At 50.5% G+C, this 141,191-nt stretch overlaps 3 protein-coding genes across 6 annotated transcripts in view; 2 read left to right on the plus strand and 1 right to left on the minus strand.

Annotated features, from left to right (window-relative positions):
- The window catches only part of MAP4K1 (mitogen-activated protein kinase kinase kinase kinase 1), a 32,183-nt gene extending 12,022 nt beyond the window's left edge, over positions 1 to 20,161 (minus strand). The window contains exons 1-11 of the mRNA XM_074937983.1: positions 20,032 to 20,161; positions 8,054 to 8,111; positions 6,520 to 6,610; positions 6,060 to 6,124; positions 5,093 to 5,148; positions 4,838 to 4,885; positions 3,059 to 3,101; positions 2,749 to 2,821; positions 1,483 to 1,614; positions 544 to 606; positions 1 to 49 (exon numbers count right to left, since the gene is read on the minus strand). The exon at positions 1 to 49 is cut by the window's left edge and continues 33 nt beyond it. Of these exons, the coding sequence (XP_074794084.1) occupies positions 1 to 49; positions 544 to 606; positions 1,483 to 1,614; positions 2,749 to 2,821; positions 3,059 to 3,101; positions 4,838 to 4,885; positions 5,093 to 5,148; positions 6,060 to 6,124; positions 6,520 to 6,610; positions 8,054 to 8,111; positions 20,032 to 20,139 (786 nt within the window). The 5' untranslated portion in view covers positions 20,140 to 20,161. The remainder of the gene's footprint in view (positions 50 to 543; positions 607 to 1,482; positions 1,615 to 2,748; positions 2,822 to 3,058; positions 3,102 to 4,837; positions 4,886 to 5,092; positions 5,149 to 6,059; positions 6,125 to 6,519; positions 6,611 to 8,053; positions 8,112 to 20,031) is intronic.
- A 1,268-nt stretch (positions 20,162 to 21,429) lies between these two features.
- On the plus strand, positions 21,430 to 27,171 carry EIF3K (eukaryotic translation initiation factor 3 subunit K). The gene is made up of 8 exons (XM_074937993.1): positions 21,430 to 21,509; positions 23,267 to 23,365; positions 24,025 to 24,145; positions 24,838 to 24,912; positions 25,478 to 25,544; positions 25,915 to 25,992; positions 26,705 to 26,830; positions 27,029 to 27,171. Exons 1-8 carry the CDS (start codon positions 21,451 to 21,453, stop codon positions 27,058 to 27,060), a joined length of 657 nt encoding a protein of 218 aa, XP_074794094.1. The 5' UTR covers positions 21,430 to 21,450; the 3' UTR covers positions 27,061 to 27,171.
- Positions 27,172 to 38,001: 10,830 nt separating this feature from the next.
- Positions 38,002 to 116,446, plus strand: ACTN4 (actinin alpha 4). 4 transcript variants are annotated; one of them, XM_074937550.1, is made up of 22 exons: positions 38,002 to 38,230; positions 82,917 to 83,031; positions 84,509 to 84,628; positions 88,748 to 88,834; positions 89,559 to 89,646; positions 90,176 to 90,254; positions 90,714 to 90,795; positions 91,730 to 91,815; positions 98,505 to 98,597; positions 98,877 to 99,107; positions 100,858 to 101,005; positions 105,352 to 105,502; positions 107,731 to 107,839; positions 107,985 to 108,125; positions 108,582 to 108,764; positions 109,670 to 109,804; positions 110,843 to 111,022; positions 111,756 to 111,902; positions 113,160 to 113,240; positions 113,577 to 113,642; positions 114,857 to 115,015; positions 116,176 to 116,446. In XM_074937550.1, the coding sequence occupies exons 1-22, from the start codon at positions 38,078 to 38,080 to the stop codon at positions 116,332 to 116,334; spliced, it is 2,793 nt and encodes a 930-aa protein (XP_074793651.1). In that variant the 5' UTR covers positions 38,002 to 38,077; the 3' UTR covers positions 116,335 to 116,446. The 4 variants fall into 4 exon arrangements, with proteins under 4 accessions (XP_074793651.1, XP_074793650.1, XP_074793653.1 ...); XM_074937549.1 differs by lacking the exon at positions 91,730 to 91,815 and adding an exon at positions 92,395 to 92,480; XM_074937552.1 differs by lacking the exon at positions 113,577 to 113,642.
- Positions 116,447 to 141,191: the final 24,745 nt, after the last annotated feature.

A 141,191-nucleotide genomic window follows, 5' to 3' on the forward strand; every position in this document is an offset into this window, starting at 1 on the left:
GGGGTTCTTGGTCAGCGTCACCTTCACGAAGTTGTGAAAGGCCGGAGTCCTGGGGGGGACACAACCGGGAAGCTGAAGGCCTTGGGCAGGGAGGCCAGGCCCAGGGATGGGGCCAGCCCCCACCTTTACAGAGGGGAAACTGAGGCCCAGCGAGGGGACCCAACCTGACTCAGGTCACACAGCAAAGCCGTGGCAGAGCCAGGGAGAGAACCCAGGAGTCCTGGCTCCCACACGACCCCCACTCTAACCCGTAGACCGCACTCCCTTCCCAGAGCTAGGATAGAACCCAGGAGTCCTGGCTCCCAGCCTCCCCCGCAACCCACCAAGCCCCAGCAGAATCTGATCCCAGGACCCCGGAACCGGGACCAGCCCAGCAGCTCCCACCCGTGGCAGGGGGCCGCCCCTCCCTGACTTTAACCAGCTCCCGCCCCTCCCAGGGGGTCCCCCCATGCGGGCCAGGCCTCAGCCACATCTGGCCCCTGGGAGTCACAAAGGGCAGCCCGCAATGGGGCTCGGGTCAGTCCTGCGGCCAGGACCACTCACCACTTTGCCTTGTCTTTTAGCTTCGGCGACTGGTAGCCGCTCTTGGACATCAGGAACAGCACCCTGCAGGGACACAAGGGGGCGTCGGACCCAGGTGCGGGGGGGCGTGGGGAGTTCATTAACCGGCAGGACTCCCTGCTGCAGGGCGGGGGCCAGCCATTCGCAGGCTCCAGAGCCCCAGCTCCTGGCAGGGTCAGAAAGGAGGCGGGGGGGGGTGCTGCAGGCTGCTAGGGGTGGGAGAGACAGCCAGCGTTGGAGCCGGGAGGCCGGGTAGATGGGCCCGTTCCAATGCGCTGAGGCCCTGGGCAGATCAGGAACGGGAGGTGGATCAGGGACAGACAGATGGATGCGGTGCGCCCTTCCCTCTCCCCCCCATGCCCCAGAAGCTCCACCCCAGGCTGGTTTCTGGCTCGGATTCGGCTTCCGTGCCCCCCAGCCAGGGGCCCCGCGGGGTGGGGTGGGAAGGGGCCTGGGTGGGGGTAGGCTCCAGATGCAGCATGAAAGGGCGGCCTGTGGGCGCCACGCCAGGTGGGGGCACCGAGTGATGGGCGCGCTCTGATCTTACTTGGGCTTCCTAGACAACCCCCGCCCCTGCCCCCACCCCAAGCCTGTGTGCAGAGCGAGGGGGGAACCGCGCGGCCGCCTGGCTCTGCAGGGTGGGGGCCGGCTCGCTCCCTCCGGCAGCCTCCTGCCTTCGCCCCCTGCAAGGCCAACTGCCGGTGAGAACCGGGGCCCGGCTGCCCGGACTCCTGGGTCCCTCAGCTCTGCCCAGCCGGGGCCTTGATCCTCCCCGGTGCCAGCCGCCCCGCTCTGCCCCCGCCAGTCCCTCCATGTGCCCTGCAGCCATCGCAGGCCCAGTGTGACCCCCCGGGTGGCGGGTTCGGACCCAGGAAGGGGCGGGGCTCCCCCATGGCAGGCCCCGCCCCCCCCAGCACTCACCGCAGGGGGTGGACGTCGAACATGGGGGGCTGCAACTCGGCCAGCTCCACCGCCGTGACGCCCACGGACCAGATGTCGCACAGCTCGTTGTAGCCGCCTTTCAGCTCCACCGCTGCCACCTCGGGGGCCATCCTGGCATGGGGAGAGAGTGCGGGGAAGGGACGCAGGTGGGCAGGCTGGCTGGGGGCGGGGGGACGGCCCCAGGTGAGGCCGGGGTGGGTGTCTGGGGATGGGGCAGGCCTGATGGAGGCACTGGGGCCCGGGGGGACATTTCTATCGTGTTCCCCCCTTGCTTAGCCCGGAGCCGCCCCCAAAACCGGCCCCGCCGGATGACCTCGCGCCCGCCCGGCGTGCACACGGACAACGCCAGGCAGGCCCTGCGTGCGCGCACACACACACAGCATGCACCTGGGACACACACACACACTCACACCTGGGGGACATGCACCATGCTTCCCCGCCCCACACAGACAGACAGACAGACAGACAGACTGTGCCCCTCTGTAGCGGGGCAATTCCCCCCCCTCCTGTGAAAGGCTGACTGGGGAAGCAGCCCCAGCTGGGGCCATGCCCCAATCCGGCCACAGCTGGCCCTATAGAAGGGCTGAGCCAGGAGCTGAGTCAGTCTCTCTCTAGCGAGGGTCCCGGCGGCCGGGAAGAAAAGGGTCCCTGGAGTGGAGCAGGGCTGGGGAGCTCCAGCCTATGGGGGTTGCAGCCCGGGGCTAGCCAGAGGCAGCCGGTCCAACCTCCTTGCCAATGGTGAGTGGCCATGAGACTGCAGTCCGCCCCACTGAGCGGGGGGCTGGATGACGACTGGCAGTAGCCACTGAGACAAGGTGGGTTTAGAGCGTGGGGGGTTCCTCTGGGAGGGGAGACCTAGAGAGCGTGGGGGGGGTACTGCTGGGGCAGCAACCCAAGGTAAAAGGGCACCGGAGTCCGGGAGGGACACGGGGGGGCGGGGGGGAGGCCTGAGGCAGGCGAGACATTGGCCAGCAGAGGGTGCTCCGGGCCGGAATCGAGCTAATCCCCAAGACAACCAGCAGGAGGTGCCGCACCGGTGATGCGCTACACGCCCCCCCTACACACACACACACCTGGGACACACACACACTGTGCCCCCCACACACATAATCCATGCCCGTTGCTCCTGCACGGCAGACACACGCAGCCCGGAGATCGGCCCCTCAGTGGCACTGTGAGCCCCCCGCCCCCGACAATGCAAGTTGGCCGGGGCTGAGCCAAGCTGGACACCTGCCCCGCCAGTACCAGTAGGGGGTGCCGATGAAGGACATCCTGCGGGCGAAGGTGGCGCTGATCTGGGCTGAGATCCCAAAATCCGCTGGGGGGAGGAGAGGAAAAGCTTCAATTGCACCCCCCAAACCCAGCCTGTGCCCCCCACGCCCATCAGCCCATCCTGGCACACCCCCCCCCGGGACCCTCAGCCCCCTACCCCAGTGCATCCCCCCAACTGCCCTTAACCATGCCCCATAGATCTCCCAGCTGTCCCACAGCCATGCCCCAGAGGCCTCCCTCCCTGGGGAAGAGCCTATAGGGGCCAAGCTGGGATATGACTCACCGAGTTTCACTTCCCCATTGTCATTGATGAGGATGTTGGCTCCCTGTGGGGGGAAGGAACAGAGGAGGCTGAAGGGGGCTGGGGCAGGGGCCACGCATGGGGCAGGTCCCCAGGGGCTGCAGAAATAGTTCAACCCCTTGGAGGAGGCAGATTTGGCGCTGACTCGGCCAGGCTGCGATTTCCAGGGGGGCCGGCCACCCCCAGGTCGCTGAATCCCCCCCACAGGGCAAATCCCAGCCTGACCCAGCTCAGTGATGGCCATGACACAGGGCCGGGAACACACTATTGTCACACGCCTCAGCCCTGCTGACATGCTAACAGGCTACGGCCACACGCCCCAGCCCCAGGGACATGCCGTAACATGCTACAGCAACACGTCCCAGCCCTGGTGACACGTGATAACATGCTACTGCAACACGCCGCAGCCCTGGTGACATGCCGTAACACGCTACCGCAACACGCCCCAGTGACATGCCGTAACACGCTACCGCAGAACTGCAACCCTCTGCACCGTCCTGGTAACATATGGTAACACGCTACGGCCTAACTCCCGCATGCCCCAGCCCCGGTGACAGGCGATAACACGCTACGGCCTAACTCCCGCATGCCCCAGCCCCGGTGACAGGCGATAACACGCTATGGCCTAACTCCCGCATGCCCCAGCCCCGGTGACATGCATCAACACACGATGGCCTAACAGGGGGAGGGAGAGCTCAGTGGTTTGAGCGCTGGCCTGCTAAACCCAGGGTTGTGAGTTCAATCCTTGAGGGGGCCATTTAGGGATTTGGGGCAAAAATTGGGGATTGGTCCAGGAGGTTGGACTAGATACCTCCTGAGGTCCCTTCCAACCCTGATATTGTATGAACTACTGCATGCCCCAGCCCTGGTGACAGGCGATAACATGCTACAACCTACATTATCGGTATATTGGTTTTGATCCAAGGGCCCAGTCCGAGCTCCCGGGGGCACCGAAGGGAGAGAATTTGAGCAATCCCAGGTCCTGTCTCCAGCTGATGCTCTGTTTTGTGGGCGTCTCTCCAGCCTGGGATTCTGCCCGCTGCCTGGTCACTTTCACTCTCTGTTTATAGTCAGTTTCACACCGGGCTCTCAGCCCTCCCTGCTGTGTGTGTGTGTGGGGGCCCTTGAACAACCCAGTGGGGGCTTCAGTTTCCTATTTGAAACGCTGGGCCTGGGCTAAGCTGAGCATGTCCCTGCAGCCTGGTTTCCCCCCGGTGGATTTTCACCTGCAGGAGGTCTGGAATCCCCGGGCCGGGCGGCCTGACGAGCCACACTCTAGATCCCTAAGGAAAGGGCTGCCCGGAGCGCCCCTTGCCCACGCTCGGTTCCTTCGGTTGCTACCTGTTGAAGCCCATCTCTTGGTCTGGCCCAGCAGGCCCCTGCATCTCTGCCACCGAACCATAGCAGCCTCGGCATCTACCTCCCTCGCCAGCCAGTCAGCCAGCCTCCTTCCAGCCACAGTCTACCAACCCGCTCACCACCTGCCTGTCCTCTCCATCACAGCGCTCGAAAGCTCGTCTCTCTCGCCAACAGCCGCTGGTCCAATACAAGGCACTGACTGCCCAGCCTGGCCTCTCTCATATCCTGGGACCGACACGGCTACACCAGCACTGCGCTGTCTATCGACCTGCCCCACAATCCATCCATCCGGCCAGCGGACCCACCCAGTCCTCCTCTGGCCCCTGCTTTCTCTACAGCTCTCCATCCCAGAGACAGTGAGCCAGTCCCAGCCCCCTCTGCCCCGTGGCCTGACCTCCTTACCTTGATGTCTCTGTGGATCTTGCCTTGGGTGTGAAGATAAGACAGACCCTAAAAGCACAAACGACAATGGGGTGTTTAGTCCAGCCTGAGTGGCCCCAGCCCGGCCTCCACTGAGTCATCGTTGTTAGATTATTAAAGATAGGGTTAATGGTCCAATCCCAGAGGGGGCTACCCGTGGGAAGGCCTCTGAGATGCCCTCCAGAGAGCTGAGCTGCCCAGGTTTGAGGCCAGTGTGAAAGGGCTTCCCGCACTCACCTGCAACGTTTCTCTGCAGACGTAGGCGATTTGCTGCTCAGAGAGGGGGCCAGTGACTGCAATGGAAAATGGATGTGTTTTTTTGTTAGCTGTATTATGAGAGAGCCCGGACCCCGACTGAGATCAGGTCTCCATCGCGCCGGGCCCTGCCCGGACCCCGACCGAGATCAGGGCCCCATCGTGCCGGGACCTGCCCGGACCCCGACCGAGATCAGGGCCCTGTCGCGCCGGGCCCTGCCCAGACCATGGCGTTGCCCCTCCCACCACACACAGCAGCAATCTCAGCTGCTTTTGGTTCTGTATTTTGGAGCTGCTGGTGTCCCCTGCACAGGAGGCTGCCCATGTCTGAGCCGGCAGCGCGGGGCTCACTTCCTTTTCCACGCAGCCCAGAGCACAAGCTACGGACTTTGAGAGCAGCCGTTCACCTGAGAGCACAGGCAGGGTTCGGTGGTTAGAGCACAGGGCTGGGCGTTAGGGAGGCAGGACTGATGGCCTGTCACTGGCTCTGGGAGGGAAGTGGCGTCTAGTGGTTAGGGCGGCGGGGGGGGGGCTGGGAGCCAGGACTCCTGGGTTCTATCCCCGACTCTGGGAGGGGAGTGGGGTCTAGTGGGTTAGACCGGGGGGGGGGCAGGGAGCCAAGACTCCTGGGTTCTATTCCTAAGTCTGCCATGACTCACTGTGGGAGCTGGGTAAGACCTGTCCCATTTCTGTGCCTCAGTTTCCCTTCTGTGCAACAGGAATAATTGTACTGTTCTAGCTGGCAGGGCTGGTTCTGCAGGGCCCGGGCGCAGACGGGGCTATCGACGGGCACGGGGCTTCCTGCGGCCAGGCTGGCAGGACCCTGGCTGGACAGGGGATGAGGCTTCAGTGCCCAGTTCTCCCACCAGCGCTGTGCTGGGGGCACTGCTGGGAGCAGTTTGCTGGTCCCATGAGGATGTGGTGCAGTGCCTGCCCAGTGCCACCTTACCGTGGTAAATGTCCTGCAGAGATCCGGCCCCACAGAACTCCATGCAGATCCACAGCTTGTTCAACCTACCGGGCCACAGAGCGGGAGGTTAATGGAGGAGGGGCGGGAGGGCAGTGGGGGCAGGGCCTTCATGTCCTGGGACAAGGGGCTCCCGCAACCCACCACAAGGACCTGGGGGTGGGGACGGGGACGATGCACCTGCCCCAGGACCCTCCTGGTGACTCCAGAGGCAGGAAGGGCAGAAAAGGAGGGGAAGCCGTGTGGGGGGAGGGGCTCCAGATGGGGAGAGGGAGTGAGGGCTGGGGGAGGGCGCCAGGGAGAGATGGGGGACGGGAAGCTGTGGGGGGCAGTGGGGAGAGATGGGGGAGGGGAAGCCAGGGGGGATGGGGCAGCTGGAGGGCAGTGAGGAGAAATGGGGCAGCTGGGGGGCAGTGGGGAGAGATGGGGCAAGATCTCTCACCGCATGTAGCTCCCGTAATAGGCCACGATATTATGGTGCTGGCAGGTCTTCACGATGAGGATCTCCTGCTGGATCGCAGTGCAGTCGTCATCTGGGGAGCAACAGCAGCTGTTAGTACCTGTAGTGCGGCACTAGGGGGTGCTGGGCTGCGGGGAGCGGGGCGGGGGGCTCGGCGGGGGGCGCTGGGCTGCAGGGCGGGGGGCTCGGCAGGGGGCGCTGGGCTGCGGAGAGTGGGGTGGGGGGCTCGGCGGGCGGCACTGGGCTGTGGGGAGTGGGGCGGGGGGCTCAGCGGGGGGCGCTGGGCTGCGGAGAGTGGGGCGGGGGCTCAGCGGGGGGCGCTGGGCTGTGGGGCAGGAGCTCGGCGGGGGGCAGTCTTCCCTCGCAGTCAGTGCTGACCCCGATGCCTAGCAGGCCTGGGCTGGTGGAGATGCCCTGATTTCCCCCCACCCCCGCCATGATCCCCAGCAAACACCCTCCCCCGCAGCCTGAGGGGGCGTTAAAGCTCCCGGGCCCCCCAACGTACTGCGGAAGGGGGCACTCGCCCCAGATGCAGACTGCCCCACCAGTGGGCAAGGGGGAGCTCAGGATCCAGCCCAGGCCTCGGGGCGCACCAGCCCGGCTGGGGAGTGGGCCGCCCCCCCCCCCGTGCCCCGCGCTGGGGAGCCAAGTGTGACCGCCGCGGTGGGGGGCGGGAGGAGGAAGCAGGGAAGGATGTTGCTAGCTGCTGTTACGGTAACTCGCTTGCTGGCAGCCCCCTTCCCGCCAGCTGCAGCTGCTGCTTGCCAGGAGCTCCCCATCGGGGCAGTACCCAGGGGGGCTGGGCTCGGTGGGGGCCGTCTGTGAGCAGTGGCCCCAACAGCTCCCGGCCTTGCCAAGGGGGCGTTCGCCCCCCTCCCTGCCATGGGGGATACAGGGTGCAGGGCCACAGGCCTGCCAGTCCGCCCTGTGCCAGCCCCACAGGGGGCAGAACATCTGCCCCACGCCGCCAGGAGCAGCCTGGGGCCAGCTCAGATTCTACTGAACTCTCAGGGCCGGAGAACGGATCTGAAAGGGTGTCGCGCTCAGCTACTGCAGGCCTGGAGACCACAGAGAGACACAGACAGGCTGGGATCTAGGGGACAGACAGACGAGGCTCCAGGGGGGGTCAGACAGGCAGACAGATGAGGCTCCAGGGGTTCAGACAGACAGACGAGGCTCCAGGGGGTCAGACAGACAGACAGACGAGGCTCCATGGGGGTCAGACAGACAAGGCTCCAGGGGGGTCAGACAGGCAGACAGACAGACAGACGAGGCTCCAGGGGGGTCAGACAGACGAGGCTCCAGGGGGGTCAGACAGGCAGACAGACAGACAGACGAGGCTCCAGGGGGTCGGGTCAGGCAGATGACAGGACTCCAGGGGGGTCAGACAGATGACAGGACTCCAGGGGGTCAGACAGACGAGGCTCCAGGGGGTCAGACAGATCTCTGGTTACACCCAGCCCTAGCGGCGGTCGGCTGGGAACCCTCTCCCGCAGTGGAGCCCGCCTTCCCTCACCTGACTCCATCTTCACAATCTTTATGGCAGCCAGGTCACCGGTGCCTTTGTTCTTCGCCTGCAGCAACATAAAGGGACGGTCAGGGGGGAAACGCCCGTCGCAACGGGGATCTGCCTGGCCGGCGGAGGGTCCTGAACTGTAGTGCTGTGTGGCCTTTAACCAGCCCCTGCGCCCCACCCCAGAGGTGGCTGCATCTCAGCGTTGGGCAAGGGATTCCTGTATAACCAGCCCCTGTGTACCACCCCAGAGGTGACTGCATCTCAGCACCGGGTGAACTGCTCACTGTATGTAAGGTATGTACCTGTAAGGTGCTTTGGGATCCTTTTGGAGGAGCGGCACTATGAAGATAGCAGATACCAGCACACGCCTCAGAATAACCCTACCGCGTAACCCTACAGTAATACACCTAATAGCAATAAAAACGTACAGTGCCTAGCGCTATGCGGTCCTTGTCCATGGCTGGGGCTCCTAGGTGCTACCGTCATACAAACCATATACAATAATGTACAGCCTTAACTCTGCCCATTGTGGATTTGCTGCACAACACAGGCTCTGTGGCTGAAGCCCTGAGCTGGGACCCAGGAGATCTAGGTTCTGTTACTGGCTCTGCCACAGACTCCTCGCAGATGCTGGGGCAGGTCATGTCATTGTGGTGTGCCTCAGTTTCCCCCATCTGTGACATGGGGATGATCATCTTCCCCTGGCTCCCGGGGGTGGGGGAGAGGTGTTTGAGCAGCGCCATGACACCATGGGGATGGGGACCATAGCACGCTCCTACCCATAAATCCACCCCATAGTGGCTGGTACCAGGGACTACGGCAGCCTACACTGATGCCCTCCCCTAGCCCGTGCAGGAGGGGTTGTACTTACGGTCCGGGGGTCCCGCCCCACCAGTAAGAAAATCACAAGCTATTTCTCGACTACAACCGCCCTATGTTCTCCCCGACAGCCACAGACACACAGATGCATCTGCTTTAACCTAGGAGGGAACTACAGACAGGACTCCTGGGTTCCCGGGAAGGAGCGGGGTCTAGCGGTTAGATCAGGGAGTCGGGGTGCCTGGGTTCGCCTCCTGATTTGGGGGAAGAAATATAGTCTTATGATTAGCGAAGAAGGCCGAGAGCCAGGACTCCTGGGTTCTATCCTGGCTCTAGGAGGGGAGCGGAGTCTAGTGGTTGGGGGGGGGGGGAGGGGAGGGTCAGGACTCCTGGGTTCCACTCCCAGCTCTGCCACTGAAATGCTGTGCTGCCTGGTGCGAGTCCCTTCCCTGCTCCGTGCCTCAGTTTCCCCAGCAGTACAACAGGGATGGAGAGCGGCCGCAGAAGGAGGGAACCCTTCGCCTCCCTTAGGAGACGGGACCGAGTGGCCAAAGCAAACCCAAGACCCAGCTGCGGCCTCGGACCTGTCGCGGGCCCCGGGGCAGCCCGGGGTGCCGTGCCGCTGAGCCCCCAGGAGGCTGCCAAGCACCGGGCCGGATCCTGCCCTGGCGCAGGGCCGGGCTGTGGTGGGGGGTTGCCCAATGCCCCCTCCTCCAGTCACGCCTGCCCTGCCCCAGCTGTGCCTGTGGCTACCAGCACAAGTGGGCGTTCTGCGCAGGGAGGGGGCCATATCGGAGAGGCGCGGAGACCCCGCTCGGACCCAAGGCCACTCGCTCAAATTCTGCCCGGAGTCACGCCAGCCTGGGAGGGGTCTGACGTGATGCCCCCGCCTTGTTTCCGGTGCCCGTGGGGGGGGCACCCCAGGCTGAGCCCCTAGCAGGCCAGGCAGCAGCTCACAGACCCCCCCCACCCCCACCTGCTCCGGGGGGAACCACCCCGCAGCGGCTCTGGTTTGAACTACAGCCAGGATCCGAAACTGAGCCCCTTAGAGCGCAGCGAACGAGGCCTTCGGCTCTCAGCTGGGGGCAGGGTCCTCTCAGGGCACAGCAGTGGGAGCCCCCATGCACACACAGCCCCCCATCCATGGGGCTGGGTGTGAGCCCCCCCAATTCTGCCATCACACGGAGGCAGGGGTATTTCTGGGGACACCGTCAGTCCCACGCCAGCCAGCAGAGCTCACCAGAAGTAATCTCACAGCTGGGCCCAATCCTGACCGTACTACCCCTCCCCCCTTCACCGCAGGGCCCCGGCTATTCCCCCCCCCCACCCCGGGAGTGGGGGCTGCCACCTCTCCTCGCTCAGAGCAAACAACTCGCCACTTCTGCTTTTTATTTTTACTGAGCCGTTGACGAGGTAGGGAGGAGGACGAGGGCCCGGGGGGTCTACTGGGGGATCAGCCACGGAGCCCATCACCGCGGGGCAGCGGTTCAAAGCCAGTGCGGCTCGGCAGCCAGCCCAGCCTAAGGCCCACGGGTAGAACGAGGCCGGTGGGTCTCGTCTCCTCTTGGCCGCTCCTACAGGGCATCCCCCTCGGCCAGGGTGTGCGTCAGAGGGAGAGTCCCCTGGGTAACAAGCCACCCTTCCTTCCGTGGGACGCCCACACGCCAGCGCCCTGCTCCTCACCCGACCAACACAGATGTGCCTAGCCTGGGACCAGCAGTTGCCCAGCCGGCTGGGGCCTGGGTGGGGAGCTCCTTGGAGCAGGGGCTGGGCCCCGTTGTGCCAGGCACTGCAGGGTCCCAGCCTCGCAGGACCTAGGGCCCGTCTACACTAGAAAGCCGCATGGCATTAACCCCCCTGCCCACCTGCGTGGCCGACATAAAGGGGCTGGGGCTACCCTAGGAGTGCAGTATCCACCCTGGCATACGCACTCCACCACAAAAGCACTCCCAATGTGGACACAGCTCTCCCAGCGTAACGGGGCTTAGACCAGGGTACCTATTCCTGTCGGCACTACACAACCCTCGCCAGGTCAGGATAAGGCCGTACCCTGGCCTGGCCCAGCGCTCCCAGTGCGGACACAGCTCTCCCGGCATAACGGGGCTTGGACCAGGGTACCTATTCCCGTCCGGCACTACAAAACCCTCGCCAGGCTGGGACAAGGCCGTACCCCGGCCTGGCCCAGCGCTCCCAGTGAGGACACGGCTCTCCCGGCATAACAGGGCTTAGACCAGGGTACCTATTCCCGTCCGGCTCTACACAACCCTCGCCAGGTCAGGACAAAGCCGTACCCCGGCCTAGCCCAGCGCTCCGAGTGCGGACACAGCTCTCCCGGCATAACAGGGCTTAGACCAGGGTACCTATTCCCGTCCGGCACTACACAACCCTCGCCAGGTGGGGACAAGGCCGTACCCCGGCCTGGCCCAGCGCTCCCAGTGTGGACACAGCTCTCCCAGCATAATGGGGCTTAGACCAGGGTACCTATTCCCGTCGGCACTACACAACCCTTGCCAGGTCGGACCAAAGCCGTACCCCGGCCTAGCCCAGCGCTCCGAGTGCGGACACAGCTCTCCCGGCATAACAGGGCTTAGACCAGGGTACCTATTCCCGTCCGGCACTACACAACCCTCGCCAGGTCAGGACAAAGCCGTGCCCCGGCCTAGCCCAGCGCTCCCAGTGTGGACACAGCTCTCCCAGCGTAATGGGGCTTAGACCAGGGCACCTATTCCCATCCGGCACTACACAACCCTTGCCAGGTCAGGACAAAGCCATACCCCGGCCTGGCCCAGCGCTCCCAGTGTGGACACAGCTCTCCCTTGCCCCACCACAGCGACTCCCGTAGGGGAACAGGCTATAAACAGAGCCAAGGCCACCTCCACCCTCAGAGCCCGGTGCCCGGGCGCAGAGCATACCAACAAAACTGGGCTTTGTGCAGGCAGACCTCATTCCACCCCCCGCCCCAAGCGAAATCAGCCTTTCTTTGTTCCCTTGGGCCCCCGTCTGTCTCTCTCCACCTGGGGTCTCTCGTCTTAGATTTTTGTTCTGTGTTTGCACAGCGCCCGGCACAAGGGTGGCCTGGGGTGCCTAGACACGACTGTAACACACCTAATAAATCATATTATTAACAGAGTAACTGCTCGGGGCTTTTGCCAGCACACCTCTCCCACCCGCGAGGGGTAGAGCTGGGCCTGCCAAAGTGAGCCACGCAGCCCCAGTCTAGCCGCAGCCCCGCTCCAGCTCGGGCTGGGAGAGCTCTCCCCACCCCACCCCACCCGGCCAGGCCTAGGGATGCCAGGCAGATGCAGCAGCCAGGGAGGCAGAGGGAGCAGCCAGACACTGCTGCTCAGCAGCTGGGCCTCAGTTGGCATGTGCCCGCTTGCAGCGAGCGGGTGTGTTCTGGGCGTGCGCTCGTCCAACGTCCATCTAGCCGTGGTCCTTCTACAGCCCCCCAGAACAGCCATGCCTGAGCGCTGATCCTCACGAGCCCCCATGAGGCAGGGCTGTTATCCCCACAGGGCAGATGGGGGAAACTGAGGCACAGAGCAGCTAAGTCACTTGCCCAGGGTCACACAGGGAGCCTGTGGCAGAGGAGAGAATTGAACCAGGGTCTCCTGAGAACTGGGCCAACCTTCCTCCACCCCTTTCCTGCTCCCCCGCCAGGGACCGGCCCCGGCTGTGTGCTGAATCCTCAGCCACGTGTGGGTGTGAACAAGGCAGGGAGCCTGCGAGCAAGGGTGTGAAGGGAGGTGTTGAAACGAGCGTATCAGTGGGTGGGAGAGGGGGTGGGTGTTGAGGGTGAACTCATGTCTCTCCTGGCTTGGGAGTCTGTCTGACTGCTGGCTCCCCTGTGTGCCTCTCTCTCTGCCTGACTGTGGGTGTCTGTGGGTGTGTCTAGACAACCCGCAGGGGAAACACTCTGCGTGTGTGTGTGTGTGTGTGTGTGTGTGCGTGCGCAACCACCACCCAGCCTGGTGGTCTGTGGGGGAAGGGCTCTGGGCCCGTGTGTGTGCGTGGCTCATGCAGAGTGTGTGCGTATGTCCCATACAGTGTGTGCATGTGTGTGTCTGTATGTCTATGGGTGTGTGCATGGCTCATGCAGTGTGTCCGTGTGTGTGTGTCTGTATGTCCATGTCCACGGTCCATCCAGTGTGCGTGTGTGTAGGGCCCATGCAGGGTGTCCCTGTGTGTGTGTGTCTGTATGGCTGTATGTGTGCGTGGCCCATGCAGTGTGTGTGTGTATGTCCCCGTGTGTGTCTGTATGTCTGTGTGCGTGCGTGGCCCATGCAGTGTGTGTGACTGTATGTCCCCGTGTGTGTCTGTATGTCTGTGTGCGTGCGTGGCCCATGCAGTGTATGTGTGTATGTCCCTGTGTGTGTCTGTATGTCTGTATGTGTGCGTGGCCCATGCAGTGTATGTGTGTATGTCCCTGTGTGTGTCTGTATGTCTGTGTGCGTGCGTGGCCCATGCAGTGTGTGTGACTGTATGTCCCCGTGTGTGTCTGTATGTCTGTGTGTGTGCGTGGCCCATGCAGTGTGTGTGTGTATGTCCCTGTGTGTGTCTGTATGTCTGTGTGTGTGCACGGCCCATGCAGTGTGTGTGTGTGTCTGTATGTCCCTTTGGGTGTCTGTATGTTCCTGTGTGTGTCTGAATGTCTGTGTGTGTGCGTGGCCCATGCAGTGTGTGTGTGTATGTCTCTGTGTGTGTCTGTATGTCTGTGTGTGTGCGTGGCCCATGCAGTGTGTGTGTGTATGTCTCTGTGTGTGTCTGTATGTCTGTGTGCGTGCGTGGCCCATGCAGTGTGTGTGTGTATGTCTCTGTGTGTGTCTGTATGTCTGTGTGCGTGCGTGGCCCATGCAGTGTGTGTGTATGTCTCTGTGTGTGTCTGTATGTCTGTGTGTGTGCGTGGCCCATGCAGTGTGTGTCTGTATGTCTCTGTGTGTGTCTGTATGGCTGTGTGTGTGCGTGGCCCATGCAGTGTGTGTCTGTATGTCTCTGTGTGTGTCTGTATGTCTGTGTGTGTGCGCGGCCCATGCAGTGTGTGTGTGTGTCTGTATGTCCCTTTGGGTGTCTGTATGTCTCTGTGTGTGTCTGTATGTCTGTGTGTGTGCGTGGCCCATGCAGTGTGTGTGTGTATGTCTCTGTGTGTGTCTGTATGTCTGTGCGTGTGCACGGCCCATGCAGTGTGTGTGACTGTATGTCCCTGTGTGTGTGCACGGCCCATGCAGTGTGTGTGTGTATGTCTCTGTGTGTGTCTGTATGTCTGTGCGTGTGCACGGCCCATGCAGTGTGTGTGACTGTATGTCCCTGTGTGTGTCTGTATGTCCCTGTGTGTGTGCGTGGCCCATGCAGTGTGTGTGTGTATGTCTCTGTGTGTGTCTGTATGTCTGTGTGTGTGCATGGCCCACACAGTGTCTCTCTCTCTCTGCACACACCCTGGGCGGGCGGGTGGCCAGTGGGGGAAGGGCTCCTCCGGCCCTGTCGCTCTCTGGGCAGCAGCCGGGTTTCCTGCAGGAAACTCCTCAGGAGCAGGAGGGCAGCCGCTGCCCTGATCCCCTGGAGGCCAGTGTCGGGAGGGCGAGATCCTGGGCATGGCCAGGCCCTGAACGGCCCAGCATGGGTGGCCCTGCCCTCCCGCACAGCGAGGTTGTAAAAAGAACAGGAGGACTTGTGGCACCTTAGAGACTAACACATTTATTAGAGCATAAGCTTTTGTGAGCTACAGCTCACTTCATCGGATACAGGCAGTGGAAAATACAGTGGGGAGATTTATATACACAGAGAACATGAAACAATGGGTGTTACCCTACATACTGTAAGGAGAGTAACCAGGAAAGGTGAGCAATTACCAGCAGGAGAGCTGGGGGGAGCGGGGAACCTTTTGTAATGATAATCAAGGTGGGCCATTTCCAGCACTTTACAAGAACAGTAGGAGGGGAAATAAACGTGGGGAAATAGTTTTACTTTGTGTAATGACCCTTCCACTCCCACTCTCTATTCAAGCCTAAGTTAATTGTATCCAGTTGGCAGATTAATTCCAATTCAGCGGTCTCTCCTTGGAGTCTGTTTTTGAAGTTTTTTTGTTGAAGAATTGCCACTTTTAGGTCTGTAATCGAGTGACCAAAGAGATTGAAGTGTTCTCCGACTGGTTTTTGAAAGTTACAATTCTTGACGTCTGATTTGTGTCCATTTATTCTTTTACGTAGAGACTGTCCAGTTTGACCAATGTACATGGCAGAGGGGCATTGTTGGCACATGATGGTGTATATCACATTGATAGATGTGCAGGTGAACGAGCCTCTAATAGTGTGGCTGATGTTATTAGGCCCTGTGATGGTGTCCCCTGAATAGATATGTGGACACAGTTGGCAACGGGCTTTGTTGCAAGGATAGGTTCCTGGGTTAGTGGTTCTGTTGTGTGGTGTGTGGCTGCTGGTGAGTATTTGCTTCAGGTTGGGGGGCTGTCTGTAGGCAAGGACTGGCCTGTCTCCCAAGTGATGGGTCGTCCTTCAGGATAGGTTGTAGATCCTTGATGATGCGTTGGAGAGGTTTTAGTTGGGGGCTGAAGGTGACGGCTAGTGGCGTTCTGTTATTTCCTTTGTTGGGCCTGTCCTGTAGTAGGTGACTTCTGGGTACTCTTCTGGCTCTGTCAATCTGTTTCTTCACTTCAGCAGGTGGGTATTGCAGTTGTAAGAACGCTTGATAGAGATCTTGTAGGCGTTTGTCTCTGTCTGAGGGGTTGGAGCAAATGTGGTTGTATTGTGGAGCTTGGCTGTAGACAATGGATCGTGTGGTGTGGTCTGGATGAAAGCTGTAGGCATGTGGGTAGGCATAGCGGTCAGTTGGTTTCCGGTATAGAGTGGTGTTTATGTGACCATCGCTTATTAGCATCGTAGTGTCCAGGAAGTGGATCTCTTGTGTGGACTGGTCCAGGCTGAGGTTGATGGTGGGATGGAAATTGTTGAAATCATGGTGGAATTCCTCAAGGGCTTCTTTTCCATGGGTCCAGATGATGAAGATGTCATCAATATAGCACAACTAGAGTAGGGGCATTAGGGGACGAGAGCTGAGGAAGCGTTGTTCTAAGTCAGCCATAAAAAATGTTGGCATACTGTGGGGCCACGCGGGTACCCATAACAGTGCCGCTGATCTGAAGGTATACATTGTCCCCAAATGTGAAGTAGTTATGGGTGAGGACAAAGTCACAAAGTTCAGCCACCAGGTTTGCCATGACATTATCGGGGACACTGTTCCTGACGGCTTGTAGTCCATCTTTGTGTGGAGTGTTGGTGTAGAGGGCTTCTACATCCATAATGGCCAGGATGGATTGTAGTTTCCTCAGGAAGTCAGTGCTGTCTCGAAGATAGCTGGGAGCTGAATTGCAAACCCGGGAAGCCAGCCATGTCGGGGCCTCGCTCCTGCCCATGGGCGAACGACCCCTGCCAGCCACCTGCCCAGGCGAGACGCACCCAAGGACAAGAGATCCAGCACCCAAGAGGGCAGCCCAGGGGTCCCCAGGGCACTTGTGCGACCCCAGGCAGGAGCGACCCAGCAGGCTCCCCCCATACTGCGCCGGGGCAGGGGGCATCCAGCCACTAGCTGCCGTGACACCCCAGGCACACACGATCTGCCCCCAACAGCCTCACGTGCTCAGTACCTGCCCTTTCCCCTCCCTGCCCGACAGCCGCTGTCTTAGGCCCGGCGCGCCCCAGCATTGCCCCACCTCAGCCCCCCAGGGCCTGTTCCCACATGACCTGGCCCCAGCTGTCACCTCCTGAAAACTGAGTGCTTCCCACGCATGCCTGTAGCCCAAGTGGGCAGAGGCAGGGCACCCACCGGTGGTGGTGGGGAGGGGTTGTGTCTCCATGGCCCATCCTATCCCTTGGCTTCTCGGCCAAGGTGGTGGCTGGCCAGTGGGGGCGCAGATATGGCCAAGCACGCCAAGACCCAGCAAGCTCGCTACACGCCAGGCCGTCGGGCAAGAAGGCAGCCCGCCCCTCTGTGCCAGGAGTTGGGTGGATCCTAGCCAGGAACCAGCCCAGCCCCCACCACTGACCACCCCCCTTCGGGCTGCCTGGGCCCTGAAGGCTGAACTCCCCAGCCCTGCTTGTGGAGGGGGCGTTCCAGCGCTGAGGTGGGGGAATCTGCCACCTGCTCTGGGGAGGAATAGGGTCCAGGGATGCAGAACGGGCACCCAGAGCTCCCCCAGAGGGCCTGGGCTGAGCCAGGGCCGGGCACAGCTCTGAGCCGCCTGAACGCCCGCACCGCCAGGAAAGGTGGCCGGGAGTTCCCCTCGGGCGGCTGCAGCTTGCAGTGTGGGCGCCGGCTGCGAACAGACGCTGCAGGGCCCTGCACGTTCACCGCGGGGAGCGTGGTGGCTGCAGGAAGGCTCCGTGCAGTAATGCAAACTGGGACACTGGGTGGGGAGGGGGGCTGCAGGGCATGAGGGGCCCCGGCAGAGCTGGGGCGGGGGAGCCCAGGGCTGGGAGAGGAGGGGAGTTTGGGAGATGGGATTTAGAGGCAGTGCAGAGCTGGGGAAGCCCAGGGCTGCAGGTCAGGAGTGAGGGGCACCAGCAGAGCTGGGGGGGAGCCCAGGGCTAGGACAGCAGGGGACTGTGGGTCAGGAGTGTGGGGCACCGGCAGAGCTGGGGGGAGCCCAGGGCTAGGACAGCAGGGGACTGTGGGTCAGGAGTGAGGGGCACCAGCAGAGCTGGGGGGGAGCCCAGGGCTAGGACAGCAGGGGACTGTGGGTCAGGAGTGTGGGGCACTGGCAGAGCTGTCGTGGGGAGAGCTCTTAGCCCTAATAGCCAGGCTCCGGGGAGCTGAACCCCCACCCCCAGCCCAGCCCTACGCCTACCAGGGGGAAGCTGCTTTGCTGCATCCTGCCATGTGGGGCTAGCAGCGGGAGGCATCCCCACTGCGTGGGCACAGCAGCAGGGGCCGGGGGGGTGACCCACAGAATCAGACACAAACGGGGCCCCTGAGAGCACCGGCCTGCCCAGACTGGCTCCACCAGCCCCGGTGCCCCTGTTTTGCCACTGCCCATCATTGCCACACCCCACTGCCAGACCACCGCCGGCTGCTGCCCTCCGCCACACCCCAGCCCAGCCGTGCAGCAGGGCGTGCTGGGAGCAGGGCTCGTTCCTGCCCGGGCAGGCCCCGGGGCTGGCGGGGTTCCTGGGTGCGCTCTGGCTGCATGGGGCTGCTGTCACACGGGAGGTGCAGGCCGCCCTCTGCTGCCCCCGCTCTCCCGCCTCCACCCGCCCGCTGCTCAAAGCAGCTTCCGGGCCGCGCTCGCCTCTGGCCTGGGCTAGTGACAGCCCCCGCCTGCCTGGCCTGCAGCAGCCTGGCTACCACCCTCCCCACTGCGCCCCTTGGCCCCTGACTCATTTTGGGGCCCAGGCCACTCCTGCCCCTTTATAACTTTACCTGCCCCGTGGCTTTGCTCTCTGCTCCCATCCCCCCTCCCCATTGTCCAGGCAGGGGCCTTCCCCGGGGCAGCTCTGACGCTGCCTCCATGTATCTCTGCCTTAGTGACTATCCAACAATGGGTGCGCAGTGCCTGTAGACGCAGCGGCCCTGCTCTACCCCAGAGGGGGCTGCATTTCAGTGCCGGGTGCGCAGTGCCTGTAGACGCAGCGGCCCTGCTCTACCCCAGAGGGGGCTGCATTTCAGTGCCGGGTGCGCAGTGCCTGTAGACGCAGCGGCCCTGCTCTACCCCAGAGGGGGCTGCATTTCAGTGCCGGGTGAGCAATGCCTGTAGACGCAGCGGCCCTGCTCTACCCCAGAGGGGGCTGCATTTCAGTGCTGGGTGCGCAATGCCTGTAGACGCAGCGGCCCTGCTCTACCCCAGAGGGGGCTGCATTTCAGTGCCGGGTGCGCAATGCCTGTATGAAGTGCTGCCATGCCCCGCTGCAGCGGTGGCTGTATTTCTTTTGACTGGGTGGGCAATCCCTCTATGAACACCTGCCATGTTCCACCCCAGAGGTGGCTGCATTTCAGTGGTGCATCGGGGATCCCTGTAGAACACAGCTGCCACGTCCCACCCCAGAGGTGCCCACATTTTAGCTTACTTTCATATTTGAAAATCACGCCCCCGCCAGCTATTGTTCTGTCGAATGTGGTTAAATTTTAAACCAAACCCACGTTTTCTACAGTGCAGCCCCTGGGCCTGGTTCTGACCTCCTTGCCACCAGCACTATGCTCTGGGAGCCTGCCCCATCATGCTGAACCCCGGGGTAGACAGAGGGGTGCAAACGGCCCCCTGCTCAGCTGGTGGCATTTCACTCCCACTCTGCATTGATGTCAATGACGGTGCGAGGTGCAGGGAAAGAGGGAACCCGGCTCAAGGGATAACGCAGGGCCACAGCCTCTGGCGCTGCCCGTGTACCCCAGCTGGGGAGCTGGCTCATTAACTCACTCCTGCTTTTCACCAGTGGGAGCAAGGAGAGAACTGCTGCCAATGACATTCCCCTTGTAAAGACACTTCCCTCAGAAGAACCTCCCACCCTTCTGTATCTTTGCTCCATCGTGCCCTGGGCGTGCAGATTTAGCTGCAATAGCTCAGGCTGGGACTTGCAAAGCAGACTACATGAGCGGGGTCGGTCGACTAACTCACCCCAGACCTGCCTCAGACTCCTAGCTGCTGAGAATAACTGATAGCAAAAAGCAGCTGCACCAAATAACTAAAACAGGCTTGGCTCTTCGGAGCTGGGTGCAAAACCGCATTGCTCTCCTTGTGCTATGGGCTGCATCGCCCACTGTCATGGCGATACTTTCATTCTAGCAGGTGCAGATCCTAAATCTTCTTTGCTCTTCCCCCTCCCGAGCTCAAGGCGTTCGCCCTGCCAGATCCCAGAGCACGAAGCTCACAATGAAGCTATCGCAAATACCACGTTGGCCCCCCGCCTTCCCCCGATAATCACCATCAGGGTCCTGCCCAAGGGGCCTGACTCTCCCCACGGCCCTGCACTGAGCATTATGCCAGGGGCTAGAAAATGTACCAATCTTATTTAGTTTCATGCTGCAGCCACTCTGAATAAGAGCAGCTGATGAGACTGTTACTGACCAGGTGCAGGGCACGGAGGCTCTGACCCAAGCCCTGCAACGTACAGCAGAGCGGGGTCTGCAGGAAAGCGATCGCAGCGGGTCCTCAGCGTTACCTTATAAACTTCCCCATAGGTCCCTCCGCCAACTCTCTGCAGCAGCTCAAAGTCGTCCTGGGGATTTCGGGTGGAAATATCCAATGCCAACCTCTCTTGGACATCCATACCTCAGCGTTTTCCCGCAGACCGACGCTGTGGTGCTCAGCGCCGGGCGAGTGTGTGTGTGCGTGTGTGCGCAGTGAAGCAGTGTGTGATCTGGGGAACGATAACGTTCTCTAGCTTTTATTTCCTGATTTGAACCGTCAAGAGCGTTGTGTGAGCCCAGAGGGCCCCCTAGACAGAATGTAGGATCCGTGCAGCACAAGGCAACCCAGAGGGGTCACTGCTTAGCAGGCCAGAGTCACAGGGGCTCAGAGAGCGGGAACGATACCTATATAAAGCAACTAATGACCATACTCCTGGCGACTCAGGGGCACGGGTGGATTTTGGAGAGTGCCAGGGTCCATCCAGTTGATTTGTAAGCAAACAAATCAGTAAAGTGCTTTGAGATCTGCTGACAGCTCACGCGATTGGTCCGTCAAGAGAGATAATTAATTATTCCAAAAGGAGCGATAATAAATAACGCTTTGCCCGAGTCCCCCAGAAATCTCCAAGCACTTTGACAAAGTCGGGCTGGGATCACTGTTCCTGGTCTATGGAAGGGGAAACTGAGGCACAATGAGGGGCTGTGACTTGCCTGAAGCAGCAACAGCGGAGCTGGGAGTTGAACTCATTTGACCCCCAAGAGCCCCACCATGCTCTAGCCACTAGGCCCCGCTCCCCTCCCGGAGCTGGGGTGAGAACCCAGGTGTCCTGACTCCCTGCCCACTGCACCATGCTGCTCGCCTGCGGCCCTCAGACCCCCGCGAGCCCAGCGCCTGCCGGGAGGGGCCGGGGGAGAAGGGGCGTGGCCCCCATCTGGGGTCAAAGGATCAGAGGGTGAGAAGGGGGGAGGGGGGCACTGGTGGGGTGGGAGGGGGGCCGGAGGCCAGGCAGAGAGGGGCTGAGGGGTAGAGAGGGGAGGTGACAGGTGGAGGGAGTGGGGGGCAGGGGAGGATATGGGGGCGGGGCGTGTCCCAGAGTGGGCGTGGCCTCGGGTTGGGGCGGGGCTAGTCCCACGGTGGGCGTGGCTTCAGGGTGGGGCGGGGCGTGTCCCAGGGTGGGGATGCTGTGGGGGCGTGGCCTCAGGGTGGGGGGCGGAGCGTGTCCCAGGGTGGGCGTGGCCGCAGGGCGGGGGCCGCTGTGGGGGCGGGGCCCGAGGGCGGATATGGGGCGGGGGGGGCGCCGCTGCCGCTCTCGCTCCTCTGCGCGTGCACCCTTCCCATCATGCCTCGCGAGGGCGGCCGGCGGAAGCGGAAGTCGACGGCGTCCCGGCCGCCCGTGCCCGTGGCCCCGCCCCCGCCCCCCCCTCCGCCCCCGCCCCCGCCCCCCCGCAGCATGGCGCTGTTCGAGCAGATGCGGGCCAACGTGGGCAAACTGCTCAAGGGCATCGACCGGTACCGCGCGCGGCGGGGGGCTGGGGGCGGGGCGGGAGATGGGGATGGGGCAGCGTGGGGGCTGGCTGGTGGGGGGATGGGGATAGCGTGGGGGCTGGCTGCTGGTGAGGGGGGATGGGTAGCCGGGGGGATGGGGCTGGCTGAGGGGGGATGGGTAGTGGGGGGATGGGGATAGCGTGGGGGCTGGCTGGCTGGTGGTGGGGGGATGGGGATAGCGTGGGGGCTGGCAGTGGGGATGGGTAGTGGGGGGATGGGGATAGCATGGGGGCTGGCTGGTGGGGGGGGATGGGGCAGCGTGGGGCTGGCTGGTGGGGAGATGGGGATAGCGTGGGGGCTGGCTGCTGGTGAGGGGGGATGGGTAGCCGGGGGGATGGGGCTGGCTGAGGGGGGATGGGTAGTGGGGGGATGGGGATAGCGTGGGGGCTGGCTGGTGGTGGGGGGATGGGGCAGCGTGGGGCTGGCTGGTGGGGGGATGGGTAGTGGGGGATGGGGATAGCGTGGGGGCTGGCTGCTGGTGAGGGGGGATGGGTAGCGGGGGGGATGGGGATGGCTGAGGGGGGATGGGTAGTGGGGGGGATGGGGCAGTGGGGGGATAGCATGGGGGCTGGCTGGTGGTGAGGGGGGATGGGGCAGCGTGGGGGCTGGCAGTGGGGATGGGTAGTGGGGGGATGGGGATAGCATGGGGGCTGGCTGGTGGGGGGGGATGGGGCAGCGTGGGGCTGGCTGGTGGGGGGATGGGTAGTGGGGGGATGGGGATAGCGTGGGGGCTGGCTGCTGGTGAGGGGGGATGGGTAGCGGGGGGGATGGGGCTGGCTGAGGGGGGATGGGTAGTGGGGGGGATGGGGCAGTGGGGGGGATAGCATGGGGGCTGGCTGGTGGTGAGGGGGGATGGGGCAGCGTGGGGGCTGGCAGTGGGGATGGGTAGTGGGGGGATGGGGATAGCGTGGGGGCTGGCTGCTGGTGAGGGGGGATGGGTAGCGGGGGGGGATGGGGCTGGCTGAGGGGGATGGATAGTGGGGGGGATGGGGCAGTGGGGGGGATAGCATGGGGGCTGGCTGGTGGTGAGGGGGGATGGGGCAGCGTGGGGGCTGGCAGTGGGGATGGGTAGTGGGGGGATGGGGATAGCATGGGGGCTGGCTGGTGGGGGGGATGGGGCAGCGTGGGGCTGGCTGGTGGGGGGATGGGTAGTGGGGGGATGGGGATAGCGTGGGGGCTGGCTGCTGGTGAGGGGGGATGGGTAGCGGGGGGGGATGGGGCTGGCTGAGGGGGGATGGGTAGTGGAGGGATGGGGCAGTGGGGGGGATAGCGTGGGGGCTGGCTGGTGGTGAGGGGGGATGGGGCTGGCTGTGGGGGTGGGCTGGCAGTGGGGTGATGCCTGATACAGGTTGGGTGCTCTCGGGGCAGGTGCCTGGGATGGGGGGGCAGAGGAAAGGGCTGGGGCTGGCTGTAGCTGGGCCTGGGTTTTGAGGTGAGGGGGCTGTGGTGTAGGCATTGTCTGGAGGGGGTGTCTAGTATGGGCAGAGGAAAGGCCTGGGGGCCAGTGGCTGGGTGGGCAGGAGCAGGGGGCCTTATGGGGGTGGAGGGGGAGCAGGGCTTGGTGGGTGTGGAGGCAGCTGAAGGAAACGGCTGGAGGCCGGGGTCTGGTGTAGGGGAAAGGATCTCCTGCGAGCTGGGGGTGGCAGGAGACCTGTCGAACACTGGACCCCTTTCCCTCCGGGGACTTTGTTGAGTGTCTCACCGGCCCCTCTGCATGTCAGGTACAACCCCGAGAACCTGGCCACACTGGAGCGCTATGTGGAGACGCAGGCCAAGGAAAATGCTTACGACCTGGAGGCCAACCTGGCCGTGCTCAAGCTGTGAGTGGCGGGGGATGGAGGGGGCATCCATCACCTCTGCATCGTGCTAGGGAGCAAGACCTGTGCACGATCACGCAGAGCTGGGCTGGTGGCATGGGCACGTTTGAGGGTTCCTGGCTAATGCTAGGCCCCACCAGTTACAGGGAGACTCCCTGGTGCAAGTGCCTGTCTCGGGGGCAGCACAGAGTGGCTGCGATCGCTAACCTAGTCCTTATGTGGCTTCGAACCCAATGGAGCCAGGCCCATCACGGTCAGAGCCGTGGTTAGAGCTCAGAGTAGTTATTCAGAGCTGGGCAGTTGATTAACCACCACCAAGGACTGGGAGTTGAAGGTCACCAGGTTGAGACTGGAAATGGACACTTAACAGGGAGGGTAATTAGCAATTGGAACAGCTTACCGGGAGCCATCGCGGACTTTCCATAGCTGGCAATTTTGAAATTGGGACTGGCTGTTTTTTTGTGAAAGATTCTGTAGGTCAGGGAGGAATTGAGTTAAGGCAGTCCTGTACCCTGGGCTATACGGGGGAGCAGATGATCACAGCGGTCCCTTCTAGCCTTAGGCTCTACGAATGGTGCACAGCTTCTCCTGATGTCTGCGTGGTGATAAACTTGGGTTTGATGGGTGCCCCAGGGCTGCTGACCTCTTCACTCTGTCCTCAGGTACCAGTTCAATCCTGCTTTCTTCCAAACCACCGTCACTGCTCAGATCCTGCTCAAAGCCCTGACCAACCTGCCGCACACAGACTTCACCCTCTGCAAGTGTATGATCGATCAGGCTCATGTATCCTTCCCAGGCTCTTCCTGGCATGCCCCTCTTGCACCCAGCGGTCTGTCCAACTGCTCTGGTCTCTGAAGCGCTCTCCCCACAGATTGGGGTGGCATAGGCAATGATGGGTGCACACCCTCGCTCTGGCCTGGGGGAGACCCCCCCAGCAGTGGGAAATAAATTCATGAGCCACAGTCCCTTGGCTTCTGAGGGTGACAAGGAGTGAATGGTGTTGGCTTTAGGTGATGTGAACAGGGAGCTCCTTCAAGACAAGCCAATGAACGGTGGTCGGCTGGTGAGGATGCTCAGTACTGACTTAGATCAGAACCGGCGCCCTAGAGGGGGAGGAGCCTCGTCTCCCATTCCCCTGAGCCGGTCACTCCACCTGTGCGTCGTTCTGTTGCGTCTGTTTCAGTTCCCCTGGCGGGTGCTTGGCTTTCTTGTGCCAAGGAACAGGTTACCACTTGCTTTCCTCCTTCCCTCCCAGCTGAGCCCAACCACAGGGAGCTTGGAAGTTTCTTCCAGACAGCAGGGCTTGAAGAGGGAAATATCTGCTCTTCATGAAGGCACTGGGATGCCGCTCTCCAACCCCCTGGCCTTGAGCAACGAGTGTCAGGGACAGGGTGACTTCCTCTTGTGCTCCAGCCCTGCTGGCTCAGCTTCCTTCCCCTCTCCCATGCATGTTTCCCTTGACCCCTGCACCTCAGCAAGAAGAGAGGCCGATCAGGCAGATCCTCTACCTGGGGGAGCTACTGGAGACCTGCCACTTCCAGGCCTTCTGGGTGAGTGTCCCCTCCCCCAAGATCTTATTGGGCTTCACCAGCCTGAATGACTTGCGCATCTTAGCCCGCCTACTCTCTGAGGGGGAAACCGGCCCAGCAAGTGACATCAGCTTAGCGAGTCTGTGCAGTGCTGGGAATTGAACCCAGGAGTCCTGGCTCCCGGCCCCTGCTCTAACCCCTTGGCAACATCCCTCCCAGAGCTGGGACTAGAACCAGGAGTCCTGGTGCCTGTCGCTGCTCTAACCATTAGTACACACTCCTTTCATGAAGCAGAGGTTTGCAGTTGGGCTCCCTAGGACACAAACCCAAGGGCTTCTACATCACAGCATAGACTGGTCGCTGGATGGGCTCAGGAGGGAATTAACCACCTGGATGTCCACTGGTCCCCTTTAGAAGAACCCAAAATAGAAAGGGAGGCAGACTCCTTTCTCTGCAGCATTCGTCACTGGCCACTGAACTAGTTGGCCCGTTGCCTTGTGCCCCATGGCCCTTGCTGCGCCCTGTAGTTCCTGCAGCTCCCTGGCTGGTGACTGTCCTGTGCTAACACAGAGTCCTTCCTCTGCAGCAAGCCCTGGATGAGAACATGGAGCTTCTGGATGGGATCACCGGGTTTGAAGACTCCGTTAGGAAGTGTAAGTCTGGCTAATAATGTCACTCTCTGCCCCGGTGCGCCCCGTTCCCTGATTGCAGTGTCCCCTTCCCGGTGGGGATCAGGGACCAGTCACCAAATCCCTTCTGGTGGCCGGCATGTCAGCTGGTAAGCCAGGGCCCTGGAGTTTTGGGCTGGAGGTTCCTGCATTGTCCCTATGGGAGCCGGGTGCTGAACCAGGGCTTGTTCACTCACCGTGTCTCACTGCCGTCTAATGGGGCTTGATCCACCTGGGGCTAGCACCTCACTCTTTCCAGCAGGTGGGTCAGGTTCGGCCCCATCCATGCTGGGTGGGGAGGGGGGTCAGGTCATGTGGAAATAGCAACATTTGTCTCTTCTGTGTCCTCACGTAGTCATCTGCCACGTGGTGGGGATCACGTACCAGCACATCGACCGGTGGCTGCTGGCTGAGGTGCTGGGTGACCTCTCAGGTAAGGCCCTTCAGTCCTCCAGTGCCTGCCATGGGCTCATGGGTGCCACCCGCGCTTGCTGTTTCCTTGGCAGGTCTCCCATCCCTGCTCTGAACTAGCTCAGCAATGACAAGCATCTCTCACAGGGCTCCTCCTGCCCCATGGTATTACCCCACAGACAGATCAGGGCTGTGCCACTGCAGGCTGGGAGCAGACAGTCCCTATGGGGGGTGGGACTGATGAGTGACGGATAAGTGGGCCCAGCTCAGCACAGTTAAACCCGGGACTGAGCTCGGCTGTGCTGTAGCAAAGAACAGAATCCCTTCCTGTGTTCCCTTGGCTGGGGATCTCTGCCCTCGTATCACGCATGGGGCAGGGTGCCTGACTGGGCTTGGATAGGAGCCGGGGGCTCCTGCCAGCCAGCTCTATGATCTCAGCTGGCAGGTTAAAAGGGGAAGAGCCAAGGTAGCAGGCAGCCCTGCTGCAGACTTGTGGGGCTAGAGGATCAGAGTTGGAGCAGCGCCCTAGCCCCCCTGGGGCTGGGTTCCTGTGTCACCCGAGCAGAGCTGCCCTGGCTGAGACTGGCCTGGCCTGCAGGCTCTCGCATCCACCGCTTCCCCCCGATGGTCCGTCCTTAGACGCGATCCCATCCGGCACTAATGGGAGTGGCAAAGGCTCAGCTGAACAAAGCTGAGAGCCCACCTGCTCAGCCTTCCGGCCCCTCTGTCTGCAGACAACCAGCTGAAGGTCTGGATGAGCAAATACGGTTGGACAGAAACAGAGTCGGGCAAGATCTTCATCTGTAACCAGGAGGAGAGCATCAAACCCAAGAACATAGTGGAGAAGATCGACTTTGACAGTAAGTGCTGAGTGCTCGCCTCGGCTCTGTCAGGCCCCTCGCTGGGATCACCCAGCTCTCACAGGCCCCAGTGGGGGCCTTGCTGGAGTAAGGCCTGCATTTGGGATCCAGCAGTGGCTGTTACAGGCTGTTAATCAGTGGGGGGTGGGAATGGATCCATTGAGTGGGGGTTTATTTCCATCCTTCCTCTGTTCGCAGGTGTCTCCAGCATCATGGCTTCCTCCCAGTGATGGGGCCTCCGTCACCGCCCTCCTCGCTGCTCCATGAGAACTCGCTCAGGGGCTCTGTTCGGTTCCCTTTTTAACGCCAGTCCAACCTCGGCCAATAAAAGCGCGTAGTTGACTCTGCCTCTGGCCTGTCTCCTTTCTTCTCCGTGCAGCCTTGAACGTGGGAACCTGGGGCTGATTGGCGCTTGGGGTGGTGGTGGTGGGGGCAGCAGGCAGAACCCCAGGGGTGTAAGTGGGGCCCCAGCCAGCACAAGATCCCTGAGAAGCTGCTAGTTGCAATCGACCCCACCAGAGAGGCGGTTGGTTCCAATACAAGGGGGGTTGTCAGCCAGATGGCTCCAAGCAACGGGGTAGGAGGGCAGGGAGCAAGGAGGGCAAGGAGCTTTGGGGCTGAGCAAAGGGCTCTGCCCAGCTCTTGTCTCTGCCCCATCTGCGCTACCCCACCCTTGCCTCGTCCTGTGTCTGCCTCGAGGGACCCCACTGAGAGCAGAGCTCCGTCTGAGGCCCGTTCGGGCCTTTGCCCCTGTGCAAGCCCAAGGCAGCCATTAGTGGCAGGGGTGGCGAGGTGGACACAGCAGCTGCCTATCAGTGCCCAGTGGCACTCAGGAGGGGGAGAACTGAACATGGGGGTGGGAAGTGAAGGCTGGCAGCTTCCTACAGCCAGCACTGGGCGACAGGGGGTGCCCGCTGTCTGTGCCTTCAGGCAGGGACTGACAGACTTCTGCATTGTGTGGTAGCCCTGGGGCGCAAGGTGCTGTGTGTGACGCACATGATATCAATGCTCGTTACCTCCAGCTCTCTGAGGGGAAGCCTTACGCTGCAAATGAGAGTGAGTGATGGCCAAGGGACTTACCAAAGGCAGTGCAGCTGGGAAGAGAACCCTGCAGGCCTGCTCCCATTCTCCGGCAAGGGGAGCCTGGGGCTGGACAGCCTGTGGCAAGAACCAGCAGGAGCCGTTTCCAGTGAGGGGTAAAGTGGAGGCAGGGTCTGGTGCTGCTGCCCCCTGCCTGCTGGGCTGGGCCCCAGTGGGGTTCTGCCTTCCGGTCCACGCTGGCTCGATTGCACAGAGCCTTGTCCTGCTGCGCTGGTCTCCTGACCAAACACCCAGTCAATACAGGACAAGCTGGCGAGGGAGCTGGCTGTCTCCTTGGGGAGCTGGAGCAGTGCTGCAGCCAGCCTGGAGTAGGCAGGAGCTGCTTTGAGGCTCCTGTTTAAACAGCAGGACTCCTGGGTTCTGTTCTTGGCTTGGGCGGGGCATGTGGCCTGAGGGCTGGAGCAGGGCTCATGGGAATCAGGCCGTCTGTGCTCTGTTCCCAGGGCTAGGAGCAGTTTGCACCTCTGAGACACTTTTGCCTTCTCTTAGTGAAGCTGGTTCTGGGGACAACGCTGGTCCTTCGGGCCCTGAGGCTCCCTGCCTGCTGTGCCCAGTGCAATCCAGAGGGGGGCAGCAGCGCTCCGCGTCAGGCTCAGGTGAGCATCTGGCTGGTGTAGGAAGCATGGGAGGGAGCCGTGCGGCTTGTTCACTCTCGCCCTGCCCATGGCCTCATACTGGGCCTTGGGCTGGAGGCTGGTTTCTGGGTTGGGGCTGGAAGTCGGGGGGTAGCTGGTCTCCCCCTGCTCCGGTCGTAGTGAGGTGTCTCCTCTCAGACCCACGCGAATGAGAATTGTTCACTGCATCGCGGCAGGGTGGGGGCGTCTCTGCCCCAGGCTGCTGGGTCGCTGCCAGCAAACCCCTGCCTCGGCCGGGCGCGTAGCTAGCAGGGCCCAAGACATCCCCCAGCGACCCCTCCGTGCTGCAGGCGATGAGGCTGCCAGCCTGCACTGTGGCAGAGCCCCGGACCTCAGAGGGAAGGGGGACCCCAGCCATGCAGCAAGGGGCTGTTAAGGGCTGTTCTCTGACTCCAGCCCAGTCAGTGGCCCCAGTTCCTGCCTGGATCTAGCGGGTGGAGCTGAGAGACCCACCTGGGCAAGGTTGGAGTGTGTGTGAGGGAGATGCTTACAAGGTTGAGCCCATCCCCAGGCTGGATCGGCCCTGGCTTTGCTGCAGACATGCTGGACTGACACACAAGCTTTGTTCTGCCAAGGCCCTTTATCCAGCTCTGTGGCACAAAGGCCTTTTGTCTGCTGCTTTTTATAGCTGGCACTGTCTGGCTTTGCCGGAGCATCCGTGTCCTGCTGCAATGTCGAATCTTCCTCCTGTTTCCCTCTTCCTCCCCCCATGCAAGGGTGAAGCTGTCTGGGATCCAAGACCGCTGACTGACTCTGGTCCAGGGCTTACCCCCTTGTGTTCATTCCCCACAGAGCGCTGGCAGAGCACTGTCCCCGCCTCCTCCGCTATGGGTTGAAATGGGAAAGTCCGCAGCTTGATTCTGCAAGGTGAGGGCACCAGGAGGTGTTGGTTGTGGGGGTGGAGTGCTGCTGGCTCAGAGCACGTGGGCTTCTGGGGGTAATGGGCTGGCCCAGCCCACAGGGTCCTGCCTCTGCGATCAGCGGGCGAGAGCATTCCTCTAGCAAGAATGTGGAGCGCTCTGGCGGTGTAACGGGAACAAGCTGCGGGGATTTGTCTTCCTGACACTGGAGAGGTGTTGGCAAATGGCACGTGGACTGGGAGAGTGAAGGTGTGTTGAGGGGGAGCCGTGGGGGGACGGGACAAGGATCCTTCACGCTTACAGCATGAAACTGAGGGCTTGGTCCCGTCCCGTCTGCACCCTGTGGGCGTGGCGTGTGCGGAGGACAGCAGGATCGGGCCTAGGCATGGACAGACAGACCTTGTCCCCGGATACTGTGCTGCTGTCTCCTGGTGCTTAGTGGGGTGTCTTGGGGGCTGTGCTGATACAGGGGCCCACGGGATCTTCAATGACCGGGAGAGGCCAGGACCTCCAGTGATTCCAGTCCTGCTCCTATTGCAGGGCTGTCCCTGGCCCGGGCTGCGTAATGATGCCTGCCCCTGCTTGGGCTGTCTGTGGGCAGTGGACGTTAGGACCTGTGGGTCTGTTGTCTGAGCTAAAATGACAGCCCTGTTTTCTGGAAGGCAGTAGCTGACTCTCAAGCCTCTCTATGTGCTGTAGCCACACCGAGGTAGGGCGTGTTAGCAGGGGCCACGCCGGGGCTGCGAACGGGAGTGTGTGTGTGTACAGCCGGCTGAGTGTTTCTATGAATGTGTGCGCCTGGATGTGAGCTGTGTGTGTAGCTTCCTTTACCAGGCCTGTTTCTCTCCCTTTCCCTGTCCTCCCAGCTCCTGTCACCGGCTCAGTCCCATTCACTTCCTCTCACTGGACCACAAGATGCTGCCGTCCTTGTTCACGAATGGGGGCGCGGGCTCTGAGAACATGCAGTTGGTGAACCCAGGTGGGAGCTGAAGGCAGCAGGGAGACACGATCTGGCCCAGCCCTGCGTGCGTCTCAGCCTGCCAATTGTTCCTCCCCACGTGCGTGAAGCCACTTAGCAGAGTTTCAGAATAGCAGCCATATTAGTCTGGGAGTGGATGGGTCATTACACAAAGTAAAACTATTTCCCTATGTTTATTTCCCCCCCCACTGTTCCTCAGATGTTCTTGTCAACTGCTGGAAATGGCCCACCTGGATTATCACTACAAAAGGTCCCTGCCCCCCGCTCTCCTGCTGGTAAAAGCTCACCTTAAGTGATCACTCTCCTTACAGTGTGTAGGGTAACACCCATTGTTTCATGTTCTCTATGTATATAAAATCTCCCCACTGTATTTTCTACTGCATGCATCCGATGAAGTGAGCTGTAGCTCACGAAAGCTTATGCTCAAATAAATGGGTTAGTCTCTAAGGTGCCACAAGTCCCCCTTTTCATTTAGCAGAGTTTCTCTCAAAAGGGGGTTGCAAGACTATGGGAGAGGGGCATGAGAGCAGCAGCAGCTGCTGGCTGGGTGCCCAGCTCTGAAGGCAGCAGGGCAGAAGTAAGGAGGGTGTGGTATTGGGGGGGAGGGGGACATCACAGCCCAAATGTTTTCAAAGGGGGTCCCAGCAAAAAAAAGTTTGAGAACCTCTGGACTAGCATTTAGTGCCGAACATCCGGCCCGCCCCTATTAACAGCGTGGGGTGGGGTGGGAGGGAAGTTAAGATGATTGTTGCATGCTGGTGAGTCACGCAACCCCCCCCCCAGCTCTTTCTCCCCCCACTGAGAGCAAGCTCCTTCTTATGATAAATAGAGGATTCCAAGCCAGCGTCTAAATATATATGTCGCAGGAATGTTCAGCATCTCGCCATGCAGGAAATGGGAGGGCATAACCCTTGCTTCATATTTGCGGAGCTAAGAAATAAAACAAAAATGTGTGTGTGGGGGGGAATTGATAGAATTTCAAAATGGGGGGGGAGAAGCAGCCAAATCTGCAGGTCTGGTTCGCGGCCAATTCCCGGCTATATTGGGGGACTTTGCGTCCAAAAAGAGCTTTATATGGCAGCTTTCTGGAATACATTCCCCTTCTCTCCTTGTCAGCTATGATCTCACCGGATAGCACCTATGTTTACAGTCTAACCCCTTGCATGAGGTTAAATATTCAGTGGGAAAATGATTGCAGCTGCTCTTAGGGTAGCTAGGACAGAAGGGCTGCTGCATGTTGAAGTTGCTCTGGACATCAAGGTGAGAGCAGCACTAGAACTCAGATCTGCCTGCTCCAAAAGCCTAAGCCTTGAATTGAAGGAGAGTCTCACCTAGGGGTTAGCAGTATAGAGCTTATGACACATTGTTTGGATTCCATCCACAAGAAGGCAAGGGTGTGTACATGTAGACACAGACACACACTCGCCAGCTGGTTTATGACATACTCCCCTCTAGCCAGCGCTCGCAAAGATAAGGATAGATCTGATCCTTGAGTAGCGGGGTCCCCAGGAGACCTGACACCACTCTTGACTTCAGTGTAAGCAATCTGGGACCCCCAAGAGGACAGATCCCACCTCTGACACCAGTGTAAGAATCCATTGCCACCTCCTGGGATGTTTCCCTTAAACCTGAATGCAATTGGCTCTGAGTGGTCTATTTTCCTCCTGCTTGACTGTGAACGTGCCTTCACTTTTGGCCCTTGAGCGCCACCGGCTGTGATGGCTCTGGTGCCCTTCTCTCAGGAGTGAATGAAAATAAATCTCCTTAGAGTCAGTTTTCGGCCCAGTTCAGCCTCCGAGACGGGCTGTGAATGGGGTCAAAGAAATGCGAAGCCCAGCGCTGAGCTATCGAAAGTGACAAATGAAATGAAACGTTACAAATGCGATTCCATTGGAGCAGGAAGCACGAGATGTGAGCTTCCCCCGTCAGCTGCTTCATGTGTGGCAGAGGCTAACTGCATGGCGTAGGGGAGGCCCTGGGGCTCCACTTGGTCCTTGCGTGTTCCTCACGTCTGCCCAGGTAGCTCCAGCTCACGAGGAACAGTGTTGACTTTGTTCCCGATCCCAGAGGCCTTCCTGAAGCTTTGGCCCAAGTTCCGTGGGTGCCGTAATAGAAGTGGGAGCAGCCAAAGAGGCTTACTCTGTCAGCTTTCCAGATGGAAAGAAAGAAAGGCTGTAAATGTTTTTTCCATTCCTGACTATCTGTTTTTCATTATGTCTAGCCCTGGCTCCCTGTCCTTCCTAGCCCAGTGCACAGATCTCCTCCTCCAGAGTAGGCTGGAGCTCTGGGTTTGGTTTCAGACCTGAACTGGGGCTCAGATCTGAGTCTAGGCCATATTTGATTTGTTTTCTGAGATACCAACCCCACGAGGCAGAAATGTCCCGTCATTTGTTGTTCCTCCAGGGCACCAGCCACATCCCAGTCAGAACCAGCAATGGGTCCCTCTTTGTTGTGTAGTCAACCCAGGACTGGCTCCTGGGTGGAGGCGGGTCCCTCGCTTCACACCTTGCAACAGGAAGGTGCTGGTTTCATCCCCTCCAATTGTTTCCAGCCATGGCTTTTCCATACCGATTGCCAGAGAATCGCTCTCCTGGGAGCCCGGCCTCCCCCTTGTGCCCCCGGCTCCACCGTCCAGCACACTGGGCTGCCTGCTTGAATCGCAGCTGCCTCCAGCAGGGCTGCAGCTGACAAACAAGGAGGGTTCTCGAAGTGATATCTGTGCCTGGGCTGGACATCAAGGATCCTCTCACGACGGAGGATGAGTCAAAGAGCCTCCCCTGCCCCACTGCACGGTCTTTAGAGCAGGAGAAGCGGGGGACTCTGTGGCAAGCCAGCCCTGCAAAACAGGCTGTGGGTCAAACAACACGCTCCGTGGCTCTGTGTCCAAGACGGGAACGCTCAGGTTGCTATGGAGGCGCTCCCTGGGTTGAATCGAGCAGTGATCTTCTCTGCGCCCTGAGAGAATAGAGGTGGTTATGGCATAAAAATTCAGCAGCACAACTAGCCCCCTTTGTTGACCAGCCATGGAGATTAAACAGGGTCCCTCCAAGGCAGAGAGGATCACTGGTCTTTGTCCTGCCCCTGCCGTCAGATCCAGTCCCCAGGGCCATCCATCGAGCACCTCTCACCAGTCGTTGCTACAAGGGAACCCAGTGTCACAATCTGGGGTGCAATCCAGACCAGTGAAAGACTAGTCACCACGTGTCCTGTAACCCTGAGTGCCTTAAAATGCTCTGTTGTCCTAGCTCCTTGTCTGGGTGCTCCCAGCCAGGGTCTGTGTGTCTGCTTGTTACCCCCCTGCCATGCTCTGAACTCCACCAGCCTTGGTGGCTACTGGCCAAGTGACCGCAACCCACCCCCAGTCCCAAATTTCCCCAACACCATCTGTCCTGCAATGTCCAGCCCTTTCTTCAATGCATTCAGGTCCATTGCACCTTTAAAGAGACAAAACCACAGCGGCTGGTTGCCTTAACTGGAATTAACAATTGCCTCAATTCAAACGCAGCACTGGGTTGGTTTTGATTAGAAGGAAAATACGTTCATTAACAGAAGAACTGGGATTAAGTGGTACCAAGTAGAAGGGATAAAGGTAGAGATGGTTACAACCAAATAAAGGGAAAACTCGCAGCTAAAAGACTGAAACTTAACCCAGCAAGACACAGTCGTGGTTCAAGGTAGATTTCTTCCCAATTTTTCTTTTCCTCAGCCATGGCTGACTTCCTTTCAATCAGTCAGGGCCTTCCATAGAATTACAAGGTGCTGATATCCCTTGTCTTCCTAGGTGAAAGATCTTTGCCTAAGCAGATTTCTCACCTACATTCAATTCCCAGAGACTTCAACCCCCTTGGCTAAAGGATCCATCTTTCTCAGCTTGCCATGATGGCTTCTCCTCTCTCCTTATCTCTTCCCAAACTCAGTTTTGTGCCCAGACTCAGGATGACCTCATGCCGTTCTTCCCATCCCCCTGCTGATTCGTACATAAACGGAGCCTGTCTCTGCCTGATGACCAGCCAGTCGGATACACAAATATACACTCCTTTGTCTGGGGCAGAGTGGGTTGATGCATTGCTTGCCAAACACATTTTAGGAATGACCAAGTTGGGTGAGGTAATTTCTTTTATTGGAAGAAGTCAACCACTGATGGGCCTCTGTGTCCCACCCAGCTAATGCACCATGAAGCCTTCAGGTATTATACACCTGGCAAAAATGTCTTACTGGCACTGCTGCTCCAGCCCTGCTGGGAGGCAACAGAGGAAGCTCTGCCTCATTTTTATGTCCTGAAAGCAGGGACATTAACGCAGCATAATCTAGGGGAGGAGCATTTCTGTAGCTGATGCTCGATACGGCCCTTGCAAGCCGTTGGCCGTAAAGCAGAAGTATGGGCTGAATGCCTCATGCTTCCCAAAGCACATGAGCACGTGTCAGTGAAGTGAGTATATGCTTGTGAATGGCTGTATGCCCACACACGTGAAGTGTGACTGTGCGTGTGATGGGACTCTATTTTTGAATGCGTGTGAGAGAGAGAAGGGTGTATGAGAAACATGACTGTATTTATGAATCTACCTATGGGCCTCATACGAACCCTGTTACCACAGTATCACAATCATCTTCACAAACCCCCTGTGAGGTAGGGCAAGGCTCCTACCCCCATTGTACAATGGGCAACTGAGGCACAGAGAGGCTAAGTGACTTACCGAGGTCACATGGTGCCTCCGTTTCTCCATCGGTGGCTGAGCAGGGAACTGAATGAGGGTTTCCCCAATGCCAAGCTGATGCTCTAACCACTAGGCAGTCCTTCCTCTGAGCATGTGTCTGTGAATCTGTGTGTGCACACCTGAGAAATAGACTGTGTGTGTTTGTGAATCTGTGTGTGTGTGTGTGCAGGGTGCACAGATGTGTGTGCATGCAAAGGGCCATGACTATGTCAGAGACACAACAATGTATTTATGAATACGTGTGGGTGACAATATGGGGCTTTGGGTAAAGATTTGCATGCGCCTTGTTAATGCTTCTGACATACACATCACGGTATAAACCTATTCCAAGGGGTGACCTCAGAGTAAAACCCACCTCCCCTCCCAGCCACTCAGGGCTACCACCACGCCTCAGCTTATTGTCATGCCACAAACTTGCCCACTCGAAACCCACATGGGTCCAGAATGCAGCCGTACAGAGTTTGCTGTGAGCCCCAAGGGATTGGTCAGAGCTTCATTCCTGGGCCTGCAGCCTCAGGGTAATTGCTGTGATAGAGGGCAAAGATGACTGCTCAGTCACGGAGCCTGATCATGGGAAAACTGCTTCCTTTCTGAGTGCAAACTGCGGTTACAAATTAGGGAACCTGTGGGCAGACCAAGGTTTTTTATATTAAGGCAGTTCCCCTCTCATCATGGCTTGGAGCCAGGCGTGAGCTTGGGTAGGCTACTCGGGGGCAGGGCTATTTCTATTTATAAGGCTGATGGCTGCTTCCGCCCATTGTTCCAGAAGAAGGCAGCTCCCAGGATTCATGCTGGGGCTGGAGGGCAGGAATCCGTCAAAACGGCAAGTGGAATTTTAATGACAATTTTCCATTCCAGTCATTTTTTCTTTGCTCTCGATGAGAGACCTATACACAAGAATGACATGGTGAGAATTAATAGTAAATACCACAAACTGCCCGTACTCACCATTGACCTTGCTGAATGGAATCAAAACTGTCCAGCTGTGCACCACAGGGCCTATACTGACAATTGCTAATGGAGATTCCCCTTCTGCGAGAAAGGCTGGGCACTGGGCTTTCAGAGCACAAGTTTCAGAGTTCTGTTCTTGCCTTTAGCTCTGGCTTGAGACAATCTAGATTAATGAACAGAACAGGGAGCCAAGAGCGCAGCTGGGCTTCGTCCATCCTGCGAACAGGATCCACTTTTCTCTGGTCCAAATACTTCTCTGCTTTCGTGCTGCGGCATGAGCTCAGCCATGCCAACTCGGGGATGAGCTGTTCCATTTGTGCTCACTCTTGCCGCCAGTCTCTTCTCGCATGTATTCCGGTGGGACTTTCTGCAGCTGCAGTGGATCGGATGCTAAGCTGGGAGCCAGGACTCGCTATTCCAACCTCTGCCACTGCTGCGTCGCCTTGTGTAAGGCACTTGCCTCGGTTTCCCCATCTGTCCAGTGGGGTTCATGGTACTTGGCCTCCTTCGCCAAGTGCTTGGAGCTTGAAAGCTCAGGGTTATTACGGAGCCTGCTGACCCCTGCCCAGAAACGGCTCGGAAGGGGCCTTGAGGTAGCGGCCATTCCGCCGACAGGAGGGTGGGCGTCGGGCCCACCCGCAGACAGGGGCTCCTCACCCAGGCTCCCTGACCCGGTAGGGCCCCCTTTCCAAGGGGCTGGCTGCGATGCCCGGGCTGAGCGAGGCCGGGGCAGGGGCAGCCCCCAGGTGAAGCCAGAGGCCAGGCGGGCTGAGGGTGGCTTTGTCGGGCTGGATGCTGGAGCCGTGACACCCCCCGGACCCCTTCAGGGCAGGAGGCCGGCACTGTCCGAGGGGCGCTCACCACTCTGGGGCCCCACATGGGGCAATGTCTGTCTCCTGCCCCCACACACACCAAGGGGTGGAGGGGCACAAACTCCACCCACACTATGAATATTCATGAGGATGAGAAAGTAGACACCCTGCCATCATGACTATGCATAATGCAACATCACCACCCCACTATATGCGCACACACTTTATTCCTTACCTGCTATTTCATCTCAACCGTCCTAATATGCCACGAAGGGGTGGAAATACTATTCTGAATATTCATGAGGAAGGTTTAAACTCCACCCACAGTATAAATATTAATCAGAGGACACCGCCCCCACCTTATGAATATTAACAAGGGGTTACACAGAACATACAATATAAATATTCATGAGGGGGGGGAGGGGCTAACCACAATATGAATATTCATGAGGTGAAGACAATGTCACGTGCAACCCCTACTCAGGATATGAATATTCATGAAGCAGCGACGTTGTCACGCCCACACTATGAATAGTCATGAGATACCACAACATCCCACCTCTCATATGAATATTCATGAAGGAGGGCAGGCTCCATGAACAATATGAATATTCATGAGAGGGAGGTGCCATCCCACCCCACACATACAGAGGGCATTGATTGTCATTGGCCACACACACACATACTGAATATTCATGAGGGGAGAAGCCGGCGTGAGGCGCTCAATAAGCTGTTGCGGGGAGATGCGCACGCGCAATGATACGGCGCTGGGGGGGAGCGGGAAAGATGGACGCAGCCGCACTGTCAGACCCCCGAGAGGGCGGGAGAGGAAAAGGGAGGAGAGAGCGCAGGCGCAGGGGGACCCGAGGACGTGGACGGGGCAGGTAGTGACGTCCCGCGCGGGGGGAACATGGCGTTTTCAGCGCCTGCGCCCTGAGAGTTTGAGCCCGGCGGACTGGGTGAGGTCACCCTTCGCGCCGGCCGGGCGTACGGCGCAGGCGCCCTGCATCTCCCCGTCTCGGGCGCAGGGGGCGGGGCTCGCTTCCGGCCAGCCGCGGCCCGGGCGGGGCCCGGGCGCCGCGCAGGCGCCGCGCGCGCCGGCCCCTCCCCGCGGGGCGGGGCGGCCCCGCGGCGCGGCTCCTCCCCTCAGGCGGAGCGGCGGGTCGGGGCGCTGGGCCGGGAGCCGCGCGGACCATGGTGGATTACCACGCAGCGGGGCAGCCCTATCAGTACGGCGGCAACGGGCCCAGCTCGGGCGGCGGCGGCATCGGCGACTACATGGCGCAGGAGGACGACTGGGACCGGGACCTGCTGCTCGACCCCGCCTGGGAGAAGCAGCAGCGCAAGGTGAGGCGGGGCCGGGGGTGAGGGGGGGGACTGGGGGCTGGGGGGCCGAGGAGGGGCTGGGGGGGCTAGCGGGTGAGGGGGAGTTGGGGGGACGGGGTGAGGGGCTGGGGGCGACTGGGGTCGGGAGGGGGGGAGAGGGGGGTCGGAGGGACTGGGGGGACCGGGTCGGGGGTGAGGGGCTGAGGGGGCTGGGGGGCTAGAGGGAGAGGGGGGTTGGGGGAATGGGGTCAGGAGTTGGGGGTTGGAGGGGCTGGGGGGGCCGAGGAGGGGGGGACTGGGGTCGGGAGGGGCAGAGGGGGTGGCTAGCGGGAGAGGAGGGTTGGGGGGATGGGGTCTGGAGTCGGGGGGGGGTCGGAGGGGCTGGGGGGGCTGAGGGGGGTCGAGGGGACAGGGTCTGGAGTCGGGGGTGAGGGGCTCTGGGGAGGCTAAAGGAGGAGGCCTGGGAAGGCAGGATTCAAACTGGGGGCTGAAGGGGGCTCTGGGTGTGAGGGGGGGACTTGCTCTGGGGGGGTGGCCTGGATGGCGGGGGCTCTGGGGCTGAAGGGAGGGGGCTGAGGGGAAAAGCGGGGCTGGGGGGCCGAAGGGGGAGGCGTGGGCTGAGGTGACTTGGGGGAGAGGGGGGCTGGGGGGGAGGGAGACCTGGGCTAAGCAGAGGTGCAAGGCGAGGGGAGGGTGTCTGGGGTGAGGAGACAGGGAGGGTCTGTGGGTCTGAGCGAAGAAGTGAAGAAGTCGTGTGAAAGGGTGCCCGGAAGGGTGGGGAGGGAGTGGCTCTTGGCCTTAGGGGCAAAGGGAGTAGTGAGTGACAGGTTTGGGTGGGGGCTGGGGGTGTCTGGGGAGGTGAGGCTGGGACTTGGGCTGGGAGATGCCTCAGCGCAAGGGGAGGAGGGGTGGGCGCTCCATGAAGTGGGTACTTAATAGTTTGGGTTGTGGGTCCTTACTGGGGAGTCTCTAGGAGGGGATTGGGGGTGTGTGTGGGGGGGAGGTTAGGGACCTGCTACTGGACCCTGCCTGGGGAGGCATCAGGCAGGTGAAGAGAGAGCTTGGTCTTGCGGGGAGGGTGCTTGTTGCTGACTTTGCGGGCCTGTGACCTGGGAGAAGCAACAGTGTTGAGTAAGAGGGAGATTCAGGAGGGGCAGGGGTAGGAAAGGGGTCTCTGCAGGGGATGAGGACCTGCTGTTGAACCTAGTCTGGAGAAACATCAGCTCAGGGTGACGGGGGTTAGAGGGGCATAAAGGGGGAATGGGCTTTGGTCCTGGGTGGTCGGGCAGAATATAATGGAGAGCCTGGGTGCTTGTGGGAAAGAATGGCAAAGAGTCCTGTAGACCTTATTGACTAACAGATGTGTGGGAAAGAATGGAAGGGGATGGGGTGGGCCTGGGTGTCGGTAGGTGTTGGTTGCAGGAGGAAGCAAGAGTCATGGGGGTTGGGTGGGGCAGGTTGAAATGTATGTGATGTTGGGTGGAGAACAAATTCCTAGTCACTGCTTTGAGGTGCTCCCCTTTGAGTAATCTACCATGGGTGGGGAATGCTGAGAGCCCTGGAAGGGAGGTGCCTGTTTCCCAAACCCCTTTCCTGGAATCTCCTTGAGATCTCACTACAGCGCCACTGGGAGCTGTTGACCTATGGAGTTAGTGGCTTCTGTAATAGATCCCTACTGCATCCCTGCCCCTTTGAAGCAATCTTCTCCACTGGCTGAGTTTCATTCCTTGCTCTTGTCTGGTCAGCTGAGAGAGCCAGATATGGAGTGACCATGGAGGTGAAGACTCCAATCTATATGCTTTCCTTGTACGTCTAAATAGTTTTGTGTAAAAATTGACTGGCCCCTGCTGCACCAGCTATCTATACTAATATATAAAAATGCACCTATTGTGATCTCTAGCTGCATGTACAAAAACGCTACAATGCACAGACATTCATTAATAGGCACATGGTCAACCATGGATGGCCTTAAAAATGCCGAGGGTGTTACCCTGCCTCTTATAATTACTCCTGAGGGCAGCTGTATGTCTGCTAGCAATAACTGATGTGGTTCTGTGAATCCTGCTGGGTTGCAAGAATCCTTCCTTCCATTTCTGTGGCCTGTGATTTGGAAATATTTGCTTGGGTGGACTAAACTTGCTGTGATGGTATCAGAATCCTCTCTGGTTTGTTCAGTGTTCAAGGTATATTGGGGTAGTTGTCGTCAATTCACGCATGGCTGAGCTCTGTGCTTCGGGCACCTTTTTGTGCCCGATGCATCTAAAACCATGCGCACATTTTAATGTGTGTGTGACACTTGCAATTCATGTAGCTTTTGCGTTCCTCAGGATGAGAGGATATATTTGAATGAGAACCCATTTTACAAAACTACACCCTTAAATTTAGCAGGTCCTGTCTTGCAATGACTGCAACTGTGAATTCAGTCAACTGAGTCCAGGAACTATTAGGACTGCAGCAGTATTAACACTTGCGTTCTTATATAAATCTGATCTCCCTCCCCCAACCTCATCTGATTTTATATTGGGAGTGTCACAAAGCTGGGTAGGGCACACCTTTTTTCCTCTCTCCCTTCAAGTCATAGATGACTCTGGTAATTAAAAAATCCTATCATCATAACAGGGCAACACCTTGCTTGTAAGACTCAATTGATAGTGAAGAATATGTGCCATTTTCTCTGCCAGTTTTTCCAGAACCCTGGAAGTGTAGTAATACATTGAGCATTCTGACCTATAGTTGATTTTGCATTCATGTTGGTTAATAATTTGAAGATTATTTGTGTTGTTTCAGATTTGTTTCTTTAGGCAGGCAGCGGAGAATTCAAGGTGGCCATCTGCTATTTTGTTTAATTATCTTAATTGCATGCTATTTAAGACAGAGCTAAGAATATCAGAACAAAATTCAAGGAGGTGGAGGAATTTTTAGACTCCATGCTGGCAAGAGAAGAAACTTTCAAAGGGAGTATTTTATTCTAAATGTAACAAGTATGTGTTTGTCAAAACTATGTAACAAGTCTGTGCTGTCAAGCTTTGTGAGTTTAGGCTGAAATCAGACCGAAGATATTTTAAAAATAGCCAGTAGGCTGTTTCAACAGCATGTAAAAGCCGACTCACATTGGTAATGATTTTTCCATATTTTGAGCGATAGTGAAAATGGCTCACTTTTAAATCATGCTGATACATTACTATTAAGAAAAGGTTCTGCCCTCTCTCAAGCATTGAACAATAGCTTAGTTCCACTTAGAACACCTGGCTAAAGGTTTTATCACTGTGACGTGGCACCTTAGCTGCCGTTCTTGTGGGAGAACGCTATTAATGCTCACTGTTTCGGGGTGTGTGATTTCCATGATGTAGAACTGCATGAAGCCCGTCCCATATTCTCTCCCCCTGCATCCATTTGTCCTTCACACTTCACTGAAACTATTTTACTATATGAAACAAGCGGAGACACCTTTTCGAAATTGGGCTACAGCTCTGCAGTCAACTGGAAATTGTTTTAAATACATCTAAATTCCTCTAAGAATTGTGTGATAAGAAAAATGGATCCTTCAAGGCCTTGTTGATACTGGGCTTTGAACCACCATTCCAGCTAAACTGGCTTCAAATATGGATTGACTGATGTGGATAGGACCAGATTCTCAAATCAGTTCTCCAAAAGTTGGTTTTCCAGTCAAACTTTTTTTTGAAAGCTATCTTAGAGCAAATCTACACTAGAAAGAATTGTTGATTTTAATAATGCTGGCATAGTTAAACTGGCAAAATCTTCCTATTGTAGATGTAGTTTATATAGGTATGAAATTCACAGCTCAGGGAACCAATATAAGCCATACTACTGTAAGCAATCGTACACCTGTATAACACTGTGTGTAGTAGGGCATGTAAGTAAAACTTTACTGGACACCAGGCCTTAGGCGTTGTGGTTCCATCTATGCAGCTCAGATCATGTTTGGAACCGTGTTTAAACCAGATCCAGGCTTTGTTTTCAAATGTGGTTAAAAGCCCAGTGTAGACAAGGCCCTTGGTGTGGGGAAACCAGAGTGAGACTTGACCAAGCAGGATGATTGTTATAACATGATAGAGCCCTGATCATGCGATTTGGCCCTGTTCATATAGGCAATATCAGGGCACCGGTAGCTTGTTTTATGTAGTAAAAGATGAGAAGTCATAGACCTGACTGACTTGGCCTTAAATGTGGCTGTTTTTTTTTAAAGTCATTTTGGCTGTATATAATATATATTAGATGCTTAATTCAATTAGGACCAAGTTAAGAGAATGTTCTAAGAGAACTATGGTGACGGATGGGGAAAGTCAAAGCACAGTCTAGACCAGTGCCTCTCAACCTTTCCAGACTACTGTACCCCTTTCAGGAGGCTGGTTTGTCTTGTGTACACCCATGTTTCACCTAACTTAAAAACTACTTGCTTACAAAATCAGACATAAAAATACAAAAGTGTCTCAGCACACTCTTACAGAAAAATTGCTTACTTTCTCATTATTTTTTAATTATAAAATCAATTGGAATATAAATATTGTACTTACATTTCCTTGTATAGAGCAGTATAAACAAGTCATTGTCTGAAATTTTAGTGTACTGACTTCACTAGTGCTTTTTATGTAGCCTGTTGTAAAAGTAGCCAAGTATCTAGACGAGTTGATGTACCCTCTGGAAGACCTTTGTGTACCCCTGGTCAAGAACCAACTATCTTGTCTGATACAAGCCCAATAAATGGGGAGGGGAGGTGACACTTCATAGTTTAGTGGTCACTGTGATCTTGATATTTGAACAGTTCAGTTTAGTGTTTCATTTTCACACCTTATAGCGAATGAAAATGCTGATGTATACATAGCAGCTGATGTATACGTGCCATTGCATGCTATTTTGGCTGTTGTACTGATTTCTGAAAGTTTAGTACATTGCCTAAAGGTATCTAATCCTTCTCCCTTTAGCTGTATCTCATCTCATTTTGCCAGATTTCAATACGAGTTGCTGCAAGCTTCACTCAAACTTTGAGGAGATGATAAAATGTAGTTAATACTTCCTTTTACAAAAACAGTTGGCACTTCTAAAATAGCTGGAATGTTTGTGCTTGGAAAATCACAAACAAGTGTTAAGCTAGTGTTTGAGAGCTGAGCTTTTTGGCAGCTGTGGAAGGACAGGGAATCCTGGAGAAAAACGACATTTACTTTTGCTTTGAGCTTGTGCTTGGAGATCTGGTGCCACCTTTGATTAAAAGGAGGTGGAACAAGTGTTGTAGCCTAATTTTGGTGGATACTTGTCCACTATCACACAGTGCACTTGTGCCCAGGACTGAAATAACAGGGTTATATGGCTTGAGCTGCCTCACTGGAGCTGTTTGAGGTAGGGACGGGACCGGAATATTAGGAAGGTTGAGATAAAATAGCAGGTTAGGAATAAAGTGTGTGTGCATGGATTTGTGGGGATTGGGTGCATTATAAGAATAATCGAGGGCACTGAAAATCAAGGATGAGGTGAATTGGAAGAAATTAAGGGATTGTGTCAGGACCAAAATAAAAGGCTCTGGCAGCACAGCAGTTCTGAATTATGTGCATGGGCAGAGCTCTGCGTGGAGAAACTTAAATAGTGTAGTACCTGCTAAAAACTTAAAACTCACTACATTTACTCATATCCTGTTCTCAGGGATGTTTTACAATTGTCTTCTATTGACCAATTTAAAACCTGAAAACCATGCACTTTTCCTGCATGTGAAAATCTCTAGCAAGTGGTCAGATTCAGGAGTGGTAACTGAAATGTTTGACCTGTTCATCTGAACTGGTGGAGAGTCGGCTTCTTATTCTTGTAGCTGGTGCTGAATCTTGTAATCTGTGGAGGTTTGAAGAAGGTATGTATAGCAGGCAGGATTGAATTGATAAGCTTTTTCAGCTCTATCTCTTCCATGCGCTGTCCTGTTTGCAGCTCTGTGTGTGTGTGTGTGTATATATATATATATATATATATATGTGTGTGTGTGTGTGTGTGTGTGTGTGTAGTGTGATCAACAAGACATTTAGACAGCATTTAGGTATTTGTGTGCTTCATTATATCATAATGAAACTGCTTAGTCTTAATGTTAGAGTCAAGGTGGGTGAGGTAATATCTTTTTGTTGGCGTTTACACAGAACTCTTTTTCCGGGCTTTCTTCAGGTGACTTGAAGAAGAGCTCTGTGTGAGCTCGAAAGTTTCTCTCACCAACAGAAGTTGTTCCAGTAAAATATATTCCCTTACCCACCTTGTTTCTCTAATATTCTGGGACCAACATGGCTACAACACCACTGGATAGTCTTAATGTTAACATGTCCCTGGGCAGTGCTTATATTTCAGCAACCTAATGTAACTTACCAAGATGCACAAAGAAAAACTGTTTGTCTGATCTTCACTTGAGGTGGCCAGGTTTGCTCAGTAAAGAAATGCTGAATGTTCTTGCAGGTTATGTTTAAATTGGCATGCTAGTGGAAGTACAAGGTTCACTGATTTCAGAGCAGAAGCAGCAGTTTCAAATTCCAGTCTGCTCAAAGGCTAATCTAGTTTAAAAAAAAAAAAAATCCCTTCACCCTCCCCAAAATAGTTCCTGCTTCTTTCTCAAAGAAATCTTTGCTGTATTTAACTGCGTCAGTACAGAATAAGTCTCTTAACCAGTGGTTTCATCAAGACCATAAAACAGAGAACTCAGCATCTAACTTATTGAAATACTTTAGCTGTGTGTCCTTTTAGGTTTTTTCTTGCAGCACAATGCTTGGAACAACTGACTGTACAGAGAAGCAGAGAAATTAGCTCTGCTGAATGTTAATGCTTAGCACTTGTATAGCAGTTTACTTCAAAGTGCTGTACAGAAATTAGAGGCAGTTTACTCTAGTGGATTGAGCTCAGGACTAGGAGCCAAGAATGGATTCTGCCACTGGCTTACCGTGTGGCCTTGAGCAACACTAAACCTTTGCCTCAGATTACCTGTCCTTAAAAAGGCAATAATACCGAACTTCCTTGTGTGGGGTGAGGACTAATGCTTACAGAGCACCTGCACAATGTGCATTAGAACTGTTAGGTGTTTTAACTTCTCAGTGGGGCTTCAATAGCATGCCGGAACACCCACACATCAGAAACTCACTTTCATTTTATTGGTGTCTGAGCAAAAGGCAAAGACCACTTTGGCATATGCTTCTCTGTATTCTTGGATAGTCCCCTTAGCAACTTGGTCACATTTATTTGAAGAGGGCCGCAGAATAAATAGCATGAAGCAGAAGCACGCTTTCCTCTATAGGATGCTTTCAGCCATTATTGGTTCGTTGGTCATGTTCATTCAACCATCTTGCATTAATGTCAATCCTTATACTTGTAGTTAGTTTACTTTGTGCCATTTCTACACCTGTTGTTAGTGGGCCCAAGAGTTCAAATTTGTCTGGAGTAGTATATCAGTGTGAAGTGCTTCAATCATTTCTTTAAATTGCTCATTCTGTGCTGCGTGGACAGTGATGATTTTTAGTATCAAAGAAGGTTGTAACTTACAAAGTTCAAGACTTTGCCTTTCAGTTTTACGGCATAATCACAGACTTGATTTTTGACAATTTTGGGATTTCAAAGATGAACATAGACCATTCCTATGTGAAGCTGATATTGAAGAGTTGCTGGAAGGTTTGAAACAGAGATATGAGTTGTCATGGCTATGTTTTGATGCAGTTGTCATCAAGTCTCATTTCCAGGGTGATGAGTCATCACTCTTCCATTTCAATAGACAAAGTTTCATTCAGTAGCAAATTTGAGCTTGAAAAATGCAAATAAACTGATTTTTCTGCTGCTCTTGAGACTCTGACTTCCTATTTAACTTGTGATGTTTACACTTTACTGTAAAAGAATGATCTAGTTCCATTATTTCAATTCCTTCAACTGCTTATTTCCCACTATTTTAGCTTTAGCAACTTGAGTCAGATAAATTCATACACTGGTGTGTGATCACTGAATACTAATCACCAACTTGCAATATTGAACAGCAGGTTTCATATTTCCTATATTTGAAGTGAAAACAACCTCCTATGTTCTGTCTGCATCAGATTTAAAACCACATTAATTAAACACATCTACAATGGAACTCCCACCGGTGCCATCACTGGTGCTGTTGGGAAACTTTCTGTAAAATTCCCTAGTGTAGGTAAGGCTCCAGTGAATTAAACAGTGAAGACTGGAAAACAAGATGAGCTTGGCAACTTTATACATAACCACAGGATTGAGTGCTTTGTCCACCTGCTAGTATTTGCTAGATCCTAGCAAACCAAGTCATCTAGCAGTTCACTACTCCACCCACTCCCCTTTCTTCAGCATCTAAAGGCTGAGCAACATCCAGAGTGACAGAATAGTGCTCGATGACTGTTCTCCCTGTGCTTTTAAGGAGCAGCGGTCATTGTTTCTGTTGATTCATTGCTAGTAACAGGCTTCTCCTATGTCTTTTCTGATCCATCAGTAACAATTGAATGGCTTTGAGCTCCTGGCTGACCTGATGTACATTGTTTCAGAGTAACAGCCGTGTTAGTCTGTATTCGTAAAAAGAAAAGGAGTACTTGTGGCACCTTAGAGACTAACCAGTTTATTTGAGCATGAGCTTTCGTGAGCTACAGCTCACTTCATCGGATGCATAGCATATTGTGGAAACTGCAGAAGACATTATATACACACAGAGACCATGAAACAAAACTTCCTCCCACCCCACTATCCTGCTCGTAACAGCTTATCTAAAGTGATCATCAAGGGAGGGCCATTTCCAGCACAAATCCAGGTTTTCTCACCCTTCCCCCCGCCCCCCCCCCCACAGACACACATACAAACTCACTCTCCTGCTGGTAATAGCCCATCCCTCTTTGAAACCTCTCTTTATAATGCGCATGATAATCAAGGTGGGTCATTTCCAGCACTAATCCAGGTTTTCTCACCACCGCCACTCCCCCCCCCCACACACACCCCCCTCCAAAAACCACACACACAAACTCACTCTCCTGCTGGCAATAGCTCATCTTACAATGTGCACAGCAATAATCCAAGTTTAACCAGAACGTCTTGGGGGGGGGGGGGTTAGGCTACCTTGCATAATGACTTAGCCACTCCCAGTCTCTATTCAAGCCCAAATTAATAGTATCCAATTTGCAAATGAATTCCAATTCAGCAGTTTCTCGCTGGAGTCTGGATTTGAAGTTTTTTTGCTTTAAGATAGCGACCCTCATGTCTGTGATTGCGTGACCAGAGAGATTGAAGTGTTCTCCGACTGGTTTATGAATGTTATAATTCTTAACATCTGATTTGTGTCCATTTATTCTTTTACGTAGAGACTGTCCAGTTTGACCAATGTACATGGCAGAGGGGCATTGTTGGCACATGATGGCATATATCACATTGGTGGATGTGCAGGTGAACGAGCCTCTGATAGTGTGGCTGATGTTGTTAGGCCCTGTGATGGTGTTCCCTGAATAGATATGTGGGCACAGTTGGCAACGGGCTTTGTTGCAAGGATAGGTTCCTGGGTTAGTGGTTCTGTTGTGTGGTATGTGGTTGTTGGTGAGTATTCGCTTCAGGTTGGGGGGCTGTCTGTAGGCAAGGACTGGCCTTTCACCCAAGATTTGTGAGAGTGTTGGGTCATCCTTCAGGATAGGTTGTAGATCCTTAATAATGATGTACATTGGACTTCTAGTTTATTTCCTGCCAGTTAAACCACTTACAGGGATTTGGTGGCCAAGGCTTTCCTCTTCAGAAGTCACTTTTCTCTTTGAAAGAGGAAAAAGCTGCAAGTTTTATCTACCGAGCAAAGAATTTTGACTAAAAAGCATCTGTTATAGTGAAATGCAAGTCATCAAGGCTCTCTGGTCCTGAGAGGGAAAACTCTAATACAAAAAATATATAGGGAAGGTAAAATTTAAACTCAAATATTTTGTTGTAAGGATGGTGAAGGATGTAGTAAAGGTGGCAACCTCATGCCTTATTGTTCTGTTGAGCAGCTACGGAAAATTCACTGTGTTGTAACTCCCTGCTTTGGACTCATTTCTAATGAGCAGCCCCACTGTTTAAACATATCTCATCTGTTTTTGTTGGGGGGGGGTTGCACTAATGAATTCCTTGTAAACTTAAGAAATCACCGTACTGGTAACATGCTAGACTGAATTCAGTCATGTCTCTGAACTAGGAGAAGCAGAAATGGCAGTGGCAGGCCACAGGGCTACTTAGATTCCAGCAAACACTGCAACACCGCAGGGAGTCCCTGACATTTAAACACTTCAGCATGCTATAGAAATAAAACTGTCCTGTTAGAGGGTTTACAGTGGATTAATGCATTGCTCAGTATGAATACTGACTCCTGTAGTGAAAGGGCAAGGGGTGTTACAGTTCAGCAAAAGACTACATAAGGCTATTTCGCTGGTATTGAATAGGTGTATATCTGTGTGCATACACAAGCCATCCAAACAGTTGCGGTTTTACTGCTGGTATGTGTCCAGTCTCTGGGGTTTCTGTGATGGAATCTCAGCTATGTGACATTAACAGCAGGGCAGAATCTGTCTGCATCCTCTGCGTCGTTTTCCAAACACTAGCAAACAAAAAGCAAATGAGTGCCAGTATTCCGCCTTAATGGAAATGTATATCCTAGCCATATGTTCTGCACACTTATTTCCTGTTGTGTTGATGCTGGAGAGATCACTATTTTCACAAGAAGATGGTATCTTTGAGTGAGTCAGTGGAAGCCATCTCCTTTGCTGCGCAGGAAGGCAAAGTTGGAAAACACTGTGGCTTGTTTTACAAGTTAACTTGGTTTTCTTGTTCTTCCACAAGCTTGGAGTGTAAATCCAAATTGTGTAACATTGGATTTAGCTTCCAAGGTCTTAGGCTTGGAGACATACCATTTTTGTACAAAAGCTACCTGCGTCCTTGAGCTGGTTTGAAGGGCATGCTAATGATTCAGCCTTTATTAGGTTGTCTTGTAACCATGATTTAAACTTCCTTTGGACCAAATCCAGAACGTAAACATCCCATTGATTCTGAAGGTGGTTACATTTTTGTATGTCTCGATTTAGATGCCAAGTTACAGACAACTCGTTTAGTCTACAGTATGATGCTGTGCTGTGTACAGGAGAATGTTTGTGAAGGATTACTGTTAGTAACTACCTTACCTAACTGTGCCTTCTCACTCTGCATCGATAGGGCATTTGCCAGATTGAAACTAAGTGCATATGCATAACTTCTGAAGAGAGGATTAAATTGAAATAAACAAAAGCTGTACTCCAGACAAAGAACCTAAGACTTACATAAAGAATGAAGAGATTGTAAACTCCCTTATCCATTAGCAATCATAGAATAGCAGGGATTTCTGTTTCTTCTGCTCCTTGCCTCACCATATCTTTTCATAATGGTTTTATGACACTATGAATATGATGTAGGAGTGGCTACTTGTTCAGCTGTTAAAGATTCTCAATCTTTCTCTAAAAACATTCAGCTAAAAAGAGTTCTGGGTGATGGAAAATCTTCCAGTTTGTTGAGCTCCCTCAGCTCCCATTGGCTTTGGGATCTAGGGGTGCTCAGCACCTCAAAGAATCAGGCCATAGGAAAACTTAATACACGGAGGGTTGACCTTTGAACCATTCTCTCTGGAAGAAGTTACCCACTGCCTGTTTTAAATAGTGGATAATCCTCATTATACTGTCTTTACATATCTTCATCTGTCACCAGTAAAACAGGTCCTCATGTCAAAGGTATGCTGGACACATAATAGCAGTTATATTTGCAATCATCATGACAAAATCTTGTGAAAGAATGCTGAAATTCAATCTTGAAGAATCGTGCTCTTACAATGACTGCATTTTTGCTTTGAGTCTCAGTGTCCCATACCTCTTGCTGACCAAGTGTAATAGTAGTGATCCATTCAAATGGTGGTGTGATGTAACCGTCAACTGTGGTATCGGTGCCCGAGAGGGTACACAAGATGTAAAAGGTTTCACTAGGAGTACTCTTCTCAGGGCATAACAGCGGTTCATAGTTAGCTGTAAGAAATACTTAAACTGTATAATGGCTTACTTTCTAAATGCATAAGAGAGGATTGCAGAATATTAAACAAGGCAACAGCTTAATTATACCACCACCCATGAGGCACTACTTTATTGGAGGAGTTGGCAAGTGTTGGGTTTAATAGCTAGCTTTATTATGCTGGATGATCTGCCAAATACTTTGTGGTATGGCTACATACCTAGCAGAAGGCTAATGGCATTTACTCCACATGGCACCTGTCTGTATACCAGGACTAATAACAAGGCTATCTGATTCCCACTTGGCTCAAATTCCTTTTGCCTCACTTCAGAGCTACAGTGGGAACACATGCTTCTTATTGTAATGCCAGTGTTAAAAGAAATGCCTCAGTCTTGCTCAGTTTGCATTATAGGCCTTGCTGTAAGACATGACTTACCAAATACCATCTGCATGTGTGGTTTCTGGGGGCGGGAAAGTTCATAGTTTAGAGCATGGCTTAAGTCTGAAAAGGCTGAAAATGGCCTGATGGAGTTCCATGTTTGTCACAATGTTTCCAAATCAAATGTGTTTTGTTCACAAGTAAAAAGCATTTTCTAATTTCCTGCCCTGCTAACAGGGATCTGTGAGTCAAGCTGGATTCTTCCCTCTGGATCTGTAGTAAAGATTCTGCAGGCCAAATCAGACGGTTGACACCTGTGTAACCTTATTGTCTTCAATAGGCATGTACAAGTGTAACAGATTGGAACATAATAAACTTCTCTCAACAAGGAGTTGTGCTGTGTTAGATTTATGGAGGCAAGTTAGGGCTGGTCTATACTAGGTTGACATAGCTACATTGGTTGGAGTGTGGAAAAATCCGCATCCCTAATTGCCATAGCTATGCTGCCGTAATCTCCAGTGTAGACGCAGCTATGTTGATGGAAGAATACTTCTGTCAAGCTACCTACCATAGTTCAGAGAGGTGGGTGGCTTAGTCTCAGTAGTGTCGACATACCGTCAGCTGAAAGCTTTTCACTCTACTGGCAGAAATACATTTCCTGCACAAACAAACGTCAAATTAGACTTTGAATGCATGCAACTTTTTACACAGACGTTCTTGAGCCTTTGCTGAAGATGTAGCCAAGTAAACAAGATGGCCATTTCTGACAGCTGCACTTGGGATCTAATCTCTTGACTGGTTTCAGAGTAACAGCCGTGTTAGTCTGTATTCGCAAAAAGAAAAGGAGGACTTGTGGCACCTTAGAGACTAACCAATTTATCTGAGCATGAGCTTTCATGAAGTGAGCTGTAGCTCACGAAAGCTTATGCTCAAATAAATTGGTTAGTCTCTAAGGTGCCACAAGTCCTCCTTTTCTTTTGCGAATCTCTTGACTGTCAGGGGTGAAGAGAGTTGTAAGATCCCTTTCGGTCGGGAGGAAAAGTGGGAGCAGTATAACTTAAATACAGTCTGTCAACCTAATTCACTTTTTTCTTAGAGTCAGAAAAATTTCACTCAGTGAGCGTTTCTCTTTTTGTTTAGAGAATAAAAATATTCAGTTAGTATTGACCTAGGAAGGAGCATAGAGGTGTCTACTAGTACTCTGTTGTAGATGCAAAGAGTTAAATCAAATGCTTTATTTAAAAGATGCAGTAAGTAGCTGTTCTGGTAGGCAGTTGTCCAGCAACAGGAAGATATAAAACAGATACAAAGTTCACGTTACATTAGTATCATTACCTTGAAACTTGTCACATGCTTCTTGTGACAGAGGATGGGAAAGGGTTATGAAATTGTAGGCGGAGACTTTCAAAGCTGCCTATGGAATAATCAGGCATCCAGATTCTCTCTAGATAGCCTTGAAAATCTTTAACTGTAATCTTAGTGAGTTTTCTCCAAGTTCTGCCTACATTGGGGTAAAAAAAATAACAAAACAAAAGACTGTCTTTGTAAAGCATCTATCTAGGAGTGTGACCCTGACCTCTAGGTTGCTACCATAATACAAAAAATAGAAGGCCGTAGAACTGAAAATAGGTGTTCATATGAGCTGTTTGGTCACTTCAGAGAGCACTTACTGAGATGGCTAAGGACTTGTCTATGCTTAAAAGGCTGAAACAAAGACACTACCTATGCTGATGGAAAGGCTTCTCCCATCAGGGTAGGTAATTCATCTCCCTGAGAGGCAGTAGCTATGTCAATGGGAGAAGTCCTCTTGTCCGCATAGCACTGTCTACACCGGGAGCTAGGTCAGTATAACTGTGTTGCTCAGGGGTGTGGACTTTTCCACACTCCTGAGTGGTGCTGTTATACCGACATAAAGTCTAAGGCCTTCAAGCCTGGTAATGCACCCGCGTGAACTTGCAGGCTCTTAATGTTTTTGTGGCTGAAGTTGGGATTTAAATATAGTATAAAACTCCCCCGATTTTAAGACCTCTTCTGAATGAGAGGACTTAAGTGAAGGGGTTGCTGAATGGAAATCTTTCTTGGATTTCTTGGAGTCATAGATACCCCTTGTAACAATACAGCAGTAAACTTCTATGGTAGGTGGCTTATTGCAAACTAATTGTGGGGCAGAATGCTTCCAGCCTTGCCCTTTTAAATGATAAAAGGTTTTCATTCTCTCCTGTTCAGTAACTTTTCTAATTCTTCAAGGTCTTGCGAAGGATGCAAAATCCTGCAACTCTCAAATGATCTCTGTTAGAATGACAGTCTGGTGCGCATAATAGTGAGCTGTGGTGTCAGTTCCTTATATAAACAAAACTTCAGTCAATTCGGGAGTGAATTCCTGCACATGATCATCTTACTTGAAAGTCTTAATCTCCATCTGTTTTTCTTGGTTTCCTTTCCTTATAAGTGGAGTTTGTTCGCAGAAAATGTGGTACCGAGTTCTGTCAAGATGACTGGGATGGGCCACTTGTCATGGTCAAGGTGCATAGCAAACCTGAAATTACAAGTTTCACAGTGATTAATTAAACATTATCCCACTGCATTGCTGAGCAAGTTATTGGAGAAACTGATGTATGCTGGTCACTGTACAAATGAATCTGAATTCTTTGTGTCTATATCCCAGAAGAGCCATAAATTTGTCTCCTTCCTTTGACTTTGTCACCGGTCTGAGCCTCTTTACCATGTAAGGACATGATAGCAACAGCAACAAACTTTAAGAGCAGCGTCTGTTCGCAGGACAGGTTGAACAACTTTTTAGAAGGATCAGGTTTGAATACTCCCAGAGCTGAGAGTCTCTCTTTTGTTTTGATGAAGGTTCTCATCTTCTGCAATGTTCGCTGGTATTCAGCAGTTTGTTGCAATGGAAGAAACAAAATCTTACCATTGAATTGGGGAAGAAAACAACTGCTAGCAAATCAAGTGACCGATCAGCCTATGTCTCCCCTTGTGGGAATTGAATCTAAACTTGCTTATTAGTACATTTAGTCCTGTAGTTCAGCTTTAATAGCAGTCTCACTTATAGAGGAATTACTTCTAAAATTCCCTGAAGGATAACTTTGACCTAAAAAAGAAAAGGAGGACTTGTGGCACCTTAGAGACTAACCAATTTATTTGAGCATAAGCTTTCGTGAGCTACATTCAGTCATGCATCCGATGAAGTGAGCTGTAGCTCACGAAAGCTTATGCTCAAATAAATTGGTTAGTCTCTAAGGTGCCACAAGTACTCCTTTTCTTTTTGCAAGTACAGACTAACACGGCTGTTACTCTGAAACTTTGACCTACTGTTCAAGCAAAAGTAATCAGAATGGGTCTCATGGGGTCTCAGCTGAAGAGTCTTGAGACCGTCACAAAAATTTTCTTTAAAAATCCTACTTTTATTGACTGTCCAGTACACCAGAGCAATAGTGAGCAACAAAATTCACAATAAAATAAAACCAGAGAAGAAATAAGAACAGGAGCTAGGAAAGGGGGAAAAAGATTTGAGTAAAAGTACGTGGAATGGAATGGTATGCCAGCCTAAGTGATGATGTAAAATTGGTTGCAAGGCTTAGGTGTTGAAGTCCTTGGTTAAGTCTGGAGTAACTTTGACCATGGGAGAACCAAACAGTAATAAATGGGATTAGAAGAATCCTGCATGAAGTTGTTGGGACTCATCTTGAGTATGACTTTGGGGGTTTTATAATACAAATACGCTTCACTGACTCATTTGGGTCAGGATTATATACATATCTGTTTCAATCAAATCGACTTGATACCAATCGGAAGCTATTATAATTGTGCTTTTGCCACAAGAGCATGATCAGATCTAGATTCTATTCTTTGCTCAGCCAGGTCTTGGATTACTGATGCTTCATTTTTTACCGAGTGTACTAAAACATTTACTAATATATTGCCAGGTAAGATAAGCAGTGTGAATGGGTCAAAATAGTGAACAGTGTATCTTGTGGTATTCATTTACGATAATTTGCAAAATTCACCAACAGTGTGAATTAGTAAATTGCTAATATATTGTCAATCCCATGCTTTCCGGGGAAAACTCCAATAGACTAAAGCCTATTCTACTAAATCTTTCATAGCCGGATGTTTAATTCAAAGCTATCTTTCCCTAGTGCTTTGTAGCGTAAATCTGGATGTAGTTTTTTTTTTCAGAACCCAAGATTGCTAAGGCATAAATTGCTGTTTTATATTGATTTTAACACTTCTGGCTTTTTGGGGGAGGGGAGAAAATTACCTTAATTTCCCGTGACACAAATGGGGCAAACTTATATTTAGATCTAGAAATCTGACACTGGAAAAAACATCTTGAGGAAGATTGGACATGCTGAGAATTTGGAAGCACAAAAATAAACTTTTTACAGCTCTGAACGTCTGCTTCTGTGCCTCTAACTGGTAATTAAGTCATCAAATGACACAGCAAGCATACCAAGGTTTGAAAGAGGTGTGTCTGTTCAGACATCCGTTCATCCCTAACTGGAATATACAGTACATATTACGTCTATTAGACTATAGTATGAGTCATCTTCAGTGGTGGCTTCATATGTTTTGTATTGCTGCTTCTTTGGATGAAAAGCATACCCATTGCAATAGCATACAATACCAAAATCCACTGCTGCTTTGCAATAATGGATGCCTAGGCATTTAGCCAGAAGAAACGTGAATGTGCTTTCCCCAACCTTCATGGATCTTGTAAAATCTTTCCCTTTTAAATATTCATATTTTAATTTTTAAAGAGAGCAGCATTAAACCTGTAAGAATTAAGTTGAGAACCTGTAACTTAAATCTGAGCCCTTTTGCCTCCAAAGACTTTGCTCTCAAACACCTAATTGTGTATCTCTTCTTCGCTACATCTCTACTGATTGATAGGCTAGGGAAGTGGAATCTGCAACATTGTAATGAGTGCCACTTAAAAGCTAAATACAAGAATAAACTTGCTAAGTGACTTGGCCAGCAGCACTGAGTGCTACCCACGTGGCATGTCTGAGCTCACAAGTGCCTGTGGATTCAAGCTTCCGAGGCTAAAGGCATTGCAGAGATTCTTCTTGTGAGGAAGAATAGCAAATGGCCACGAACAGGTGACTGCAGATGCAGTCAGGCTGTGCATAAAAATGTGTATCAACTGTAGAGAGGGGAAGTGGTTACAAAAACCTTGAAGAGGTAGGATATAGGCTCATAGGGAAGTCTCTGAAAACATCAGCCCGCCTCAGCCCTAGCCCATGTCACTTACGCCACACAGCCTTTAGTAGATCCTGTATATTTATGGTAAAGCGTCCTTGCTAATGGAATAGCCCGACTGCCTAATTGACTGATCCTCATAGAATCAGAAATGTAGGGCTGGAAGGGACCTCAAGAGGTCATCTAGTCTATCCCCTGTGCAGAGACAGGATTAGGCATACCTAGACCATCCCTGACAGGTGTATGCTTGACAAGTCCTTAACTACCACTACCAATGACAAGTGAGTTGTAGCTCACGAAAGCTCATGCTCAAATAAATTTGTTAGTCTCTAAGGTGCCACAAGTACCCCTTTTCTTTTTACAACTTCCTTAGGTAATCTCTTCAGTATTCAACAACCTTTAACTTTAAGGGTATGTTCTTAATATCTAACCAGAATCTCCCTAGCTGCAAACTAAGCTGATTTCTTGTCCTACCCTTGAGTTCTCAAAACTCAGCCTGATCAAATAATACAGCTTCACTATTTTAAAATCCTCATCAATCCAGATACTACATGACTTAATTCCTTCTTCCCAGCTAAGTGTGAAAAGAACAGGAGTACTTTTGGCACCTTAGAGATGAACAAATTTATTAGAGCATAAGCTTTTGTGGGCTGCAGCCCACTTCATCGGATGCATAGAATGGAACATATAGATATAAGTTGGAAGTTACCATACAAACTGTGAGGCTAATTAGTTGCACTATTATCAGCAGGAAGAAAAAAACTTTTGTAGTGACAATCAAGATGGCCCATTTAGACAGTTGACAAGAAGGTGTGAGGATACTTAATTTAAGGAAATAGATTCAATATGTGTAATGACCCAGCCACTCCCAGTGTCTATTCAAACCCAAGTTATTGGTATCTAGTTTGCATATTAATTCAAGTTCAGCAGTTTCTCGAGTCTGTTTTTGAAGCTTTTCTGTTGCAAAATTGCCACCCTTAGATCTTTTACTGAGTGGCCAGGGTGGTTGAAGTGTTCTCCTACCGGTTTTTGGATGTTATGATTCCTGATGTGAGATTTGTGTCCATTTATTCTTTTGCGTAGAGACTGTCTGGTTTGGCCAATGTACATGGCAGAGGGGCATTGCTGGCACATGATGGCATATATCACATTGATAGATGTGCAGGTGAATGAGCCCCTGATGGCGTGGCTAATGTGATTAGGTCCTATGATGGTGTCACTTGAATAAATATGTGGGCAGAGTTAGCATCAGGCTTTGTTGCAAGGATAGGTTCCTGGGTTAGTGTTTTTTGTTGTGTGGTGTGTGGTTGCTGGTGAGTATTTGCTTCAGTTTGGGGGGCTGTCTGTGAGACTTGACATTAGCTCTGCATGTGACATAATTGTGCCATTTTCCAGTAACTTGAAAGTTACTCTTTACTAAGGCACCCCTTGAATGACTGTTTCATTCTTATGTTTGGATGATTTGTCTGAAATGGTTATTCAGCAATGCAAAAGCTTTTAAGCTTTCTGTTAAAGCTTCTGCAGCTTGTATGAGAGGTTAGGTTTGTCTATCAAATTTAGTTACTACATAACCACTGTGGGCTCTCAAAAACAGATCGGAAGAGAAAGTTGTAAAATCATCCGTATCTCAATCCAATATCTTGCAATCAGGTTGGCTTATGGCTGCCTCAAACTGTTCTGAACTGTTCTTTCCCTGCATAGGGAGAATTGGTTTTGTTCAAGTAGGCAGGTTACCTAAACAATCAGAATTGAAAATACGATGCTCAGACAATCGTACAACCTACAGGTAGGTGAACCTGATCCGAGCTATCGCAAGGATTTGTTATAAAGATGAAAGATTGAAGTCATTCTGAGAAGTGTGGCAGGAAACCAGCAGCAGCATTTATTTAGGTGCTTCTTGTCCTAGACTCCATCCGTCCCACTCCCCTCGCTTCCCCAAAGGCCACTTCCTGCTGTCATTCCTCCTCCAAGTTAGCTTCAGTCTCACCAAACAAAATCAGATGAACAGCCTAATAAGGCAAAAGAATGATGAGAATCTCCCTGGCCGCGCTTCTTCCTAGTTTTTCTGTGTGGCAGCAAATTAGGAGAATCTTACCGAAACAAGTGATTCAGACCAATATGTGAAGCTTCCATTAACTGCCCCAGGAAATTACTAACCAACTTCTGGTGGCTTTGTGCAGCAATACCCAGCTGACACTAAACTGCTTAAATCAGAATTAACAGAGCCATAGTCTCTAAAACTGGCTGCTACTTCAGTTTCTTTTATACACGGTATTGAAAGCCCAAGGCTGGCTAAATGTGCTGAGTACTAATTAGCATACTTGCTAACAAGGGGCGAAGAGCTTGAAAGGGACTGGTCATTAACATAAGTTCAAGGAAGGCAACGTCAATCACAACTGGAAATCCACAAATCACAACACTTCTAATAATTTTGCCTGTTTCCTTTGCCTAGGTGAGCATTAAAGCTTGTTGTCAACACTGGAGCTAAAGCATAGGGAAATGGTCACACACACTTCATCTGATTCTAATCAAGCCAGTGTAATACACAACTTCTATAGCACCTTTCATCCAAAGGCCTCAAAGCACTTTACAAACATTAGGTAATCTTCACAACACCCTCTGAGGTGGTATTGCAGATCGGAAGTGCGAGGTAAAGAGGAGAAAGACCTGACCAACATCACACGGTAAGTCAGTAGTAGAGTTGCAAGTAGAAACCATTGTTCTCTTCCTAGGCTACTGTTCTAACTACTAAACATCACTTTCTCTACAACCTGAGATAAACCTTGGATCTCCTGACTCCCCATCCTATGCTTTAGTCACAAGATCCTCCTTCCTCAAACATGAGGATAACAGTTCTCAGGAGTCTAGTTCCTCTTAAGCCAACTTGCAGAAGTTAGTATGTTGAGCGTGCATTTTCCAATTGGTTGCAAAGTTGTAAGAAGACTGTGATGCCCAATAGCATGAAACTGATGCCCTAAATTAATCTCATTATCCAAGTAATGTGTTTCTCTCTCTCTCTCTCTCTCTCTCAGCTACCTGTGGTGAAGGCCATGTCTTGTAATTGCTTTGGTGGGACAGTTATGTAAATTAATTGCTAATTATCAGTGAAGAGTGAGGTAATGTGTAACTTGATTTTTCAGCTGTGCAAATAAGAATATGTTGAAAAATGTCTTACTCTTATTTTAAGGCCTATGATGAATATTGCTGAGACATCTACGAACAGGCTGATAACTTGAAGCACAGGAGCCGTTTCCTGTCTTAAGAGCTTGCACAGGAAGTTTGTTAAAGATGATGTTGGTGACCCTGCCAAAGGGGAGGAGGTTAATTTTTTGAAGCAGCAGCTGTACCACTAGCATGTTAGACCAAGAGCTTGGCTACAGGGTTTGTTAAGCCTGTTTGGTAATCCAGTTTTACCGTTAGCCAAAGTGATTAACCTTCCATTAATAATAATCTTCAATTGTCTCGTGAACTGGTAACCCATCCTCTCAAATCATCACTGATTCCTAATCATGTCACTTGCACTCCTTACTGCATTGGGTGGGTTTCTGATCTATAATCAGACTACATGGAAAATCCTCTTTATCCCCTCCTGATATCTCCCAAATGGAGAGATCTTGAAGCACAGAAATCATGGCTTCTGCCCGACTGGAAGGCCAGCAGCTGAACTGGAATCCAAAGGTATTTGAAACGTTGTCTCACTTGATAAGACTTAGTGGTCAAACTAGTAGTCTGTCATGGATTAAAAACCTGTTGACAGTATTCTGACCCCACAACGAGCTGCCTACTGTTTACACTGAGTCTTTAAAAATTCCGTAATGGATAATGTGTCATGAAGTCAACTGGCACTTGAATACTACAGTGAATGTGGTATAGGTGCCTAGACAGGTCTTTTGCTGTTCCAGAGCATTGGTTCTCCAACTCTTCATTCCATGGACCACTTTGTAAGAGACCTTTCAATGGGACACATCCCTACTACGTTGCCAGTGTCCTTGTTCTAATGACCACAGGCCAGTTTAAGAGCTAATACTTTAGAGAAGTCTTGCTTGCTGTAAGTGCAAAAAAACTGTTTGGGAGGTGTCAGACTTTAGATATTGTCAGATGGTTCCATTGGTATCTGGGGAAGGGTTTTCAAAGGCACAAATGAGTTGTGTCCAACTCCCATTGGCTTTCACCCTGTCCACCCAGTTGCCCTTTGTGCCTTTGAAAATTTCCCACACGGTGTTCAGTTTTTGGAATGAGTTGGTTGAAGGAAAAGCACAGACAAAACATTAGCAGATATCGATGAAGTGAGACCCATGAGGAGGTGAGATTCTGAAGAGAGATCAATAAACTAATATAAAAGAGGGATACAGTTTTGGGAGGGAATGTGGGTGAGGTACTGTCACTGCCCCTCTTCCACATATGCTCTGGTATTGGCTGGAACCCTACAATAACCACAGCACGCTTGTGTAGAATCTTCTCTACCTCTAGGCTCTGCCTGTTGAAAATTTCACAAGAATGGAAGTTTGAAGCAAAATTCTTAAGTGTCCATTTCCTGCCAGGGTGGTAGAATGGGGCATACAGGCATGGTGGGTGGGGATGTCATTATGTGCCTGAACTACAGATGTAGTAAGAAGGTTGAGGATGTTCTTAACAGCTCACCCTGTGTTTGACAGACTACAAATTGGTGGCACTTCCATACCAGACAGATCTTGGCACTTCTCAAAGCAGGAACTGTCTCAAATACAGCATGGTCATCATCCTGCCTCAGTGAGTTCAGCGTGGCCTACCAGTTTGACTTCGCCTTAGGTGACTGTTTACTTGCACTCTTACTATTACTTGACCGAACTTTAGGTATAATGATTAGGTTAAATGTTTCAGCTAAAAGGGTGGTTTGCTCAGTTGGGTAGAGATGATGTGGAAACAGATGAAATACTGGTAAAGCAGGGTTATACATTTGCATTTTTCATAGGATCCACTCTGGAAGAACACCCATATGACAACATTCATCAGAGCCTGCTTATCCCACAATTTCCCATCTGCTTCCCAAAGCTTGTAAGGGCTTGTCAGGAAATTGATCAGCAGACCTATACCACTGTAGAATTTCCCATGTGGACACTTTTGGAATAAAAGTTTTTTTTATGTAGAAATAATTTATTAGGGAGTTGTATGGTATCGCTGTAACAGTATAATTATTCCGCTGTAGTTCAGTTGGTCAGTTTCTCAGTGTAGACAGGGTTAGCCTTTAAGTATATAAATGGATCTTAGTTTGCATGAATTCTTCTGTCTTCAAGAACTCAGCATAAAGTCTGCTCTCATACACACTTGACTTAAAAGGAAGGTTACAAAATATGAAAAAAAAACTATTCATGTCTTGTGTCCACATAAAATAAGCAAAACTGATGCAACTTGCTGTGCGTACAATCAATAGCTAAACAAATTCAAATTCCCTCTAAACAAAATACATGGAAAATGATGGCTTTCCATCTGCATATCAGCTCTGTCTACATGTTATGCCAAGAGTAGTGTCTAACAGTTGTTAATATGCGTACAGACTTGATCCAAATCACTAGATTTTACAAGCAAGCGGCATGATCAGAGTCCAAGACTAGAAGCCAAGAACTCTTGAGAGCTAATCAGTCTTCTGAGTCCCTCTTTGACTTTGGGTGGTAAGTACCTTATGGTTTGACTCTTAATGAAAGCTAGCTAGTATCCACAGTTTACATTGAAAACCATGTCGGTTGAGGGCACTGAGCAACCTGCGTATCAGGCACTTAACTTCTGACTGTATTTGCCCATGTGAAAAATGGGGATAAAGTCTGTTGTAAAGCAGTGTTGGCATCCGTGGCCTTTGATGTGTGCACATGCTGCAAACTTTATGGTGTGTTGGGGAGCCACATGAAAAGTCTTCCCTAAACATCATTGGTTGTCGGGCAAATACTTGGCTAAAACAGTGTCTTATTTCAAAGGTCAAATTTAGAGCTCTGGATGGCCTGGTGGAGTAAATTCCACTGCATAGGAAATACCCTGAAAACCTGTAAGAGGCCGATACAACTTGACTCACTTTTAAAACTTTTTAAATTTGGTACCAAACTTTTTTTTATTTTTTAAAAAAGGTTCCTTTGAAGTCTCATAAACCACAAGGTGCAGTTTATAAATGGATCCATATTTCCATCTCCTGCATATTTGAATGGTCTCTAAATTTCACAGCTGTCTTTATAGCACTTCCTGGAATTCAGACAACATTGAGTCTCTGCATGCGTCACTTGCACTGTCTCTAAAACCAGACTCATAATGCCAGTTTTGTGTCTTCTGGCTTTTCTTGCTACCTTTAAACCTGGGATGTCACCTTGTGTCACTTGACAGAGAAATGTCACCTTGGATGTCATCTTGTGTCACTTGACAAAAATCAAATAGCTGTGACACAACTGCCACTGCCACATCAATTCACTGTGGGGCCAAGACTTGTTTTGTGTTAACCCAGCCAATGTTTGTTTTATGGTAGCACCAATGTTTTAGATCAGATTAGGTTATAAGCCCTTCTAGCATCCATGGGAATGCTTCCAGTGTTTCTCAACCTCTTAATACTGTGACTGAGCTACAACAGAAGAGTTGCGGGACCGCCTTCCATCTAGCTATAAAGAGGGCGATTATGAATCCCTGAAACCTGGTAACTCATCAGGTTGAGAACCTATGATTTAGTGTACTCCGTTCACACTGCACAAACTACTGTTAATTCTATAGCCACCTCCTCCCCCAGAACAAAGCCAGCTTTGATACAATGCTTGGAAAGCACTTCTCCAGGGCCTCACTGGGAGGGAAATTCTAGGAGCACATGTAGACTCTGCAGTTCCAGTAATGTTTAGTCACAACATAGCGTTTGTGTGGCAGCTCTTTTGTCCGCAAACTGCTCCTCTGTGAATTTAGATATATTTTTAAATCTTACTCATCTTGTTATTGTGCATGCTCAGTAGTGTCTGGCCATCTTCAATATTGGTAATTTAAATATTGTTGCAACTGGCAGAAACGTGTAGTTACGTTGAGATTGGTTGATGTTTTCAAATTATTTTAATGGTTACTGGCTAGTTCACACCTTTATGAACTCTACCAAATTCCAAATACTTGCCCAGTTTGCTGCTGTTTGTGGAGGAAGAGTTGGTTTGTAAAGCGATCAATGGTGTCTTGAACCTTGTTTACATTTGGGTAGCTAATGAAACCTTTATTCCTTAGTGACAGAACTCCTAACCCTAAATGCCCCAGCTACACCCCAAAACTGTGAAGGAGCATATTTGTATATGTGGATCTCTGTTGAAATCCTGACAGGGAAAATTAGTGTTTTCTCACTACATATGTTTAGTGACCGGTACCGCCTTCTGGGTGTTCCTAACTACACTCCTCTTCAGACAAGCAAGAACAAGAAGTTGAATTATTAATGTCTGAATAGAAAGTACTTTTCTAGATCCTCAACCTCTGCTGAGGTGTTGTCCTGGTTTTGTTGGTTTTAGGACTTGAAAAAAACCTGAAGCAGTAATAAATACATAGATGAACATGCTCGTGGCTTCTGTTTCTCAGTGGTTTATCTGTCTGGCACTCCTCACAGCATGAGGGCTGGAATTCATATTGCTATCATATGTATTACAGTACACATATGAAAGTGGCTAAAGCCTTAGTTCTCAGCCAAGCATTTCTATTAAAGGTCTTCACTCTTTACATAAAGCACATACAGCCTACTTCTCACACTTCACTGCCGTCAGTGAGACTGAAGTTATATAAAATGTTGTCTGCTTGCAAACTGTCTTGTTTACTAATTTTTGAGTGAGGACCGGACCTAGTATTGTGATGCAAGTGCCTAGTTCAACATGTTATAAAGCTCTCTCCCTAGAAATTGTATGGTGGTGAGCAAGAGAAGGTAAACAAATTGGAACTGCACTATTTAACCACGTAACTTGTGGAGTCATTGTGCATGTTGTTGTTCCCCAGTGGACAACTCAGCAGATTCACTTTGTGATGTTGTACAGATTCTATTGCTACTAGAACATTCATGAAGATGACTTAACTTTGGATAGAAGTTGTCTCCAAACTTCATGGAAGTTGCAGCACCTTATTCTGTGTTGCTACTTTTCTGCTATGGTTAGAAAACATTTTGGGTTTAAACATTTTGGTCCCTGTCTACAGTGGAGCTTCTAAAACTCATTTTATGCACAGTTGGGCCCCATCCAATCACGTAGGCCAAATGTCCAAATCAGATTAGCCTGAATTGGGTTTTAAACCAGTCTGGCAAACTTTGGTTGAATCCCATTGTAGCTGGAAGCTTGTAACTTTGAATTACAGCAGTGATATAGTAATTGAGTCTGGCCCTTTAATTTTAAACTTAATTTAATTCATTAGATTAGATTAGTCTAGATTATAATTTAAAGGTACCGTAACACACAACACTTTGTAAAAATCAAGTGTATGCAAGGCAGCATGTTTAACATGTGATGAGCTGGTCACGTTGGCTTGAATTCATTCAGCTTTGTACACGTTAAAGCAGATGCTGCTTTGTCTACATTAGAGATTTAAAATATATTCATTAACATGTTCTAACACACACTTGTTCTCCTCCTCAAAACAAAACAACCCTATTAACTGTTTTTTGGCTACATGTTGTGACAATGTTAAGTTTAACATTAACTACACATCAAAGCCAGTGTGCCCATTAAGCTAAATGAAACGAACTGGTGCTGTTTTTGAAAGTAAAGGTTACCTTCTGCCCGAATGAGGGGAATGTAACAAAGTGAATCCTAAACTTTGAATAGTGTAGTAAGAAAATGCTAATCTTGAAGAAAGCAGACCTTTGGGATTCTGGGTGTGCCAAAGTGATTGAGCAGGGAATTCCTGTTTAGAGAAACTGATGTGGTGAAAATTTCTGTTGATTGCAGATTGATGATAAATATCTTTCAAAACTAGTATCATAGCTCATTACAAAAGCACTTCAGACTGGTAGCAGATTGTGCTACAGGATAAGAAAAGTAAACAGTTTTTGTCCTGTGCCATTACTGAGCCTGGAAGTGCTACAGTTGTGGCCCCTTTCATCTTGGAAGGCTTAATGGCCTCACTGTTTCCTATGAAATGACTTTGTTACTTGAAAGCTTTGTAGCCACACTGACTTAGATGTTGAATGACATCGCTCCCCTGCTCCTAAGAAAGGCTTGAGTCAATCGTAAAAGCCACAGTACAACTCTTTGAAGAGCTAAGGCTATTGCCTGCAGGATAATGGCATCCTGTTAACCATGTTTACTATTACTTGTGCAAACTGAACTTCCCGCTCATCTTGTATTAGTTGTGTAGACACATGCAGCCTTGAGGCAGAGGTGTCAGGAAATCTATATTTAGGTAACCATAAACCAGTAACTGAAGCTAAGCAGATGCCTGTGTAGTTCAAGGGGTTGGCTTATATTTGGGTTTGGCGTCAGGATTCGTTTGTCATACAGTGAGTCTCCCCATACAGGCACTAACACATCCTCCTAATGCTCCTCTGAAGCCAAGTGTTGTCTTCATTACCTGTCTGTCCATTTCTTCATCTGTGACTTGCCCCAGGCCATAAAAGGAGTGGATATTAAAACCAATATTAGAACTTGGGGTTCCTGTCTTTGAGTTGTTTCCATGTATAGTGCCTGCATTGTGTCCCCTGTTTTCCTCAGCCTTAATGTGATTCTATTTGTACTTGGATTCTGCATGGCGTTCTTCTCTGGGTTTTCTGTGCTGTAGCAGGATTTTGGCCTGCTTCACTGATGAAGCACATCTGGAGATGGATTGAGTCAGTGACTTGAATTAAAGCAGTTGGCTGTCTGATTTGGATAATGAATCTGCACTGTCTAGTGATGGTGAAGGAAGGGTTAAACAAATGCCTCTACTTTTAGATTCTCCAACTCCAGTTTGCATTTGGATGTGGCAGAGCTTGTTTTTGAAGCAAAAGCTCTTTGTGAATGGCATTAGTGATACACTGGAGAACTGGCTGCCATCCCAGTTCATGTGTCCGCACAGCCTCTGCACAAACCAGCCCTAACCCAAAAGGCCTGCTCTCCGGAGGCAAAAATAGACACAGCTAGAGGCCTTTTCCTTTCAAATGCAGTCTTGTTAATGTTGTTGCGTGTGTGGTTTGGGGGTGGGTGAGAAGAGGGAAACACAACTTGTTCAACAGAGGCAGCAGACCCACTAGCAGTGCAGACAGGAGCCTTTTAAGACACAACGTTTGTTCTAACAGCTTTTAATGGGTAAGAGAAGAAGGTCATTGAGTGAAGAAGTAAACAGAGTTCAGGGTCAGGGGATTGAAATGGAAAGAACTCTTGATTACCTCAGAGCAGTATAGGTGGTGGCAGCTGCCTCATTTTGCACCACACCAGCGCAAAAGGACCTTGAGGGCTACATGCTGTCAATAGACAAAAGTTACCAAAGGTACTTTAACCTTCAGCAGCAACTGGCAGAGGGAAAGCTAGAGCTGAAAGTAGGAGAGGCATGGGCTTTTGGTATAAAGGAAGCACTGATGCATCTTAATGTGCCTCAGACACAGAGTGGGGTTTAGGGCCTTGACTGTACTGATTAAATGGAAGCTGGGAATCTAGCTGCCATTAGGTTTCAGAGTGGTGGCTGTGTTAGTCTGTATCAGCAAAAACAAACACAGCTACCACTCTGAAACCTAATAGCAGTTAGATTCCCAGCTTCCATTTAATCCAGTACAGTCAAGGCTCTAAACCCCACTCAATGTATCTGAGGCACATTAAGATACATGAGTGCTTCCTTTATTTTATTTTATTTTATTTTATTTTATTTATTTAAAATATTACAGCACATGAAAAGATGGGATTTGCCTTTAGTCATGCACCTTATCTATCTACCGTCACTGCTAATTATCAGGCTAACTATCTAAATGGCTTTCTCTACTTATCTGACTGACCCAGTCAGGAGCTGTCAGAAGGTGGTGTTCTTGGCATCCGTCACTCCCCTGTTAACTGGATGTAATGTCAGACCTCGGTACGTTTCCTCACAGAAGAAACTGGCTGCTGGGCTATGATCCAAAGTCAGAGACTTATCAGACTCTGCCTGCTCCCCTCCCTTCAGAAAGGCTGGCTCAGTACCTGCTTGGCTGGTTTCCTGTCTAAAAGTGGCTGAGGTTCTGGCCAGCCAGTTCACATGGAAGGAGGGAGGGTGGGCAGGCACACACTGAACTGTAATGTGCTTAGAAAAGGGAGTGCTTCTGTTAAGAGATTTTGGCAATTAGCAAGATTGAAAAAGGAAATGAAGCATGCACTAGGTGTAATGGAGTTTCAGTAAATGGATCTGAAGTGGTATGCTCTCACCGCCAGAACCTCAGCTCCACTTGTGGATCTCTTGCTTCCTCCTGTTATATAGTAAGTGGCACAGGGAGCTAGGACCTAGGCAGCAAGGATTTTCACCTCATAGCTATTCTTCCTTCTCCCTCCTCCTGCTTCTGCCACGGACTGTCTGGAATACAATTATGTCTGGGTTAAGGGACCAACACAGTTATTACAGTAAAAATCGTAGTGTAGATGGGATCTAACCATGGACTGACAAAGGCTTTAACCAGTGTAAAAGGGCTCTTGAGTAACTATTAAGTGTAGACCCAGACCCATGTAAAAACCGGTCTCATGACTTGGTATAACCATAGTGTTAAGGAATATCTATGGGTTTCTATCAAGTCTGCCTGGTGGCAGCAGGGAAAGGGATCCCAAACGGCTTAGAACGGAGCTGGAGTCTCTTGAAGAAATAAGATTATAGTGGAGGCTTTTAATTATTCAGCTCCTGCTCTTTATAACAATTTTTAAATCGTATTGGCTGTTTTCATAGTATTTCTGTAATGATCACTGGGTGAGTCCTGCCAGAGAGTAAGTCTAGCTTGTCAGACTATTGTAAGGGTGGGGTTCCTCTGAAGGCAGTTAAAACGCTGCTCAAAAGGTATGGCCAAGCTAGCTGGCTCTTGTACATCTACTTTGGTAATCAGCAGCCTTAAAAGCATGAAGGGAAAAAAGACTATAGTGAGGACAAGTGAAGCTGATCAGAGAGCCCTTTCTGTACAACAGTTTGACAGTTACTTGGAGCAGAAAGCCAGTCTAATGTGTAACACAGCAGTTAGAGAAGTAGCCGCTCTTAAAACTAATATCATGCATGGAATAGTCTTTGTGGTGGTGTTTGGTAAAACTGTAACAAGACAAACTACCATTGTAGTGAACCCAAGTAGTAAGACTAGCCCTTGAGTTGTACAGCAGGGCTAGAATTCTGAAGTCCCAAGTGTATTTTAACCCATGTGCCAAACATAGCTTGAATTAGTCAGAATATTACATGGAAAAATCTGTTTGCATTTTAATTTTACTCCTTTCTTGTACTTTGCTTAGGGGTTTTTGATGGGCAGTGGTTCCTTGTCTTCTCAGGTCTGATTCAGATTTTGACTCTCCTTTTCCATGTGCTTGGAATAATTTAATTGGAGATGTCTTGGTGAGAGCACTTAGGGTTTTTTGTTTGTTTGTTTTTGTTGATGGCCATGCATACAATGACGTGGCAGGCACTGGTCCAAGACTGCTTTTAGTTCCCACCTTGTTTGGTGATGAAATTTTGGGTACGGGTGGAATGGTATGTCGAGCAAACTTCAGGTGGCTTTCTCTAGTGGAACTCTGAATAGAAAATACTTTACTTCCTGCATGAATCCCCAAGACTTGACTGTAGCTCAAGAAAGCTGTCTGTATCATGAAATGGAATTTATGATGGGCTATAACCTATATCGGCCCATAGGCAGTCAGAATCTGCTTATCGGATGACTTTCGCGCGGTACTGGAACACCTTATTCCACCTTTGTAATTGACTCTCTTGAAATCTGTCATCCTGTCCATATAAGGTAATCTCTGAGTTCCTTTCTGTTGGCACAGTGGCAGGAATGTCAAGGTAATGCAACTGCCTCAAGTAGCCCATTCTCCTCCTCCTCCTAGTGACGTGGCTTAGAAATGTTTCAGCATGTTCAAAGATCAGCTACCATTTCACTCTCCACCTTACCCGTAGGAATTTTGGGCTTGATCCTGCAAATGCTGAGCAATTCAGGAATGTGTTCATCTTACTGACATCAATGGAAGTATAGGGTGCACAGCACCTTCGAGGAGGCACTCTGCCTCTCATTGCATCGGGGAAATGGTTAGCAAGTTGCTGCTTTGATGTGGACACACATCGCAAGTTCATTTTTCTCTGCGTATATGCTAGGGGTGTTACGGATCCACAGGATAGGTGCTACATCCCGAATTTTAAACACTCTCTTGGAGGAACCCCTGCTCCAGACCACCGGAAGGGGTCTTGCTCTTCTTTCAGGGTGGGCCACACAGTCTCGCCTCCTCCAAGTCTGATCCTCTGGACTCCAGCACTCCTGCTTCATGCTGTGAGCTCTGCCCAGTAAGTCCAGTTGAAATAGACTCCTCGTTAGCGACTTGTACACTCTTCAGTGACTAGCGCACCTTAGTAAGTTCGTGTTTGCAGTGACACCAAGCAACAGTTTAAAAACAGTGATTCATTAGTCAACTGGAACACAGCATTGTTAGTCCTTGTGTTAGAATAGAGAATGATGATTAAAACATAGTCCATCTGATCAAGCCAGAGGAATCCATCAGCCATGTTGTAGCAGATTCCATGTTGTGCCCTTTCTCTCTGACGCCTTAGTCCTGGCTGAGAGCAGCCAGCTTCTTCCAGAAGCCAACTCTTTATCCCCTGCCGTTCATCTCCCAGTCCTTTGTCTCCAGGCAGGGCCATGCTGAGCTCACCACTCCACCTGCTGGCGCTTCCTGCTCTTAAGTGTCAAGTGTTCAGTTGTTACTGCTTCCATTGTCTCTCTAGACCCTCTGTTTTGAGTCAGTTTCAGTAAGTTCCTTAATGAGCCTATTCATTGTAGCCAAGACAGCAAGGTGACCACCCACACTGCCCCAAGAACTTCCACTGGGTAGCAATGGAAAGTACAGAGAAACTGAAGCATAGGATTCATAAAAAATATTACAGAAAATTCCCACTTTGTCCCGATGAGCTAACTTAGGTCAGTAAAAGTCTTGTATTAAGGCATACTGTTTTGTAGTGTTTATTTAGTTCTTAATAAAGAACTAAATACCAATCATTGTCTTTCTCTGCGATTCAATACCTTTATGAAATTTGCAAATACATGGCATAAGATTAAAAAAAAAAAAAAAATTGTGATCAGACCACAACTGGCACTCATTGACCCCCTTGCTGGCAGAGACACCAAGGTTTGACTGTGCCTGAAGCTGGAACTGCTCCTGCAAGCCCAGAGTCCTTCCAAGTCAGGTTTTGGGGTGCACTGGCAGGGGTTACCATATGGAGGAAGCTTGTTCTGTCACTGCCTTCCCTGTTCTGGGCCGTCACTCTCCAGGGCTGACAACTTGGCACTTCTCAGCAGCATTACAATTCAGATTTTTTTGTGGTTTTTGGTGGAGGGAGGCAGTGAATTGAAAAGCTTGACTCTGAAGTTTTACAGCTTTCTGATTGCATCAGTTTTGGATTACCAGTAACAGGCCATCTTTTGCTGGCTAAGAAAGGTGCAGTTATAACTCTCTGCCCCCACACATCCTGTGTTGCAGTTGCTCTTCAGATTGAAAATTTTAATGTGAATGTGTAAAATTAAAATTTCCTGAATCAGTCTTCCAGGTTTTTTGTGTGCATTGGCTTGATCCCATGTTGAAGGAGAACAACCAACTTCTACAGCCGCTTGTATGGCTTGGCAAGAGGCTAGTTCCTGTGCCAGGCCAAGCCCTTGTGAAGCAATTGAGTCAGACGTTCCAGTCCCTTTCATCTTGCTCCTCCCATCCTATACTTACACTAAGCAATGTTGAAGGAGGGAGAAGGACTTAGTTTCCTTAATATTGTCCCCCTCTTGAGTACACAGCACTTGTATTTGTTTAGCATTACACCCTAATTTGATAGTAAGGACCAAGGCGTCCAAATAGGGATTCTATTTTATTGGCATTCTGTCCTCCGTGTAGTCTTAAAGGTGTGTGAGGTTGCTGGGAAACCTGAGCTGATTATCGTCAAGCTCCTGTTCTGACCCATCAGGTTAATGACACTTGAATAACGTCAGCACTAAGTAGCATAGCCTTCACTGTCTGGGTTTTCCTTCTTCTCCATAGCTGCTGCTCCAAACTCTGTTCTTAAACCAGGAAGGGTAGTGCCATGCTGCACATCCTCGCTGGGACTTGATCCAGCAAGCTTCAGGGCAGAGAGAGAGAGTGAGTAATGGCAGCAATAAAGGGCTGAGATTAACATGCTGCTCCTCTCATTCTGGATTAGAGTAGGAGTGACGACAGTGTGGCTAACTACATCTACTACACAAATATCTCTGTCTTCCCCAGGTCAGTGGGTGCCTGCGTTTCTCTGAGGCTTCAGCACTAGGACAGTGTAGCACATGGTGGCTTTACAGAGCTTAATTCTGTTGAGTTTTTCTTCGTTCTGAGAAATTCAGGTGTTTAACCTGTTAAACTATAGAGCCAAACACGAACAGGTCACTTGCTGTATAATAACTGAACTAAGATGTTCCTGCAGATACTGAGAGCCTGTGAGGTAATAGGTAAAACTTACGGTACAGAAGTTAAATGCCACTTGTCTCCATAACCCATAGGATAAATTCCTTTGTTTTTATTACCAGTTTAGGGTTGAAGTGTGGGCATAGAACATAAGCAGTTAGCAGGATTGGGGGAACAACGGTAACAAAGCAAGGCGAGAGCTACTAAATCTAGGGTCCCGAGTCTACTCTAGTTAGGTTTATATTACACTTGGCTATCAGTCAAGTTCTTAACTGTTACAAGGCAATTCCAAACCAGCAGCCTGTGGGATTAGTATTAGGGTGGCATGGCTGTTTGTAACAGCAACAGACTATGCATGTTGTTCACAAATTCTGTGGAAGGCTGTCGCTGCTATGGTCTCCCTAACTTATCTGCAGGCTTCACTCACGTGGTGCTGGGGAGCCCATTTTACTTGTGACGCTGTCATTCAGCAGTCCCCAGTCTTTACCCACTCTCTGTCCTCAAGGAGACTGACTCATTAGACTCTAGAGTGGCTTTTTACCAGTGTAAATGTTACTCTGACACGTCACCTTTTGAAGGTGACCCAGCTAGATTCCCATTTAAGGTCAGTCCTGGCTTATTTGTATTTCTGCAGTGAAAATGACATGTGGCACATGCGAAGAGCAGCAAATGGTGAGCGTCCTAATAGCTGCTGGGAGGAAGGTAGCGGGATTAATGTGCAGGAAGAAAGTGATCTTATTTCCCACGTCAGAATCTAGCTCATGGAGTGCTCCTGCCTCCACTGTAGTGCCGAGGAGCCTGAGTCATGGACCAGAACCGCACCACGCTAAGCGTGCACAAAACACGCTCCCTGCCCCAGAGTTTACAGTCTAAGCACAAGAGCCTACAGATGGGGAGTATAAGGAAACTGACAGTACTTGTCAGCATGATCAGCAGTGGTCTCAGCCTGTCAGCAGCCTAGCCATTGTCAAGGATGCTGATGAAATTGCTTTGAAGATGTTAATGGGGAGCTCCTCCCAAGGGCCTAGGACAGTGGTTCTCAACCTGGGGGTCGGGACTCCTCAGGGGGTCATGAGGTGGTTATGTGGGTGGTCACAAGCTGTCAGCCTCCGCCCCAAGCCCCGCTTTGCCTCCAGCATTTATAATGGTGTTAAATATATACAAGTGTTTTTAATTTATAAGGGGGGTCACATTCAGAGACTTTCTGTGTGAAAGGGGTCACCAGTACAAAAGTTGAACATCACTGGCCTAGGAGAAAGCAGGAAGGTGCTTGTTTGAAAATGTAACAAGTGGCCAATGGAGACCGGCGTCACTGCCCGTTGGATATGTAATTCAGGGAAGAGTTAGTGGGGGAAGCAAAAGTGGATGGGAATCTGGGAGGCAGTGACCATGAGATGGTCGAGTTCAGGATCCTGACACAGGGAAGAAAGGTAAGCAGCAGGATACGGACCCTGGACTTCAGGAAAGCAGACTTTGACTCCCTCAGGGAGCAGATGGGTAGGATCCCCTGGGGGACTAACATGAAGGGGAAGGGAGTCCAGGAGAGCTGGCTGTATTTCAAGGAATCCCTGTTGAGGTTACAGGGACAAACCATCCCGATGAGTCGAAAGAATAGTAAATATGGCAGGCGACCAGCTTGGCTTAATTGTGAAATCCTAGCGGATCTTAAACATAAAAAAGAAAGTTACAAGAAGTGGAAGATTGGACATATGACCAGGGAAGAGTATAAAAATATTGCTCGGGCATGTAGGAATGAAATCAGGAGGGCCAAATCGCACCTGGAGCTGCAGCTAGCAAGAGATGTCAAGAGTAACAAGAAGGGTTTCTTCAGGTATGTTGGCAACAAGAAGAGAGCCAAGGAAAGTGTGGGCCCCTTACTGAATGAGGGAGGCAACCTAGTGACAGAGGATGTGGAAAAAGCTAATGTGCTCAATGCTTTTTTTGCCTCTGTCTTCACGAACAAGGACAGCTCCCAGACTGCTGCGCTGGGCATCGCAACATGGGGAGTAGATGGCCAGCCCTCTGTGGAGAAAGAGGTGGTTAGGGACTATTTAGAAAAGCTGGACGTGCACAAGTCCATGGGGCCGGACCCGGACGAGTTGCATCCGAGAGTGCTAAAGGAATTGGCGGATGTGATTGCGGAGCCATTGGCCATTATCTTTGAAAACTCGTGGCGAACGGGGGAAGTCCCGGATGACTGGAAAAAGGCTAATGTAGTGCCAATCTTTAAAAAAGGGAAGGAGGAGGATCCTGGGAACTACAGGCCAGTCAGCCTCACCTCAGTCCCTGGAAAAATCATGGAGCAGGTCCTCAAGGAATCAATCCTGAAGCACTTACACGAGAGGAAAGTGATCAGGAACAGTCAGCATGGATTCACCAAGGGAAGGTCATGCCTGACTAATCTAATCGCCTTCTATGATGAGATTACTGATTCTGTGGATGAAGGGAAAGCAGTGGATGTATTGTTTCTTGACTTTAGCAAAGCTTTTGACACTGTCTCCCACAGTATTCTTGTCAGCAAGTTAGGGAAGTATGGGCTGGATGAATGTACTATAAGGTGGGTAGAAAGTTGGCTAGATTGTCGGGCTCAACGGGTAGTGATCAATGGCTCCATGTCTAGTTGGCAGCCGGTGTCAAGTGGAGTGCCCCAGGGGTCGGTCCTGGGGCTGGTTTTGTTCAATATCTTCATAAATGATCTGGAGGATGGTGTGGATTGCACTCTTAGCAAATTTGCGGATGATACTAAACTGGGAGGAGTGGTAGATACGCTGGAGGGCAGAGATAGGATACAGAGGGACCTAGACAAATTGGAGGATTGGGCCAAAAGAAACCTGATGAGGTTCAATAAGGATAAGTGCAGGGTCCTGCACTTAGGACGGAAGAACCCAATGCACAGCTACAGACTAGGGACCGAATGGCTAGGCAGCAGTTCTGCGGAAAAGGACCTAGGGGTTACAGTGGATGAGAAGCTGGATATGAGTCAGCAGTGTGCCCTTGTTGCCAAGAAGGCCAATGGCATTTTGGGATGTATAAGTAGGGGCATAGCGAGCAGATCGAGGGACGTGATCGTTCCCCTCTATTCGACATTGGTGAGGCCTCATCTGGAGTACTGTGTCCAGTTTTGGGCCCCACACTACAAGAAGGATGTGGATAAATTGGAGAGAGTCCAGCGAAGGGCAACAAAAATGATTAGGGGTCTGGAACACATGAGTTATGAGGAGAGGCTGAGGGAACTGGGATTGTTTAGTCTGCAGAAGAGAAGAATGAGGGGGGATTTGATAGCTGCTTTCAACTACCTGAAAGGTGGTTCCAAAGAGGATGGTTCTAGACTATTCTCAGTGGTAGAAGATGACAGAACGAGGAGTAATGGTCTCAAGTTGCAATGGGGGAGGTTTAGATTGGATATTAGGAAAAACTTTTTCACTAGGAGGGTGGTGAAACACTGGAATGCGTTACCTAGGGAGGTGGTGGAATCTCCTTCCTTAGAAGTTTTTAAGGTCAGGCTTGACAAAGCCCTGGCTGGGATGTTTTAATTGGGGATTGGTCCTGCTTTGAGCAGGGGGTTGGACTAGATGACCTCCTGAGGTCCCTTCCAGCCCTGATATTCTATGATTCTAACTGTAGTTGTAGTGTGGGCTCAGTGGGATTTGGTTCCGGCCCTTGTGTCTCTTAGCTTAGGATTAATTGGTACCATTAAGGAAAAACGGGTGCAAAGGCTCTTTACAGGGTTCCACTACAGCTTCTAATCATATTGTATCTGGCCCGTGTCTCACTTATAGTTGTAGTGTAGATGGGGTCTCAACAGCACTGAGTGTATTGTGAGGTTGGCTGTGAAAAATACTTGAGTGCAGTCCGTCAGGATTTAGCTAGGTGCTGTACAAAGGGCATAATGCTAGTCTTCCTTAGGGTACCGCCACATCATGCTTGAACATGGAGTCTGTTGGGAACTCTCTGCATTTTCCCTAATGGTCATTTTTGTCCATAGTACAAAACTACTGGGTGACTCTCTGTCCTCTGATAGTCAGTGCTAGGACTGAAATAGCAAGGCGTCCAGTTCCCTGGCAGTGCTGTGGAAAATTTTGCATGGTACTTGCTCAGACTAGGTCTGGCTGTAACCAGTGCTGCTTAATTCGTTCCCTCACTTTCATAAATGCCAAATACACCCATTTATGTGTGGAGCTGGGTTCCTATTTGGAAATGGTGCAGTTCTACAGCTTGGCTTTACAACACTGTTTGCTTGGGAACAAATTAGCCTCTCAGGTTGGTCCTAGTTTGACTCTTCTTAAGGATCAAAGTTTAAACCAAATAGTCTTTAACCTGTCCCCAAAAAGGTATAGGCCATAAGGGGTGGCTTGTACAGGTCAAGCTAAAATCACTGACTGGGGTGTGACAAAATAAATTGAACAGACAAAACCGAATACAGTGGGGTAGTAGTGTAAGGGCAAGTGTTCAATAAAAGAAGCTCTCCGGGTGCTTCGCCTGTGCTACCAAAACACGGAATTGTATATTTGATGCAGACCAAGTCACATCTGTCTGTCTTTCTTTCTGAAAACTTCTGCTTGAGGAACTTGTGCATATAGGAGGCATTTTGCTTGCTCCATCTTTTGTCCATATCCAGAACAAATACATCACTATGCAGACTAACAGCACAGTACAAGAAACTGAAAGGATCTTAAAGCATTAGATGGGGCATGAAGATACTTTAAACCTATATAGTCTCCTTTAGTTGGGGATTCTGCATAAATGCAGTGGTGGCCATAATTCATTACCTTCTAAATATATATGGAATATCCACTGTTCCTTGGACCCATAGCTTCAGTAGCATTTTATATTTTCACAGCAGGATTATTACTTAAAACACTCTATCATGAAAGTAACTTTGTGGAAATTAGAGGTTAATTGAGTGAAACAAAAATGTTTAGAGTGCAAACTGGAGGCTTTCCAGATGCAATACAACTGAAATCTATACCACTGTGCCTCTCAAGGTATTTGCCTTTTACCTACCCAAACACCAGAGCTTTTTCTTGTGTGTAGGAATGACTGAGTAAGAAAACAGGATTCTACTTCTAGGTGCTAGAATTTGGGAGCAGTTTGAGTGAATCAAACTAATTTATGCTATGACTAGGGACTAAAAATCAACACAAGAAAGTATTCTTATCTAGTGGTTAGAGCAGAGGACTGGGAATAGTCTCTTGAGTTCTGTTCACAACTCTGCCGCTAATCCAATATAGGGGATCAGGGCAAGTTGCTTCCTTTTTCTGTGCCTCCGTTTACTAATTCACAACATGACTGGAGTGGGAGGAAAAGGGCAGAGAGCAGAAAAAAGCAACTCCCTATTGATATTGAGGCTTAATGTATGTGAACCGTGCTGAGATTTTTGAGACTAATATGCACTGCTATAGTTACTAACCTGCAGTGATAATCACTGGGTCTCTTGTAGGGCACATTTTTCTTTGCTTTGTCTAGTGAGTCAAGCCAATTCAACTAGAAGTGTAGAATTCAGGTTTCGCTGAGTTGTTGCTGCAACGTGGGTCTCTGGTCAATGTTCCATGACGCCCTGGAGAATAAATTGCTCTTGGCCTCTGGAGCTAAAACCTCATTCAATATGCTTATGTCAAGAGACCTTGAAGCATATCCTAACTGCATGGCCTTCTTAATCTCCCATGAGCAATAACCCTTTGAGCTTTCAGGTTTTACTTTAGTAATGCCTGGATTCAGACCACTGCCCAGAAAGAAAGTGCTGAGTCAGTGGAATCTACCAATGGAGATTTTTCTTATAACTCAGATTTAATCAGTTTTGTTGATGTGCATAGAGTCTGTTTCAGAGGTGCTTTGACTCAAGGTGAACTGGAAGTCCCAGAAGTAACAGTTGGTGGAAGAACTACTACCCAAAGTTTTCTGTAACCAATTTTAACACTCATAGTTACTTGCAGTAGTTCTGTTGTACTGTACTGGGTGCCATGATTTCCAAGGAGCTGTGAATGGTGGTGGTCTGCCCTCGAGTCAGAACTGAGTTAATGCCCTGTGATTGTGCTATCAGGATGTTCTACTATGGGAACTCCTGTCTGATCTCATGCCAGTCCTTGCAAGTCTACTTACTAGACTAAACTGTCGTTTCACATCCAGAAATCCAGCTTGTATTCCTCTTGGCCACTTTTAGGACCAAGCATGTTAATTATTTATCCATTGTTGCCAGAATAGCATCCATTGGTGAGGATAGCCAGATCCACTTCCCTCCATGCAGAGTATTTTGGCTGAACCTATCAGAGGTTGTCCCTGACGATGTCATCCATAGGCTCTTGTGACGTGGTTGGCACTAATTTGTTAATAGCTATTACAGAAATTCTGACATCCGTGTGTCTTCATCTGTTGGCAAGAAAGGGTAAATCAGTCCCGTGGTTGGTAGAGGAATGTCCAGGAATGGAAACGTCCCCTCCCCTGCGGATCCCAAGGTTACAAAATGTGGGAGGAGGAAGCTTGAATGGAACACAGATTGGATAAACTTTGTCTATTCAAATAATCATGTGAAGACCAGATGGTTCTGAAGCTGGCTTTCATATCCTCCTTTTCATTGCTATAACAGGAAATGCAATTCAGTGATTAGGAGCAAGGGAGTGAGTCAGAATTCACAGGCTGCACAGCTAACTTGTGGGGTTCTGTTCACCCCTCCATAAAACTGGGCAGTATGTACATTAGAAGGGTTGTGTGGCTTGGTGTTTATAAATAGCTTAGTCAGCGGTTCTCAAACTGGGTTGGGGCCCTAAAGTGGGTCACGACCCCATTTTACGCTTGCTGGGACCCGGGCAGCAGCTGAAGCTCCACCCCCACCCAGGGCAGTGGGGTTCGGCCTGCAGCCCTCTCTTCCCCCCACCCAGGGCAGCGGGGCTTGGGCTCTGACCTCCCCTCCCCCCAGGGTCATGTAATAACTTTGTCAGAAGGTGGTTGTGGTGCAATGAAGTTTGAGAAACCCTGGCTTAGATTAAAGATGCTAAGAGTGGAGTATTCTAATAGAAAAATAACTCGTCCTCTGAGTCTAGGCTGGGGCGGGCAAACTGCAGCCTGTGGGACGGATTTGGCCCATCAGCCATTTTAATCCGGCCCTCGAACTCCTGCTGGGGAGCGGGGTCTGGGGCTTGCCCCCTCCAGCCAGGGAGCAGGGTCAGGGGCCGCTCGACACGGCTCCCGGAAGCAGTGGCATGGCCCCGCTCAGGATTCCACTGAACATGGAAGTAGTAATTGTTTACTTGTCTGTCCTCAGTGGCCATGCTAAAATCCCTAGAAATTCAGTGCAAAACCAAATGGCTCTGTACCTTTACTGTGTGGCATAAAGTGTCCCTTTTCAATGCTGTCCTGTGTAACTTCCCTTGGTACTTGCAGTGCTTTGGGAATGCTTTTTTGAAGGAAAAAAATACTAGAACTGGGTTTACCTTTTTTCATGTGCAGCATCAGAATCTGCATTAGTGAACTTGGCTTGCTTACCATTCCCTTATTTATTTTTCCCAAATTCTAAGTGTATCTTTGGTTCTGTTTAGTTACACAGCCGAGGAGATCCTTCTCAGACACTGTTAACGCTTTCAGAGCTGCAGCTGTAGTTCAATGGCTTTGAAGGTCTCCACTCTCCTACCTGAATTAGAGCACACTGTGTTCCCAGACGCTGTCCCCCTGCTGTTTAGTGAAGTAAACTTGCATTGTTGAGAGCTTACAGGATTGCTTCCTCATGACGTAGCGCAACCTTTGATTTCTGTCTTTGAAAGTCCTTTCCTCCCTTCACCTCCCCCCATCGCTTTGAAGATCCTTATGAGATGCTGATTTACCTTCCTCTCCTCCTTTGAGGTCATTAAGCACATGTTTCACAAGAGTAAGGTGGGGGGAAGGCACTTAAAATGTATAATCCTTGGTAAACTGTATTTCAGTGAGTGGCAACGTTTGAAATCTGGTGCCAGTTTATCAAGTGGGAAAACAGTGCTAGTGTAGTTCTGGGGTTTCTTTTAAAAGCTTACCTTCTAATTCTCTCATTGAAGGGGGGGGGCTTTTTTCCCTCTCATCCTTATCAGATGAATGGCTCATTAAAAACTGTCATTGAAACATTCCCCAGCAATGAGCTCACCAAAGCCACCAGGGATTGGCCAGCAATGTTTGGGGTAGAACAATACTTTCCGTTCATTCATTCTGCTTCCTGGCTGTCCAGAGGTGTCACACAGCAGTTTTAGGAGGGGCTGTGCTGTGACACACATGGATGGATTTTGATCCTCATCTCTTCCCAGCAGCCACGGACTCTGCCTTGGTCTGAGAGCACAATGTGTTGGTTGTGAAAGTTAATCATAAAAGGCACAGCTCCCCATAGCTGGAACAAGAGGTTCAATTGCTTGTGGATGCAACAGGTCTTGGAAAGGTGATTCCATCCTGTAACTTCCCATCCCTTCCAGGAAAATGTGTGGAAGAAAGGTGGCAGGCTTGCCTCAAGCCACGAGGAGGTCTGTTATGACTCATGCGTTTTTGAAACCTTGACCTTGGAAGCAGGTTTAAGTGCTAGTGTTAAGGAAAGGGTATAGGGGAGTTGTAACTGATCTGCAGGGAGGCAGAATAGAATGTCACTTGAAGGAAATAAGTGATCAGTGTGCTCTTAATTTGCCAGAATCATTGATATTTCTGCAAATTTCCCTTCTTAAGACCTAAGTTATATTTGATTCAGCTGAACTGGTGGGTAGCATCAGAGGGATTCCCCCGCAAATTCTATGGTAGAGACAGGACTGGGAAAGCAGGTGTGCTGAGAAATCCAGAAGAGGGACTAATATATCTATTTTTATGGTGAACTGAGTTCTGTGCTAAACCTTTTGGAGAGGAGGACAGTGGGCCTTAGCTATAGTAAAACGAGGCTTTTCCACTGTGGAAGTAACTTTCTCCAAAGCAGCATAACTAGTGGCTTATTCTGAAAAGTCTTTAGGGCATCACTTTTCAACTGCTCTGAATAAGTACTGTGCTACTCACTTCCTGAGAAGGCAGAGCAGTTTGTGAATTTGATATCAATGGGTGTAACTCTGTATTACAACAAAAATGATGTTTGCCATTAAATCAGAGAGTAAACTTCCTGGAGGAAAGGGATGGCTTTTTATAGCATCAAACACGCTGGAGTTCAACAAATATTAAACTACAATGAGACAGCGGCTTCCTGTGACTACAGCTCATCACCCCAGCTGAGGAGGCAGGCTGGGGGGTGGGTGTAGTTACATGACCACAATTTGCCACTTGCTTAATTGCCTTTCTTTAGTGTTCCAGGAAGTGTAGCCCATGTGCCTTACCTTGGCCTTTAGCAGTCTTAACTACTAGGAACACAGAGTCTGAGGTTAGTTTTTTACACTTGTAATAAAAACGATCAGTTCAGACCATAATTCATTTGGGTAAAAGGCAGCACGAATGAGTTTAGACTAAGCAGCAGGAGATGTTTCTTACATTAGATGTGGTCTGGGTATTTAGAGGAGCTGGGAGTTGGGCTGAAGAGGTGCCTTTGTATCAGGCTGAGTGTCAGACTAAAACAGGGCAAAACTCATGGGGAGGGGTCTAAATTGTAGGCCACGCTGTAGTAAAATGGGAAATGGCTGCATATGAAGAAGAAATTACACCTCAAGCATTAGAGCTTCCTGTGCCTCTGTTCATGATATGTGGGATCTTCACTGCGCTAATTCTCTAGAACTACAGCTTTCAGCTGTGATAAGAATTTTGTGTATCTAAACTAAAAATACTTGCTTGTAAAACTGCATGGAGTCTCGCTAACTGCTGGTAAAGCGGAGTCGCTTTCTATTCCGTTACCTGGTTGCTTCAGGAAATGCACACTTATCTAAAGCACATAGCTGATACCTAAAGCTACAAGAATATGAAACAGGTTCCATGTTTAGTGTGTCACATAGTTTTCATTTTATGCTCTGAAGAATGTTTTATGATGCTGAGTGTCTAATTCCTGGACAAAGAATGACGTATGGTCAACAATCTTGCATAGACAGTGGGGGGGAATGGAACATTCATTTTACTTTGATTGTGTGAGTGTGCAAAATGACCAAATCCTCTTCTTCCCCACAGTAGACTCTCTAGTAATTCCTAATGCATGTTCTTCTGTCCCGCCCTATGCATTGGGCATGCTGTCCTCTGGATGAATGGAGGAGAGCTGTTAGAGTGAATTGCCATTTCTAGATTGTAAATTTCTACCATTGGTTCCATTACGCTATTGTTTCCAAGCGCACACAATCAAGACGGATGGCTATGTAAGTTCTCAGACTTGCCAAAGATCATTCTTCATCCTTGCAGTCTCGCTTCCTTTGCTATATAGTCGTTTCACTTTCCATTTTCCAAGTGCTCTTCATCAGATAAAGAGGGTAAATCTGTGGCAGCTCTTGAAATGGGCATATCTAAATCCTTAGAGTTTCACATTTTAACATTGCCATATTTGCTGTCTGAAGGCTGTGTGTAGGGTAGAGTGTCAATTCAGCAGCTACTGTCTAGGAGTTTTTGAATGAACAGGGTTAGTAACAGTTGCCAAAACAAATGGTGACTGGCTTGAACACTCTTTTGCCTACTGCTTCTGACTTTGCAGCTGTTCATTGTGTTCGTCTGGTGGCACTAATCTTGTGTTTTTTTGGATGTGTGGAATTGTTAATGTAGTGTTCCTAGAGTGACAGATCGTAACATCTTCACTAAGAGTGTCTCCCATCTGAACAACAGCTTGCAATATTGCATGTGTTTAATATTGTTCCCCGTAGCAGGGGTCGTTGAGATGTTTGTGTGGGGGCTAATTAAATTGACACTAAATTGGAAGGATTGAACTCCTACAGCGCAGGAGCTAAGCCACACCGTGCCATTTAGCGTGTGGTGGTTTTCACATCGGAGTTTTGGTATGTTACACAAATAAACTCGTGCAATTTTAAGCTCCATAGCTCAGTGTTTAATTGTTTGCCACAACGAGGAGGCCACAGGAAGCCAAGAATAGACCGAAGGCGTCCAGCTAGAGCCAGAAAGATCTTTCTGTTGCTCAGTGCAAGAATTGCTTGGGCGTTCTGCAGCAGTTCTTTCGTCCCTGTTAACCACATACCTCAGCAGCGTAACAAGGACCTGGTCATATGTATTTAGAAATGCTCACCATATTTAGCAATGTCCGCTAAATGCGATTCTGTCTTGAAAACCACTCAAGCTCCCTCTGGTTCTACAAACGCCATATTGGTACTTGGTCAAGTCTAAAAGGTTGGGTCAGGCTGTATTGTTCTACTGCGACCAGTTAGTCTTGCCACAAAGCAGAATAAAGTGGGTGGTTCTTGGAATAAGTTTGGGGAAACGATAGCAGAGCTAAAATCTCTGTCAGATGGTTATGATCCTGAAAGGGGGTGAGCTGACCTAGAGATGAAGAGTGAGCCCAGTGAATATAATCACCAAAGATAGTGAATTAATGTACATGTGCATTAATGAGACCTGCACCACGTTTTGGTGTATTGGATCCAAATAGGTTAGTTCGTGTGAAGCTGGGTGGCTTGTCAGTTCATTTCTAAACTGAATGCTGCACTATCACACCCTCCTTACCCTATTCTTCCAGACTTTTACAGCATGGTGCAATTCTCACCTGCGGAAAGCGGGCACGCAGATCGAGAACATAGATGAAGATTTCCGCGATGGCCTCAAACTCATGTTGCTCTTGGAGGTCATTTCAGGTGCGTCCCTGACACTCTACTGCTACTGTACCTGGTACTTAAAGAATCCCTGGACCTTGTGCTCCCTCCCAATCTGTCACTTACGCTTGGGTTGTAAGTTTTTTGGCCTAGGACTGTCACCTTGCTTTGTGTGGAAAATGGGGCTCTTCTCTTCTCTTAGGGTATGTCTACGCTGCAGTGAAACACCCATGGCTAGCCCCTATCAGCTGTCTTGGGCTGTGGGACTATAATATTTCTGGGGTGTATGTTCAGGCTCAGGCTGGGGTCCCGCAGCTCGGGGTTCCACAGCTCGGGGTTCAGCCTGAGCCCAAACATCTACACCGCAAGTTTACAGTCCTGCAGCCTGAGAGGCACCTATCACAATGTAGGTTAAGTATAATGCTGTCTTTGTAAATATTTGTATTACTGGAGGGCAGGGGTGGGCAAAATTTTTGGCCCAAGGGCCACATCTAGATATGGAAATTGTATGGCGGGCCATGAATGCTCACAAAACTGGGGGTTGGGGTGTGGGAGGGGTTGAGGGCTCTGGCTGGGGGAATGGGCTCTGGGGTGAGGCCAGAAATGAGGAGTTCAAGGTGTGGGAGGGGGCTCCAGGCTGGGGCAGGCTGTTGGAGTGGGGGGGGGGGGAGAGCTGAGGGCTCCGTCTGGGATGGGGGGGTTTGGAGTGCAGAAGGGTGCTCTGCACTAGGATAGAGGGGTTCGAAGGGCGGGAGAGGGATCAGGGCAGGCGGGGGGGGTGGAGCTCAGGGGTGCAGGCTCCGGGTGGTGCTTATCTCAAGCAACTCCCGGAAGTGGTGGCATCCCTCCTACAGCTCCTACGCAGAGGCGCAGCCAGGTGGCTCTGTGCGCTGCCCCATCCACAGAGGTCATCCCTGCAGCTCCCATTGACCGTGATTCCTGGGCAATGGGAGCTGCGTGGGCAGCACTTGGGGAAAGGGCAGCGTGTGGAGCTCCCTGGCTGCCCCTACGCATAGGAACTGGAGCGGGGACATGCCACTGCTTCCAGGAGCCACGCAGAGCCACAGCACGCGTGGAGCAGGGCAAGCCCCTGACCCCGCTCCACAGCTGGAGCGCCAGAGCGGGACAAGCCCTGGATCCTGCTCCCCAGTGGGAGCTCGAGGGCCAGTTTAAAACATCTGAAGGGCCAGATGCAGCCCCCGGGCCATAGTTTGCCCACCCCTGCTGTAGGGCCTAGGAGCCCTAATAATGGAATCAGGACCCCTTTGTGCCAGGCATTGTACAGACACAGAACAAGGAGACAGCCCCTTCCCCAACGGTCAGGTTTATAATGCATGTTTTAACAAATTATTCAAGTATGAGTAACCTTTGCAGCAATCTAGAAACAGATCTTCTGCCCTTGACATCATGGTAAAGGGACTAGTTTCATATTAAACTTCTTCACTTGTCTTTCCTACCGGTGATTTTAGCTCTCACCTGAGATTGTAAAGAGAAGCTGTAACTTTTCTGTTTCCTTTAGGAGAGCGATTACCCAAACCAGAACGAGGGAAAATGAGAGTGCATAAAATCAACAATGTGAACAAAGCTCTAGACTTCATCGCTAGCAAAGGAGTGAAGCTGGTCTCTATAGGAGCTGAAGGTATGTAATTTAGGCTTCTGAATGTATCAGCAGCCAGCCTCAACTCGTGACTACAGTAGAACCTCAGTTACGAACACCTCAGAAATGGAGGTGGTTCGTAACTCCGAACAAAACGTTAGGGTTGTTCTTTCAAAAGTTTTCAACTGAACATTGACTTTATTCAGTTTTGAAACTTTACAATGCTGAAGAAAAAACGTTCCTTTTAACCCCCTTAATTTAAATGCAATGAGCCCAGAAACAGTTTCCTTACCTTGTCAGATCTTTTTTAAAGGGAAAGGGTTTTTTAGTAGCTTATGTTTAACACAGTACAGTACTGTATTTGCCTTTTTTATGTTTGCTGTCTGATTGCGTAATTCCAGTTCCAAACGAGGCGTGTGGTTGATCGGTCAGTTCGTAACTCTGAGGTTCTACTGTATTAGGAGTCACAGGTCATACCATCTAATTGGAAGAGTTATTTTCTCTATACAGTAAAGTGTTTCAACATTTCAGCCCTCCTCTCCGTCAGGAACTAAGAGGAGACTGGATTATGCAAATAACTTGAATGACACCAAATGCCTATAATTCAGTCAATAGAGAGAAATTGGGCCAGAGGTTCATATTACTGGGAGCCTAACTGCATTCAAACAATGGTAGTTGGTTGCAATTGCTGTAGTTTTGCTAACATGCGGGGTAAACACTTTTTAGTAGAACTTATTCATTTCTAAAATGTAACTTGATGCTCACCATGCCTGTTTCTTAGATGGCAAGAATAACACTTGGAGAATAAGAGTTATAGACAGCTACGGTCAACTCCAAATTCTGGGTGTCCAGACCTTTGGTAGGCAAATCACCAGGAGTGCAGTAAATGTCAGTTCTGGTGTGGGTTCATCCATCTCATCAGTGGTGGAGTTATTTCTCTCCTCCCTCTATTTTGGATTAATGCATTAAGCTAAAACTCACCCCCTAGGTAAAAGAGCTATCCTTCTGTTGTATGTACAAGAGCATATTTGGTGAGGGAGGGGACATTTATCAGGAGTTATTACCGCAGCTGGAAATAGATGCTGCTCTTTAATAGATGAATACGGTATGCATGGGGCTTTACAGACAGACATGGCCACAAAGCAGGGCTTATATTTGCCATGATAACCATAAATATCATCAGTGTTGATACCTGCCATAAAAATACTGAAGAGACCTTGATCCCACCTTACTGTTGTCTGAATGCTAACGGGGTGGGAAAGGAAAAAATCTCAAACTTATGGCTCATCCTGGGAATTGTTATGCAGTCAAGTGTCAGTGGAATCAGCAGCAATGTTGGCTTAGAGTATCTGAGCGTAATGCACATGGTCTTAGCCCTGGGTGAAGAATGTCTTGTACTGAACAAGGCTTGTAAGTATCTCCTCTTCTCCACGGTTAGGTCCATCCAAGGGAAATCAAGGATGCTCAAGGCAATTTAAAAGCTTTTTGGGAGCTTGGAAATTAATATTGAACCGTGGTGACTGCCTATAAAGCCGTTTGAACAGTTAGTTCAAGGCATGATTCTTTCTCCATGGTCAGTTGAATGGCGGCATGCTGCTGTTTTTTTAAACTAATTGCCATTACTACTTGGATCAAAGAATGTGCCCAGAAAAGCAAAATATTTGTATTTGCATTGTTCCAAGTCTCCAGGCCTGGTATTTCTTTGAGCTTTGCCAAACATATATATGCTGGCAGTCAACTTGTTATGATTTAAAAAACAAAATTCCTGCTCTCAGATCAGAACCTCAGATTTTCTTTAGTGGTTCTTTACAGCTGGACCCACTCCCGGCTCTGCCTCTCCTAGCTGCATTTATTTAATTTGTCCAAAGAAAAACACCCTGGTTAAACAGACCCCCCAGAGGAGCTTCACAGAATTGCAGAATAGTGAGAATTTCCAGATAGATGATCCATTAAAATGCTATTAATGGTGAGTTCACTTTGGAAAACTATTTCTCCATTTACACAGACCAGAGTGTTTTGGATATTTCCATAATGAAACTTTACAATAAAGCCTGATAGCATGAAAAACAAAATAGTTTTTATCCTGTTTTTTTACATTTGTCTGTCTCTCTGCAGTTTCTAAATGAGAAGTTTGAGGGAGAAGTACTGTATTTTCTCTCACTATTGCAAATAACTTAAAATCTGTCAGTTTAAGATACTTTGCATTCAAACTAGTTATCTCTCCTCTCTTCCTTCCCAAGAAGGATAGTCTAGAAGAGAACTAAATTCTTCCATCTCCGTATTGGTGGTTTCTGTACGTGCATCAGTACTCATCTATTTATAGTTCTCTACCTTTAGATTGTCCAGGCTACTGCCTTTTTAAATGTGTTTTTTCCCTTGATATTTTTGTTGGAGTTTAGAATGTGGGACTAAATTTGGTTAAATTACCCACTGAGGAATATAGTTACGTTAGACAGAAATATTTTATTAGCGTATTTGAATCCCTTATGCCTCAGGGTATAAGCAAACCACCGAGTGGTGGGGGTTCGGAAGAAACTCCCCTTGGAGCAAGAAACCTCTGCCTATTTCCTCCCTCTAAAGCATCTGGCACTGGCCACTATTGGATAGGATTCTGGGCTGATCTGATATGGCAGTTGGTTCCCCAGGAATACAAGCTGCAGCTACTTTCTCTTTATAGAACCTGTCCTTGCTCACAAGAACCATGACCTGTTCCTTGGACTTGTGAAACTCCCACTGTTGCTTAGACACCGAGGGATGTTGCTAGGACATCACTTGGCACTAGGCTACCTTGCAGAGCCAGTTTGAATTAATCAAGTAACATGGCTTGCACTGAGGTTACATCTCTAAATCTAGTGACTGGTGTCTTTTCTCTTGACTATACCTGAAACCAGTGCATGTTCCAACTAGTGCCATGTTGCAATTCAAGATGTAGGGGTGGGGTGTTCAATTTACAAAAGCCAACTTATCCACTGAGCTCTCCTCCTAGACATCAGCTGTTGCTGTGACTGTTCAACAGCCCCCTTGGTACCCAGACTTAATTCTCCATGCTTCCAAGGATTTATTTGGTTTGGAAGAGGCTTTTAGCTGCTCAAGAGATGTGAGAAATTCCATGTCTAGTTGTTCAAAGAAATCATCATCTTGCTATCGCTGTTTAACTAAAATAGGGTCTCTTAATCTCCATAATCACACAGGTTTCCCACTCTCCTTCATTTCATACGGTTGAAAGTAATGGCTGCAAACTCATCATTTTGAGGGGGATTGAAAGAGGCTTTCTTGCTGTATCTAGATGGCTCCTGGCACTGTGACTAACTAGCATTGTCACATGCTGAGTGCAGATGTAGTTAGCTTTGTCCACATGGCAGTGGGTGTTGCAGCCTATTACTCTAGAGAGCTGGGTTTAAATATAGGTTTGTGGTGAGGTCATTAATGAAATCTCATTTGTCCTTGCATGATGATGCCGAGGTGTCAGTTTTGTAGCCATTAGCCTTGGCTGCTCATGGAATCTGGGGGAGTGGAATTTGAGTGGGGATGAACTGTGCGTGGCAAGCTTGTGCTGTCGGGCTGTCCCAGTGCTGTCTGACTCTTTGAAAATTGCCAAATGTACCCGGGTATATTAGACACAAAGTCTAAAGTCTGGATTCCAGAAACTCCATGAGTGTTGCTAGTGAAGCTTTGAACACTGGTCTGATACCTCTGCTCCACTGTCTAGTATGGGAATGCAAAGTGGAGGCCTTCTCTCATTGCTCCTTATTTGTCCTTCAGAGATTTGAATCCTCAGATGTGAGCTCCAACTTTGAATGAAAAGATGAGCCTTCATATATCCTTTATTCAAGTGTTGTCCCTCTGTCCTCTATAGAGTAAAATGTAAACTGGTTAAGGACACACCAGAACTTAAAATCCTGAAGTGTTTGAGTCAGAAAACAATAAACTCTTTCTGGATGTGCGGACAGTGCAATGAGCTCAGTGTTTGGCTTTAAACTGGACCCCAGGAAAATTCTAGGTGTTAATGGCTGTTTACTGTAGTGCCTCTTGAAATCCTTCTCCTAGCTTGCTTGCACCTGGAAGTTGTTTGCTGATGTGTCTGTATTAAGAAAGTGAGGTTTTCCTCCATCCCTGGTGAGTTTAATGTCAATGTTCTTCTCTCCACTGTTGCTTTCACAGAGATTGTAGATGGCAATACAAAGATGACATTGGGAATGATCTGGACAATTATCCTTCGATTTGCCATTCAGGACATTTCTGTGGAAGGTAAGAGCCAGGCATGTGCAAGCTGTGTTCTTATGGTCTGCTTCTTTGCTCTCCAGCACATTAGAGGGATCCGTGTAACTACAGCACAAAGAATGTATGATGGGGAAGATAAAACTGGTGCAGTGAATTGATGCAGTTTTATGGTAATCCAGGACAGCTCATGCATCTGCAAGTCACGTTTCCTATGCATACTTTTTTTGCATAGCTGTCGGTTTCAGTAAATCAGTTACTGTGCTTCTGCTTCGCTTGGTCTGTTGGCCGTTAGTGCTAAATACCCGATCCCTGTGAATCTGGGACTGCGTGGTGGGTGGCCGGTGTTTTTCCCCTGTGCTGTTCCAGATTTTGGGATAGTCCCGCCAACCACCTAATGGTAATAGAAGGAAGATGAGCTTTTTTTACCCCATACTTGCAGCTGTCTTGACTCAACACGCCAACTGGAGACTGTCCTTCCTAGTTGGAGACAACCACAGTGGAAAATAAACTACCCTGAGATCACCCTGAATATGAATTGCAATACTTGACTTGCATGTTTGTGACCAGGTTGGCTTGTGACTCAGACACATGCTGTAACACTAACACTAAACAGGGGGCAGGTTGCATCCTTTACTGTCTGTGGATAAGTCTGTCATCTGTTGCACTCTTGTCTCATGTTCTTGGCTTAAAACTCTACCAGGAGAGAGACGCTCCTGGGCACAGTCCCTTAATTGCCCTGTGCCTTTTGCAGAGACCTCTGCCAAAGAAGGCTTGCTGCTGTGGTGTCAGAGGAAGACGGCGCCCTACAAAAACGTCAATGTACAAAATTTCCATATCAGGTAACTGCCTGTCAGACCCCCTCTTAGCAAGTGCTCGAATCTGTCTGCTCCTTTACATGCTTCAGAAAGAGCTCTCCATGTTGGCAGGCTCTGCTGCGTGTCTTGAAGACAGCAAGAAATAGCCCATTCCCTCGGCCTCACAGGCATCTCCATGAAATATTCAATGGGTCTGCCATTAGGGAAGCGATGCTTGTAGCGTGGTTTGGCCGGAACAAAACCCCCAAATTCATGCATGTTTTGCTCTTGTTAAATCTGCAATTCCAGCCATTGCTGCCTCTTATCTGGGCTGTTATTCTCAGGAGGACCTGGGGGTGGAAGAACCTGAAATGCCCGATCTAAAGGAAGCATGCAGTAACTGTGCATAGTACTCAGTCCTGCTGCTTCTAGAGGCATTAAATCAAGGTGAACGGAAAAAAAATAATCTGTTGGACTCTACTGTGTATTGGTGATCATTTTCTGTAGTGTATTATACAGATACATGTATCTAACCCCATGCACCAAAGCCATTTAACTCTGATCTCTTTTGTAGCTGGAAGGACGGTCTTGCTTTCAATGCCTTGATCCACAGACACAGACCAGAGCTCATTGAATATGACAAGCTCAGAAAGGTACATCTCTGCAGTGGCCATGTTATCCTTTCTTCAGAAGCTAAGTTGTGCTGCTAGACGCACCCCAGGGAAACACACGTCCCACTTAACCTCTCAGACCCCATTGTCGCTGCTAGCTGTGTGTCTTATTAGAAGGCGAATTCAATGCTAGAAGGCAGGATTTGAAAAGATCTTCCTGTCACAAGTTAGACTCTGTTCCATTCAGTGAGACAGGAATTTGAGTCTGGCAGGGAATGGTCGGCTAATGGGAGCAGGTGACTAAGGAACTTTTGGGTCATTGGTGGAAAAGGTTAGACATGAATGCTACAGCAAGTCTGCCTTCAAGAGGAAATAAGGGAGATGTTAGGCCTCCTGCCAAGCAGCCCTTCGGGCAGCCATGCCATCTGTGTTAGAGGGAGCTGTCAGAGACTCAGGTTCATAACACCCTCACGCGACTTTTTACAACTGTCCTTTTCCCAGGATGATCCTGTGACGAACCTGAACAATGCCTTTGAGGTGGCCGAGAAATACCTGGACATCCCCAAGATGTTGGATGCTGAGGGTAAGCTTTCCAGGCACTCGCAGCAGGAACCACCTGGGTCAGTGGAAGTTCCTGCCATTGTGGTGGAGATGACCCAGTCCCATGAACAACTTGCTTGTCAAGGCAAGAGGAAAGTGCATTTCCTCCATTGCTGTGTCACGTAGGACTGGGCATCAGGTGGTCTGATCTGACAGGGCAGCCAGCCTGGCTTGTGTTTAAAAGTCAGAATTGGCCTTCCATACAGCATTCACATCTCCCACCCTTTCCATGACTAGGCTTATCTTTGAAAGGCCACGTAAGGCTCTGTAAACACATGATGGACCAGAAATTTGTTGTCAAATGCATCTTGCCATATTCTGTTTTCACTAGCAGTGAAGCTGTCCCAACCGGAACAAATTGCCCTCTGTTACCTTGGCCTTTTCCAGCTATTCATTCACATTTGTGAATGTAATGCTCACGGAACATAGTGACCTTTCCTGGGTAGGGCCGTGGTGTGTACTGAACAAGAAGTGAGACCACAATTGAGTAACAATTGGTTACTTTGGGTAAAAGTGCACCCCACTTCCTGTTTTGTGTGGTGGTAATCTCACTTGACCATCACCACCACTAAATCCTGGGGCCAACATTCCCTTTTTAAAACAGTCGCAAAAACAGTAATAGCTGCCCTATGTAAAATGCAGTACCCGTAGCTGCAAATGGCTTGTGTTCAGTCTTGGTTGACAAGCTTATCTTTCACATTCTGTAGTATACCCAGGACAGTTTTGATGTCCTCTTCTGCCCATCCAGATATTCTGGCACTTCTTTTTTTAGACAGCTGCTTATCTACAGGACTCCAGAATGGTGAAGAGCGGGTTTCTTGAGATGATGTGCAAGATGTGCCTTGGCAATCAAGTCTGACTCAGTGTGAAACCAGGCCCTCCCGGTGAGGGCATTAACACTTATTGTTCGCTTGCAGACATTGTCAACACAGCTCGCCCTGATGAGAAGGCCATCATGACCTATGTATCCAGCTTCTACCATGCATTTTCTGGCGCGCAGAAGGTACCGGAGGCAGCTGTGTCCATCTCGTTATAACTCTTCGAACTGCAGCATCCTACGCTGACCCAGTTTTTCTTGCAGATGGCAGTGGTCTCTTGCTGACTGGAAAGCAAACCTCAGCTAGTTCATACATGCTCCGGGAGCTGTCCAGCTTCCATGGCTCCAGCTATTATGTAACACTGGAGGGACCAGAAAAATCATCTTTATAGAGTAGGTGACTGGGCTATATCATTAGTGGCGGAGGGAATTACGTAGCAATAAACAGCAGGAGAAATCAGCTTTTCAACCAAGAGCTTTGTGAAGCTGAATACCAAGACCGATAGCCAGTGTCTCAAATCAAGGGCTGCTAGAGGAGTGTAGCTACTCATCTTGGGAGAGTCTCAGACTTTAAGGGACAGGAACTCTGAACTGAGTGGGAAAGATTTAAAGCCGCAAAATAGCCCATTTGGCTGAGTCACGCTCCAGCTTAGGTTTGGATTCCAGTCTGAAGCAAGTGCTTGTTCCCCCTCAGCTGCATGCCAGAGGGGCTGGGAGGTTCCCACGCTGCTCTCTTCACTCTCTCCTCCCTTTCTTTCTGCGCAGATATTGTAGGCACTCTCAGGCCCGATGAGAAGGCTATCATGACATACGTTTCCTGCTTCTACCATGCTTTCTCGGGGGCTCAAAAGGTGAGCTTTTGGCAGGTGGAATTGCTTCTGCTTCTACGCATGTTTTGTCTGGTTCAGCTGCCACTAATCTTGCACACTAAGCAACTCACTGAGGCTTGTTACACTGGCATGAAGGGCTTATGAGAAATGTGACGAGTGAAAACTGCTGGAATGATCGCTGGCCACTGAGATTGGTGGAGAAACAAAAACATAGTCACCGGCAATAATAAAAATCTGGGGTGGTTTGTACTTTGTACGTAGCGCGGCCAATGAAGGGTCACTACTTCCAGCAGCCAATGGGGGTGAGAGAAGAGAAGTAATCACTCAGTTTTTAATTGATCGTTTCACTGTCCTCAAAACACTGGTGTTAGATTCAAGATCTTCACAGTAGCATTTTATGGAGCTGGAAGGGAGTAAGCTAGCACTGTACTGGCTTACGTTATGGCAAGCCATTCTCTGTGACAGTTACAGGGCTGCTTGCCATAATCCCCTGGCTGAGACTCGTTTAACACGCTTGATACAAAGATGTCTAAACTCAAACTGCTGGCCCAATAGAAATTTAAAAAAAATATTCAAGCTGGGGATGTGGGGAAGAGGCATAATTAAGTGCCCAAATAACAGCCCCCAGTGGCTGTTATGGTGCAGGAGGATAGCTGACAAAGTGCTCAGCTGAAATTAGCATGCAAGTATTTATGATCGTAGTGGGACTCTTGGATCACTAGCATAATGAGCACAAATCTGGATGACTCTGCTGACTTAATCAAATTTGATTCTGCATTAGGCTTTTCATTTCCCATGAAAATGCCATGTCTGTGCAAATGGCACTGCTGTCAGTTGATTGGTGCGTAGGATAACGGCATCACCAAAATCATTTGAAAGTCTTTGTGATGACAGTTTAACCTTGTGTATATCCTGTTTGCTTTCTCATCCCCTTCCTGAACTGTCTCATGCGCGGTTACAGTTCTTATCCAGAACTCTTATCACTGCTGTTAATATGCCTCTCATACTAGGCACAGCAGCAAAAGTCATGCCAAATGAGATTGGCATCAGCATTTCTATTAAATGCTGGTTTCCCTTGTTTAGCTAGAATATTCTTCTCAGCCCCATTTCATCTTAAATATTGCCATTTGGGGTGGTTTTGTTTCTTTGGCGGTGGAGAATATCACTAGGAAGGTTAGGTCTGGGAACACAGACTTGTTAGAGTTCTGTCAATCAGACATTGCTTAAACACTGCACAAGCAAACTAAACACTCAACTCTTTGAAGAGTTTACCTGACAATGCCCAAATCCATAATAGGTTAGCCTTGCTGTTACCCTCTGCTATTGTAGGGGAAAGGACAGATGTTCTCTGAAACCAATATGGCTTTTAATATAGACAACTGATTGGGAAGAACATCTTTCAATGGCAGCTAGATACCGCCACTTGATGACTTTTACTGTCATAGCATTTTCAAGAGCGTCTAAGTCCCATTTTCAAAAATGACTTTGGTTCTGGGGTCCTGACATGCCTCTTAATTTTCAGTGAGACTGTCTCCCAAGTGCCTAAGTCGTTTTTGGAAACGGGACTTACGCTCTCTGGAAAATCTTACCTTAGACTCTGGCATTGCCCTGACTCACTATGATCTCAGTTGTGGTAAGTCATTATACCTCTGGTTCTTGGAATCAAGCACCTCTGTTAATATCAAATCTACTATGGTTACACTCTTGCCGGGACTCTGCTGACTAAAATCTGAGACTAGATTACAAGCAGGAATTTCTGTGCTGCTTCCGCTCTTGGTGTTCTTAAACTGTGGTTTTCACTTCCTTCCCTTACCACACTAAATACTTGCATCTTTTTTAGCATTTAGAATGCAAATCCAGGTCAGTTGGATTGTCTTTAATTGCTTGTGTAGCTGCTGTAGTTTAGACGTTCGAAACGCATCTTTACTTGCTGATTCACTTTAAATGCCATTTTAGTGCTAACTGGGTTTCCGGGGATGAATGAGCCATTTCGATGCCTTGCTGCAGACCAAGGGTGTCTATCCGGCTTTGATTTTTAAAGAGAACTGTTGAGTAAACTCTTTGGGGGCAGGGACCATGATTGCCCTCTAGGCTTGTACAGAAGCCAGCACCACTGGGGCCTTCTGATGCTACTGAACCAAGTTTTACTGTAGCATCTGTATTACTTGTTAAACCAGTACTGGAGCAAGGCTGAAACTAGTCTCCATTCTGACATCAGTAACTGAGGCCCAAGTCCAGATTAAGTGCCTGGCCATTACACCCATGTAAAATGGCACTATTCTAGTTTGGTAGTGTTTCCTCCCGCCTTTTCACTGGTGTGAATGATTACATGCAGCACAGGGGAACAGAGAATCCGGCTATGAGAGTCCAAGAGGGGCTCAGGCAGAACTAGAAACATTCCATTTCAAATGCGAGGCACCAGACATGCTACACCTGGGAGTTCTTGGACCAAAGATGGGGGGTAGCTTCCTTCATTGCTTGTTACCCTAGTTCTGAAGAGCCCCATTGTGCTAGGCACTATACAAACACAGAACAAAAAATGAAAGTCTGTGCCCCGAAGAGCTCATAGCCTGAGACAACAGATGAATACAGACACATGGAGTACAAGAAAACAATGAGACCGTATTAGTCAGCGGGATGGGCAGTGGTCAAAGCACACTAGTAGCCGAATCATTCATGTGTTTTGTAGGCATCATGGCTTCCTTGAAATGCATTCTGGATTTGAATGGTTGTTCTCTTCGTTAGGAATTGATTTGCCCGTAGTAGCAGATATTGATCTAATCTGTTGTATAGTCTAGGAAAGAGCTGGGGATCCTTACGAGGGCTATTTTATGCAAAGAGTAGCCTCTTGCATCTTGACTGCCTATCAGTTTTGAAGGAGTTTTACTCAGCTAAAGGCAGAATGGCATAGCTGTACCTAATCAGTAAATTACGTCATCCACAGGCACTCCGATGACTGATGTTTTAAGGTTCATAATTGAGACTAGAGGGGACCTTTGTGACATCTCGTTCAACCTGTGTAACACAGGCCATAGAACAGGGGTGGGCAAACTACTGCCCGGGGGCAGCATCCGGCCCTTCAGACATTTTAATCTGGCCCTCGAGCTCCTGCTGGGGAGCAGGGTCTGGGGCTTGTCCAACTCTGGTGCTCCAGCTGGGGAGTGGGGTCGGGCTTGCCTCGCTCCGCACGGCTCCTGAAAGCAGTGGCATGTCCCTGCTCCAGCTTCTATGCGGAGGGGCAGCCAGGGGGCTCCACACACTGCCCCCGCCCCAAGCGCCGCCCCTGCAGCTCCCATTGGCCACGAACCACGGCCAATGGGAGCTGCAGGGGCGGCACCTGCGGACAGGGCAGTGCACAGAGCTGCCTGGCCGCACCTCCGCTTAGGAGCTGGAGGGGGGATATGCCGCTGCTTCCGGGAGCTACTTGAGGTAAGTACAGCCTGGAGCCTGCACCCCTGAGCTGCCCAGCCCAGATTCCCCTCCAAACCCCTGCATCCCAGCGCAGAGCACCCTCCTACACTCCAAACCCCTCATCCCCAGCCCCACCCCAGAGCCCGTACCCCCGGCCGAAGCCCTTTCTCCTGTCCCCCCCACCCCAGAGCCCGTACCCCCGGCCGAAGCCCTTTCTCCTGTCCCCCACACCCCAACCGCCTGTCCCAGCCCAGAGCCCCCTGCCACACCCTGAACTCCTCATTTCTGGCCCCACCACAGAGCCCGCTCCCCCAGCCAGAGCCCTCACTCCCTCCCGCACCCCAGCCCCCAATTTCGTGAGCATTCATGGCCCGCCATACAATTTCCATACCCAGATGTGGCCCTCGGGGCAAAAAGTTTGCCCACCCCTGCCGTAGAACTTCCCTATAATAATTCCTAGTGCAGATCTAGGATTCTGGCCTAACATTTTCCACATGCTGCATAAGTTTGTCAGCGCTAGATCCTGTTCAGCTATAGGATGTGATTATTAAAGATCAGGATTAACTTGGTTCGTAAAGTGTGAAACTTTTATAGGCTGGAAGCATTAACCTTGTTTGTTAGCCAATGTTTGAAAAACACCCACTGGATACATATTCCATCTGGACTGAAATTTTTCTATTAAAGTCTGAAGTTGAGTGTATTAGCTAGCACTTCTCCCAGGCGCTCCATGGGTGGGTGTAATGTGTGAAATTCTGGCCTGGCCAGTGTTTTTTATTGTTCTTTGTCTGATCCCAATCTTTAGGAGCACAGCTGGCATGTTCGTGGCATCAGCTGGTATTTATTAGCTTCTCGTAGCATGCGGTGGTTTTTCCAATGTTCTTGTGTGTCGTGCTCTTAATTCCAGTCCCAAGTTTGAGGTAGCAACTGATGTGTGCTGCATCGTGAGCATGTCTAATATGTTTAAGTGGTACCCAGCAGTGTGAGGAGAAGCATACGGCCTAGAATCCAGATTGCTTATCGCTTATGTTTTGTTGCTAAAGGGAATCAAACTTCTGATGTCTAGTCTTTTTGGCAATTCATTTCCCCAGCTCTGTTTTCCTCTCCCCATCCTCCTATAGACCCTCTTCACTATATCTGTTGATGTCTGGCTTTCAACTCCTCCTCTTGGACTCTTTCTGTGCTGCCTACAAGGTACTTGATCTCTTGACTTTCCTTCTTTGCATCCACGTATCCCACTCTCCTACCTAATACACAGGAGAATTTCACCTTACCCCACCTGCCTCACAGATGAGGAAGGGGCAGAAGGAAGGCGTGTGTACAGTACGGAAGGCTGCAGTGAAATCAGTCGGCAAACAGGGGCTTGTTCTCATTCTCAAAGAGAAATGATTGATAAACACGTGGATGCTTATGGCTCAGTGCCGTAGTTCTGGGAAGACCCAAACCCAAAATGCAGCTGCTGAAATGCTGTGGAACACTACCCAGGCAGTGACTTGACAAATAGCTAATTCTGGAGCTAAATCCTGAGTTTAATTATTAGGAGTCAACGGGTGTTGAATAAGGAGTGGAATACACAAAGTGGAGGGATTCTGACACTACTACAAACACACTTACTTGGCAAAAAACTAATTTACGAACTCTGCGTTAGTCCAGCCAGTTAACACTCCAAGTGAGAATGCAGCAATCTGGTCTTGTACTGTTGGCGGGTGCAACTGACCATGTGCTCCATTCTTATAAACCAGAGAGCCAGGTGCGGTGCCTAGGGGAAGATATGGGAGTCTCAGATGCTGGGGAGGGGTTCTGGGAGCAGCAGTGGGAAGGTGCCAAGTCAGAGACTTTCACAATTGGTGTAGGCTGGTGCCAGAGTCTTGCAGTGATGGGCAGATCCTCACTCTGGTAGCTAGCAACCTGCTTTCACAAGGCCCTGGGGATGGGTGGCCTTGGAGATACAGGCACATGAGGAGCAGTCATGAGATCTAGGTCTTTCTCCTTGCTTTGCCCCAGTCTCAGTGGCATGTCACTTCCATTTCCCAGTCTGTAAAATGGGGGCATGCCTACCTGACTGGGGTGCTGTGGAAATGCACATTAATATGCAGAGGGCTTAATCTTCCCCCTCAAGGCAGTGGAGGGGCTCTGGCCAATAGCCATTCAGATATCACCTGCTTATGCTGAGCTTGGAAAAAATCTTTGATCAGTTGGATCCAACCGAGCCCGAAGACCCAAGCACTGTTGGAGGCTCCCAGGGTAGCTCAGGACGCAGGGGCACATCTGTAACATGGCACCTACTTTCCAGTTAGTCCCACTAGCACAGGCAATGCCCGTCTGGGCTTTGGGAGCCAGAGCTACGGGAGCCTCCCTGGTGGGTGAGTTGCGCTGTCATGGCAAGTTATGCAAGGGGCATCCTCTAGCTGATGAAGCCTCAGGGTAAATCTTCCACATGACATGGCAAGTGCGGATTAAACCTGTCAGCAAGTCCTTCTGAGGGGACTGGTCTAGCTTCAGAGTGGCTTTCCTTTCCTCTCTGTGGGGGCTGGACAGATCGTAACACTGCTGGCTTCTCCTTTCATGCATTGTCCTTGCTGCTCTGCTGCAAATGGGTCTAAAATCTCCCCCTCCTCCCCTTTTGCCTCCCCCCAGGCTGAGACAGCAGCAAACCGGATTTGCAAAGTGCTGGCTGTGAACCAGGAGAACGAGCACCTGATGGAGGACTATGAGAAATTGGCATCTGATGTGAGTCCCCCTGCCTTCTGATTACTCTCCTGTGTGGAGGGGAGCTCTGAGCTGGAGGCCGACAGGGATCCTGGCGGTTTATTGTGGAGGGTGGCCTACGCTTCTGGGATGTGAGAGATCAGAGATGTCAATAGCCGGAGAGACATGGCTCCCTGGCACATTCTGTGTCAGTTGGTACATTCCCCAGCATGACTGCGACTTCCCCCTTGAAGGGCCAATGACAGGTATGTTGCTGCTGCTCCTCATGTCCCACTTAACCAGTGTCTGCTCGCCCTGCAGCTGCTGGAGTGGATTAAACGCACTATCCCCTGGCTGGAGGACCGGGTCCCACAGAAGACCATTCAAGAGATGCAGCAAAAACTGGAAGATTTCCGCGACTACAGGCGTGTCCATAAGCCTCCCAAAGTGCAGGAGAAGTGTCAGCTGGAGATAAACTTCAACACCTTGCAGACTAAACTCCGGCTGAGCAACAGGCCTGCCTTCATGCCCTCGGAGGGCAAGATGGTCTCGGTGAGTAACGGTGTTTGTCTGAAGCAATGAGGCACTGAGGGGGAAGGGTAAAGCAGAGTGAGGCCTTTAGCACAGTGGAGTGAGCAGAATTGAATTTAGCAGAGATGAGGAGGGAGCGGTCTGTACCGAAGGCTGACTTGAGTCTGCTTACTAGCTCCTATTAACAGTCCAGAAACAACTTCCTCTTGGGTGACCTGCTTATGGGGTACTGCAGCCAAATGTTGGATGCCTTGTGGGTGGTCCCTCCGTACTCTGCACGCTTCCTGGCAGTGCTAACACGAGTGTCTGGAGGAGAAGGACTTGTGTGCTCATGCTGGAAGATTGAGGGCCAAATCCAAATCTCACTCACACCTACAAAACCCTGCTTGGGTGTGCATGGGTGTAAGTGAGGGTCCTCAGCAGTCAGCTTCTCCCTTCATGTGCGTTGGCTACTATTTCAGAGCCTAGTGTCTCCTCAAGGCCTGCAGTGTAACCGACCTTACTGCATACTCCTTGCCTATGCCCAATGTAACAAAGGGTACGTCGGCACAGCAGAAACTGTGTGTGGATGGGTCAGCCTACCCGAGCTAGCGTGAATCCCGCAAGCACGGCTAACGGCCGTGAAGACAGCACAGCTTGGGCTGCAGGCCAAGTAGAACAATCCCAGCATATGCCCTGAGTACCAACTCTGCTCGCTCTGAAACCTGCAGGACAGTGGCCTCGCTCTCCTCATTATCTGTGCTAGTCGGGTTCAGGCAAGCTCAAGTGGGCTAGCTCTGGAACTGTTTTGACCATGTAGTCGTACCCTAATCAGTGGTTCTCAACCAGGGGTCCAGGGCCCTCTGGGGTCCGTGAGCAGGTTTCAGGGGGGCTGCCAAGCAGGGCCAGCATTAGACTCACTGGGCCCAGGGCAGAAAGCCGAAGCCCCACCACATGAGACTGAAACCCCTGGGGCTGAAGCCTGAGCTGTGTGGGGCCCTAGGCTACTGCCCTGCTTGCTAATGCCAGCCCTGGCTTTTATATGCAGAAAACCAGTTCGTGGGCACAATGGGCCATGGAGTTTTTATAGCATGTTGGGGTGGCCTCAGAAAGAAAGGTTGAGAACCCTTGCCCTAAGCCGTGAGGTCTCAGTCCCATTTCTCAGCTGTATGTGCCAGAGATGCACATGCTCTTTTGTTCCTGGTAGCAAATATTGTGTGGCATTTAACTTCCCCCAATGACTGGTGTTGCTGGTCTGCCAGTCTCCCAAGGGTTACTTATTACATATACACATGCATATGGCATGGCAAACGCTAATGTTATAACGGAGATGGTGTTAACATCCAGTATGGGAAAGGGAAAACCTGATGATGTCACCCTGGAAGTATGGGCCATTCATAGATTCGGAGGCCAGAAAGGAACCATTGTGATCATCTAGTCTGACCCCCCTGTATTACACAGGCCAGAGAACTGTCCCAAAATAATTCCTAGAGCAGATCTGTTAGGAAAACACCCCATCTTGATCTAAAAATTGTCAGTGATGGTTAATTACTTGTACTGTTAAAAATGTACATCTTATTTCCAGTTTGAATTTGTCCAGCTTCAACTTCCAGCCATTGGACTGTTAGATCTTTCTCTGCTAGATTGAAGAGCCCATTAAATATTTGTTCCCCAAATATGTTCCCCGTCATGTTGAGATTCCCCTTAGGTGCTTCATAATCTTGCTGGCAGTCTGACACAGCCCTTTCTTGCTCTAAACGCCTTGTTTCCTATACTCCCCCTCCCCCCACAGGACATTAATAATGGCTGGCAGCACTTGGAACAGGCGGAGAAAGGCTATGAAGAGTGGCTGCTGAACGAGATCAGGAGGCTAGAGCGACTGGACCACTTGGCTGAGAAGTTCAGACAGAAAGCCTCCATCCACGAGTCCTGGACTGAAGGTAGTCACCTCTTTCTGAGGCCAGAGAAGGGCTGAGGGCGAACTAGATCTGGCAAAGGAATCTTTTTAAAGCAGGCTGAATGGCTGAGAACAGTTGCTCCTCTGGCTCTGATAGCATGGCCCAGGAGACGGAGGCCTGAACCCCAGCAGGGGTTGGGAGCTCTGAATTCTGATTCTGCACTATTGACTCAGTATGTCACTCTTTGAGCAAGTCACTTGGCACTCAATCCTCCATTTCTGGAATAGGGAAACTGATCCTTGGCTACCTTTTGGTAGTATTGGGGTCTGGAGATGATATGGCCCAAGGAATGGTATTAGCTGCATTAGCAAGTCACTTTGTGCCTTCCAGCTGTCAGCATTATGGAGCCGTTGTACTGTACTGCAGCTTGGTCATGTTTCCAAACAACTCTCTGGGCATTGCGTGTGTGCGCGTGGGACTAGTTTAAGAATAGAAGCTACTGCTCTGTACTCAATTCCCCACCACAGGCAAGGCCAGGAAAACACTTGTCCTGTGTTTTGAACTCTGAATGAGCACTCCAGGTGTGGTTGGACCCTAGACTAAAGCTGACAGGTTCCCCGAATGCATAGGCAGTGGTGTTCTTGACAGCTTCGTCGTTTTGTGCAGGCGTTTTCAGATGGGACCAGGTGAAGTTGACACTGGCAGAAGCTTTACTTTCAGCTGAAGCTGTCTGTTTAAATGGTCCCCTAGCCAATCCTGTAAGCAAATGCAGGCAGGTTAGCAGTCTTCCTCTTCCTCAGAGGCTGTGCCCTTTGACGCAGTCACTGTGGCTTGTTTACGGTTTGCTCGGGCTTTTTTGTCTCCCCTCCCTAGCCAGATGGCTAAACGTGACTGCTAATCCTCCGAGCCTTCCAATATGGCAGCTGCATCTGATTCCATAGAAAATACAGTAATCCCCTCTCCATACTAGAAGGAATGTTCTCATCGCCCAGGCTGGGAGAATACCACACGGAGCATTAAGGGGAGAAAGGGGCTTGCTCTGTCTTTGGGAGCGGTGCTTGCAGCAACTCAATCTGGTTTTGCTTTTTCCTTCTTAAAAACGTGGTTGCAATAACTGAATTCGTAGAACGGATCCATATGGTCCCTTTGGGCAAAGATGGAGGGACTCTGGGGTGGTGACGAACAGGACTGATGCATCAGGCAGGAAGCCTGCTTTTTGGAGAGGTGACTGACGGGAGGGTGTAGGATAGCTGAAATGCTGCTTTGACGGTGTGGCAGTTAAACGGTAGTGTTGTGCCAAAGTCGTATCTGACTGGCACTGAAGCTTCCTGTAAGTTGCTATTAAACTCCACCTCCCCTGGAGAAGCTGACATGGGCGGGGGCAGACAAGCTACTAAATGATTTAGGCTCTGTTTCTCTGGAGAAACTGCCCTCCATGATGACTAACTTGGTCCTCAGCAGTGTGAAGTGGATTTTCCATTACTTATAGTAACTTTCCTTATTGTGACCTTGCTGCGTCCTGCCAGTACACAGGAGCTCAAGTCCACCAGCCCTCCCCCCACACTAGTCCTTGACTGCTTTTACAACGGAGACCCTAGTCCTTTAGTGCCTAACGTTCCCTCGTCCTAAAACAGCTTCACATGCTCTGCACAGTACTGCTGAAATGCAGCCAGCTCTGGGGTCGAGGGCAGCGGCAGCAGCGAGGTGCTCAGCATGCTGCAGATCCCTTCTAGTATCTGGTAGATCTGTGGTTTTAAAACAGCCATTCCTCTTTACGGATTGGTGAGAGGGCTCAAGTGGAAGCTGGCAGTTTGGGTGGGGAGGAGTAAATGGAAAAAGTTCCCATTATATTTCCCTCACTTTGTCATCTATTTGGGGCAGGAGTGGGGGGAGAGAGAGAGAATGTGAGCCAGGAGAAAATTTAGGATCCTCTCTTCTGCCAGTCAAATGTAGACTGGCTGGGGCTACTGCAAGTCTCCAAAACCTGGCTGTTGAGAAGGCACATGGTGTCCGTCAGTTTGTCCAGTGGCTCAAGCTTCCAACAAGCCGGCTGTCTCCTCCACAGCTGAGCTTATATTTGGTCTTGTCCTTTGTCACCATCCCGGGTGAGGGCCCAGGAGGTGTTTGTCAGCCTCACTACAGATTCCTGATCAGCAGCTGTATAGCCCGTTTTGCTGCAGCAAAGATACGGGACTAGTCAGTTACCTGCCACACCCTGCTACCGCATCCATCAAAGTGGAGACCAAGGAGCTAAGTTACCATGGAGGTACGGAGTCCTTGAATTGCAGCTCTAAGGGGGATGGTTCTTTGAAGTCCACAAGCTGTTGAGCTTGGTACTAGAAATGCCATTTTAAGATCCCACCTTGACTCCAGAATAAAGCTGTCAGTGCTCAGTAGTGTTTGGGGAGCTGAGAATATAATTCCATTCGTGTCTCCAGACTCTGCCTAAAGTCCTTGGTCCCTGTGTAAAGATCCTTGCAGTATCCCGTAGATTGTGTCTCCCCTTCCTTAATACAGTGTTGTATGCTGGAAGCATGAGAAGGGAGAGAAGTAACATGTCCCTTTGGAAGACAGGAGATCTAGATGCCTATTCTTATGACTAGGGCCTGATACTGTGCTCTCTGGAAACAGTCAAGCTCTGAAAATGGGGCACTGTTTGGAGGGTAGGTGCCCCTCCTTCAGGGATCAGAGGAGGACAGTAACTTGACTTATTAGCTAGTAAATTATGTTGGTGTTGCCTGGAAGCCTCAGCCAAGACCAGGACCCCATTGTGCTCATTGCTGTACACGCACATAGTGAGATAATCCCTACCCCTAAGAGCTTAGTCTAAATAGGCAGGATGGATAAATGGTGCTGGGGGAAACTGGGGCATGGAGAGGGTCTTGATTTGGTCCTGGGCACCCAGAAAGTCCGTGGCAGAGCCAAGAATCAAACTCGGGATTCAAGTCCCCGTTGTGCCCTCACCACTGGAGGCACTGCCTCTCCTGCAGATGCTGGTTACGCTGATAAGCAGTTCTGTGCAGCTACTTCCTGCCTGCCTCTGCAGAGAACAGTCTGGGAGCCATTAGCAGAACGCAGACTGTAGCCACTGCCAGAGGGCCCAGGCCGGCTGCTGGCAGCACCTCCCAAGCAGAACATCTTGGGGAACAGCTGACTGGAACCAAAAGGCATTTCAAGCTGAACAGACTCGGCACTCCCAACTCAAATAGCTTTCAGATTAACACAAAAACGCCAATTATGTGGTAGGTTGCCAACGAATGTGGCTTGCTAGCCAGACCCTGATGCTGGAGGGGGATGGAAGCTTGCCTTGCAGAGCAGGCTCTCTCTCCAGCTCCAAAATGTGCCAGGAGGAATAAAGAGCATTAAGAATATGTAATCAGCACCATTGTCTTAGTTCCTGGCACTTTAATTACACCCCTGTCTGATTCGTCCTTGTGCAGGAAGGCAATTTGGAGCACACTTCCTGTGTCTGGCTTCATGCTGCAGGCTTCTCTTTGACAGGGGCTATGGAAGGAGGGGCATGTTGCGAAGCTCCCCAGGAACTGAGGGTTTCAGCTCCTTCTAGTGGCCATGGGTGTGTCTTTTCCTAAGCACTGAACTGCAGCGTCCCCATGAGCACAAGTAGAAACTAACCAAAGTGAGGCAGGGCTGTCCCGGTCTCCCCGTGTTAGTGACCCTTCATCTTCATTCCCTCGCCTCGCCGTCGCTGCACTGCAGAACTCCTTTCGTGGCGATCCCCTTCGTTTGGGGCCGACCTGCACTTAGCTGACTTCCTGGCCAGTCTCCCTATCGTTTGTACATCACTCTGTTATCCTGTGTTGCATCTGTCAAAGCTGTAAGCTTTTCAGAGCAGGGGCCATAACGCTGCGGGGCTGCTTCTGCTCTGTTAATATCCTGCAGTGGCCCTGCCCTAAAATGTGTGAGCACTTCATCGTGCAAGCCGAGAGGGTGGGGCTAGAGTACGTAGGGACAAAATCTGTTCAGGCCAAGGCAGTGCAGGTGGCGGGATGCTCTGTCAGTCCTAGGGCCAGCTGAACCAGGGAAGGAAGGGGTGCGGTGGGAAACTGCCACTCTCCCAGCCTCTTCTGCAAGGTCCTCGTCCTGAAGATGGAAGGGGGAGGCAAAATTATTCCTCCTCCTGGTGTCTGACAGGCTGCTCCACGTCTCATTAAAATGATGCAATGCGTCTGGGCGGCAGACCTGCCTCTGAAACCCTGCTGCCGCATCCCTCCCTCCCGCACCAGGGAATCGGCTCAGCACGTTCCTGATGTCTTTTGAACAGCACGTGCTGCTGCTTGTTTAGTACCTACCCTGTTCCCCCGTGTGTATCTTCTGTGCTGCGGTGTGGATCTGGGGTGTAACGGGCTCTGTTCCTCTCCATCCCCCAGGGAAAGAAGCCATGCTGAGGCAGAAGGACTATGAAACCGCCACCCTGTCAGACATCAAAGCCCTAATCAGGAAGCACGAGGCCTTCGAGAGCGACCTGGCAGCTCACCAGGACCGTGTGGAGCAGATCGCTGCCATTGCACAGGAACTCAAGTACGCCAGCCTTTCTCCCCTGGTATTCCACTGCGGGGACGTCAGAGACCCTGCCCCCTTTGGCCCAATCCTCAGGGTATTTAGGCTCCTAACTTCCACTGATTCCACGAAGGTTGGGGGCCTAAACACCTCTGAGGATTTGGGCCTTAGTACCTAGCCTTCCTTACTCCTAAAACTGTCAGCACAGCGCCATCAAGCTACAGTGTAGCCACCTCGGGGTGGAAGACAACAGTACCCTGCAGACAGGGCACAAAGACAAACCCCAGCTTGGTGTCCTGTGGGGGGTTTGTCCAGATAGAGCTGTCAGGGGCTGTCACATCAATCTCACCACAAAAAAACGCGCACACAGTCCAGTGCATGGATCTTATTCTGCCTGTCCCACCCCAATCTATTCTGCTCCACTTCCCCCTTTGTTGATCCTAGAGTGTGATCTTAGTCCGCTGAGTGTTGCCCTGAGAGCCTTTGTGCTCCAAACAGGCCGCTTGTACCCCATCTGCAACAACTCTGGCTCAGGCTTTCAAGCCCTCTTGGTTGTTTGCTGTGTACCCATCTTACACTGGCACAACATTGACACGATCAGTACTCTCCTGCAGCGAGGGGCTGGGACAAAGAGACGCTGTACGATATTTTTGGCGGAGTTAAAATAGTTTTTTTAGGCTTTGTCATGATCTTTTTTTCCAAGAGGACCTGGCTTTTGCAACTGGACTGTTGGGAGCACCTCTGTTTGAATGGGGTTCTAATAGGGTTTTTCTCCCCAAAATACACACAGTACCCCTATTGTTCTCTCCCTGTCCCCTCCCCCTCTGTAAGAATGCAGTTATTGTAAGAGATTCCATGGAGCTGCGGTCTCTTTTTCCAGCCAGATAAACTTGCACACAATTAGTACACTGAGAGTCGAAGGCAGGGCGAAGTTGTGAATGGAGCCCTTATTCCAGCGGCCTGAGGAGCAGAGAACCTGGAAACGGAACTGTGTGGCTTGGAGCATTACTTAATGGAGAGAGCCCTCCCAGTGCACAGCCCACAGAGTGGGGAGAGCGCAGAGGCGGCTCTGTGTCCTGGAGCACAGTCTGTTCCCATGCACATTGGGCTCCTTGGACAAGCCACCGGGCCGCCTTCTGTAACTCCCAGCTCATCGGAAAGTGGGAGCACTCTGGAGTGACTTGCAGTCCTCCTGCCCTTTCAGCTGGGCTTTAGTCACTCTCTCGGGTGCTTTTAAAAACAAAGCTCTCACTGCTAGCTCTGCCACCATCCCTCAGTCTCCAGGACGTTCCACTCCCCCTGTTTTTCTCAGCTTTAATCTCTCCTCCGGCCCTGCCTTTGAAGCATCCTGGACATGCAGCAACTTGTAACCTTCCTGCAGCACTTTTCGAACTTAATGTATGGGGCGGGTTGAGTCTGTACCATCATGGGGGCAGGGCGCGGCCCTGGCTAACTCCTCTGTGGGAGTTGGGGGACTTTGAACCAGCAAAGCTGCTAGGTTGTCATGCAGGTTAACCTCCCCTTTACTAACTGGCCATGCTGAAAGCGGCTGCCTCCGAAGAGCAGTCACTGGGTATGTCTACACCGCACACCCGCTCACGGCAGGGTGTAGAACACATACACTGGGTAGAAATAGCAGCGTAGATGTGCGCCGTTGCTTAGGCCATGTTCCCAGTGTGGCTCTCTCCACGCCCAAGCTGTCTCTCCTGTCTACACTGCTGTTTTTTAGCAGTCTCCTGCTGCTTCCCCGCCAGAGAGAGGCTCCAGCAGAAAGACAGCGGAGAAAGGCTTCGGCAGCTCTCTGCTGCTGCCTCCCCCGGCCAGAGCCCTTCACTGCTGCGTGTAGCTACACATCGCCGTGTGGACGCAGCCTGCTCTTCCCCGTGGTGTGTGGCTACTCGTATCCTACGTGCTACTGCCAGTGTAGTCAGGGCCACTGTGGTGGGATCTCTTTGGGAGAGGAGGGTGGTGTTAGCTGGTGGGGTTGCTGCCTTTGCCACCCTTAGACACACCCCAGCAACATTCTCCCAGATTCCCCAGCCAACTAGGTTTTGCAGTGCCCTGACTGGGAGGCTGGAGTTGGAGAGGAGCCAAGCCATACAAAGGTCTATGAAAGAATGAGCCACTGGGGAATGTCAAACTATTTTAGCATGGAAATTACTGCACTTTATGCAGCCCAACATCAATTCTCATCTGTACTTGGCCATGTCGAATCATTTAATACCTGTGTCCTTCCCCCTCCATCCCAGTGAGCTGGATTACTACGACTCTCCCAGCGTGAACGCTCGGTGCCAGAAGATCTGTGACCAGTGGGATGCTCTGGGATCCCTGACCCACAGTAGGAGAGAAGCCCTTGAGGTAAGCAAATCTCTGCCATGTGCTGGCTCTGTGCTCAACATCCCAGAGGCAGAGGAGGAGGAAATGGTGCTACTGAGGCCTCCTGGCGGGAAATTCATCTGTATCTGTTCCTAACTTAGCTGTGCCCTGTGTGTCACCCCTGCAGAAAACAGAGAAACAGCTGGAGACCATCGACCAGCTGCACCTGGAATACGCCAAGAGGGCAGCGCCATTCAACAACTGGATGGAGAGTGCCATGGAAGACCTTCAGGACATGTTCATTGTCCACACCATAGAGGAGATCGAGGTAGGAGAGGCCAGGTGTGTCGTGGATGAGCTGGTGGTCCAGTGAAAGCAGAGATGCTGCACTCTGCGATTTTCTCCCCAGGTCGAGAAGGCTGGTCTGTCTGGCTGTGCAGAGCATGTGCTCCTTTTTGGAGAGGCACTTTGGGGTTTTGTTGCTACTCGGTTTCACTACCAGGTTCTCGGGCATTAGCCTCACGCTGCTGCAGTTTGGTTGGGTTGCTGGAATCCAGAGCATCTGTTTTCATTGAAAAGAGATTCAGACATTTGAGCTTGGGTAAAATCTTCTCACCCAAAGCTTCTGTTGGTCCCAAACTCCCAGATCCGTGTGGAATGCAAGATCAGCACTTTACCGGGCCGCAGGGGCTCACTGCACCAGGTGGGGTTGGGCTCACGAAAATTCTCTCTCCATCTTCTTGGTTTTCAGCAGTTTGTCTAACTGGGATCCTGTGTCTTCCAGGGCCTGATTGCCGCTCACGCTCAGTTCAAATCCACCCTGCCGGATGCTGACAAAGAGCGCGAGGCCATCCTGGGCATTCAGAACGAGGCTCAGCGGATTGCGGACTACAACAACATCAAGCTGCCTGGGAACAACCCGTACACTTCGGTTACCCCGCAGATCATCAACTCCAAGTGGGAAAGGGTGGGTGCATGCTGCACGGTGATAGCAGGCCCGTGCTCTGCTGCCAGGGTTGCCTGGCAATGCCCAGATTTACAATCCGCTGTTCACATAAATGGGCCGTTATTGGCTTTTTTGTAAGAGATTGCCGGTGTCCCAGGCTGCCTATTTGGAAGTGGCCCTGCAGCTGCCTTAGAAAAGTGACCAGGTAAAACAGGCTTCTGGGGATGTCCAAGGAATTCAGACTAAAATTGACCCCCCAGTTTGATCCTTCTCACATGGGGAGTGCTATGGACATTCACCCTCAGATGGTTCCTCTAAAACGTCCTGTCCCACTTGCTGGCGGTGAGGGCTGCCATAGCATGGCTCTTCGGTGCTTATCGTGGCCGATCTAGAAGCAGCCACACCCTTGCTGTGGAGCAGCAGTTCTCCGTCCGCGGTCTGAGGACCGCAGCGCTGGGGTGACTTGCACTGCTGGCTCTGCATTTGAGACCCCCGATGCGTGTCTAACGCTGCTGTGCCATGCGCACAATGGCTGTTGTGGCCATTCAGATCGTGGCTGCGAGCAGGGAGGTAGGTGTGACTGAGAATGGCGGAGGTGCCCATGAAGCTTTGCTGCGGAGCAGTGGGCAGGTGGGGAGCAGGTGCTTTGTCAGGATCTTATTGCACAATTCAAACAGTTGCCCTGTGAGTGGCGTTTCACATGCTTCGTGTGGTGACTGCCTGGCCTTCAGTGGCTGTTACAGCTGAACTTCTCCCTGCTGCCAGTCTCTGCTCTCCTGCCAAGTGAAACTTGGCTCCACAGGGCTGTCAAGAGCCCAAGGCCTGGGCACATCCCTAGGCCAGGCAGGCACTTGGCACATGCTGCTTCACCAGCACTGACCAGTGCAGAGATGGATCAGTTCCAAGGCGTTCCTTGTTCCTCACAGGTTCAGCAGCTGGTGCCAAAGAGGGACCATGCTCTGCAAGATGAGCAGAGCAAGCAGCAGTCCAACGAGCACTTGCGTCGGCAGTTTGCCAGCCAGGCCAACATCGTTGGGCCCTGGATACAGACCAAAATGGAGGTAGGAGCTCAGTTTGCAAGAACTGCTTCCAGCTGCGGGGCAACCAGAAACTCCAGCCTCGATTCCTGAGTGCGGGCTTATTGGGTCATTCCTGCTCCACAGTCATTCCGGCACTTGAACTCCAGAATGACCCAGCTGATCATCCATTTTCATCCTCTCAGCATTAGAGTTAAAGTGCCACCTAGTGTCCAAACAGCTGCATTCAGAACCATTGTCACCCTGCTGGAGGAAACCATACTGACCTTGTCCACCTGCCTCTGGCAGGATCCGTCTGCAGAGAAAGCTAAACCTTCCCTCTTCACTGCAGATAGCCAGTTCTGTGCTGCCTCATCCCAACTGTGCTAGGAAGAAATTTCCCTGCTTGTGATAGCGATGTCCTCAAGCACAGCTGCTTTCCCTTATACTGCACTTTTAGGGCACGCCTATTCCAGTATAAAATGGGTGTGTATTTAAAGCACTCTAGCTATTTCAGAATGAGAGTCCACCCTGGGGTTATTTCATGATAGCTATTCTGGTTGATTTCCCCATAAAGCGAAGCCCTAAACCTGACCTGGGTTGGCTCTTTTTATACTTCAGTCCCCTAAACTCCCATTAGTGTCTTGAGGTGCCATATAAATGCAAGTTATTTCCTGGCCTTACAGTGCCCTGAGAAGGGGCAGTATATGCAACTGGCACCTTACTCGATAATCAGCTCCCTGTAGTCTGTGTTTGTACAAACAAGTTCATATTCCCGTGAGTCCTGCAGAGGCAGCCCATCTACAAGTGAACTGGATTTTCTTCCTGTTCTATCAGCTGGATTGCTTCCTGATTTCCAGTCGCACACCTCTGCGTGCTCCTTGAAGGCAGGAGGGCTGCACAGGTGCCACGGAGGGCAGAATTAGGCCTGCAAGCCCTTTAGTATGAGAGCAGGAAGGAACCCAGCTTGGTTCTCGGGGGGCACCAGGCTGAGTCTGCAGGAATGGCCCAAGAAGGGCGCTGCTGAGTACACCATGGAGCAGAGCGCAGCGATGGCGAATGACCGGCTGTTCTCCTCCCCAGGAAATAGGGCGCATCTCCATCGAGATGAATGGCACGCTGGAGGACCAACTGAATCACCTCAAGCAGTATGAGCAGAGCATTGTGGACTACAAGCCCAACATCGACCTGCTAGAGCAGCAGCACCAGCTCATCCAGGAGGCGCTGATCTTCGATAACAAGCACACCAACTACACCATGGAGGTAGGGTCAGTGCTTAGCCTGCAGCCAGAGCACCCTGCAGCCTAGCCTGTCGCCGGGGGGGAGGGATAGCTCTGTGGTTTGAGCATTGGCCTGCTAAACCCAAGGTTGTGAGTTCAATCCTTGAGGGGGCCATTTTGGGATCTGGGACAAAAATTGGGGATGGGTCCTGCTTTGAGCAGGGGGTTGGACTAGATGACCTCCTGAGGTCCCTTCCAACCCTGAGATTCTATGATTCTGTGATCATGGTAGTGGTTTGTTAGCTAGCACTCGGTGTTAGGTGCTGTTGTCCTGCCACAGTAACCATCACTCGGGTAAAGCCCTCAGCAGTCTTCATTAAGGATCCCACAATTTTTTTTCCCCCAAGGGTCAGGGTGTAAACCCAGATCCAGTTTGGGTGACTGCCTTCTGCCGGCAGTTGTGCATCAATCCAATATTCTCCTTCCCGTCTGTGTGATCTTTATAAGTTGCATATCAGTTTAAGTGTAAAAGGCTCTATATAAATGCAAAGTATCTGCATTAACCTGGCACATCAGGTGCTCCTGGCTAGAGGGAGGATCTTTCTTTAGGCATTGGAGGCAGTGTACAACTTGCGTCCATCACTGCCAGCAGGAATCAGCCCTTTTAGAGCTGTATAACTGGTGCCTGTTTGAAGAGGCTCCCAACTTCTCTGGGGTATTGTCAAGTCTCCTGGAGCTAGGTGCCCTATTAACTGCCTCTCTCCTGGTGACCTCAGCATATTCGCGTTGGCTGGGAGCAGCTCCTCACCACCATCGCCCGCACCATCAACGAAGTGGAGAACCAGATCCTAACCCGCGATGCCAAGGGAATCAGCCAGGAGCAGATGCAGGAATTCCGGGCTTCTTTCAACCACTTCGACAAGGTAGCCAAGGGCCCCTCACACGTGGCTCTCAGCTGGGCATGGGGCCAAAGGCAATTAGGGTGCTAATGCTGGTGATAGCTGCAGGATTTGGTGTCACCTCCTCCCCTCTTACATGCTAGCCTAGTGCTTGCTTTTCTCCATGTTGTCCCAGGAAAAAGAACAGACCCTTCCCACGTACTCACTGACCACCTCTATTACTTCAGCAGGAAGGAAGGTTAGATGGGGGGGAGGGGTTGTTTTAAAAAAAAATGGAAAAAAATTAACTGCTTCCTAGCAGAGGGGGAGTCCCAGCTGTGCAGGAGAGATGGAGCCATGGGCAGCTGTTCTTCCATGAAAGAGAAAAGTGGGAGGTGCCATTGGCTTGGAAGGGAGGCCAGGAAGAGAACTGTCCCACATAAAATACCCTTCATCCTCTCAAAACAGATTCACGGTGCCAGCTTTAATGGCTCCAGCAGCTGATTCAGCCCCTACCCACTCCCAGCCAGACCCTGATTTTGGAGGTGCCCTGGTACAAGTGAAGGAGACTTGTTCATAAGGAAGGGGCTTTAGAGTTTTCCTCCCCGGGAGCCTGGCGTATTACGAGAGCTCCAATTTTCAAACTAGAGAGCAAGGGTCAATGTCGCAGTAGCGCCTAAATCTGCTTTCCAGAAGTGACTTTAGGAGCATGAGCCCAACTGAGTTTCAATGAGACTTAGGTTTCTAAGCCACCTGGGCACTTTTGAAACCATTCTCCCAGATTCCATGGTTGATGGATCCATCCCAGCACTGCTGCTGTCTCCTGAGGGTTTAGCTCTCGTTGGGCCCCTGTCAGTACAGGTGTGTACTGCAGAGCCACCTGGGTCATAGCTCAGGAGGAGAGCGAGCGTTGGAGCTCGTTGAGCATTTTATACATTGCTTTCATAGCTGAAGTTCCTTGATGAAGTGCTAGCTTTTGGCATGTGGCTGCTCCATCCTGGGGTAGGCCTGTCCTGGGCATAATGCCTAGGATGTAGCGCGCTCCTTCTGCATGGAACAGGCTGCATCCGGGGTTACAAATTAGAATCAAGTTCGGTCTTAAACTCCTTCCCTCCTGAAGCAGAGAGTTGATTTCAGTTCAACTAATGGCGTATTTTTTCCCTTCTCCCCGCCCCTCTCATGTGCATGTTGTTCCTCCCCACCCCAATGTGCATGCCATCGTCTCTGTGAATCCCGGTGCGGCCGCCACGCCACGCTCTGACCCCCCTCCATCCTGCATGTTGTGTGGTTCCCCGACGGCAGGACCACGGCGGTACCCTGGGACCTGAGGAGTTCAAAGCCTGCCTCATCAGCTTGGGATACGATGTGGAAAATGACAGACAGGTACCGAGCGTCATTACTGCACAGCCTGCCGCTGATAATTCAATTAACATGATCTCCTTTCTCTCTTCCTTCACCACATTCTTCGCTCCTCTCCTCCTACGTTCCTCCACCCATTTGTTTGTGTTCAATTCTGGCGTTCAATCTCCACTACATCGCCTGGTCACATGCGGCAATTTCCACTATGCCTTCTTAACTAAACTTCTCTCTGCCTCTCTCTCCCTCCATGGGACCCTTTCTTCTCTCTCCCCACTCCCCTATCTTCGTGTCTTTGCATGCACTGTCCATCTGCCCCTCTCGGGGCTGGCCCACTCCTCCTCTGTCATGCCCTCGGAATAGAAGCGCACAGGAAGCATGGACACAGATGACTTCCGAGCTCTCCTTATCTCCACAGGATACAGCCTGGTATGCTATCCGCTAACTTGTTCCCTTCCCTCTCTCTGATCTTCTCTTATGGCGTGAACCTCAAGCCGTGCTCTTGCCGAAGTGTGGCGCTGATACACTCAGCGGTGACGGACCTGCTTCCGGGGGCATTGTCTGTTAAAAGGCAGTTCTGCTGAGAGGTGGTTGCGTGACCAAAGGCCCTGCTCCCTGGGTTTCCCATGCTCACATGCAGAAATAAGTTTTCACTGCTCTGCAACTACTGTAGAGCCAACCTGGAGCCTCCCACTGCCTTGCGCAGCGCGATGCTCCGCAGCGAAGCTTCCTGTCAAGAGATCTGTTTCCTAGTGATGTACAAGGCGGAGCCCAGCTAGGTTTTCAGATCCCAGGTGGAGCTGGCAGCATCCCCAAGTTCGGAAAATCCTCTCGTAAATTGAGCTGCTTTGCTCAGGGAATCAACACGAGAGCCCATGCTGCAGCTTAGTCACGCTCTGATCGAGCTGGGTTTAAGGCATCTGTGCTGGGGAGAATTTATGCTTCCACCTTCCTGTGCATTGAGGGTAGAACTGCCCCTCCCAGTCATGCGTGCTGTGCAGCAGGTCCTGGCCAAACTTCGGCCATCTCATTAGATGGGTGGTAGAGTCCTGGTCCTGGTCCCTGGGGTGCAGGCCCAGCTGAGCCCCTCTGCCAAAGTGGGATCGGCTCACCGCCAGCTGTTCCTTGCCTAAGATCTCCTGTGTACAGTCATCAAGGATCTGCCCCCTGGCAAGCTGCATAACACATCCACTGCTTCTGCCTCTGTTAGCTGGTGTGCTCTAGTATGGAGCAGAGAATCGCGGTGGCATCTAAGTGTCCCCCAGTGCCTCTGTATGAAGAAGGGGGTATAGCCAGAGAAAGTTGGGAGGCCTGTAAAAGCAGACTACAGACAGGCATGTGCTTCCCAGTGCTAGTTGGGGGGGTGGAGGCCAAATGATTCCAGCTGTAAAAGAAGCCGGGGTGCAGATAGCGACTCTCCAGTCATTCTTCGCCTGGAAAGATGAATGCCGTTGGAGCTGGTCTTGCTGCCCAGGCATAGGAGCTCTGTGGGCTGCGGGAGGCCGAAAGATCTCCATCCTCAAGGGTCTGCTGTTTACGTCCCCACCGGGTGTGTTCGGCGTCACCCTTTCAAGTACCACACCTGCAGCTGTACCTGAGCTGGTCTCTGAATGTCCATTAAAGGTTCTCTCCCACCCGTGCAGGGAGACGCCGAGTTCAACCGCATAATGAGTGTTGTGGATCCCAACAACAGCGGGATTGTGACCTTCCAGGCCTTCATCGACTTCATGTCCCGAGAGACGACTGACACGGACACGGCTGACCAGGTCATCGCCTCCTTCAAGGTCCTGGCCGGAGACAAGGTGAGCTGTGGCCGCGGGAGACAGCTGGGGGTGTGCGCTCCGGGCACATGCTCTGAGCCCTGGCCTTTCTGCTGCTCTGCTGAGGCCAGCGCTGGAGTGGGTGAGCAGAGGGGTGGGGACCGTTGTATCTTTGAGGGGGTGCAGAAGCTGGGGGCAGGGAAGACATCTGGCAGCCCCTAAGCCCTCCCCTCGGAAGCTAAACTGAGCAGCAACAGGTGCCTAGTAACAAGCCTCTCACTGCCATCCCCAAGCATAGCTAAGACATCGGGCATTGGGAGAGACCTGCGTGCTCACCTACACAGCCCACTGGGAATTCCCATGAGCCTGGGTGAATTTCCAAATCTAGCGTCGTCTGTGCTCATTTACCCACACACTTCAATGCAGCCATCTCTATCCCAGCATGGGTGTTTAGGTGGGGACAGAGGAGCAATGCCTCCGGGAAGGGTTTGTGGAGAGATGGCCGCTTAGCCAAAGATCTGTGTCTGTCCTGGGGAGTGGGAAGCTACTCAGCGTGGTGGCTGCTTCAGCCTGTTAAAATAAACCCTGTAAGCGGCTCCAGTGACCCTTTCTCTTCTGTAGCTGGGGCTGTCATTAAATTCAGCGCCGCTTTGTGTTGCGTAGACTTTCGTACCAACGCTGCACGTCCCAAAACACGGTGACGTTACATGGAGGAAGAAAATGGAAGGGAGTAAAGATGTTTAAATCTGAGCTGTGATCTGGAAATGTATCAGGAAGGCTCCTCCTGGCAACAGGAGACGAGGTGCAGAGGAGAAGGCCCTTGAAAGGACAGGAGAGGCTAGTGCTAAGTGAACCCATAGCCAGAGCAGTGAGCATGTTTAAAAACGGCAGGAGGCTTTGGGTCCGGAAACAGAGGGAGCCAGAGGAGCTGGTTGAGGATCAAGGGGACTTGATTGCGCTGCTTTGAAATGCATTTCAGTGCCAGTTTGAGGACATCGTCGGAGACTAGCGTCAGACTTCTCTTTCCTGGTGGGCCTGTGCACAGGGTGGGCTGGCAAAGCAGCAGCCCCTGCACTACATCACTCCCTGGGGCTTCTGGCTCGGAGCCTAAATTGAGAGAGCAGCTGTCAGTTTTGCCAGTGCTCATGGGGCTCTGTGAAGAGCACAGGCATTCAAGGGATATTTATCTCCTTCCACCCCAGAACTACATCACAGCAGAGGAGCTGAGGCGAGAGCTGCCCCCAGACCAAGCGGAGTACTGCATCGCGCGCATGGCACCATACCAGGGTCCCGACGCCGTCCCCGGAGCCCTGGACTACAAGTCCTTCTCCACGGCACTGTATGGCGAGAGCGACCTGTGAGCCGCTGGCAGTGGCAGCAAGCGCTGGCGCTTTGACGGCTGTAGCGAAGGCCTGATTCTCTGCTCTGCATTTACACACACAAACTGTCCCGCGGGGATCGCCCCTCCTCGCCTCCAGAGGATGGAAAGCCACGTTCGCACCGGGTGATCCTGGGAGTTAACCTCCATTCCGGTTGCTGTTGCATATTCTGTGAACCATGTACCTATGCAATGATTTTTTTCACTTTGCTCTGTTAAACAGGTTGGGAGGGCGGGCTTGAAATTTTTTTTTCTCACATTTAATTGCTTTGGGATTTCTTGGCAAGGAGGGAAAAGGGAGAGTCTGAAAACATGCCAGTGGCTCTGGTTCAGAGGGTTATTTTTGTTCAATGTATCCCCTTCTGTTTTTTCAACTGAGCTTAAAAAAGAAAACCAACTGTCGACTGGTATGGTTTTGAAATTGAGCCTTTTCCCTTTGTCTCGGTGTCTCTGCCCTCTGTAATTTATGCCACTGTGTAGTAGAAATCCGAAGAGCTTTGTCTGTCTCAGTCACCCCGGCAAAATCCATAGACGGAGCCTTTTTCATGGATTCCCTGTTTCCTAAGCCTGCCTCAATCCAGATCTCATGCGCCTCAATCCAGTCTCTTCCCCTTCATTTCTACAGCAGTGATGGTATCTTGCAAATCTCCAGTTAGCTGGGCTCGGCAGTATGTGGGATGGGGTGAAGTGACGTAGCATCCCTTTAACGTAGGTATCTGCAATGCCTTCCCTCCACTCCCAGATGGTGTGCATGCAGGAAAAGCAGCTCCCTGCTTGGTAACATTATCTGCTGCCTCTTCCTGGTTATTTCCTTAGTGAAACTAACTGGACTCTCAAGGGACTTCAGTTCTGTCTCTGAATGCTGATGTTGCTACGCTGATCCGGCCTGCAGACGTGTCTATGTTGGCAGCTAACACAGTACTAGTTGTCTAGTAGCCGTGGGCTTTTTGTGGTTTAATCTTCACAACTCACAAAATTGTAACATTCCCTTTTTAAGAAATTTGGTGCTTCCATTTTTTGGACTTTGTGGGGAAGCGTTTGAATTCCTGTTACACAGCCCAAAGTTTGAGATCTGGAGGCAGAGAACTCTGTGCCTTTCCTAGGAAATCTTGTGTGGTGGCTTTTAATTAACCGGCAACATTTAGCAAGAACAAAGCAATAAGGTATAAAAACACAACCTACTTTATCACTGAACTGTAATCCTGTTTGCATTGTACGTACTCAAGTGACCTCTGGCTGTCAGGCAGGGAGACGTCGCAAGGGTTGGGGTTTAAATTCTGAACAAGCTTGTATGTGCGGGAGGGGATTGGGGTGATCCAAGTGGAGTCATTTTGTATTCACATCACTCAACACTCGTCACCAATTCACTGCAATCAGCTTCATACCAAGCCATAAAACTTCACTGTTCATTATCGCAGCAATGTTGACCCAACTCTATTGAAGGCTACTGTGACTTACAGTGGAGGTTTTCCCATTAGGGTGAGGCCCAGAGCTGGTGTGGGTTTGCCAGTAGCTATATTTACACATAGTGGAAAGTGCTTTTCCCCTTCACGTGGTTTTCTGGCTCTTCAGGATCCTTTAGCACACTGGAGTGAGTTGGAGACCTTGGGTGAAGAAGAAAATGACAGCACTAGTTTTCAAAGCAGTTTAAGGAGCTACAGGCCCCTGCTGATGTCTCCTCGTCCTTGGATCTCCGCCGCCCTTAGCCACGGAGTCAGATCCCCATTGCACATATTGTCAGGTGAGCTGTTTAGCAAGAGGATCCTGGAAAAAGGCAGCTAAGCACACTTGGCTGCATGCATGTCAGGCACAGGCCTGTTAAACTAACTATGCTCTCAAACTGCAGCTCCGCAGGGCTGGGAATCTCTTGGGTTTTGGAGAGGGATGATAAAATATCTCTGTACACCAGCAGCCTTACCCAGCCAAGTCAGAGGGCCAGAGCTTTCCAGTCAGAGGGAGGGAAGCAGGAACTCAAAGCATATAGGAAATAAGAGTTTCAAAGGCTCTTAGCATCTTCTTTGAAGAGCAGGAATGCTAGCACACCCAGTCTGTTCGGCTGTCAGAGCAAGCACCCTCGCCAGTTCACTGCTGGGGCATCTCCCGACACCCTTTTTCACAACTGTCTTGGAGCAGGATTTTCTGAGGACCAAAAAAATCACCTTTTTTTTTAAAATTAAAAAAATTCATAGGGTTCCTATTTACTTTATTAACTTACGGATTTATTATATAAATATATATTCACCTAGCATCGTATATTACAGTTTTTCTTTGTCATGTAATTAAAATATTGCTGATTATTGTAACAATGGAAACTGTAACATTCCATGCCTTTATCATTCATCCTTCCCCTTCTACCCCCCCTTTTGGCATCGGAGAACGGTAGTCATGAAAGCATTTTACTGTGTTCGCTACTGAATGTCCTTCAACGGCTGGGGGGGGATGCAAATGTCCGCAGGTAGGAAGACAGCAATAGGCAGTAGTCCGCTTTTATCTGCCTCTGTTATGTTCTAAAAAAGCTTTGAGGTTTCTGGGAAACCAGCCCTCCTCCCTTTTGGGACAGGACAATAAAATGTGTAATATTTTTAAGGATGATCATATGTATCCTTTCTCCCCTTCCTCCTAAGTACACTTTATACTTCCTGTTGGTCACTCCATTCAAAGCCAAAGGAGAATTTCAGGTATGTCTCTGATTGAATCTTCTAATCAGTGATAATCGCCCAAGACTCTTTGCTTCTGTTGGTAACCAGCAGTGGTGTAGTGGAGCAGGAATGTGCCAGAACAGCTTTCCTCCGCCACTGTCGCCCCTCGCAGCAGGGGCGGCAGGGAGAGGCTGAAGTTTAGGACTACAGCGCTGGTAACCAGAGCAAGAGGCAGCCTTATCTCAGCCAATTTAGTCTTGTTCACTGAACACTCACCCCTTGCTAAGGTCACGGTCAGTATCTTCTGGAGCTCAGCAGCATTGCCTTGCTGATCCTGCAAACGAGCACAAGAAGGGGAATGGATGATTGACGACAGACTCCTGTTTTCTCTATCCCCCAGACAGGTTTTGGTTGGAAATGTTGTAGATATTTACTTGAGACACACAGTGTCTGAGAGCAGCACTTCTCAAACAGGGGTCTGAGGCCCCCTGGGGGGCCGCGAGCAGGTTTCAGGGGGTCCATCAAGCTGGACCAGCATTAGAGTCACTGGGGCCCAGGGCAGAAAGCTGAAGCCCCACCAGCCTGAGCCCCATCACTTGGGGCTGAAGCCTGAGCAACGTAGCTTTGCAGTGCCCCCTGTGGTGTGGGGCCCTGAGTAATTGCCCTGCTTGCTACCCCCTAACGCCGCCCTGGGCCGTGGAGTCTTATTGAGTGTTGGGGGGGGGGGGCCTCAGAAAGAAAAGTTGAGAACCCCTGCTGTAGAGAGCTACATTAGTCCCTCATTAAAACACTAGAATTCACTTAAACCAAGTGGGCGGAGCAAAGCAGGCAGAGATGGACGGCATCCCCTTAGCGAAGGAATCCCTCAGGCTGAGGGAAGTCCCCGGGAGCCTGGTGCCAACACAACTGGCTCTTAAGCCAGCTGTCTTAGGTGCTTCTCTGGTCCCATCGTATCTGAGCACCTCAAACACCCATTGCTATCCCCATAGTACAGATGGGAACTGTGGCCCAGACACCTACCCAAGGTCACGTAGGGTTTTTTTAGCAGAGCAGGGACTTGCACCATGATCTCTCAAGTCCTAGGCTAATGCCTTGATTGCAAGGCCATCCTTTGTCTCTGTGCCGTCCTTCCTGCAGCCCCTGGCGCAGGGATGGGGGAACGGGCAAACAGCCATGTGATTAGAGTATGCAGCACCCTGCTGATGCTCAGCTGGCTGATTGTCCCTTGGGAAAAGCTGCCAACTGGCACAGGCTTTAGCAGACTCTAGGCCGCTCTGATCTGCAGCTGGCTTCCTGATGGGTTCCCCCCACACTTCTGTGCCCAGCAGAGAATCTGGACCCAGGTTTGCTTAACGGCCCTCATTGAAATCTGTTAGTAAATTAACTGACTCTCCATGACAGAGGAAAATTTCAAGGCCTTCTGAGAGCCCTTGCTGGGGTGCTTTCACACCCCCTGTATGCCAAGGGATAGGTCTATGGGCTGGCCCCACATAGACCAGCAAGGAAGACCACATTGGAGGAATATCCAGTAGTCTGTGCGGGCAGTGCAGATGGTCTGTAGATCCCCTTGGGTCCAGCCTATATTCGGGCATGGCATAGGTCAGAGTGGAGTATGATTTTTGTCCTAGCTGTAATAAATTCAGCTACAAACAAATATTGTTTGTCCATCGTACATCATGGAAACAGTTCATCTGCCCTTAGTATTAGGACCTGTGGTGGGGAAAGGGACCCAGTGAATCACCTTGTTAAAGGATTCTCTTCCATTTACCCATCCTGCATACTTCATAAAGATCCTCTCTATTTCCTTCCCTAGTTCCACTCTGGGTACCATCTGGAAAAGGAGGACTGGAGAGTGAGTTGCACTTTCGAGCCATTAGCCCAAAATGTTTCCATCCATCTTAAATCTTTTCACCCTCCCCCCACTTATGTGGAGCTTGCTACAGCATGCGGAGGAATGTGTATACACAGCATAGTGGATCCAGTCCTGGTCAGCATCAATGCAAACCTAATGTTAGCTTGACTAGGGAAGCAGCCCTCTGCAGCAATTAGATACCAAGAGCTCTAAAAACATAAAAATTAATCACCTGAACTCCACTGGGAATTCAGGTTTGTGCCCCTGCCTATAGTGGACTTTGTAGTGAAACATGTCAGGAATCTGACAGATAAAGATCGTAGGGAAGGAATTCTAGAAATCAGTGCTGGTGACCTCTTGGCTCATCTAGACCATCTCTCCAACTGTGGCCAGTACAGAATTGTTCCCTACAGCATGTTCTCCAAAGCTTTGTCCTGTCTAGATGCACTGCGAGCTGCTCCCTTCCAAAGAGGGTGAAATGGAGACTCCTACAATACACATTTGTTACAGAACTGTTACCTGAAGGGCTTCTAGATCTGCGCTGATTTCATTGTCAATTTCACTAGAAGACAGAAGGAAATTGCAGAGTAATTTTTAAAACGGACTATTCGTGGGGCATTGTCTAACCTTTTCTTACCCTTAATACCCACCACCACCACCTTTATTTACCATTTCTCTTGTCAATTAAAAAAAAATCAATTTCTGAAATAAGTTAGTTACAGAGATCCACAGTGTATCGGTGCATCTTAATTGGACAATGACTGATGCTGGTGGAGTTCCCCGGGTTTTTTAGCAGATGGTGCTGTTGCACAGGGCAGTGTCTGCTTTCCACCTGCACAGAGCACTGACAGCAGGAGTGAAGCTGAAAATGTTAAAATCTATTACTGAACAAGAGAAGAGAAATACTGCCAGAGGCACAAAGTCACTAAGTTTCCAGATGATCAGGTTGTTGGAGTCTTAGGATTTAGGAGAGTTGTTTGTTTTGTTTTTCGTGGTTGGTGTGGGGGGAAGAAGAGTTTGCTAGTGGTATTGTGTGGCTGGAAATCTGATGAATTACTGGATGGTTGTGGGGTTGTTTTGTTTTAAATTAATGTGAGAGTCTAGGACAGGCACCAGATGTAGCCAAGTATTTAAAATGAAATAAGATGAGAATTGGGGTGAACTTTATCCTGGCCATTTTCAAAATAAGGTGCCAGAACCAGTTTTTGTCAGAAGCCTTCCTGGATAACAAAGGCTTAAGAAGAACTGGTATGGCTTCAAATGGACAGAAACTGAAAAGGATGCAACAAAGTAGTAAGAAAGGGAGAAGAAAAAGAAAAGGAGAAACAAACACTCTAAGTAACAATGGCCAAAACAAGTTATGCAGGACAGGAGACTCCTCTCTGGACACTTTCAGAGCAATTCTCAGTTCATATTGGCACTTAGACACACTAAAAATACTTCAGGCTACAATATCCTTTTGCTTGCTACATTTTTTTCAGATCCTCTATGGCATTATGGGTGCCAGGGATTCACAGACTCACTAGGTGAGTTCAGGTCTAAGGGGATCAATTCAATCAGCTGCTGGGAACACTAAGTTCTCCAGGCCTCAAATCCCTCTAAAAAATCAAGTAGCTCTGCACCTGCTAGTGAAGAAGAAGAATTACAGCGCATCCCACTGCTGGATGTGAGCTCTCAAGGCACTTGGCCACACCGGACTGACATCACAGAGAAATAATCACACGGGAGCATGCGAAAGCTCCATGGCTCAAATTTCCAAACCATATTTAGGCATCAATAAAAGTGGCTGGCTTTTGAGAGGTGGTGAACACCCACAGCTCAAACCAGGCCATTTTTATTTAAGTGCCCACATGTGGGGTTTAGGATCTGACCTTGACATAGCTAAATTGGAAAATTTTAGCCTTTGGCTTGTAGTTTTTAGGTTTCAAGGATCAATTCCTGTTTGTAAAGCAACCCAGATCTATTTCAGAGGGCTATATAACTGCTAATTATGAATCCTTAGCTTTATTGTTTTTTCTGTGCCCTGTACGAAAGCAGAACTCACCGAAAGGCATGAGTCTTCTCTGTGGACACCCAGAGGATGAATTCAGCTTCTTCATCTGGATGGTACGTGGTGGGAATGATGAGCTAGTCCCCCACGGAGGAGTTTAAATCACTTTGTAACATCCTTCTTATTCTCATATTGGAAAGGGGCCACACGATGGAGAGGTGAGCCTGCTTCTGCTCCAGGAACTGCAGAGAGATGAATCCAGCTCTGACTCGGGGTATGTCTACCCTGCAAGTGAAGGTGTGACACTAGCACAGGTTGGCATGTAACAGGTGACCGTAGCAGTGTAGATGTGGTGGCATAGGCGAGCAAATAGAGTGTGTGCCCTCGCTCCCCAAAAGGCATGTACTCTGGTTGCTAGCCTGTGCTGAAGCCCACACTGCCATGACTACACTACTGTTGTTACCAGCGCTAGCTAGCTTGAAGCTAGCATGGGTAGGTGTACCTGTGCTACAATCAGACCTTCGCTTTAGTGTAGACATACCCCCCAAGTGAGGTGCTTCTGCCTTAGGTACATTCCCAGCCTCCCCTAACCAGCTGCCAATGGCCAGGCTAGAGCTTCCAGTGGGCTTTCGGTTCCGAGTATCTAAATTCCTTTTGAAAATGAGACGCAAGGCAGGTCTATGCTTAAAATGCTGCAGGGGCGTGGCTATAGCGCTTCAGTAAAGACGTAGGTGCTCCACCTCCCCGAGAGACGGTAGCTATGTGGACAGGAGAAGCCCTCCCCTTGACATACCGCTGTCTACACCGGGAGTTAAGTCAGTTTAACTCCATTGCTCAGGGGTGTGGATTTTTCACATTGCTGAGCAACGTAGTTGTATACACACAATTTCTTGGGGTAGGCCTGGCCTCAGGCTTCTAAATTGTTTACATGTTGCAAAGCTGAGTGCAGCAACACTAAGATACTTCTAAAAATCTGGACCATGTTAATAATTCACACACACCCCCACCCCCGAGCACCTTTCACCCCAGGCCCTAGTGCCAAATGTTAGCTGAACAGCAGAGACGCTCCTGAGATGCAAGGCCAGCACTCCCGGAAAGCAGGGGACTGTGGGGTTCCCCTGTGGCACCGAACAGTCAGACTCCACACTGCATAGGGAGCCACAGCCCCACTCCTGCTGCAGCTCCTCTTGGCCTGACAGGGAAGAAGACTCAGAACCAGGCAGCTCCTTCGCCCCTTGTAGTCCTCTGTCCTTCAGCTAGTTGGCTCTGAGGTGGGTGGAGTTACTACTCAGTGTTGGAATCCCCACAAATCCTGTGGGTCTGACAGTCTGATGCTCACCTGAGCTGTTGCACTGTCTGATCAGTGCCCTGTTCCAACAGCTGGTTCTGAGGAGCTCTCTATGGGACTTACATGGCGCCCATCACTTTAGCATCTGAGCCCCTTGCAATATTTAGTGCCTTTTTCCTCACAACCCCCTGGGAGGCAGGGTGGGGCTATCTTCCCCATTGTACTGAGGCACAGAGAGCTTAAGGAACTAGATCGAGGACATACAGGGAGTCTGTGGCAGAGCTGGGAATTGAGTCCAAGTCTCTGGCTAGTGTCCTAATTGTTGGCCCACCCTTGCTGTCCAGGGATCTATGATGCCATATGCCCCACTGGGCTCCAGGCTCTCTGCCCCTGAAATGGTGACATTTCAGAACAGGAGAGGGGAGGTGTTTGCTCCATGTGGCTTAAGGGTGATTGAAGGGGGAAGCGAACAAGTCTCTAGTCTTGAGTTCCTCAGTGGGATGAGCAGCCAAGAGCACATCCCTCCTGCGCTCTGCACTGGCTCCAGGTTCTTATCTGATGCCTGTGCAAGGCCTTGGTCCTGAATTCCAGAGCCACTAACGTTTCAGCACCCAGCTATATTAGGGACGGGCTCGCCATCCACAACCCAGAGATAACAGCGCTCCTCAGGGACTGGGCCCAGGACAAAGCCTCCAAGAGTCATATTCACGGAGAGATGTTTGGGGAACAGGTTTGTGAAGGAGAACAGACAGAGCCAAAGACATAGTGCAAGGCCTGTCTCCCTAGCAAAGCTTTTCTGCCAGATTTGAAGTCATGAGCAAGCCAGGAAGAAACAAGCAGTGCATCCACTCACGGGGGTGGGGGAGGTCTGACAATAACTCTTAGTCTGATAACGGTTAACGCCGGGTTGCTCTGTGATATGGGGCCTGAAGGGCCACGTCCCTGTCTCAGAGGCTTCGCAACGTCTTGCTGGGAACGCTGGGTTCTCTCAGGCAGGAGCAACCCTGGAGCCTGACACAGGCCCATCTCCCGCGCAGTGGGAGCTGGTACGTCAGTCGGGATCTCCCAGAGGGAGCATCGCCGGTCTTGCTAGAAATGCTCCGTCCTCCTCAGTCAGGCTGCAGGGTCCAGGCTGGTTCCGAGGGTCCGGCCTGGCTCGTGCCCCTCCGGAGAGACTCTTCTGCCAGCCCCAGACCAGCCATTTCAGTGCCCTGGGGAGCCGCCAGCTGCAGCTGGTGGCGCTGGGGGGCGTCCGTGGGATGTTTGTGTAGAAGCAGTTTAACGAGTCGAGTATTGAACTAGAGCGATGGGGAGAGGAAACTTCCCAGGCGACAGCCAGGGCCAATGAGCGTACAGCTTGGAACAGCGGTAACTGACCCCGTGCTGCCTGAATGGTACAGCCCGACTACCGGAACTTTCCGTATCCCCCTACCACCACCACACGAGTGGGAGTGGTACAGCCCAACTGCCGGAACGTTCTGTATCTGCACCACCATCTCGAGTGGGAGTGGTACAGCCCAACTGCCAGAAAGTTCTGTATCACCACCACCACCACCCCGAGTGGGAGTGGTACCGCCCAACTGCCGGAACGTTCTGTATCTGCACCACCATCTCGAGTGGGAGTGGTACAGCCCAACTGCCAGAAAGTTCTGTATCACCACCACCACCACCACGAGTGGGAGCGGTACCGCCCAGCTGCCGGAACGTTCTGTATCTGTACCACCATCTCGAGTGGGAGTGGTACAACCCAACTGCCAGAAAGTTCTGTATCACCACCACCACCACCCCGAGTGGGAGTGGTACCGCCCAACTGCCAGAATGTTCCGCAGTGTCACCACCAGTGGAAGTGGTATGGCCCAACTGTGCTGCTGACAGTTGAGGGGCTCCCTGGCAGTCATGCCCTGCCCATGAAGCTGCCCCCCCCACCCCCGCTGCCCCCCCGGTGAGGGGCTGGGGCCCAGGTAGAGCCACCCACCCACCCTCGCTGACCTCCGGTGAGGGGCCGAGGCCCAGGCAGAGCCGCCCCGCTGACCCCCCCCCCCGCTGAGGGGCCGGGGCCCAGGCAGAGCCGCCCCGCTGACCCCCCCCCCCCCGCTGAGGGGCTGGGGCCCAGGCAGAGCCGCCCCGCCGACCCCCGCTGACCACCCCCCCCCCCGGTGAGGGGCCGGGGCCCAGGCAGAGCCGCCCCCCGGCCTCAAGGCGAGTCTGGTGGTGCAGGTCACGGTTCTCCCCAGTGTCCCTGCGAGAGGTGGCACCAGGCCAGCTGCATCGGTGAGTAAGGACCCCGCACGGACAGAGGGGAAGCGTCAGAACTGAGAGAGTGGCTCCCAGCTCTCCTGCCCCCACTCTAACCACTCGACCCCTGCCAGAGCGGGGTGAGAACCCAGGAGTTCTGCCTGCCAGCGCCCCCTGCTGTAACCACTAGACTCCAGTTCGCTCCCAGAGCTGGGAGAGAACAATTCTAGCCAGAGTTATAACAGTTATTGCAACCAAAGAGTTTGGAAGCAGGGATATTAAGCCTCCTGCTTCAGAGATTAAGCCAATCTCTGAGTACTAGAGACCTGAACAAGCCCTAATGGGGGTGGGGCAAGGGAGATTATCCCACAGCTCACCACTGTGGGGTCATACACGCTCCGCTGGAACATAGGGTTGGTAGCTGTCTTTGACAGGATTCGGGCTAAGCGGGCCTCAAGTCTGATCCAGGGACTTCGATCTGGGCATTCCTGTGCCCCCGGAGATTCTCTCCAGTCCCGCCTTGGAGTAGCCCAGTGGTTCTCAAACTTTTGTACTGGTGACCCCTTTCACATAGCAAGCCTCTGAGTGCAAACCCCCCCCCCCCCCAGTTAAAAACACATGTTTATATATTTAACACCACACCAGACTGGAATTTTAAAGACACCCAAGACTATCAGTTCCCATTGCTCCCTCTCCTATTTGGTGTTTGGTGCTGCCACCCAATGTGCCGTGCACGTGTGAACCTCCTCCATTCAAATGTGTCTGTCTCAGAAATCCCAAAAAGCAGGAAGTGCCTGCAGCATATGTTGATCAAGCCAACAACTGGAATTGTTTTTGTTATGTTAAAGTCTATATCTTGGGTTGGAGTCTGAAGGTGTCCAACGGGGTAAAGGGGAGCAAATGTTTAGCACCATCTATTATATAAACTGTTGGTAAAATAAGGAAGTGTTGCAAATCAAAAGACTGATACGAATTGCATGTGTTTAAACTCAAAGAACTGACTTGAAAGTTTCAAGGCATTTGGTGGGATCCCACTATCATTTTAGTGCTGGATGACAAAGTTGCTGTGACGATGGGAAGTGTCTGTATTTTGGATCACTAAAGCTGTGTTTTGATTGGTTGATTTTGACGGAGCGAGCCTGTCTTCCCTTTCTGGACATTGGTTTTTGGGCGCTTACTTGACAACCTGCTTAAGCTTGCAGGGAGGAGCAAGGAAGGTGTACTGCATGTCAGCCAGCATCACCGTCGTGGCTGCCACCCCTGCCACCAACTGCTGGGACCCCAGGATTTCCCACCATAGTGTGCCCCTGATCCTAAAACATGTCCTGGGCAGGCAAGGAAAAGGGACCAGGTGGCAACAACACCTCCTTCCCACAGGGCAGCTGGACCCTGGACAACCCCTGCAATATGAGCCTGAGGTTCCTGCTGTCACCTCCCCCTAGTGTACCATTTTCTGTCCTTACCTTTCTGGTTTTCTCCTTCTAACCAAAAAGAGTCTAGTTTGGCTTAGCCAGCTGGAACACATCTATACATGTTACATTGCTCTAATAATAATAGAAAGACTATAACCTGACTAGAACCAAAATATATATTAAAAAAAAAAATAACCACCTCAGGTGCTGAAGTGATTAAGAAGATTGTTTGCTGTGTGAGCGCTGTGTGATGTCACTCAGGTTTGTAATCAGCTGCATCATTTTCTCTGGGATACTCTTTCTCCTTCTGTATCCCAACAATAACTCAAGGCCAGCTGTTGCTGCCTTTCTTTTCTCCTAATAAAGGCCTTCAATACCACCTAAAAGACTGGCAGCAAGGGGGGTTTCCCCTACAAAAGCTCTAGAGACCAGGTTTCCAAAGAACTCCATGGTTTGGGTCCATGTTATTTGGATGCTGAGTTCTTTTGAAAATCTGGCCCTAGCTGTGGGTGCAGAATCTTTGAAAATTTGACGCTTAGCTTTCTGGATGATGCATGAACCAGAAAGAACCTCTCAGAGCGCAGACTCTTTTTGGGACTGATGATTAGAAAACACATTTTGCCCTTTTATTACATGTAAGATAAATGTATTTGGTCTGGAGTCCTTGAGACAAACACAGAGCCCTGCAATTCTTGCAGTCACTTTTCATAGGGTAACTGCACTTTACACCTCAATTTATTTATGACAGAACTGTAAGGTGGGGTTAAGGTTGCTCCTGCACAACAGGGCCTTCTGCTCCTTGTATTAAGTTCCAGAACAAGAGGCTTCCAGCCACTAGAGGGGGACTATGACACTCAGACATACACTCTTTACCAGTGTGTTACACCAGCCAGCTGCAAAAAGAACTTGGGCAAATTACTGACCAAGATGAATCATCTGGCCCACCAGCGGGCCCTGGAGCACAGAAAATTTATTTCTGACAGAAAAATATAGAACAAACCATTTCTGAGAAATGTCAAATTTATATCAGTAATCTGCATCCAGTTACTGATTTTATAAATTCTTTGGGCTAAAGACCATATTTTCACAGTGTCTGTACAGCACCCCTAGCACAGTGAATCTGTAGAAGGGTGACAAAGGAAAGGTTATTATTAGGGGACTATTAGGAGCCAGGAACGATTTCTATATAAAGAGATATTGGAAAGATTAAGATTATAATTTAGAGAGTAAATTAATAAGAGTTGATACGTGAGAGGCGTACAATGGAATGAAAAGTTTAGAAAAGGTAAATGGAATGCTCCTATTCTCTCTCATAAGACAAGAACAGGGAGACATTAAATGAAATTAGAACGTCAGCAAATTTAACTTTGATACAAAGAAACACTTTGTTTTACGTAAGACACTTTGGAGGAAGAAAAGGGAGAGATCAGTGTGACGAAGTGGGACTGTTCTTAGTGTTTTCTCTGAATATTGTGGGGGTGCCTCAGTTTCCCCTATGCAGTTCTTAAGTATGTAGGTGGTGGGATAAGGGTGTATGATCGTTGCAGAGCCCTAGAAAGCAGGTGTGTGCAGGGGTCTGGACACAGAGAATGGCCAACACCCTGTTTCCTGGCCACTGATGGCCTGGCCCTTCCCCCCTCAAGGTGAGAGCTAAAGGGTTGAAGACAGATATCAGGTGACCTCCTGGCCTGGGAAAGGGACAAAGCCCAGAGGAGGAGGGGTGGAGGATGAGTTAGTTTGGAGCTGGCTGGGGGCGAGGAGTGAAGTGCAGACGAGGTTGTCTGGCTCACTGCCCCCCAGATGGACCTGCCTGAGGGGTCCTGTTCTCTGTACCTACAAGCTCTGTTTTAGGCCATGTTCCTGTCATCTAATAAACCTCTGTTTTACTGGCTGGCTGAGAGTCCCGTCTGACTGCGAAGTTGGGGGGCAGGACCCTCTGGCTTCCCCAGGACCCCGCCTGGGCGGACTCGCTGTGGGAAGTAAAGAATAGTATATATGGCAGGCGATCGGCTTGGCTTAACAGTGAAATCCTTGCTGATCTTAAATACAAAAAAGAAGCTTACAAGTGGAAGATTGGACAAATGACCAGGGATGAGTATAAAAATATTGCTCGGGCATGCAGGAGTGAAATCAGGAAGGCCAAATCACACCTGGAGTTGCAGCTAGCAAGAGATGTTGAGAGTAACAAGAAGGGTTTCTTCAGGTATGTTAGCAACAAGAAGAAAGTCAAGGAAAGTGTGGGACCCTTACTGAATGAGGGAGGCAACCTAGTGACAGAGGATGTGGAAAAAGCTAATGTACTCAATGCTTTTTTTGCCTCTGTCTTCACGAACAAGGTCAGCTCCCAGACTACTGCACTGGGCAGCACAGCATGGGGAGGAGGTGACCAGCCCTCTGTGGAGAAAGAGGTGGTTCGGACTATTTAGAAAAGCTGGACGTGCACAAGTCCATGGGGCCGGATGCGTTGCATCCGAGAGTGCTAAAGGAGTTGGTGGATGTGATTGCAGAGCCATTGACCATTATCTTTGAAAACTCATGGCGATCGGGGGAAGTCCCGGACAACTGGAAAAAGGCTAATGTAGTGCCCATCTTTAAAAAAAGGAGGAAGGAGGATCCTGGGAACTACAGGCCAGTCAGCCTCACCTCAGTCCCTGGAAAAATCATGGAGCAGGTCCTCAAGGAATCAATTCTGAAGCACTTAGAGGAGAGGAAAGTGATCAGGAACAGTCAGCATGGATTCACCAAGGGCAAGTCATGCCTGACTAATCTAATTGCCTTCTATGACGAGATAACTGGCTCTGTGGATGAAGGGAAAGCAGTGGACGTGTTGTTCCTTGACTTTAGCAAAGCTTTTGACACAGTCTCCCACAGTATTCTTGCCAGCAAGTTAAAGAAGTATGGGCTGGATGAATGGACTATAAGGTGGATAGAAAGCTGGCTAGATTGTCGGGCTCAACGGGTAGTGATCAATGGTTCCATGTCTAGTTGGCAGCTGGTATCAAGTGGAGTGCCCCAAGGGTCGGTCCTGGGGCCGGTTTTGTTCAATATCTTCATAAATGATCTGGAGGATGGTGTGGATTGCACCCTCAGCAAGTTTGCAGATGACACTAAACTGGGAGGAGAGATAAATACACTGGAGGGTAGGGATAGGATACAGAGGGACCTAGACAAATTGGAGGATTGGGCCAAAAGAATTCTGATGAAGTTCAACAAGGACAAGTGCAGAGTCCTGCACTTAGGACAGAAGAATCCAATGCACTGTTACAGACTAGGGACCGAATGGCTCGGCAGCAGTTCTGCAGAAAAGGACCTAGGGGTTACAGTGGATGAGAAGCTGGATATGAGTCAACAGTGTGCCCTTGTAGCCAAGAAGACCAATGGCATTTTGGGATGTATAAGTAGGGGCATTGCCAGCAGATCGAGGGACGTGATCGTTCCCCTCTATTCGACACTGGTGAGGCCTCATCTGGAGTACTGTGTCCAGTTTTGGGCCCCACACTACAAGAAGGATGTGGAAAAATTGGAAAGAGTCCAGCGGAGGGCAACAAAAATGATTAGGGGACTGGAACACATGAGTTATGAGGAGAGGCTGAGGGAACTGGGGATGTTTAGTCTACGGAAGAGAAGAATGAGGGGGGATTTGATAGCTGCTTTCAACTACCTGAAAGGTGGTTCCAAAGAGGATGGCTCTAGACTGTTCTCAGTGGTAGCAGATGACAGAACAAGGAGTAATGGTCTCAAGTTGCAGTGGGGGAGATTTAGGTTGGATATTAGGAAAAACTTTTTCACTAGGAGGGTGGTGAAACACTGGAATGCGTTACCTAGGGAGGTGGTGGAATCTCCTTCCTTAGAAGTTTTTAAGGTCAGGCTTGACAAAGCCCTGGCTGGGATGATTTAATTGGGGATCGGTCCTGCTTTGAGCAGGGGGTTGGACTAGATGACCTCCTGAGGTCCCTTCCAACCCTGATATTCTATGATTCTATGAAGCGCACGGAGGGGCAAAGGATGCTGAATGCTCCAAGGTCAGACCCAGGAAGGTGGAAGCTGTGTGAGCTGTTTGCCCTGGAGACAGTCTTCTCAGAGAGAGGAGACTTCACCAGAGTCCTGACTGGCTTCATAGGGAGCAGTTCCAGAGCATCGCCCTGGGACTCCGTGACAATCAGCAATTGTGGGGAGGTTGTACAGATTTTAGGGATGAATTAAGGAGGGCTGTGGTAATGCCTTTAAAAATGGCTCCTCCTCACATCCCAGCCTGCTTCCACGTGTCCAAGTTTCACAAGCAGATTTGGTTGACTCTGTTTTTTGCTCCCATTAGCCCTGTTGGGAAATGGAGTCAAAGACACACATCATCAGTGGAATCACCAGCTCCATTCCTAGTGGGGGATTATCACTGAGGTAGAAGCAAGAGGCAGGCTTGACAACAGCGGGGTCAACCTGAGTCAAATGTGAGTAGGAGCTGGAACCACGGATGGCGATGGGATATCAAGGATCAGCTCTGGAAGAGGAAGGATGATCCAGCAATTAGGACGCTAGATAGAGTCCTGGGTTGAATTCCCTGCTCCATCACAGGTGCTCTGTATGACCCTGGGCAAGTCACATAGCCTCTCTGTGCCTCAGTTTCCCATTGGTACAAAGGAGATATTAGCACTGCCCTGTCTCAGTGGGCGGGTTGTGGTCTTAAACAGATTAAACATTGGGAGATATGATGATGGGGTTGCATAAGTCCCATAAATAGTTCTCCAGATCCAGCTTTGGGACGGCATGTGCATTGATCAACTCCACACAGCCCAGAGCCAACTAGCTAAAGGGGGAAATGACTACAGGGGGAGAGGGAGCTGCTTTGTTCTGAGTCTTCCTGCCAGTCAGTCCAAAAGGAGCTGCAGCAGGAGTGGGGCTGTGGCTCCCTATGCAGTGTCGACTCTCACTGTTCGGTGCCACAAGGAAACCCCACAGGCCACTGCTTCCAGGGAGCTCTAGCCTTGCATCTCAGGAGCCTCCAGCTGCAGGTGTCCCTGCTGTTGATTTGTTAATATTTGGCATTAGGGCAGTGGCATGAAAGTGCTTGGGGTGTGGACGGGTGAATTATTATCATGCACAGAGAGTTCTATGGAAGGATCACAGCTTTCAGGTAAAGGTGAGATTGAAGGTAAGCAGATCCACCCCTCGCTACCCTTGTGAGGGCCTGGGGCCAGGCAGAGCCTCTACCCTCCTTTCCCTTCCCCCTACCCCCCCGTCCCCCCCCACTTCTACCCCTCTCCTTTTGCCTTCTGTCTAATAAGAACGTGTCTTAGCTGGCCAATACTGCATATTTTGGAACACTGCTGTAAGCCTGTGGCCAGAGAGGCAGCTAAAAGAAATGCCCTAAAGAGTCTGATGCTGGTACCAGTTCAGAGTGGCTGTTCAGACCATGTGCCATGCCTGTGTTTTTCAGCAGCGAGATTGCAAGTAAGAGACAACACCAGGGTCAGAAGCTGCATTTTATGAGTTTGCTTTTCTTTTCTTTTCTTTCCCCTCTCTTGTGTATTTGCCTTGTCGGAAACGGGATTGGACTTTAACAACAACAGTAATGACAACGGCTCCAGCCCATCTCAACTAACTGCTTCTCTCTTCCCCAAAAAGGATTGTTATTACCATCTAAGAGGTATGTTTGCTCCTGAGATCTCTCTCTGGCTAATGGGAAAGGGACCAAGGGATGTTGTTAAAATGAAAACCTTACTTAATACTTTACATTTCAAAGGCTTTAACTGTTTTTCCTTCTTTTCTGTGTCTCTAATAAGAGGTAAAGTTTCTGCAGGGCAAGTGAAGTGCTCATTGATACCTGTGCAACCCCATGGCCCTCTCAGTCACTCCCCAGAGATGGGAATAGAACCTAGGAGAATCCGAGGCCTCCTACTCCAGCCATTAGATCAGACTCTCTCCCAGAACTGGAAATTGAACCCAGGTGTCTTTAGTCCCTGAGCCATATTCCCTGGGCCACACTCCTTCTAGCCCAGTGGTTCTCAAACTTTTGTACGGGTGACCCCTTTCACATAGCAAGCTGTGACGAAGTGGGACTGTTCTTAATGTTTCCTCTGAATAGTGTGGGGGTGCCTCAGTTTCCCCTGTGCAGTTCTTAAGTATCTAGGTGGGGGGAGAAGGGTGTATGATCATTGCAGAGCCCTAGAGGGCAGGTGTGTGCAGGGGTCTGGACACAGAGAATGGCCGACACCCTGTTTCCTGGCCACTGATGGCCTGGGCCCTTCCCCCCTGCAAGGTGAGAGCTAAAGGGTTGGAGAACAAAGGAATCCGGTGACCTCCTGGCCCGGGAAAGGGACAAAGCCCAGAGGAGGAGGGGCTGAAGGGGGAGGCAGTTTGGGGCTGGCTGGAGACATGGAGTGAAGGGCAGACGTGGTTGTCTGGCTCACTGCCCCCCAAAATGGACCCAGCTGAGGGGTCCTGTTCTCTGCACCTACAAGCTCTGTGTTAGACCATGTTCCTGTCGTCTAATAAACCTCTGTTTTACTGGCTGGCTGAGAGTCCCGTCTGACTGCGAAGTTGGGGGGCAGGACCCTCTGGCTTCCCCAGGACCCCGCCTGGGCAGACTCGCTGTGGGAAGTGCATGGAGGGGCAGAGGATGCTGAATGCTCCGAGGTCAGACCCAGGAAGGTGGAAGCTGTGTGAGCTTTGTGTCCTGCAGACAGGCTGCTCACAGGAAGGCGACTGCCCCAGAGTCCTGACTGGCTTCATGGGGAGCAGTTCCAGAGCATCGCCCAGGGACTCCATGACACAAGCTTCTGAAAGTGACCCCCCCCTTATAAATTAAAAACACTTTTAAATATATTTAACATCATTATAAATGCTGGAGGCGAAGCGGGGTTTGGGGTGGAGGCTGACCGCTCACGACCCCCCATGTAATAACTTCGCGACCCCCTGTTTGAGAACCCCCATTCTAGCCTATTGCTCCTGGACTTTTTTTAGAAGCCATGAATAAATTATCATTACTCACAATAACAACAGGCGTGACTGCATTTGCCACAGCAGAATTTATTGTATTTGGAATAATGCTTCCCTGATTCTACAAACTGATTTAAAATCAACACACACCATTGTTTTTATTTTATCAGATTCAAAAAGTGCCCCGGTTGGAGGTGGGGAGAACAGAATGGCCTGTTTGTTGGCACAGCCTCAATCCCCAGCAACCTGACTACATCTGCTCAGTGGTCACCTCACATAGTTTCCTGCAACTGCGTGCTTATTGTGGGTGTCACCTACATCACTGCCAGAATCACTCTATTTGGATTCAGGGGATGTAGAGCTGCTGATGTTGCTGTCTTTGAAGATCTCAATTTGCTGCAACTCCACAGCCCCATCCACCTGGAGGAATTTCACTTGCTCCAGCGGGACACGATGAGAGTACTCATAGAAGGGCTTGTTGTCCACAATCACCTGGTAAGTAAAGGGGAGCGTTAGAAACAATGACTCTCGGCCAAGCCATAGCACAACGGTTCTTTGGGGGTTGGTCAGAGGTTCCTTGCCATCTTAAGTAGGTCAATGGATGTTCGCAGAGTGGAACCAGTAAATCAATCACCAGTACGGAGCAGGGTGAATGCAGAGCCAGGGGTTTGTTCCCACCGTATTCAACCACTCTAGCTGTTGCTCACCCAGGCTGGCAGGAGATGAAACAGAAGCAAGGACCGGGTGTTCATACCACCCTGCTGACAGAACCAGCAGGGACTGGGGTCTGGGGGCACGAATGGATGGTGCTGTCTCCAACCAGGAAATGGATTGTGTTGAAAGAAGGGTACCTGTATTCATGCCAGGTGCACCCACCCAAAACATTCTCAAAGGAGACAGGTCATTGCCATTTTAAAACTGACACTTTCCCTGACTAAGGCAGTTCAACAACCCTCCTCGTCCTCTGAAACCTAGGTTAGACACAGGCACAGCTGCAGCTCCCAGCACAGCACTGTACTAGGCTCACCATTCCCTCCCCACCCCTGGCCTCACTTTCCCCTCTTCTTCCAGGCCCAACTCAGTAAACTCTGAGACACACTGTTAAAGAAAAAGACCCCACTGTATTCAACCCCTGACCCTCATCTCCAAACTCCCCAAGTTATTTCAGCCCTGCACCAGGCTCAGTCATGCCTGCTGACCTTTCCCCAGGCCTTCCTCATTCCCCTTGTCTCAGGGCTTCATCACATCTCCATAGCCAGGCCTCCTGCTCCTCTAGCTCCCAGTCTCCTGTCCGATCTCCCCGCTATCCTTCCCAATTTCTCTCCCCCAGTCCAAATGCAGAGTTGTCTCCGGTCCCCGATGCAGAGGCTCTGGTCTGCTTACATCCCTTACCTTGTAGCCGTTTTTAGTAATGACAAACTGCAGCTGGAAGTTCTACCCTTTGTAGAAAGGGCTAAAACACCTCTCTTCCTCTTGGCCCCACTCGTTGTTCAGCTTGCTGTTGAAAATGGCCCTGGCCCTGTCCTCTTCGAAGAGAGTTTTAAAGTGAAAGGCGATTTCATTCATTCTGTCCCCGCCACAGAGAAAGTTCACATCAAACCTGGGCAGGAGGAATAGGAAAGTAATGACCAAGTGGCCAGTGAGGCCTTTGGGAAGAGCAGCTACTCCCCTTCCCCTACCCTTAATATAAACTGGGGAATGGATTAGACCAGGGGTCTCAAACTCAAATGACCACGAGGGCCACAGGAGGACTAGTACATTGGCCCGAGGGCCACATCACTGACTGCGCCCCACTGCCCCGGCCCTGCCCCCACTCCACCCCTTCCATGAGACCCCGTCCCTACCCCACTTCTTCCCACCCCGCCCCTGCCCCCATTCCAACCCCTTCCCCGAAATCCCCACCCCAACTCCGCCCCCTTCCTGCCCCCAGGGGGTGCAGGGTGCGGCATAGGGCTCAGGGCAGGGGGTTCGGCTGCGGCAGGGGGTTCGGCTGCGGCAGAGGGTTCGGCTGCAGGAGGGGGTTCGGCTGCAGGAGGGGGTTCGGGGGGCGGCTCCGGCCCGTCGCGCACCAAGGGCAGGGCAGGCTCCCTCTCTGCCTGCCCTGCCCCCGCGCTGCTCTGGGAAGCAGCTGGAACCTGGGGGGGGGGGGGGGCGCACAGGGTTCTGTGTATTGCCCTGGCCGCTCCTCCAGGTACTGCTCCCCGCAGCTCCCATTGACCGGGAACAGGTGGGGATTATAATTACCATTAATCATGTTTATTATGACAATATCTAGGGGCCAAGGAGTTAGCAGACCTGGGTTCAATTCCCTGCTCTGCCGCAGGCTTCCTGTGTCCTTGGGCCTGTCACTTAGCCAGTCTGTGCTGCAGTTTCTCCAGGTCACAGTTTCAGGGTAGCGGCACCTGTATTCTCCATCCACAGTCCCTCAAGGGCACCCACTTAAAGATTTCTGGTTCCCGGCTGTCACCTCTCTTGTGCAGAGACCTGCATGCGTCTCCCTCCTGACTGCGGTTTTTAGGCTGCACAGCTCCCTGGATTTACACTGTGATATCTCCAGCAAGCCAGACTGCCTATGCAGGCCAGTGACTGTGCTTTGCTGTCTCCCCAGAGCCTATGCTCAGTAGATTGCTATCAGTTACCACCCAACTTCTTCTAAGCAAGCACATTTATTCTTCAGGGAAAATCTTTAGAGAGAAAACCCATTAAAAACAATAAACATTCCTGCATGCAACCAGCTTACCAGAGGTCACCATCAGTCTTATGGGGCCCTAGTATGTCAAGCCCTTTCAACCCTTATGCAAGGGTCCCCCCAACCCCTCAGGCAGAAAGTCCTGTCCATTTGCTGGCTCAGAAGGAAGGCCCCGAGTTTAAACTAACTCCAGCTCTTTGTCCCAAAGGCCTTTCTTTGTCTGTTGCTCTCTGGAGAATCTACTTTGAACTAGTACATGTGAGTCTCCCCAGGAAGTCGTACCTTTTGGAGGGGAGGGGGGTTTGCAGCCTGGCTGATTTGCCTTAATGACCACCCCGTTTTTAGTTCCTGGAGGAGCTGTACATAATTATACATAAGCCATTCACTTAAAACAAGGGACCCCAAAGATACTGCATGGAGTTGCAAAATCTGTCACATCTCCCCACTAGAGAGGTTACAGGCAACCCCGGCCCACAATAATATATAAACGTTATGCAATGCGGTTTTTTAAGGCTATTGCAGGAAATTGCCACATCTAGGGCTGATGGGCTGGGATGTCTCCCCCAAGTGGGGGCAGTGTAAAGGGGAGCAGTGTTTTTGGGAGAGGGGGGCTTACACTGTATCTACCCAGCAGATAAAGGGGGAGGGGAATGAGGGCCTTTCATTGAGGGGCATTGAGTTTTTTTATTTTTCAGAGCGGCCTTTTCCTAAACCCTCATGGGTGAAAATCTTGTAAATATGTGAAGAAATCCTTGTGTCGGGTACCTCTGGCTGTCCTTTGGCACTGAGCCACGGATATTCACCAACATCCCAAGGAGAAAGCCCCCAGCGACAGAGATGTTGCAAGGAGTCCCCTGGAAGAGAGAGAGAGAGAGAGAGACATCTGAGGAGAAGAGGTTTGCAGCACTGACAAGTCACACCCCTCACATCCCATGTGGATCAAACTAAAGCAGATCTGACAGGATCTCTGAGAACCCCACACCCACCTGACCCCACCGGGCTGGATGTGGCAGCAGCATGACACTGGGGAGTCTGAAAGCTTCCCACAGCCTCATCTCATAAAGGGTAAGTGTACACTGCAATCATGGTGGATTGTGAGTCTTGGTGGATTCTCCCTCACTGACAATTTTTAAATGAAGCTGGGGAAGTTTTTCTAAAAGATCTGCTCTAGGAATTATGTTGGGGAAGTTTTCTGGCCTATGTTGTACAGGAGGTCAGACTAGATGATCACAATGGTCCCTTCTGGCATCAGAATCTATGAATCGGGACAGCACGTTTAGATGTACCCGAGCTAGCTGTGATCAAGATAGCTCACAACAAACAGAAGTGTAGCCACGGTGGTATGGGCAGCGGCATGGGCTAGCCACCCCAGTATGCATCTAGGGTCATGGGCGGGATTGTACTCAGGAGGCTAGACCCTGTCACCAAGGCTACTTGACTAGTTTTAGTACAGTAGGTCGATCAAAGGTACTTTGGGTGCATCCACACCTGCTGCAATCCGGCCTCCCAATTGTTGTGAAGACTAACCTACAGTAACATGATGGATGCAGAGCAGATGCCGCGGGAAAAAGCAGTAGACAAAGGATTAACATGAATTTGGGTTTTAACTTCCCCTATCAGAGGCTTAAACATTTTTCAGATTTACAAACGTGCTTGTCACGTTCCTCTAAGGGCAGTGTGTGAAAACAAAATGCTCTATACTGAGACAAATGCACAGAACTAGGTGACACCACAACACAACATCCCTGGCACAGTCTGCAACTGTGAAATTTTTCAGTACAAACAGTGCTGATGCTTCTCTTCATAATGAAGCTTGTAGTAAAAGTTTTGTTGCATGACCGCTTCACAAACTCACCAGTGCTGCTCTGCATCCCTTTACTTTATTCCTGCCCCGGTCTCTGGCTGGCCTGAGGCAGCAGCACCTACAGGAGTCCTGAGTGGAGAGAGGATCAGTACTCACCAGGTTGGTGATAGAAACGAGAGCCATTGGAGCTGTCATTCTTCCTGTGCAGTGAAGGAGCTGCTGTCTGTTGAAAGCTCACGGCATAGGTAGCACCTTATATACAGTCCTGGCTCCTGAGAGGTGGGGCCTCCACGCTCAATTCTACAGTTCCTCTTGCCTCTGGATTCCACCCACTTTTGTTGGCAGGACTCTGCATGTCCGTGTGTGACGTTATTGACATAAACTGGGACCGTATAGATCATTGTTGCAACCAAGGTCCTGTAAAAAGAACAGGAGGACTTGTGGCACCTTAGAGACTAACAAATTTATTGGAGCATAAGCTTTCGTGAGCTACAACTCACTTCATCGGACGCATAGAATGGAACATATAGTAAGATTATATATATATTGTGACAGGGCAAGGCCAGATGGCTATAGAAAAGAAGTGGGAGATAGATATATTAGCTCCAGGCTAAACAAATCCCTGGTACCAGGTTAAGTGAAATGGAAGCTGCTCCAGGTCAATTAAGACACCTGGGGCCAATTAAGAACTTCCCAGAAGGTAGGGAGAATGCTAGGTTGATTGGGACACCTGAAGCCAATCAGGGGCTGGCTGAAACGAGTTAAAAGCCTCCCAGTCAGTCAGGTGGGTGTGCATGTCAGGAGCTGCGGGAGGAAGTTGCGCTGTTGGAGAGGCTCAGTAGTACACACCATATCAGGCACAAGGAAGGAGGCCCTGAGGTAAGGGTGAAGTGGAGCTTGAGGAAGTGAGGGCTGCTGTCGGGGAAATAGCCCAGGGAATTGTATGTCATGTTTCTAAAAGGTCAGCTACCATAGCTGATACTATTAGGGTCCTTGGGCTGGAGCCCAGAGTAGAGGGTGGGCCTGGGCTCCCCCCCGACCTTTGCCCCCTGATTAATCACTGAGACTGGGAGACAACAGAGACTGTGCAAGGAAGGATAACTTCTCACCTCCCTTGCCGGCTTATGATGAAAATGGCTCGGTAGACTGTGACCCTTGTCTCTAGAGAAAGAAGGGTTACATGGAGGGTCACAGTGAGCCTCTGAGGCTAGCGAAATCCGCCAGGAAACGCGGGACCCACGGAGGCAAGGACAGAGCTTTGTCACAATATATATATACATACAGATAAGTTAAAAGTTGCCATACAAACTGTGAGAGGCTAATTAGTTAAGATAAGCTATTATTAGCAGGAGGAAAAAAAAAACCTTTTGTAGTGATAATCAAGATTGCCCGTTTAGACAGTTGACAAGAAGGTGTGAGTTTACTTAACTTAAAGAAATCAATTCAATATGTGTAATGACCCAGCCACTCCCAGTCTCTATTCAAACCCAAGTTAATGGTATCTAGTTTGCATATTAATTCAAGCTCAGCAGTTTCTCGTTGGAGTCTGTTTTTGAAGGTTTTCTGTTGCAAAATTGCCACCCTTAGATCTTTTACTGAGTGGCCAGGGTGGTTGAAGTGTTCTCCTACCAGTTTTTGAATGTTATGATTCCTGATGTCAGATTTGTGTCCATTTATTCTTTTGCGTAGAGACTGTCCGGTTTGGCCAATGTACATGGCAGAGGGGCATTGCTGGCACATGATGGCATATATCACATTGATAGATGTGCAGGTGAATAAGCCCCTGATGGCATGGCTAATGTGATTAGGTCCTATGATGGTGTCACTTGAATAAATATGTGGGCAGAGTTGGCATCAGGCTTTGTTGCAAGGATAGGTTCCTGGGTTAGTGTTTTTGTTGTGTGGTGTGTGGCTGCTGGTGAGTATTTGCTTCAGGTTGGGGGGCTGTCTGTAAGCGAGGACTGGTCTGTCTCCCAAGATCTGTGAGAGTGAGGGATC

This window comes from Natator depressus, chromosome 23, assembly GCF_965152275.1.
Source record: "Natator depressus isolate rNatDep1 chromosome 23, rNatDep2.hap1, whole genome shotgun sequence".
NCBI lineage: Eukaryota > Metazoa > Chordata > Testudines > Cheloniidae > Natator > Natator depressus.

What these genes read in the sequence shown, in the direction of transcription:
- EIF3K (XM_074937993.1), top strand. Translation starts at nt 21,451, where the DNA reads ATGGCGCTGTTCGAGCAGATGCGGGCCAACGTGGGCAAACTGCTCAAG. An exon ending in AACCTGGCCGTGCTCAAGCT is followed by an intron (nt 23,366 to 24,024) that starts GTGAGTGGCGGG and finishes CTCTGTCCTCAG; the next exon opens with GTACCAGTTCAATCCTGCTT. An exon ending in GGAGAAGATCGACTTTGACA is followed by an intron (nt 26,831 to 27,028) that starts GTAAGTGCTGAG and finishes CTCTGTTCGCAG; the next exon opens with GTGTCTCCAGCATCATGGCT.
- ACTN4 (XM_074937550.1), top strand. Translation starts at nt 38,078, where the DNA reads ATGGTGGATTACCACGCAGCGGGGCAGCCCTATCAGTACGGCGGCAAC. An exon ending in CGGAGGGCAAGATGGTCTCG is followed by an intron (nt 99,108 to 100,857) that starts GTGAGTAACGGT and finishes CTCCCCCCACAG; the next exon opens with GACATTAATAATGGCTGGCA. An exon ending in TCAACTCCAAGTGGGAAAGG is followed by an intron (nt 108,765 to 109,669) that starts GTGGGTGCATGC and finishes TGTTCCTCACAG; the next exon opens with GTTCAGCAGCTGGTGCCAAA.